At 34.9% G+C, this 144179-nt stretch overlaps 3 protein-coding genes, 1 long non-coding RNA gene, 2 other non-coding genes and 1 pseudogene across 7 annotated transcripts; 2 read left to right on the top strand and 5 right to left on the bottom strand.

The window, feature by feature from the left end:
- Positions 1–1017: 1017 nt before the first annotated feature.
- On the top strand, positions 1018–1563 carry LOC112709327 (uncharacterized). Its single transcript, XM_025761221.1, has one exon. It carries the CDS (start codon positions 1018–1020, stop codon positions 1561–1563), a length of 546 nt encoding a protein of 181 aa, XP_025617006.1.
- A 48409-nt stretch (positions 1564–49972) lies between these two features.
- Positions 49973–51658, bottom strand: LOC140175165 (isoprene synthase, chloroplastic-like; annotated as a pseudogene).
- Positions 51659–55575: 3917 nt separating this feature from the next.
- On the bottom strand, positions 55576–57340 carry LOC140175340 (uncharacterized). Of its 2 annotated transcripts, none has more exons than XR_011865924.1 (4): positions 56784–57340; positions 56640–56698; positions 56297–56366; positions 55576–56184 (listed from the first exon to the last, which is right to left on the bottom strand). It is a non-coding gene; the product is annotated as an uncharacterized lncRNA (long non-coding RNA). The 2 variants fall into 2 exon arrangements; XR_011865925.1 differs by having other exon boundaries at positions 55576–56114; positions 56784–57258.
- An 8521-nt stretch (positions 57341–65861) lies between these two features.
- LOC112709326 (disease resistance protein RPP2B-like) lies at positions 65862–74266 on the top strand. Its single transcript, XM_072203187.1, has 4 exons — positions 65862–66380; positions 71118–72217; positions 72313–72612; positions 72694–74266. The coding sequence occupies exons 2-4, from the start codon at positions 72095–72097 to the stop codon at positions 74149–74151; spliced, it is 1881 nt and encodes a 626-aa protein (XP_072059288.1). The 5' UTR covers positions 65862–66380; positions 71118–72094; the 3' UTR covers positions 74152–74266.
- A 3398-nt stretch (positions 74267–77664) lies between these two features.
- Positions 77665–84152, bottom strand: LOC112709325 (disease resistance protein RML1A). The gene is made up of 4 exons (XM_025761219.2): positions 83540–84152; positions 79946–81053; positions 79559–79858; positions 77665–79467 (listed from the first exon to the last, which is right to left on the bottom strand). Exons 1-4 carry the CDS (start codon positions 84043–84045, stop codon positions 77788–77790), a joined length of 3594 nt encoding a protein of 1197 aa, XP_025617004.1. The 5' UTR covers positions 84046–84152; the 3' UTR covers positions 77665–77787.
- A 15032-nt stretch (positions 84153–99184) lies between these two features.
- Positions 99185–99288, bottom strand: LOC112713476 (small nucleolar RNA R71). Its single transcript, XR_003158449.1, has one exon. It is a non-coding gene; the product is annotated as a small nucleolar RNA R71 (small nucleolar RNA).
- Positions 99289–134364: 35076 nt separating this feature from the next.
- Positions 134365–134472, bottom strand: LOC112714219 (small nucleolar RNA R71). The gene has a single exon (XR_003159174.1). It is a non-coding gene; the product is annotated as a small nucleolar RNA R71 (small nucleolar RNA).
- Positions 134473–144179: the final 9707 nt, after the last annotated feature.

Genomic DNA, 144179 nt, shown 5'->3' with positions numbered 1-144179 from the left:
ATTATGCACACACATTAAATATTAAAAATATTTTAAAATGTGAAGTGATTAATATTTTTTTATATTTAAATTAAAACAAATTGTCGGCACTAATAAAGTATATCCCAAGACAAATCAGAAGCCATAAAAGTAATTAAATAAAAAATAGGGTGAAGGTGTAATTTAAAGAAACCCAAGATAAAGAGCCGGCCAAATGAAAATCTCATGAGAAAACGCCAAAATAAATGCACACCCTCTTTTAATATAAGAAAAAGTATAAGGAACCAAAAGCTTATTAGCCAAAAACTAAACAAAACTATATTAATTTATATCAATAATTAATTAATTTTAAAATTTTTAATTTCAAAATTTAAAAAATTTTAAATTGATTAAGTAAACCTAATTAAAATCTATAAAAACCTTCCTCTTTTTTCTCACATTAATCTATGCACTTCTAACAATTACAAATTCGAAAAATATATAAAAGAACATCCATTTAATATGAAAAAGAAACATTCTAATACTATGAAAAAGAAACATCTATATATATTAACTCGTAAAAATTTTAAATTCATCCAAAGATATTTGACTAAATTTTGGCTGATATACTTTTGGTTCCCTAACTTTACTCTTAATATAATAATCATATTAGTGTAACTAAACTTAATTAGTAATATAAATTATATTAAAATATAAAACATATATATAACTATATAAAACATATTATATATTTATTTATAAATATATAATAACTCATTTTAATAGTTGATTTTTATGTATAAATATTATTTTTTGTTAATATTAATATATAAAACCAGAGACTAACAGAGAGAAAAACCACTAACGCCACATAGACTCATCCAGTCCTTTTCTTCTTGTCTCTAATTGAAACATCTCTTACGTTACATTGTCCGTTTCCTGAATATATATATAAAACCCCTTTCCATCTTCAATTCTTGATCAAGAACTTACTAATAAGGATATATCATCACAAATTAAGCTTGGTTGTGAATTGTGAGAAAAAAACAAACAATAACCATGAAGAATTCATCAGAAGTTGAAGAAGAAGAGGAAGCACAAGATCATCATGATGGAACCAAAAAGTCTTATGATTGCACATTCTGCAGGAGAGGCTTCACAAATGCTCAAGCTTTAGGGGGTCACATGAATATTCATAGAAGAGATAGGGCCAAGAACAAGCCTCATCTTCTTCATCACTCACCAAATTCCTCAAACAATAATCATCAAGAGGGAGAATTCATGTCCCTAAAATTCTCATCATCATCAACCCATGCTTTCGATTCTCAAAGGACCTATGACAACATGTATTTTCATCCACCTCCACCACCACCACCTAACGATTATCAAGTTAGGAACCATCAGCAACATGAACCACCATTTCAATTAGATCAATTTCATCATCAGCCTATGATGAATCTCAAGAATCAAGAGCTTCAAGGTGCCAATTTGAGTCTACAAATTTGCCCTACTAGTGATGATCAACATGTTATTAGAAGAAGAATTCACCAGCAAGATAGTGATGAAGTGGACTTGGAACTCAGACTCGGCCACCATCATCCATAATTCTCAATCACAACTCAAACCTAATAATCAAGGTATGTATATCTTAACATTTCTTTTCTTTTTCTTTTCATCATGTCATTATATTATGTATGTGAAGAGCACATATATATGAATCTTAATTTCACAATAGTACCCCTAAGCACATATTAAATTCTTGATTAATTACACTATTTATGGACATTAAATTTTGGGCCAACTTTATATTCTCCTAATTAAGGCATGTATGAATATAAGCAGAAGATTTGGATGGCATATTGTAAATGAAGCCCAGAATGGTGAACTGATCAATGAAGTATATCAGAACTAATTAACTATGAGGTACATAATAAATTGTATTATTATTCTTATTATTATTGTAGTTATATTTATTTAAGAATTAGTAGCATATAGAAGGCTGGGTTATGTTAATGCCTAACCTTTATTTTCATTGTATCAGCAGAAGATATTAACCTAGCTAGGTTTTCTTCTTTCATTTGGCTTGCAATTAGCATATATATATGGATGGATGTTTTAGATTCTTATTATCAATGTATACAACAGTACTATATTAAATTAAAGATCTTCTATGACTAGTAGAACTTTATGATTAATCCTTTTGCTTACGCATTTTAGGTTTTAACTTGACTTTAAATTACCTATAATTTTATTTCTTGGTTTTGTTCATTTTATGCACCCAATTATGATTGATTCACATTGTTTTATCTTTCAAAAGATTGTTTCTGATTTAAAGCACAGTTAAGATCAGATACTATTGTCTCATATACTCTCATGTCAAATTCTATAACCAAGTATATACATGAATCAGATGACAGACAGAAAACACATGCTATATCACTGTCATTGGCTCTAGACCTGCATTTATCACCATACAAATGAAACGGCTCAAGAATATTGATTCGAAAATTAAATATAATATATAGTAATGGAAATATTTCAAATGTATCATACTCTCGGCTACTCTAACGATTTTAGTTATTAATCTCAATTATGAATATATTTTATAATTAAAATCAATGATTAAATTTAATTTTATGATTGAGATTAATAATTAAAAATACTAAAACATCTAAAATTATAGTATATTTAAAATATTTTCTAGTTAGAACTAAAGATAGAATGTCATATATAACCCCCCCCCCTCTCTCACACACATATATTTTATATTGAAGAAGTGAGAGGTCATTTAAATGCTAGTAGCTAGTTTCATGCTAGTTTCATGAAAAAAATATTTGTAACACTACTAAAAACATTATTTTTAGTATTTATTTATTTTGTTTTTAACGACGATAAAAATAACTACTAATATATTTATCAATATTTAAATATTAGTTGTCTTATAATTTATCACTAAAAAATTTTAATAGTAATTATATAATTACTAATAAAAATTTATTAATGGTCAAATAAATATATAACTACTATTATAATAATAATAATAATAATAATAATAATAATAATAATAATAATAATAATAATAATAATAATAAATATATAATTATTATAAAAACATAAATTCAGCATGTTATTGTCACTAAAAATTTACTAACAAAAATCATTTATGATACATATAGTGCTTATAGATGATATATGATACATTGTTGCCATTCTTTAAATTTAGGTTGTCCACTAGGCTACTAAATGAAAAAGAAAGAAAAAATTATCATGAGAAAAAAGTAGAACAGGGAAGAAAGAGCTAGGATGGGGAATCGGATAAGGGTTAAAATGATGAATACAATCCGGTAAAAATAAAAACGAGATCAGAATCACATGGGCCATTATGGCTTAGCTTGTTACTCAAATTTTTTCCGGTAAAATAACATGGACAACTTGCTTAAAAGATATAGAAACAAAAAAAAAAGTTAAAATGGTAATACTTATGACATGATTTTGATACTATTCACGGCTAATAATAAGGATAGAGAACTTCAATAATTGTGTACATCATTTTTATTTTATAGCTACGTTTGGTGTATGAAGGTAGAAAGAAGAGAAAAAATAATTAAGTATGTGTTGTTTCTTTTATAACTAAGATAAAACAAGAAATTCTATCCAATAAATTATAAAAATTTACCGTTACCCTCAGCTTGTCTTCTCAAGTCTCGTCACTTATTTACTCTCTGAATTAAACCTTGTTTCTTTTAATTATTTGCGTCTACAATGGTACGGATGATGAACATCAAAATGCTCTTGTTATTATATAGTCTGAATTGAACTCCAGGATTTGGCCACGATTCAAACGAGGATTTAACAACTTTTTGCCAAAACAACTTTGATTTTTTTTTTTTGAAAATTAAGGAGAGAAAATTTCAGGCGATCGATTAGTTAACGGTTTGCTTCATTAATTATTTTTCAGAATTTAATTTTAAGATACTATCAATATAAAATAATTTTATACGTACATCCCATTACATAAAGTTATATTAGTAAAAATAACTACTTTAATTTTATATTAACTGTGTGAATGGCCATAAAAAAGAACGGATATAATCTATTATACTGTCAGTGCATTAAAATTAAACTCAACTACACATATATTTATACACAAATATATTATTAGTGGTCAATTTTAATAAGTAATTTTAGTGTACCAATATTATTTTGAATATTCCAATATGCTAAATTTTTTCTCAGTGAATTTCTATTGATTGTCAAATATGTCTTTGGCATTAAATGTATATAAGTTATAAAGTGATTAAGTAATCTACTTTATGTTTTAGATGTTATTATGCATGATTAGACTTGATCAATATACATAATAATAATAATAAGATAAGATAATAGTATAACATGCTTAATTGTAATTATTTGAGTTTTTGATCAATATATATGTTGAGTCTGCAGCGGAATTTTGACTTCTAATAGCTACAAAGTAATATGAAATTGAACACTACTCACAATAATACACTCGCTATATAATTACTAAAGAGAAAAAGAAATAGAATAAAATAATAATAATATGAAGAGAAGATGTGAATGTAATTGTTATTGTTGATGATGATTGAATTGAAATTCTACAAACGTTTATATAGTGGTTATATGCTATAATTTCAATGGATAGAAACAAAACTTTCCTATAATAACTCTTAGCCTTCCTTTTCTTAGCCTTCCTTTTCTTTCTCTCTCCCTCACAATTCTCCACCTCGTTCACAATTTGAAATCTATGCAAATTTTGGACGATCAAAGAATTGTATTCGTATTCGGTTGCATCATTTGACAATGACTGCCTAACATGGAACAATATTGAGTAATTTCAAACAGTGTTGGAACTTGCTTCCTGACACCACTTTAGTCAACATGTCAGCGGGATTTTCATCCGTGTGTACTTTTACAAGAGAAATGTCACCTTTCTCCATAACATCACGCACGAAGTGATATCTAACATCAATATGCTTGGTACGAGCATGATGAACCTGATTGTTAGCCAAATGAATTGCACTTTGACTATCACAATTCAGATCCACGCAATCTTGCTTCAACCCCAAATCATCTAGAAGACCTCTTAGCCACAATGCTTCTTTCACCCCTTCTGCTACTGCCATGTACTCAACTTCTGTAGTAGATAGTGCCACTGTAGCTTGTAACATCGATCGCCAACTAACTGGAGCACCTTGTATTTTATATACATAACCAGTCGTAGAACGTCTTCTATCTAGATCACCAGCATAATCAGAATCAACAAAGCCGCTGATTTGACATGATTTTCCACTAAAGCATAAACCTGTGTCAATGGTGCCCTTCAAGTATCTTAATATCCACTTGACTGCTTCCCAGTGTGCCTTACCCGGGTTTGCCATGAACCTGCTAACAACACTGACTGCCTGTGAAATATCTGGGCGTGTACATACCATAGCATACATTAGGCTACCGACTGCACTAGCATAAGGTACATTTTCCATGTAAGCCTTATCCTCTGCTGTTATGGGAGATTGTTTACCAGAGAGCCTAAAATGTGGAGCCAACGGCGTTACCACTGATTTAGCATTTTTCATTTCAAATCTTTCAATGACGCGCTCAATGTATCCTCTTTGGCTCAAGAACAATTTTTGGCTTGATCTCTCCCTTTTAATTTCCATGCCTAATATTTTTCGTGCAGCACCCAAGTCTTTTGTTTCAAATTCTTTACCAAGTTGAACCTTTAACATATCTATCTCTACCTTGCTCTTAGAGGCAATAAGCATGTCATCCACATATAATAGAAGATAGATATAATCACCTCCAGGAAGCTTACAAATGTATACACAACAATCATAATTACTTCTGGAAAAACCTTGTTTTAACATAAAGGAGTCAAATCGCTTATACCATTGCCGAGGAGATTGTTTCAATCCATATAGCGATTTCCTCAAGCGACATACCTGACTTTCTTTACCCTCAACCTTGAAACCCTCAGGTTGATACATGTAGATTTCTTCTTCTAAGTCACCGTGCAAGAATGCAGTCTTCACGTCTAGTTGTTCCAACTCAAAATCACCATGAGCGACAAGACTTAAAAGCACCCGTATGGAAGTGTGTTTCACCACAGGAGAAAATATCTCATTGTAATCAACACCTTCTTTCTGTGCAAATCCCTTTGCTACTAACCTAGCTTTGAATCTTGTACCATCTGACTTAGTAGGATCTTCTTTTCTTTTATACACCCACTTACAACCAATTGCAGTTTTTCCCACGGGCAATGGGACCACATCCCATGTCTTGTTCTTATGAAGAGATTGCATCTCTTCCTCCATAGCGACAAACCAACTCTCTCTATCTTTGTCTTTGATAGCCTGTTTGAAGGTGACCGGCTCATCATCCTCCACTGAGAGTGCATAATCTACCAGGTTTAGCTGCCCATAATGTCTCAAAGGCTTGTCTGACCCGAACTTCTGAACAAATTTATAATTCCTCTTTGGCCTAGTAGATGCCAAAGAATCCTGCTGCTGCTGTTGTAATGCATGTGCATTTTCTCGCTGAATTCCCTCATGATCAAGTTCATCTTCTGCGTCATCTCGAGTAGCATTAGGATGCTCCACCTGAACATTATTAGAGTCTATTTGTTGGTATTTAGACTCTATCTCCACCACTTGAGTATTTGAAGTTTTTCCAACATCACCATCATCTGGCACCACATCTTTAGACAAAGCTACCATAGATCGTTCATCAAAGGTAACATCCCTGCTAATTACAAACTTAGAATCATTTACACTCCAGAGGCGATAGCCTTGAACCCCTCTTGGATACCCCAAAAAGATTGCCTTCTTAGCTCTATCATCAAGCTTATTATCTTTAACATGATAGTAGGCTGTGCATCCAAAGACTCTGAGTTTCTCGTAATCTGCATGTTCCCCTGACCATACCTTATAAGGTGTGTCTCCATCTAGAGAAGAATGTGGGGATCGATTCACTATGTAGCAAGCTGTAGCAATCGATTCTGCCCACCATTCTCTGCCTAACCCAGAATTAGAGCGCATACACCTTGCCTTCTCAAGTAGCGTACGATTCAGTCGTTCGGCGACTCCATTCTGTTGTGGTGTTTCTCTAACTGTCCAGTGTCTTGTAATGCCTTCTCGGTCACAAAACTCCTTGAAAGCCCCATCCGTGTACTCTGTGCCATTATCAGATCGTAGAGTTTTTAGCTTCCTACTTGTTTGGTTTTCAACCATTGCTCTCCATCGCTTAAAAGTATCGAATACCTCATTCTTATGTTTGAGGAAGTAAATCCAAACATACCTGGAATAATCATCAACAAAAGTAACAAAATACCTGGAACCACCCTTGGAAGTAACTTTAGCCGGGCCCCAAACATCAGTATGCACGTAGTCTAACAACCCTCTGCTTTTATGCTTGCTTGTAGAAAACTTCACCCTATGTGCCTTTCCATACACACAATGCTCACAAAATTCCATTTGTGGTTTCTTCATATTCTTCAGCAAACCTTGTCCACAAAGCAATGATAGACCTTTTTCTGACATATGTCCAAGCCGCATGTGCCATATTCTCGTGCAATCTGTTTGATCTCTACTTCCACCGATTCCAACTGCTAACTCACCTATAACTGTTGTCCCCAAAAGAGAATAAAGATTACCGTGACGAACTCCTTTCATCACTACCAAAGAACCACGAACAACTTTCAGTACCCCATTTTCCGCAACTATTTTGCAACCATTTTTCTCCAACAAACCTATGGAGATCAGATTTTTCCGCAAGTCTGGAATATGTCTCACATCCTTTAAGGTTCTTACGACACCATCATGCATCTTGATTCTTACAGTACCCAACCCCACAGTTTTACAAGCATGATCATTGCCCATTAAAACTGTGCCACCATTTATGCTTTCATAGGTAGTAAACCACTTCCTATTTGGACACATATGGTGAGAGGCTCCTGAATCAAGAATCCACTTATCGAAGATTTCATAAGATTGTTCTGTCACAGAGTAACAATCTTCCTCATCATTTGAGACGTAGCTTGCTTCTTGCTTTTCTTTTGGGTTGTCGTTGTTCTGTCTCTTGAAAGTTATCTTCTTATTTGGACAATTTGCTTTGAAATGTCCAGCCTCACCACATTTAAAGCATGTTCTCTCCGCGTGAGGTCTAGATTTTGGCCTAGACTTTCCACGCTTATTACCTTTTCCTCTTTCATTAGTCCTTCCTCTAGCCGCGAACAATCCTTGTGCCTGATCATTATACTCTCTTCCATTTGAAGATGACATTATACTTGTAGCAACCTTACGTAGATCATCCGCTAAAAGTGATGCCCTCGTCTCATCCATGGTCAGAGTGTCACCCACCAGCATCAATGTCTGCACCAGATTTTCATAGGACTTCGGTAATGAAAGTAACAATATGAGTGCTTGGTCTTCATCATCAACCTTCACATCTATATCCTTTAAGTTTGATATGATCCTGTCAAACTTATTGATATATTCTCGGATTGAGGTGCCTTCCTCCATCTTGCATGTATACAATTTGGATTTTAAGTAGATCCTGTTAGTTAGAGTCTTCGTCATGAAATTACTCTCTAACTTTAACCAAACGCCTACTGCAGTTGCTTCTTCATTTACCAAAAAAGCAACATCCCTCTCAAGGCATAAGATTATTGCAGCCCGCGCCTCAAGATCTAATTCTTCCCAATCCTCATCTTTCATTTCCTCCGGCTTTTTCTCTTTTCCTGCCAGTGCCTTGTGTAACTTCTGTGATATAAGCAGAATTTTCATCTGCATCCTCCAATAGGAAAAATTATTTTTCCCATTGAACTTTTCGATTTCATATTTGCCTACTTTGACATTACTACTAGTAGAAGCCATTATATTCAAAATTGAATTTTACCACTCAAATAATGAATAATATAATGTTGGCTCTTGATACCAATTGTTGAGTCTGCAGCGGAATTTTGACTTCTAATAGCTACAAAGTAATATGAAATTGAACACTACTCACAATAATACACTCGCTATATAATTACTAAAGAGAAAAAGAAATAGAATAAAATAATAATAATATAAAGAGAAGATGTGAATGTAATTGTTATTGTTGATGATGATTGAATTGAAATTCTACAAACGTTTATATAGTGGTTATATGCTATAATTTCAATGGATAGAAACAAAACTTTCCTATAATAACTCTTAGCCTTCCTTTTCTTAGCCTTCCTTTTCTTTCTCTCTCCCTCACAATATATATATTATAAGAAAAAGATTCACGTTTTTACTTAATTTTTTTAATTATTATTGAATACTTCCGGAAAATTAAACATAAGATATATTCTTAAATACTAAGCTCTTATATAAGTATTATCCTTCAACCATTTAGTTTTACTGTAATTATAAACTCCAGAGATATCATATATAATTATCTCTTTTGATTATGTTCCAAATTATTAGTATTAGATCTGGAATGTCTGTCACAATAGTCCAGCTGTGATATATCACTAATACAAAACTAGGACTTCTTTTCTACTATGATTTTTAATAACCATTTGAACATATAAATAACAAACATGCATACGTGCATGTATATGTCATGTGGACTGACTGTTAGTTGTTAGAATCAAAAAGCATTACTGAAATTGAATGTTGTTAGCAAGATTTCCGCGAGTCTCAATCTCTAAAGCTTTGTTATTACTTAGATGGTTCTCATTTAAGATAACTGCAAGTAGTTAGAGTTAGTTACTATAATAGTTGGAAGTTGGAATAGTTTTTCTGTTAAAACAAAAGTTACTTGAATTGAATGTAGCTGCATATATATACGAGGTTCACTTGGGTTGCATCCAACATGTTCCAGTAGAAATCGTTTTCTAAGCGCATACATCAATTATGTGCGTTGTGTGGTTGAATGAGGTTGAAGGTGATTGTCTCGTCCTTAAGAGCAGCAACAGCAACAACAACTTTCTGGTGAGGCAGGGGCAGAACGGGAACATCATAGTATCAAGGAAGCAGAGCATCAGCAACACAGCAAAGCTAGGACAACAATGACCAAATTCCTGAAAGATTCATGCACTAAATAAAATAAGAGCAAGGGCCCAGCAATTTTTGTGATTGTTAGCCATCAACTAGCCATCAATGATGATTTGATAGTGTGAGATTGGTATGAGATTTCATCCAATGACTCATCTTCCTCTGCTGGTTACATGCTAGCCAAAATTCAATAAAACTGTTAGTCCCCTAGACTTTTCCATAAAATAATTCTAAAAGTTGAAAAATAATATTGTTAGAGTATAATTAGAATCAAGTTTGATAGATTGATGGAAAATAAAATATACATATAAATACAGCACATCTGTGTTTATTCGGATTAATATCTTTTATATTTGATTTTTATAATTTTTTATTTTTTAAACAACACATTGTATTTTTTTATTAAAGAAAATTAGTCTTTTTTTTTTTCATTTTTGATGCGGAAAAAAAAAAGAAAACAAAGTTATAAGAATCAAATATAAAAGATAAGAATCCAAATACTCATAAATATTGTGTTAGAGTATAATTAAAATTAATTAAATCAATTAATAAATATTTAAATATGTTAAATAATATTAATTCTTCTATTTACTAATTTATTCTAATTATATTCTAATAGATATAAAACTTTCAAAAGATAATATTATTTTGATAAAACAACAAAATATTGTATATTTACGAAAGGGAGGAAGAATATTGGGTAAGCGGATGCAAATGGGAGGCAGAACACTCACCAAAAAAAAAATGGGAGGTAGAATATTGGATAAACAAATGAGAGTGGCTGATTGGCTCAAGAAAAAAAAATGGGCTAAGCACCACTAAAGATGATGGTGAAGAGAAACAAATTGGTCTCTGCTCAATTCAAATAACCAACTCCACCTTAATGTAACGGCTAAGCATTTTTTGTTTGGAGTTGACCGTTGCAAACTTGCAATGATGGAAGAGCCACCTTGTCTCGCAAAAACTAGAATTAGAGTCTAAAGTGTTTTTTTTTATCAAAAATATTATTTGTATACTAAAATTAGATATTAAAATTAATTAAATATATTTGTAGTTTAATTTATTTTTAATATATATTTATATTTTAATATATATTTTATATTAATAACTAATTTTAGTGGCTGATTTAAACGTACACATAATATAGTTAATTTTTGAGTAAATATCCTTTTCGGTCTCTAACTATTTGTCAGATAGACTTTTCATCCCAGGAAATTTAAAAACTCAAATCGGTCTCTATCTACTTTGAAATATGTACATTCCAGTCTCTATTAATTTTGAATAAATGCTTTTCCGGTCTTTGGTAATGTCCTTTCGGGTCTCTAACCAGGGACTAAAACGTACATATATCAAAGTAGATAGGGACCAATTTAAGTTTTTAAATTTTTTAAGGGGTGAAAAGTTCATCGAACAAATGATTAAAAACCGAAAAAGACATTTACTCTTATATAAAAAATCGCATTGATTTTCTTGAAAATGGACAAAGATGCAGATGGGTCTTATTTCAAAATTTATCGGTATACACAAATATTATATAAAAAACCTTAAGATTCTAATTCTAAGCCAGACCTAGTACGAAATATTAGAAAAGATTAAAAGAAAAAAAGATGGAGTTAGACTTTTTTATTCCCAAAGATCATAATGGCCCAGTCATATGTTTGTTTTCCTTCATACTAAGGATAAATCTGGAAAGCCCATTTATGGAGAACAGAAACAGATGTGGTAATAAACTAATTGCATCTAAACGAAAAAAAAAAAAGAAAGACTAATTCCCTAAGACCAAAAAGAAAAAAGTTGATTACTTCAATACGATTGTTAATTTATATGCATCGGTAAATTATAAAAGATTGACAAATAAACACTTATTATATGAATTATATTATCTCTATCTACATTTATTTTTTATTTATTTTTTAAAAATATTATGTTACTATATATATATATATATATATATATATATATAAATACTCTCATAAATAATTATAAAAAAAATAAATATATTCTTATAATTATTTTTGTTAAATGACTAAATAATCCATTTTATTTCTGTAATAAAATACCCCTCTTCAATAACTAAAATTAAAATCAAATCAATCTAATAATTACAAAAATAATCAATTAATAAAAAAAATCCTAATTTAAAGATATTTGTGTTTGTTCTTATTCTTTTGCGCATCAGCTCCAAAATTGATAAACAAACTCTAACTCAGTTAGAACCATTCCTCTTTTGTCTCTCCCTACTTGCTTGTTGCTTCTCTAATCCTGTTTCCACTGTGTGCTTCCTTGTCTCGCGTTTTCGTGTTGTCGCCCCTCTCCTGTATGGTCTCGCCTTCGTTGTCCTGCGTCGCACCGTTGTGCTGTTATCGCTCTGCCTCGCGCCATTGTGCTATCGCCGCCCTGCCTTGTAAATTCCGGTAGATTAATAAATAATTAACTAATAAATTAATTATGAGCAAAAAATATTTAGAATACATATTAAAACACTTTTTAAAGATTTTGGCGCAAAATTAGGCCAACATACTGAAACAGTTGAACCAGACCCGTTTTAAGTCCAAGATCCAACATATATATATATATATATATATATATATATATATATATATATATATATATATATATATATATATATATATATACTCAACTTAGCCACTTCTCCCTCTCATAAAACCAATTCACGCTGATATTGAGGGAGAAGAGCCAAGAACCCTAGCTTCCCTTCCAACACAGTCTTCCATCAACCATATCTCTCAATCTGAAATTCTGGTCGCTGCATCGTTTGCAACCGCGCGATCGTCTTGCCGAGCTCTTCAAATCTATCCGGAACTCCAATTACTATATCGTTTGTGGCTTGGAAGAAAATCGGCCAAAATATGATTTTGAATTCCTGTAGTTAATCTATAACGTTACACAAAAACTTAGACCAGTTACCATAGGATATGCTTGAATGCTATAAATTGTGGATATAGTGGATTAAATATGTATAAATGTATTGTTGATATTGATTGATGAAGTTGGTGAAATAGTGTGTGAAAATAGTTTGAAAGAATTGATGAATTCATGTTTTAGAATGATTGACAATTGGATAAAGAGTATGTAATAGTGAGTAAGAGTAATTGGTATTGATTTAGTTATGGTTGGTTTGGTTTTAGATTGAAAATTTTAAAAACTAGAGGAGTTGGCATAATTTGGTAAGAATAGAATTTTAACCAACTTTGGTGGGTCATAACTTGGTCCTTGGAGTTTGGAATTAAGTGAACTTTGTTTCAAGTTGAAGACAGTTGTGAGAGCTTTAAAACGGTATAAAGATGAGGGAAATTGAAGTTTTGTAGAGAAAGTTATGAACGTTGAAAGTTAGGTATAAAAAACTGAACTCTATAATGTTGCAGAAAACCATAAATTCTAGTTTATGTGCCTACGCATACTACGTGAGCACGCATGGTCCAAAGCATATATTAAGACTCGTGCGTACATACGAGGGGGTGTGCGTATATAAAATATAAAATAATAAATGATAATAAATTAGCACTAATTAATTGATTATGGATATCATGTATATAAAATATAAATATTATAGGTATAAAAATATGGACGTTAAATTAGAGAATTTAACAACTTCTGTTATACAACTCATATTTTACATATAAACTATTGTAAAATAAAAAAAAGATAATAAAATATAAACAAAATTAAGAAATAAAATTTTAAAAATAATTATTAACTCATCATATTAAAATTAATAAATAAGCGTACGTATGGATAATAAATAAAAAATATTAAAATCATAATTCTTTGGTGTATATGTAAGATAATTTGAAATATATAATAAGACACAGTTTAAAATTTAGTAATATTAATTGTAAAAATTTGTTAATTATGGATATTATATATATAAAATTATGAATGTTATTAATATGAAAATATGAATGTTATTAATATGAAATTTTGGATGTTATGTGTACCTTATCTAACTATGAATGTTATGAGTAAATTTGTTAATTGATAAATTAATTTAAGTATTTAATATTTTTTTTCAAATCTAATTATATTAAAATTTGAAAATATATGTAAATCAAAAGAAATCATTTCACTTTGAAAAATATGAAACAAATTTTTAAATTATCAATCATTTAAAAAATTATACGTTGATTTAAATGTATAATATCTTCAAAAAAATTAAAACATTTTGAATCATGATTTATTAGTGCATATGTGAAATAATTTGAAATATATAATAAAATATAATTTGGAATTACATAATATTATTGTAAAAATATATTAATTATAAAAATTATGTGTATGAATATATAGATATTATATAATAAATAGAAAATATGCTTTTGTTATTATAATATCAATTAAATGTCATAAATATAAATTATATATATTCATTTAATAAAAATATAAATTGATAAGGTATGTGCTTATAATATACTATTTAATATATGCAATTAATGTTTTTATATACAATAAATATTGTTATAAAAAAATAGACGCGTGAAAGGATAATAATTAAATTTTACTCATCTTATTAAATTAAGTTAAAAATAGAAGATTTTGACTGATTTTGGTTACGTAAGTTTTGGTTACTAAACTTTTTCTATTTTTAGGCTTATGATAGTACAAGAATGCAATATACATTGGATTTGATTTTAAAGCCTCATAATTTGATGATGCACAATGTCAATTACTTTACTATCAGGAATTACAATAAGTATAGATAAAAAGATGGGTTAAGTACTTTTTTTTATCCTTAACGTTTTGGGTGAAAATTAAAATCATCTCCGACCTTTTTTTGTTATTAAAATCATCCTCAATGTTACAAAATGTTATAAAATTATCCTTTTGTCCATAATAATTTTTGAAATGACATAAAAACATTTTCCTAATATCACTACCCAATACCCATACTACCCCACCCATTATCCCCACTCCTTTCCACCTAAAACAGAAAAACCAAAATGAAACCAAAATGAAGAAAATGAACAAAAGAGGGAGAAGAAAGAAAAGAAAAGGAAGAAGAGGGAGATGACGGCAAGAAAAAGGATGGCCGCTGCCGTTGCGTTGTGACTGTAGGACTTGTCGTTCTTCATCTCTCTCTCTCTCTCTCTCTCTCTCTCTCTCTCTCTGTCTACTGGGGCTTGTCGCACCGCCGTCGCTGGTGTTTCCCATCGCTGCCGTCGCCGGGGTTCAGCTGCTCTGTCGCTGCTAAGCCAACCCTCTGCTGCTCCCCTCATATTCTCTATGTATCCTCGGGCTTTCTCTTCGCCGTCGTGGGGTTTGAGCTCTAGTTCCTCTCCCGTCACGCTATGTTTTGCTGCGCCATCGTTAGAGTTTCAACCGCTCTGTCGTCGCTGGGTAAGTGTTTTGTTGCTCCTCCATCATTGCTGTACACCTTCTCCGTCTCTACTGTCGTTGGCAAGGGTTTTGTTCTTCCTTTTTTATGTTTTTTTAATTTTTGAAGAACATAAACATCATTTCTTTCTTTCTAATTTTTTTAATTTCTATTGTTGCTGATTTTGGATCTGAAATTGCAGTTGATGATTGCTGAATTATTTTTTAATTTTAAATTTCTGTTAAATTTATTTTGTTGATGATTGCGGTTGATGATTTTGGTTAAATTGCTTAATTATTGTGGTTGATGATTTCTGTTAAATTGTTGAATTGTTGCACAAAAAAAGGGTTTAGGTGGAAAGAAAAGGGTTGGGGGTAGTGGATAGGTGGTGGTGATTTAGGATGATGAACTAGTAATAGAGAAAAAGGTGTGATGGTTATGATGCCAATGATGATGGTTATGGTGGCAGTGGTGGTGGCCATAAGGAAAGGGAGAAAGAGATGCATAGCAATGGTGATGATGATGCAGAGATTAGTGGTGAGGGTAGGGACGTTTTTCAATTTTTGTTTTAAGGGCAAAATTGTCTAAAAAATATTGTTTATGGACAAAAGGATAATTTTATAACGTTTTGTAATGTTGAGGATGATTTTAATAACAAAAAACGGTCGGAGACGATTTTAATTTTCACCCAAGACGTCAAGGACGAAAAAAAGTATTTAACCCTAAAAAGATTCAGTCAAAAATTAAAAATCTATAATTGTCATGTAGTCATGTCCAGGTTGTGTTTAAAGTTGTTAGTTTGATCTCTTTTACTTAAAATTTTGTTATGCACTTTGCTTTATATAGACCCTTCTGTCGACAATTGATAAACCACTATTTTATGGTTTATCTTGTGCTCAATTGAGTGGTTTTTATCAACTCTTTACCCACTTATTCATATGATTTGCATGTTTACATTTTCCTTCCTGATTCTGTGCTATGATTGAAAACATACTTCTTTGGTCTTAATTTTGCTACGTTTAAGCCTCTCCTATTACCATTCGATGCCTTGATATGTGTGTTAAGTGATTTCAGAGATTACATGGCAGGAATGGTTCAGAGGATGAAAAGGAAGCATGCAAAAGTGGAAGGAATACAAGAAGTTGAAGAAATTGCTAAGTTGTCTAGCCTGACCTCTTCGCACTCAAACGGACATAACTTGAGCTACAGAGGTCCAAATGACGCGGTTTTAGTCGCGCTGGAAAGCTAACATCCGGGGCTTCGCAACGATATATAATTTGCCATAGCTGCCCCGAAGTTAGGCGACGCGAACGCGTGGATGACACGTCCACATCGCATCTGCAAAATCTCAATCCACGCAAACGCGTGGACAACGCTTCCGCGTCACTTTTCCGTGACCTGTACGTACCAGATTTTGAAATCAACAATTTTTGGGATGTTTTTGATCCAGTTTTTGGCCCAGAAAACATAGATTAGAGGCTATAAAGTGGGGAAATGCATCGATACATCATACAACATACATTGATACAGAGTTTTAGGATTTAGATGTAGTTTTTAGAGAGAGATGTTCTCTCCTCTCTCTTAGGATTAGGATTTAGGACTTAGAATTTCTTTTAACCTTAGGATTTTCATCTTCATATCAGGTTCAATATTCCTTTATTTTGACTTCTCTTATTTGTTAATTTTATATGTTGCCAAATTGGCTTATGGACCATTTATGTTATGATTTTCTTAATTAATACACTTTGAGGTATTTCAGACTCATGATTGCTTTCTTCTATTTATAGAAATAATTTAGATTTTTCCCTTTTGGCTTTGGTTGATTAATTGGTAACTCTTGAGTTGTCAAACTCATCATGCTTGATAATTATTATCTTTGCTGATTGATTTAGATTCCTATAACTCTAGTCTTTCCTTAAGGAGTTGACTAGGACTTTAGGTGTTAAATTAATTTGTCCACTTAACTGACCTTCATAGTTAGAGGTTGACTTAGTGGGAGAAAAAGTATAATTCTCATCACCATTGATAAGAATAACTAGGATAGGACTTCCAGTTTTCATACCTTGCCAACAGATTTCTTCGTTATTAATTTATTAATTTCTGCAACCCATTTCTCCTACCCAAAACCCTTTTCAAAATCCAAAACACGGTTTTCCATAACCAATAATAAAACACACCTCCCTGCAATTCCTTGAGAAGACGACCCGATGTTCGAATACTTCGGTTTATAAATTTTATTGGGTTTGTTACTTGTGACAACCAAACGTTTGTACGAAAGGATTTTCTGTTAGTTTAGAAACTATACTTACAAAGCGACTATTTTTATAAAATTCTTTACTAGCAAAAATCCATTCGTCAAAATGGCTCCGTTGCCGGGGAATTACAAACGTGTGCCTTATTATTGGTTATTGTAAATATTTAAAAAAAAATTAAAATTTTCTATGTGTTAAATTTGTTTGAAGTTGTATTTGGGACATAGTTTAAAAAGCTAAAGAACGCACAACCTATGAGATTTTGAGCTTAATTACATGGTTACACTATTTAAACCATGAATTTTATTCTTGTGTATTTTCTTCTCTATGATTGTAATCTTTACTTTGTTTCAATCTATATGTCCAATATAGAATGTAGATACATACCTGCATGTGATTGAGGCCATTATTTGAATTTTTGCTCACTTATCCCAAATAAGCCTACCTTTTACATCACCCTTGTTAGCCCCCTTGAGCCTTTTAATCTCCTTCTGTTCTATAACCACATTACTAGGCTTAAGCAGAAAAATAAATTAAAAATCCCAAGTTGAATCCTTGGTCAGCTTAAGATAGAAATTGTGTATCAACTAAGTGTGGAGAAATTTATGGGAACAGGGGATGATAGGAAAAAGGTATTAAAGTGAATAAATTATTTGAAATTTGGGAGCATACTCATGTGAAATCAAAATAATTAAAACACCAAATGCATTAATATATTATTCTTATATTTCAAAAAAAAAAGATTAAAAAAAGAAAAAAAATTATTAAGTAATTAAATAAGGGGACAAAAATCACCCCAGTACAAAAATTAAAGAATCAATGCACATGGGATGAAATCAAAAATAAAATTGGTGCATGAGTATGTAACACACAAGTGGGAAAATTGGGCAGCTATGCAAGATTTCTAGATTATATAGAGTATGTATATGTTAGGTGACATCTTAGACTAATCAAGGGTTTAATTATTAGCTCACTTAGCCTTATATATATACCCTTACCTTTACCTCAGCCCCATTACAACCTTGAAAAAGACCTCATGATGTTTGTATGTATACATTAAATATTTGTTGATTGGTTAGATGAAGAACAAAGTTTAGAAAGCATGATTAGAGAAGAGTAGAGTGAATTACCCTATACACTAGAGAGATTAGAGTAATATACACTACCAGTGAGGGTTCAATGCTTGATTCTATGTTCCCTGCTTTTATGAGCTATCTTCGTACAAGTTTACTTGTTTTCACTGTACGATTTGAATTAGTGGAATTTGATTCATATTTGTCTTGGAGAACTTATTTACTTTTAACCAAGTAGGTAGAAATATTTTGCATGTAGTTGCATTCACATAGATAGGTTGCATTGCATACTCTCTATCATTCCTCTTCACTCCTTTATAGTTTCTCTTGAGCTTAGCATGAGGACATGCTAATGTTTAAGTGTGGGAAGGTTGATAAACCACTATTTTATGGTTTATCTTGTGCTCAATTGAGTGGTTTTTATCAACTCTTTACCCACTTATTCATATGATTTGCATGTTTTACATTTTCCTTCTTGATTCTGTGCTATGATTGAAAACATGCTTCTTTGGTCTTAATTTTGCTATGTTTAATCCTCTCCTATTACCATTTGATGCCTTGATATGTGTGTTAAGTGATTTCAGAGATTACAGGGCAGGAATGGTTCAGAGGATGGAAAGGAAGCATGCAAAAGTGGAAGGAATACAAGAAGTTGAAGAAATTGCTAAGCTGTCTAGCCTGACCTCTTCGCACTCAAACTAATATAACTTGAGTTACAGAGGTCCAAATGATGCGGTTCTAGTCGCGCTGGAAAGCTAACATTCGGGGCTTCGCAAAAATATATAATTTGCCATAGCTGCTCCAAAGTTAGGTGACGCGAACGCGTGGATAACGCACCCGCGTCTCATCTGCAAAATCTCAATCCACGCAAACGCGTGGATGACGCTTCCGCGTCACTTTCCCGCGACTTGTACGTACCATATTTTGAAATCAGCAATTTCTGGGCTGTTTTTGACCCAGTTCTCGGCCCAGAAAACACATATTAGAGGCTATAAAATGGGAGAATGCATCGATACATCATACAACATACATTGATACATAGTTTTAGGATTTAGACGTAGTTTTTAGAGAGAGAGAGGTTCTCTCCTCTCTCTTAGGATTATGATTTAGGACTTAGAATTTCTTTTAACCTTAGGATTATCTCATCTTTATATCAGGTTCAATATTCCTTTATTTTGACTTCTCTTATTTGTTAATTTTATATGTTGCCAAATTGGCTTATGGACCATTCATGTTATGATTTTCTTAATTAATACACTTTGAGGTATTTCAGACTCATGATTGCTTTCTTCTATTTATATAAATAATTTAGATTTTTTTCTTTTAGCTTTGGTTGATTAATTGATAACTCTTGAGTTGTCAAACTCATCGTGATTGATAATTATTATCTTTGCTGATTAATTTAGATTCCTATAACTCTAGTCTTTCCTTAAGGAGTTGACTAGGACTTTAGGTGTTAAATTAATTTGTTCACTTAACTGACCTTCATAGTTAGAGGTTGACTTAGTGGGAGCAAAAGTATAATTCTCATCACCATTGATAAGGATAACTAGGATAGGACTTCCAGTTTTCATACCTTGCCAAGAGATTTCTTCGTTATTAATTTATTAATTTCTGCAACCCATTTCTCTTACCGAAAACCCTTTTCAAAACCCAAAACACGGTTTTCCATAACCAATAATAAAATACACCTCCTTGCAATTCCTTGAGAAGACGACCCGAGGTTCGAATACTTCGGTTTATAAATTTTATTGGGTTTGTTACTTGTGACAACCAAACGTTTGTATGAAAGGATTTTCTATTGGTTTAGAAGCTATACTTACAACGCGACTATTTTTATAAAATTCTTTACTAGCAAAAATCTGTTCATCAACAATATATGAATGATTTTACAGAATTAAAAGTTTGAATTCTTATTTATACAAGCTACAATAGATGTCCTTAGAGAGATTCTTATTTTGCTAATTTTCTATCTGATCATTCTCTTATTTAAAACTATTGGTTGTGAAATTAAAGAACTTATCATCTTGATTAATTTTAGATTAATTATTATTGTACATAAGTTGTTTTGAAATTATAACGTAAATAAAATTAAAAATTATATTATTAGCATAATTTAATTTTTTCTGAGGTAGAAGAAAATATATTTTCTCAATATACAATCAGCATGATTCTACATCTGATAGAAATAGAATACAAGTTAAGATACTAATAAAATTCAATGTAATATATACTAGTAAAATTCTTTTATAATATTAAAGACTCTGCCATGTAATTCAACAACAATATGGAAAACAAAGTCTTCTCCCACTACTAACTCTTCTTTTATTTATGTTAATTGCTTATTTTTATTACATAATATATATACATAAAAGCCTTGTTCATGTCTCTGATATTATTGGATAATTGTTTTTTTCTCATCTCAAAGAATAGGTTGTGGACGTGCTTAAAATCTCCTCCATCTTAATTCTTAAAGATATTTGTTCTTTGGACCTATTGCATTTTTGTAGATCAAGTTTAAATGTTGTATAAATTTGTTCGACTTTTGCTTTCATATCTAGTTGCCCCTTGTTCTCCAAGTATGTTACAACACAGTAGAATACTTCATCTAAAATTACAATCTCTGTAGTCTGTATTTCATACAATACTTTGATAATATCATCTGTCCTTGAAGCTTTACAAAGATTCTTAATATACAGTGCATATAATCTCCAATTGCGCTTGATGCCTTGGCACTCCATACTCTTGAATAACTACCACACTTCGAATATACGGTTTTGAGATACATGACCTGCAACCACAGTTGTTATTACCACTATATCAGGCCTAATCCTTTTAGGTTTTCTTTATTTATGATAACATGTTTCTAATATTTTTGTTGTTAGCTAGTTAGTTTGCTAAATAGAAAGAAGAAAATCTTCAATTAGCAATTGATACTATAAGTTACATAAAAAGAATTAACAAATAGATATAAACGCTAACCTCATATCCACAAAACGATACATAAAATGAGATCATGATAGAAAGGAATACAAATTATTGATCTCACCGAATAGATAGATAAGAATCTACTAATATAACTTTTGTTTTAATATAATCATAAGACATCCTTTGAACTAAACTAAAACCACACAATAGTACCAGGTACCTAATCCACTATTTTCTCACGATTTTTAGGCATACATGATCATAATCTAAAATGTGTAATCAACGTAGTGCATTACACATGTAACACCTTACCATACAGAACCTTACACTCGAGTCGTAAAGTAGAGGTGGCAAAGTATTACAACCTCTAAAAATAAAATATGTACATAATAATAATTGAAAGGAATTTTATAACAAGGAGCCTTTGAAGGAAAGTTTAAAACAAAGGGCGCAATGCTCACGTAAATGAAAAACTTGCGTACGAAGAAAGATACAAAATATTTAAGCTCTAGGCTCAACCAACGAAGCTAAGGTTGGTTGGAGAATATTTACATAAAATATACATAACACAGATATCCAAAAACAGATAAAACAACAACCTGTTTCTCTACATCAACCTTTAAGAGGGACAAAATAAAGTTAAACATACAGAGGAGAATCTAAATATAGAATAATAAACATAAGCTCAAAATACAGAGTCGCAAGATATAACACTTTGCTTGTAGAATAAACTCTAGATGCTTACCGAGGTGCCTCTCGACCTGCATCTGAAAAAAACAACATATATATGGTGTGAGAACCGAAGGTTCTCAGTATGGTAACAGTGTCCACATAACTAACATATAATATCTCGGGAAAGTCGAAGGCGATCCTAGAACTTCCGAGTTCCGACGCTCAAATTATAAAACCTAAAGAATTAAAACGGAAACCATAAGTAGGGGTGGTTCTCTAAGGTTCTTAAACTTAACTAAACTCTAACTAAAGCTCTCGACTATTCCCCTTCCTCCACAATCCTCCAAAACACCAGTAGAATCACATAGACAAACAATACATACAAGAAAATCACAATTAGAATGCAGTTACAGCTAATAGAGCATATAGCAATTAAACATGGATAATCAATTAGGCAAACCTAAGTGGTGCACGAAATTGTGATCTCTAACAATGGCATTCAACTTGGTATGCGCATCTACTAACTCAGCACTTTCTTCACAACTCCGCACAACTAACCAGCAAGTGCACTGGGTCGTCCAAGTAATAAACCTTACGTGAGTAAGGGTCGATCCCACGGAGATTGTTCGTATGAAGCAAGCTATGGTCATCTTGTAGATCTCAGTTAGGCTGATTCAAATGGTTATATTGGGTTTCGAAAATAATAATAAATAAAACATAAAATAAAGATAAAGATACTTATGTAGATCATTGGTGGGAATTTCACATAGACGTATGAAGATGCTGTGCTCCTTCTGAATCTCTGCTTTTCTACTGCCTTCATCCAATCCTTCTTACTCCTTTCCATGGCAAGCTGTATGTAGGGCATCATCGTTGTCAATGGCTACATCCTATCCTCTCAGTGAAAATGGTCCAAATGCTCTGTCACAGCACGGCTAATCATCTGTCGGTTTTCGATCATGCCGGAATATAATCCATTGATTCTTTTGCGCTTGTCATCACACCCAACACTCGCAGGTTTGAAGCTCGTCACAGTCATTCAATCCCTGAATCCTACTTGGAATACCACAGACAAGGTTTAGACTTTCTGGATTCTCATGAATGCCGCCATCAATTCTAGCGTATACCACGAAGATTGTGATTAAGGAGTCTAAGAGATATGCATTCGGTCTAAGGTAGAACGAAAGTGGTTGTCAGTCACGCGTTCATAGGTGAGAATGATGATAAGTGTCACGGATCATCACATTCGTCATGGTGAAGTGCAACGAATATCTTAGAACAGGAATAAACTGAATTGAATAGAAAATAGTAGTAAGTGCATTGAAACTCGAGGTACAGCAGAGCTCCACCATTGAAAATACATAAGTGATGGTCCAAGCATGGCCGAATGGCCAGCCCCCATAAACGTGATCAAAGGATCATAAGGTGAATAATAGATTAAAACTGAGACCAAAGATGTGGTCAAATATGTCTAATACAATAATAAAATGTCCTATTTATACTAAACTAGCTACTAGGGTTTACAGAAGTAAGTAATTGATGCAGATATCCACTTCCGGGGCCCACTTGGTGTGTGCTTGTGCTGAGCTTGAGCTTTACACATATAGAGGCTTCTTTTGGAGATGAACGCCAAGTTGTAACGTGTTTTTGGCGTTCAACTCTGGTTCGTGACGTGTTTCTGGCGTTTGACTCCAGAATGCAGCATGGAACTGGCGTTGAGCACCAGTTTAAGTCGTCTAATCTCGAACAAAGTATAGACTATTATATATTGCTAGAAAGCTCTGGATGTCTACTTTCTAACTTCATTTAGAGCGCGCTATTTGGAGGTCTGTACCTCCAGAAAATCTATTTCGAGTGCAGGAAGGTCAGAATCCAACAGCATCAGCAGTCCTTTGTCAGCCTTCTTACCAGAGTTTTGCTCAGGTCCCTCAATTTCAGCCAGAAAATTTCTAAATCACAGAAAAACACACAAACTAATAGTAAAGTCCAAAAATGTGAATTTAGCATAAAAACTAATGAAAACATCCCTAAAAGTAACTATATCCTACTAAAAACTACCTAAAAACAATGCAAAAAACCTTATAAATTATCCGCTCATCACAACACCAAACTTAAATTGTTGCTTGTCCCCAAGCAACTGAAAATCAAATAGGATAAAAAGAAGAGAATATACTATAAATCCCAAAATATCGATGAATATTTGTTCTAATTAGATGAGCGGGACTTGTAGCTTTTTGTTTCTGAACAGTTTTGGCATCTCACTTTTTCCTTTGAAGTTTAGAATGATTGGCATCTCTAGGAACTTAGAATTTCAAATAGTGTTATTGATTCTCCTAGTTAAGTTTATTGATTCTTGAACACAGCTACTTTTATGAGTCTTGGCCGTGGCCCTAAGCACTTTGTTTTCCAGTATTACCACTGGATACATAAATGCCACAGACACATAACTGGGTGAACCTTTTCAGATTGCGACTCAGCTTTGCTAAAGTCCCTAGTTAGAGGTATCCAGAGTTCTTAAGCACACTCTTTTTGCTTTGGATCACGACTTTAACCACTCAGTCTCAAGCTTTTCACTTGGACCTGCATGCCACAAGCACATGGTTAGGGACAGCTTGATTTAGCCGCTTAGGCCTGGATTTATTTCCTTGGGCCCTCCTATCAATTGATGTTCAAAGCCTTGGATTCTTTTTACCCTTGTCTTTTGATTTTAAGGGCTATTGGCTTTTTCTGCTTTCTTTTTCTCTTTCTTTCTATAATTTTTTTTCGCCACTTTTTTTTCGCCACTTTTTTTTTCGCAAGCTTTGTTCTTCACTGATTTTTCTTGCTTCAAGAATCAATTTTATGATTTTTCAGATCATCAATAACATTTCTCTTATTCATCATTCTTTCAAGAGCCAACAATTTTAACATTCATAAACAGCAAGTTCAAAAATATGTACTGTTCAAGCATTCGTTTAGAAAACAAAAAGTATTGTCACCACATCAATAGAATTAAACTAAATTCAAGGATAAATTCGAAACTCATGTACTTCTTGTTCTTTTTGTATTAAAACATTTTTCATTTAAGAGAGATGAAGGATTTATGGAATTATTCATAGCCTTAAGACATAGTTACTAAATACTAATGATCATGTAATGAAGACACAAACATGATTAAACATATAGCATAAAAATCGAAAAACAGAGATAAGAACAAGGAAGTTAAGGAATGAGTCCACCTTAGTGAGGGTGGCGCCTTTTTGAAGGATCAATGGTGCTTTTTGAGCTCCTTTATGTCTCTTCCTTGCCTCGGTTGCTTGATCCCTAGTGATTTTGGTGCTCCTATCCTTAGTTGCTCCTAATAGTTGTGTGGAGGAAAATATATCCCCTGAGGTATCTCAGAGATTTCTTGATGAGGGAATTCCTCATGCTCTCTTGATGTTCAGTCAAATGCTCTACTACTGAGCTATGGACCCTTAAGATGTATCTCTCCATCTCCCATGACTCAGAGGTGGAAGCAATTGCCTTTCCTTTTCTCTTTCTTGAGGTTTCTCTGGCCTTAGGTGCCATAAATGGTTATGGAAAAACAAAAAGCTATGCTTTTACCACACCAAACTTAGAATGTTGCTCGCCCTCGAGCAAAAGAAGAAAGAATGGAAGAAGAAGAAGATATGGAGGAGAGGGAGAGATGGGTATGTTTCGGCCATATGGGTGGGATTGGGTGGGAAAGGATGGATGGATGTGAGTGGTGAAGAGGTGATAGGGAAGAGAGATTGAGGTGATTGGTGAAGAAGAGAGAAGGTGAGTTGAGGTAGGTGGGGATCCTATGGGGTCCACAGATCCTGAGATGATCCTGTGGGGTCCACAGATCCTGAGGTGTCAAGGATTTACATCCCTGCACCAATGAGGCATGTAAAACACCCTCTGCATGCAATCCTGGCGTTCAACGCCAGATTGATGCTTATTTCTGGCGTTGAATGCCAGCTTCATGCTTGTTGTGGGCGTTCAACACCCATTTGCAGCATGTTTCTGGCGTTGAACGCCAGTTCCATGCTTGTTTCTGGCGTTCAGTGCCAGCTCTCCTCAAGGTGTATTTCTGGCGTTTAAATGCCAGAATGCTGCTTGTTTCTGGTGTTCAACGCCAGATCCATGCTCTGTTCTGGCGTTGAACGCCAACCAGATGCTCCTTACTGGCGTTTAAATGCCAGTAAGCTCTTCCTCCAGGGTGTGCTGTTTCTTCTGCTTTTTTTTATTCTATTTTTAATTTTAGTATTTATTTTGTGACTCCACATGATCATGAACCTAATAAAGTATAAAAGAACAATAAAAACAAAAATAGAATTAGATAATAGAAATTGGGTTGCCTCCCAATGACCGCTTCTTTAATGTCAATAGCTTGACAGTGGGCTCTCATGGAGCCTCACAGGTGATTAGGTCAATGTTTAGACTCCCAACACCAAACTTAGGGTTTGGATGTGGGGATTCAACTCCAAACTTAGAGTTTGGCTGTGGCCTCTCAACACCAAACTTAGAGTTTGATTGTGGGGGCTTTGTTTGACTTTGTACTGAGAGAAGCTTTTCATGCTTTCTCTCCGTGTATACAAAAGAACACCCTTGGATCTTAAACACAAGGTAGTCCCCATTCAATTGAAGGACTAATTCTAACATCTATCACAGCTCCTGCTGTGGCTAGGAAAGGTTTTCCAAGGATGATGCATTCATCCTCCTCCTTCCTAATGTCTAAAATTATAAAATCAGCAGGGATGTAAAGGCCTTCAACCTTCACTAACACGTCCTCTACCAATCCATAAGCCTGTCTTACTGACTTATCTGCCATTTGTAATGAGAATATGGTAGGCTGTACCTCAATGATCCCCAGCTTCTTCATTACAGAGAGTGGCATAAGATTTATACCTAACCCTAGGTTACTGGTGGACGAAATTGTGATTCAATTGTTATTCCATTTTGCAAAATTCATTGCTTTTCATTCCCTGGTAATGGCGCCAAAAACATGATGCCAATACCATAGTTCACAACTCCGTTCAACTTAACCAGCAAGTGTACTGGGTCATCCAAGTAATACCTTACGTGAGTAAGGGTCGATCCCACAGAGATTGTTGGTATGAAGCAAGCTATGGTCACCTTGTAAATCTCAGTTAGGCAGATTAAATAGTTTTGGGTTTCGAAAATTAATAATAAAAAGAAAATAAAAGGGATAGAAATACTTATGTAAATTAATAGTGAGAATTTCAGATAAGTGTATGGAGATGCTGTGCTCCTCTTGAATCTTTACTTTCCTATTACAGTCATCCAATCCTTCCTACTCCTTCCTATGGCAAGCTGTATGTAGGGCATCACCGTTGTCAATGGCTACATCCCATCCTCTCAGTGAAAACGTTCCTATGCTCTGTCACAGCACGGCTAATCATCTATCGGTTCTCAATCAGGTTGGAATAGAATCCTTTGATTCTTTTGCGTTTGTCATCACGCCCAGCCTTCAGGAGTTTGAAGCTCATCACAGTCATTCAATCACAGAATCCTACTCGGAATACCATAGACAAGGTTTAGACTTTCCGGATCCTCATGAATGCCGCCATCTATCTAGCTTATACCACGAAGATTCTGTTGGGGAATCTAAGAGATACGCGCCCGGCCTAAGGTAGAACGGAAGTGGTTGTCAGTCACGTGCGTTCATAGGTGAGAATGATGATGAGTGTCACAGATCATCACATTCATCAAAGTTAAGTGTAACGTATATCTTGGAATAAGAATAGAAGAGAATTGAATAGAAAGTAATAATAATTGTATTGAAACTTGAGGTACAGCAGAGCTCCACACCCTTAATCTATGGTGTGTAGAAACTCCACTGTTGAAAATACATAAGTAAAAGGTTCAGGCATGGCCGAATGGCCAGCCCCCTGAATGTGATCAATAGTCTCCTAAGATGAAGAATAAAACAAAACTGAGACCAAAGATGTCTAATACAATAGTAACTTATCCTATTTATATTAGACTAGCTACTAGGGTTTACATGAGTAAGTATTTGATGCATAAATTCACTTCCGGGGCCCACTTGGTGTATTTTTGGGCTGAGCTTGATCTATCCACGAGCTGAGGCTTTTCTTGGAGTTGAACTCCGAGTTATAACGTGTTTTGGGCGTTCAACTCCGGATCATGACGTTTTTCTGGCGTTTAACTCCAGACAGCAGCATGTACTTGGCGTTCAACGCCAAGTTACGTCGTCAATTTCCGAATAAAGTATGGACTATTATATATTGCTGGAAAGCTCTGGATGTCTACTTTCCAACGCCGTTGAGAGCGCGCCAATTAGAGTTCTGTAGCTCCAGAAAATCCATTTCGAGTGCAGGGAGGTCAGATTCCAACAGCATCAGCAGTCCTTTTGTCAGCCTTTTTCAGAGTTTTGCTCAAGTCCCTAATTTCAGCCAGAAATTATCTGAAATCACAGAAAAACACACAAACTCATAGTAAAGTCCAGAAATGTGAATTTAACATAAAAACTAATGAAAACATCCCTAAAAGTAGCTTAAACTTACTAAAAACTACCTAAAAATAATGCCAAAAAGCGTATAAATTATCCGCTCATCGCAACACCAAACTTAAATTGTTGCTTGTCCCCAAGCAACTGAAAATCAAATAGGATAAAAGAAGAGAATATACTATAAATTTCAGAATATCAATGAATATTAATTATAATTAGATGAGCGGGACTTGTAGCTTTTTGCTTCTGAACAGTTTTGGCATCTCACTTTTTCCTTTGAAGTTCAGAGTGATTGGCGTCTCTGGGAACTTAGAATTTTGGATAGTGTTATTGACTTTCCTAGTTAAGCATGTTGATTCTTGAACACAGCTACTTATGAGTCTTGGCCGTGGCCCTAAGCACTTTGTTTTCCAGTATTACCACCGGATACATAAATGCCACAGACACATAACTGGGTGAACCTTTTCAGATTGTGACTTAGCTTTGCTAGAGTCCCCAGTTAGTGGTGTCCAGATCTCTTAAGCACACTCTTTTGCTTTGGATCACGACTTTAACCACTCAGTCTCAAGCTTTTCACTTGGACCTTCATGACACAAGCACATGGTTAGGGACAACTTGATTTAGCCGCTTAGGCCTGGATTTAATTTTCTTGGGCCCTCCTATCCATTGATGCTCAAAGCCTTGGATCCTTTTTACCCTTGCCTTTTGGTTTTAAGGGCTATTGGCTTTTTCTGCTTGCTTTTTCTTTTTCTTTCTAAATTTTTTTTCGCCATTTTTTTTGTAAGCTTTTGCTTTTTCACTGCTTTTTCTTGCTTCAAGAATTAATTTCATGATTTTTCAGATCCTCAATAACATTTCTCTTTGTTCATCATTCTTTCAAGAGCCAACAATTTTAACACTCATAAACAACAATATCAAAAGACATATGCACTGTTCAATCATTCATTCAGAAAATAAAAAGTATTGTCACCACATCAATATAATTAAATTAAATTCAATGATAAATTCAAAATTTATGTACTTCTTGTTCTTTTGAATTAAAACATTTTTTTTATTAAAGAGAGGTGAAGGATTTATAGAATTTATTCATAGCTTTAAGACATAGTTACTACATACTAATGATCATGAAATAAAGACACAAAACATAGATAAACACAACATTAAAAACTGAAAAGCAGAAAGGAATAAGAACAAGGAATGAATCCACCTGAGTGAGGGTGGCGCCTTCTTGAAGGTCCAATGGTGCTTTTTGAGCTCCTCTATGTCTCTTCCTTGCTTCTGTTGAATGATTCCTAGTAATTTTGGTGTTTCTACCCTTAGTTGCTTCCAATATTTGTGTGGAGGACAACTTATCCCCTGAGGTATCTCAGGGATCTCTTGATTTGCAGCCACATGTTCTACCACTGAGCTATGACGGCTTTATATGAGTCTTTCCATCTCCCAAGACTCAGAGGTGGAAGCTTTTGTCTTCCCTTTGAGGTTTCTCTGGCCTTAGGTGACATTAATGGTAATGGAAAAGCAAAAAAAAAGCTATGCTTTTACCACACCAAACTTAAAATATTGCTCGCCCTCGAGCAAGAGAAGAAAGAAGAGAGGAAGAAGAAGAAGAAAATGGAGGTGAGTGAGGGGAGATGGATTCGGCTATATGGGTGGGATTGGGTGGAAAAGAGAAGTTGAATTGTAAAGGTAGGTGGGGTGTATGGGGAAGAGTGGATAGATGTAGGTGGTGAATGAAAAACAGAAGGGATGACCATGAATGGAATGACAGAGGGCGAGGTAGGTGGGGATCCTGTGAGGTCCACAGATCCTGAGGTGTCAAGGAATTCCATCCCTGCACCAAATAGGCATGTAAAATGCCTTTGCACACCATTCTGGTGTTTAAACGCCCATTGGTGCACATTTTGGGCGTTCAACGCCCATGTAAAGCATGTTTTTGGCGTTGAACGCCAGTTTCATGCTTGTTACTGGCGTTCAGCGCCAGTTTTTCCTCTCTGGGCACATTCCTGGCGTTCAGCGCCAGAATGTTGCTTGTTTCTGGCGTTCAGCGCCAGAATGATGCTCTGTTCTGGCGTTGAACGCCAGCCAGATGCATCTTACTGGCGTTGAACGCCAGCCTGTGCGTCCTCCAGGGTGAAAATTTTTTCTTCTGCTATTTTTGATTCTGTTTTTAATTTTTATGATTTTTTCGTGACTCCTCATGATCATGTACCTAATAAAACACAAAATAACCATAAAATAAAAATTAGATAAATAAAATTGGGTTACCTCCCAACAAGCGCTTCTTTAATGTCAATAGCTTGACAGTGGCTCTCATGGAGCCACAAGGTGATCAGGTCAATGTTTGTGTTGTCCCAACACCAAACTTAGAGTTTGGATATGGGGTCTTAACACCAAACTTAGAGTTTGGTTGTGGCCTCACAACACCAAACTTAGAGTTTGACTGTGTGGGTTCTTCTTGACTCTGAACTGAGAGAAGCTCTTTATGCTTACTCTCTTTTGTCACAGAGGGATGGCCATGTGCTTTAAACACAAGGTAGTCCCCATTCAATTGAAGGACTAATTCACCTCTGTTGACATCTATCACAGCTCCTGCTGTGGCTAGGAAAGGTCTTCCAAGGATGATGCAATCATCCTCTTCCTTCCTAGTGTCTAAGATTATGAAATCAGCAGGGATGTAAAGGCCTTCAACCTTTACTAACACGTCCTCTACTATTCCGTAAGCTTGTCTCAATGACTTGTCTGCCAATTGTACTAAGAACAAGGCAGGTTGTACCTCAATGATCCCCAGCTTCTCCATTACAGAGAGTGGCATAAGATTTATCCCTGACCCCAGATCACACAGAGCTTTTTCAAAGGTCATGGTGCCTATGGTACAAGGTATTAAGAACTTGCCAGGATCTTGTTTCTTTTGAGGTAGAATTTGCTGAATCCAGGTATCCAGTTCACTAATGAGCAAGGGAGGTTCACTTTCCCAAGTCTCATTACCAAACAACTTGGCATTCAGCTTCATGATAGCTCCTAAATATTGAGCAACTTGCTCTCCAGTTACATCTTCATCCTCTTCAGAGGAAGAATAGTCTTCAGAGCTCATGAGTGACAGAAGGAGATTTAATGGAATCTCTATGGTCTCTACATGAGCCTCAGATTCCTTTGGATCCTTAATAGGAAACTCCTTCTTGCTTGAGGGACGTCCCAGGAGGTCTTCCTCACTAGGATTTTCGTCCTCCTCCTCCCTTGTGCATTCGGCCATATTGACTAAATCAATGGCCTTGCACTCTCCTTTTGGATTTTCTTCTGTATTGCTTGGGAGAATACTGGGAAGAGTTTCAATAACTTTCTTACTCAGCTGGCCCACTTGTGCCTCCAGATTTCTGATGGAGGATCTTGTTTCATTCATGAAACTGAAAGTGGCCTTTGACAGATCAGAGACAATATTGGCTAAATTAGAAGTGTTTTGTTCTGAATTCTCTGTCTGTTGCTGAGAAGATGATGGATATGGCTTGCTATTATTCAGCCTGCTGCGTCCACCATTGTTAAAGCCTTGTTGAGGCTTTTGTTGATCCTTCCATGAGAAATTTGGATGATTTCTCCATGATGAGTTATAGGTGTTTCCATAAGGTTCACCCATGTAATTAACCTCTGCCATGGCAGGGTTCTCAGGATCATAAGCTTCTTCTGAAGCTGCCTCTCTAGTACTGTTGGATGTATGTTGCCATCCATTCAGATTTTGAGAGATCATGTTGACCTGTTGAGTCAACACTTTGTTCTGAGCCAATATGGCATTCAGAGCATCTATTTCAAGAACTCCTTTCTTCTGAGGTATCCCATTATTCACGGAATTCCTCTCAGAGGTGTACATGAATTGGTTGTTTGCAACCATGTCAATGAGTTCTTGAGCCTCTTCAGGTGAATAGATCCACCTGCAGAATGGTCCAGTGACATTTTCGAAAATTCAGAGAGACCATAATAGAATATATCTAATATGGTCCATTCTGAAAACATGTCAGATGGACACCTTTTGGTCAGCTGCTTGTATCTTTCCCAAGCTTCATAGAGGGATTCACCATCTTTTTGTTTGAAGGTTTGAACATCCACTCTTAGCTTGCTCAGCTTTTGAGGAGGAAAGAATTTATCCAAGAAGGCAGTGACCAGCTTATCCCAGGAGTCCAGGCTATCCTTAGGTTGTGAATCCAACCATATTCTAGCTCTGTCTCTTACAGCAAAAGGGAAAAGCATGAGTCTGTAGACTTCAGGATCAACTCCATTCGTCTTTACAGTCTCACAGATCTGCAAGAACTCAGTTAAAAACTGATAAGGATCTTCAGATGGAAGTCCATAAAACTTGCAGTTTTGTTGCATTAAGGCAACTAGTTGAGGCTTAAGCTCAAAATTATTGGCTCCAATGGCAGGAATGGAGATGCTTCTTCCATCAAACTTGGACGTTGGCTTTGTGAAGTCACCAAGCATTCTCCTTGCATTATTATTATTTTCGGCTGCCATCTCCTTCTCTTGTTTGAAAATTTCTGAAAGGTTACCTTTAGAATAATTTAATTTAGCTTCTCTTAATTTTCTCTTCAGAGTCCTTTCAGGTTCTGGATCAATTTCAACAAGAGTGCCTTTTTCCCTGTTCCTGCTCATATGAAAGAGAAGAAAACAAGAAAAGGAAGAGGAATCCTCTATGTCACAGTATAGAGATTCCTTTATGTTAGTAGAAGAAGAAAGGGGAGAAGAATGAAGAAGAATGGTTCGGATTTTTAGATGAAGAAAGGTGAAGAGAAGTGTTAGTAATTTCAATAATTAAATAGAATAAGAAAGGAGAGGGAGAATTTCGAAAATAATTTGAAAAAGGGGTTAGTATTTTTTTGAAAATTAAAAGGTATTAAAACAGGAAACACTTAATTAATTAAAAAGAATTTTTTTTTTAAAAAAGAGAGAGGTATTTTCGAAAATTAGAGAGGGAAAAGTAGTTAGGTGGTTTTGAAAAAGATAAGAAACAAACAAAAAGTTAGTTAGTTGATTGAAAAAGATTTGAAATCAAATTTTAAAAGATAAGAAGAAAAGAAGTTAGATAAGATATTTTGAAATCAAATTTTGAAAAAGATAAAATTTTGAAAAAGATAAGATAAAAAGATAAGATTTTTAAGAAAAAGATATTTTGAAAAAGATTTAATAATTTTTTTTTAAAATGACTTAACTAACAAGAAACTACAAGATAAGATTCTAGAACTTAAAGATTGAACCTTTCTTAACAAGAAAGTAACAAACTTCAAATTTTTTTGAACCAATCACATTAATTGTTAGCTACTTTTCGAAAATTAGATATAAAAGATAAGACAAAGATTTTTGAAAAAAAATAATTTTTAAAAATTTCGAAAATAAGAAAAAAAATGGAAAAGATATGATTTTTGAAAAAGATTTTGAAAAGATAAGATTTTTAAAATTGAAATTTTGACTTGACTTGTAAGAAACAACTAATTTTAAAAATTTTTGACCAAGTCAACCCAAAATTTCGAAAATTTGGAGGGAAATAAGGAAAAGATATTTTTTTGATTTTTGAATTTTTAATTATGAGAGAGAAAAACAACAAAAATACTCAATGCATGAAATTTTTAGATCAAAACAATGAATGCATGCAAGAATGCTATGAATGTCAAGATGAACACCAAGAACACTTTGAAGATCATGATGAACATCAAGAACATAATTTTGAAAAAATTTTGATGCAAAGAAAACATGCAAGACACCAAACTTAGAAATCTTTAATGCATGGAAAATATGAATGCAAAAGTGCACATGAAAAACAACAAACAACACAAAACATGAAATCATCAAGATCAAACAAGAAGACTTGTCAAGAACAACTTGAAGATCATGAAGAACACTATGAATGCATGAGATTTTCGAAAAAATGCAAGAAAAATTTTAAAAGCATGCAATTGACACCAAACTTAAAAATTAACACAAGACTCAAACAAGAAACACAAAATATTTTTTATTTTTATGATTTTCTAATTTTTTGGATTTTTATTAATTTTTTTCAAAAATAAAGTTTAGAAAAACGAAAAATAAAAGAAAAATTTTGAAAAAGATTTTTGAAAAGAAAATTACCTAATCTGAGCAACAAGATGAACCGTCAGTTGTCCATACTCGAACAATCCCCGGCAACGGCGCCAAGAACTTGGTGGACGAAATTGTGATTCAATTGTTATTCCATTTTGCAAAATTCATTGCTTTTCATTCCCTGGTAATGGCGCCAAAAACATGATGCCAATACCATAGTTCACAACTCCGTTCAACTTAACCAGCAAGTGTACTGGGTCATCCAAGTAATACCTTACGTGAGTAAGGGTCGATCCCACAGAGATTGTTGGTATGAAGCAAGCTATGGTCACCTTGTAAATCTCAGTTAGGCAGATTAAATAGTTTTGGGTTTCGAAAATTAATAATAAAAAGAAAATAAAAGGGATAGAAATACTTATGTAAATTAATAGTGGGAATTTCAGATAAGTGTATGGAGATGCTGTGCTCCTCTTGAATCTTTACTTTCCTATTACAGTCATCCAATCCTTCCTACTCCTTCCCATGGCAAGCTGTATGTAGGGCATCACCGTTGTCAATGGCTACATCCCATCCTCTCAGTGAAAACGTTCCTATGCTCTGTCACAGCACGGCTAATCATCTGTCGGTTCTCAATCAGGTTGGAATAGAATCCCTTGATTCTTTTGCGTTTGTCATCACGCCCAGCCTTCAGGAGTTTGAAGCTCGTCACAGTCATTCAATCACAGAATCCTACTCGGAATACCATAGACAAGGTTTAGACTTTCCGGATCCTCATGAATGCCGCCATCTATCTAGCTTATACCACGGAGATTCTGTTGGGGAATCTAAGAGATATGCGCCCGGCCTAAGGTAGAACGGAAGTGGTTGTCAGTCACGTGCGTTCATAGGTGAGAATGATGATGAGTGTCACGGATCATCACATTCATCAAAGTTAAGTGTAACGTATATCTTGGAATAAGAATAGAAGAGAATTGAATAGAAAGTAATAATAATTGTATTGAAACTTGAGGTACAGCAGAGCTCCACACCCTTAATCTATGGTGTGTAGAAACTCCACTGTTGAAAATACATAAGTAAAAGGTTCAGGCATGGCCGAATGGCCAGCCCCCTGAATGTGATCAATAGTCTCCTAAGATGAAGAATAAAACAAAACTGAGACCAAAGATGTCTAATACAATAGTAACTTATCCTATTTATATTAGACTAGCTACTAGGGTTTACATGAGTAAGTATTTGATGCATAAATTCACTTCCGGGGCCCACTTGGTGTATTTTTGGGCTGAGCTTGATCTATCCACGAGCTGAGGCTTTTCTTGGAGTTGAACTCCGAGTTATAACGTGTTTTGGGCGTTCAACTCCGGATCATGACGTTTTTCTGGCGTTTAACTCCAGACAGCAGCATGTACTTGGCGTTCAACGCCAAGTTACGTCGTCAATTTCCGAATAAAGTATGGACTATTATATATTGCTGGAAAGCTCTGGATGTCTACTTTCCAACGCCGTTGAGAGCGCGCCAATTAGAGTTCTGTAGCTCCAGAAAATCCATTTCGAGTGCAGGGAGGTCAGATTCCAACAGCATCAGCAGTCCTTTTGTCAGCCTTTTTCAGAGTTTTGCTCAAGTCCCTAATTTCAGCCAGAAATTATCTGAAATCACAGAAAAACACACAAACTCATAGTAAAGTCCAGAAATGTGAATTTAACATAAAAACTAATGAAAACATCCCTAAAAGTAGCTTAAACTTACTAAAAACTACCTAAAAACAATGCCAAAAAGCGTATAAATTATCCGCTCATCAGTTACACAGAGCCTTCTCAAAGGTCATGGTGCCTATGGTACAGGGTATTAAGAATTTTCCAGGATCTTGTCTCTTTTGAGGTAAAGTTTGCTGAACCCATGTATCTAGTTCACTAATGAGCACTGGAGATTCACCTTCCTAAGTCTCATTACCAAACAATTTGGCATTTAGCTTCATGATGGCTCCTAGATATTGAGCAACTTGCTCTCCAGTTACATCTTCATCCTCTTCAGAGGAAGAATAGTCATCAGAGCTCATGAATGGCAGAAGGAGGTTTAATGGGATCTCTATGGTCTCTATATGACCTTCAGATCCCTTTGGGTCCTCAATAGGGAGCTCCTTCTTGCTTGAGAGACGTCCCATGAGGTCTTCCTCATTGGGATTCATGTCCTCTCCTTCCTCCCTAGGTTCGGCCATGTTGATTATGTCTATGGCCTTGCACTCTCCTTTTGGATTCTCTTCAGTATTGCTTGGGAGAGTACTAGGAGGAATTTCAGTGGCTTTCTTACTCAGCTGGCCCACTTGTGCCTTCAAATTTCTGATAGAGGACCTTGTTTCACTCATGAAACTTAAAGTGGCCAAAGACATATCAGAGACTAAGTTTGCTAAATTAGAGGTGCTCTGCTCAGAATTCTCTGTCTGTTGCTGAGAAGATGATGGATAAGGCTTGCTGTTGCTAAGCCTATTTCTTCCACCATTATTAAAGCCTTATTGAGGCTTTTGTTGATCATTCCATGAGAAATTTGGATGATTTCTCTATGATGAATTATAGGTGTTTCCATAAGGTTCACCCATATAATTTACCTCTGCTATTGCAGGGTTCTCAGGATCATAAGCTTCTTATTCAGAAAATGCCTCTTTAGTAGTGTTGGATGCATCTTGCCATCCATTCAGACTTTGAGAAATCATGTTGACTTGTTGAGTCAGCATTTTGTTCTGAGCCAATATGGCATTCAGAACATCAATCTCAAAAACTCCCTTCCTCTGAGGCGTCCCATTATTCACGGAATTCCTCTCAGAAGTGTACATGAACTGGATATTTGCAACCATGTCAATAAGTTTTTGAGCTTCTGCAGGCGTTTTCTTTAGGTGAATGGATCTACCTACAGAATGGTCCAGTGACATCTTAGAGAACTCAGATAAACCATAATAGAATATATCCAAAATGGTCCACTCTGAAAGCATGTCAGAATGACACCTTTTGGTCATCTGCTTGTATCTTTCCCAAGCTTCATAGAGGGATTCACCATCTTTTGGTTTGAAAGTCTGAACATCCACTCTAAGCTTGCTCAGCTTTTGAGGAGGAAAGAACTTAGCCAAGAAGGCCACGACCAGCTTATCCCATGAGTCTAGGCTATCTTTAGGCTGTGAGTCCAACCATGTTCTAGCTCTGTCTCTTACAACAAAAGGGAAAAGCATGAGCCTGTAGACTTCAGGGTCTACTCCATTAGTCTTAACAGTCTCACAGATCTGCGAGAACTCAGTTAAAAACTGGTAGGGATCTTCTGATAGAAGTCCATGGAACTTGCATTTCTGTTGCAGTAGAGCAACTAGTTGAGATTTCAGCTCAAAATTGTTTACTCCAATGGCAGGGATTGAGATGCTTCTTCCATCAAATTTGGAAGTAGGTGTAGTATAGTCACCAAGCATCCTCCTTACATTATTATTTTCGGCTGCCATCTCCTCTTCCTTTTCAAAAATTTCTGTAAGGTTGTCTCTGGATTGTTGTAATTTAGCTTCTCTTAGTTTCCTCTTCAGAGTCCTTTCAGGTTCAAGATCTGCTTCAACAGGAATGTTCTTGTCCTTGCTCCTGCTCATATGAAAAAGAAGGGAACAGAAAATAATAATAGGGATCCTCTTTACCACAGTAGAGAGATTCCTTTATGTTAGTAGAAGAAGAAAAGAATAGAAGAAGGAAAAAGTAAGAATCCAAACACAAGGATAAAGATAGGTTCATATTCTTGAGATGAAGAGAAGTGTTAGTAAATAAATAAATAAATAGAAGGAGATTAGAGCGAGAGAATTCAAAAATTAATTTTGAAAAAGGGTTAATGATTTTCGAAAATTAAAAGAAGAATTAAAATTAAAAATTAAAATTTAAAATAATTAGTTAATTAAAAGAATTTTGAAAAAGAGGGAGGTAATTTTCGAAAATTAGAGAGATAAAAGTAGTTAGGTGGTTTTGAAAAAGATAAGATATAGTTAATACAAACAAAAAGTCAACTAGTTAGTTTGAAGAAGATTTGAAAATCAATTTTGAAAAGATAAGAAGTTGGAAAAGATATTTTAAAATCAAATTTTTGAAAAAGATAAAATTTTGAAAAAAATATGATATAAAAGATATTTTGAAAAAGAATTGATTTTCAAAATTAAAATTGATTACTTGACTAACAAGAAACTAAAACATATGATTCTAGAATTTAAAGATTGAACTTTTTTTAACAAGAAAGTAACAAACTTCAAATTTTTGGATCAATCACATTACTTGTTAGTTAAGTTTCGAAAATTTGAAATAAAATTAAGAAGACGATTTTAAAAAAATATTTTTAAATTTTCGAAAAATAGTAAAAAAAATGAAAAAGAATTGATTTTTGAAAAAGTTTTGAAAAAGATAAGATTTTTAAAATCGAAAATTTGACTTGACTTATAAGAGATAGCTAAGTTTTAAAAAAATTTTGACTAAGTCAACTCAAATTTTTGAAATTTTGAGAAAAATAGGGAAAAGATATTTTTTATTTTTTTTATTTTTGAATTTTTAATGATGAGAGGAAAAACATAAAAATGACCCAAAACATGGAAATTTTTGGATCAAAACCAATTATGCATGCAAGAACGCTATGAATGTCAAGATGAACACCAAGAACACTTTGAAGATCAAGATGAACATCAAAAACATATTTTTGAAAAATTTTTTATGCAAAGAAAACATGCAAGACACCAAACTTAGAAATCTTTAATGCTTAGACACTATAAATGCAAAAATGCACATGAAAAACAACAAAGGACACACAACAAGAAAATTTAAAGATCAAACAAGAAGACTCATCAAGAACAACTTGAAGATCATGAAGAAACCATGCATGAATTTTCAAAAAATGCATAATTTTTTTAAAACATTCAATTGACATCAAACTTAAAAATTGACACTAGACTCAAATAAGAATCACAAAATATTTTTGGTTTTATGATTTTATTAAATTTTTTTTTGAAAATTAATATTTAGAAAAACAAAAATAAAGAAAAATTTTTTGAAAGATTTTTGAAAAGAAAATTACCTAATCTGAGCAACAAGATGAACCGTCAGTTGTTCAAACTCAAACAATCCCCGGCAACAACGCCAAAAACTTGGTGCACGAAATTGTGATCTCTAACAATGGCATTCAACTTGGTATGCGCATCTACTAACTCAGCACTTTCTTCACAACTCCGCACAACTAACCAGCAAGTGCACTGGGTCGTCCAAGTAATAAACCTTACGTGAGTAAGGGTCGATCCCACGGAGATTGTTGGTATGAAGCAAGCTATGGTCATCTTGTAGATCTCAGTTAGGCTGATTCAAATGGTTATATTGGGTTTCAAAAATAATAATAAATAAAACATAAAATAAAGATAAAGATACTTATGTAGATCATTGGTGGGAATTTCAGATAGGCGTATAAAGATGCTGTGCTCCTTCTGAATCTCTGCTTTCCTACTGCCTTCATCCAATCCTTCTTACTCTTTTCCATGGCAAGCTGTATGTAGGGCATCACCGTTGTCAATGGCTACATCCTATCATCTCAGTGAAAATGGTCCAAATGCTCTGTCACAGCACGGCTAATCATCTGTCGGTTTTCGATCATGTCGGAATAGAATCCATTGATTCTTTTACACTTGTCATCATGCCCAACAATCGCGAGTTTGATGCTCGTCATAGTCATTCAATCCCTGAATCCTACTCGGAATACCACAGACAAGGTTTAGACTTTCCAGATTCTCATGAATGCCGCCATCAATTCTAGCTTATACCACGAAGATTCTGATTAAGGAGTCTAAGAGATATGCGTTCGGTCTAAGGTAGAACGGAAGTGGTTGTCAGTCACACGTTCATAGGTGAGAATGATGATGAGTGTCACGGATCATCACATTCGTCATGGTGAAGTGCAACGAATATCTTAGAAGAGGAATAAACTGAATTGAATAGAAAATAGTAGTAATTTCATTGAAACTCGAGGTACAGTAGAGCTCCACACCCTCAATCTATGGTGTGTCGAAACTCCACCGTTGAAAATACATAAGTGATGGTCCAAGCATGACCGAATGGCCAGCCCCCATAAACGTGATCAAAGGATCATAAGGTGAATAATAGATTAAAACTGAGACCAAAGATGTGGTCAAAGACGTCTAATACAATAATAAAATGTCCTATTTATACTAGACTAGCTACTAAGGTTTACAGAAGTAAGTAATTGATGCAGATATCTACTTCTGGGACCCACTTGGTGTGTGCTTGGGCTGAGCTTGTGCTTTACACGTGCAGAGGCTTCTTTTGGAGTTGAACGCCAAGTTGTAACGTGTTTTTGGCGTTCAACTCTGGTTTGTGACGTGTTTTTGGCGTTTGACTCCAGAATGCAGCATGGAACTGGCGTTGAGCGCCAGTTTGCGTCGTCTAATCTCGAACAAAGTATGGACTATTATATATTGCTGGAAAGCTCTGGATGTCTACTTTCCAATGCCGTTGAGAGCGCACTATTTTTATTTCTGTAGCTCCAGAAAATTTATTTCGAGTGAAGGGAGGTTAGAATCCAATAGCATCAGCAGTCCTTTGTCAGCCTTCTTACCAGAGTTTTGCTCAGGTCCCTCAATTTTAGCCAGAAAATACCTGAAATCACAGAAAAATACACAAACTCATAGTAAAGTCCAAAAATGTGAATTTAGCATAAAAACTAATGAAAACATCCCTAAAAGTAACTATATCCTACTAAAAACTACCCAAAACCAATGCCAAAAAGCGTATAAATTATCCGCTCATCACTAAGCAAAATACATTCAAACCAAATAAACAAATGCATATGATGTATGCCTGCCCTATAGCTAATGATATAATCTGTCGGTTAGATAGCCAACCCAACACATCCTGGTAGCTAACCATGGACAGAAACACCCATCACAGAGCAAATGGGACTGAGCCACAACCCCCTTGCTACTACCCGCTCAATCCAGAGCAAGTGGAATAACCACTACTGCTGCTACTACCCAGGTAGGTGTTTATAAGCTCAACCTGGAGCATGTGGAATAATCCACTACTGCTGCTACTACCTATGCGTCACAATCACTAACCTGGAGCAAGCGGGATGAACCATAATCCTTGCTACTGTCCAAGTATCTCATTCAAGAATTCATTCAATCTCAAGTCAATCATTAATTATAATTCATAATCATTTCATCATCAATCATCCTCATTCATCATAATCATTCGAAATTCTATAATTAACTCAGCTTTTCATAATTTTCCTTTCTCATCTCATACCCGGAGCAAGTGGACAATGCCACTGCCTACTATCCGGGGGTCACATATCATATTCACTCACAAACCATACTTTTCGCACTTCCTCGGTCACAATTTATTACTCCAAACTTTTTTTTCTCTTGTTAAGTTAACTCCTTCTCTAAACTTACCCCTTTCCCTATGATTAGAACTATGTTTCAGGGTCTTAGAGAGTAAAAGTAGAGGTTTAGATGTTCAAAATCACATTTAAAACAAAAAACTCAATTTTCTGAAAAAACAGGGCCCTGCGTACGCGGAAGTGAAACTTTTCCCAACTCGCGTACGTGAGCACGTCTGGCCGAACCAAATGGCCACGTCGCGTGTACCCTCTTATACGCAAGCCTCCCAAAAATGAAAAAAAGCTGTTAAGTGTTCCATAAAGCTGTTAAGTTATTCACCAACATTTTAAAAACAACCAAGTTTCAAAGTCTAAATATAACTAATACAAAGATAAACATGAAATTAGTTAGTACTAGTACATTAGTATCTTAATTAAACACAATAAGGATAACAATTCATAAACTAAATCTAAGGAGTGATTTCGAAGTCGGCAAGTTGCTCTTTATCTGAAAAATGTGGGGCTACATTCTGATTGGTTTCATTTTGATTTGTATTTTCCACAGAATTATTAGCTCCATCATCATCCCGATCATCTTTCAAATCCAACTGATCTAGCATTATAGATAATGTTTCACAAATCAAGATAAAAAATAATATAAAATATATTATAAGGCATACGAAAATCATAGTTGATCATAATTCATAAATAAATAAAAGCATACCTAAATCATCTAAAGGTGATTGAAGAGACATATTTGCAAGATCATTTCGTAAAGCATCAACTTTTTCAGGAGTTAAAAATGGTGGTGAATCTTCCAGTATCCATTCCGAATGATCCTCAAATGCATCAAGACAAATTAGATCATAAACTTGGTTTCTTATTTGGTTCCTATGTTATCAATATATTTTGTTACTCATGTGATGATTAAGATTTTGAAATAATGCTTTCAACTTAAAACAATCAAGAAAGTACCTTTGTTGTAACATTAAGTTGTAATGAACATAAACAAGATCATTAAGTTTTTGATGCTCTAACCGATTCCTCTTCTTTGAGTGAATGTGTTCAAAAATACTCCAGTTACGCTCACAACCTGAAGAGCTACAAGTTTGGCTTAAAACACGAATAGCCAACTTTTGCAAATTTGGTGCTCCACAATCATAAGATTCCCACCATTGATCTTAACATAAAAAATAGATAAATAATTTATCAATCATAAATATCCCATATAAATACATCACAATCGTAAAAGACCAAATTTATGTAGAAATTCACCTGGCATAACAGTGGTTCGTTCACGTAATGCAGGGGGTCTTCCAAAATCTTGCTCAGCATTCTTAAAGATCCTCTTCTCACTTGTCATCTTAGAATTCAATACAGGATCATCATAAGAATATTTCTCAATGACATCCAACAAGCCAAAATTCGTTTGTTTGTGCTTTTCAAATTCTCCAGAATTAAATCAAAAAGCTGGATTTAACCAATAACCAGCGGCATGAAGATTTTTCTTAAGTTGTGCATCCCAACGGGTATCTAAAATCTTCAAATAAAGATCAGCAACCTTCTTTCTTTTCTGAAACCTCTTCACCATTTCTTCTCTAGCCTTATAAATAGCTTGATAAAGAAACCCATGGCAGCTCTGTCTTCACTATCCACAATACGTAAAACACGAACAAGTGGCTCAGTAAGCTTAACAAAGACTTGATCCAAAATTTAGAATCCAAGACTTGATCCACAAATTTCTTAGCTTTAGCTTCTTTGGAGTAAGCTGAGCTTGTCCATTCTTTAGAGGTCACCATAGCTCTCAAAGGATCCTTTTGAGCTAAAATACTTTGCATAGCAATGAAATTAGTAGCAAACCGAGTTGGAGCTGGACGAAGTATTTCCCGCCCACCTATAAACTTTCTCATCAAGAACAGTGGATAGCAATGATTATAGATATACTGAGTGATCAGGAATTTTAAGTTTTCAACACAGAATAGAATAACATAGGAGAAGTGCAGTTTAAGGTTTCTGGAGAACAGAGGAGAAGTGCAAAACAACATTATTCATAAGTCATAATACTGTAACAGCAAGAAGTGCAGAATAGACTACAGAGGATAACTGGAACTAACCTGTTTGACAGAGCAGAATAGCAACGCAACGTCGAGGTCGACGGCGAGGCAACAATGACGGCGATGGCGCAGCAACGGCGACGGCAACGGCGCGGCAACGGCGACGGCGATGAAAGACAGCCGCGGGTCTGTCCTGTTCCTACTTCCTTAGTTCCTTTAGACTTCGGAGTTCAGACCGGCGGTGAGACAAAGAAGACGATGGCGGACGGCTGGCGGCTGGCGGCGGTGGCTGGGTGAGTGACACAGTGACAGAGTGAGGTGAGGTGGTGGGGGAGAGGGTTAGCCGTTAGGAGATTAGGGTTAGGGGGAAAAGGTGGAAAGTGGAAGCTGGGCCTAGGAGTGGGGTTTGAGGGGTATCGTGCGTATACGACCTGACTTTTCTTTTTTTTAAAAAAAAAAAAAACTAAAACGACGTCGTTTTGGAAAATGAATTTTAAAAAAAGCGCTTCCGAACCGGTCGGTTAACCAGAAACCGCCGGTTTTCCGGTTTTCATCAAAACCGGCCGATTCAACCCAGTTCTCAATGGTTCTCTTCCTTATCCGGTCATATCACTCAACCGGATCGGTTAGGAGTCCGGTTCACCAGTTTTCCGGTCCAATTTTTATAACTATGCATTCAACACACTCATCATCAATCATTCATCATAGTAGCCAACCACCCAACAAAACAATTCTAATAACGAGTCACTAATCATCAGTCTTCCACATCATACTATTTATCCTATGGTCTTCTAGTTTAAGCTTTCACGTCACATTATAATTTAATTACGAGAAACCAAAATCATACTTTAACCAATTCCTCGTTAAATCCAAAACATCACAATTTTTCACTGTTGCATAAAACCCAATCTTCCAAAATGTGCACCAAATAGAGGATTCATCTACCACCGCCCAAATTCCAGCTTTTTGACACCTCCAATTCCATCAACAAGTCTCAAATAACCCACAACTCAATCTAATACCAATAAACATCACTAACTCAATATAGATTTCATTATATCACAGATTTCATGAGGATTTAGGAGTCCTTACCTTTCTCAAGCATCAATCGAGCAAAACCCAATAATTTTCTCAAGTTAGTTCAAGCTGATAACATCAAAGAATAAAAAATCTCAAAATTAGTGTCAAAATTCTTCTTTTAATTAGTTCTATCTCATTAAACTATAAAATTAAGTTTTTTAATTTCTTAAATTAATAATTAATTTATTGACTAATTAGTTACTAATTTTGTGGGTTTCACAACACACATCTAATATGTGCAATTTTTAATAAAAAATCTGGCAGAAAAAATTATCTATTTCTTGTTGTCACAACAGAAGATACCCGCTCAAATTCCTAAATAATCGTTCATCATAAGCACACCCTCGTGAGAAAAAATCAAATATTTTTTATGAATGAAAAACAAGCAAATGCTTCAAAATAAGATCAGTACTAAACCCCAATTCATTTTAACTAATTCCATCCAAAACTAAAGCCATCATTTCAACTTCCAATGATAAAAATGATAACATAATTCACTATAGTTAGCACACAAAATTCAAATATGCACTGCAGTTTAGCAAGCACTTAGTATCCTTATAATTAAGAACAGAAGCAGAAATCTAAAAGTAAAACCAAAGCTATATGCAAGACTCAACCATAGGTAATATACCATTCTAATTTGAACAGGATCAACTAAGTACAAAAGTTATAAGAACCTCGTCAATGTAAAAGCTTTATTGTCGTATCCCTATCACCCCATATTCATTGATTTTCACAAACTAAAAATTCAAACTTTGTGTTTACAGAGAAACTAATATCCTTTTGGTCGTGAATCAATAACAAAAAAACTAATATATCTTAGACAATGCGATGACACAATACATGGTAGTGATAACAAAACGGCATAACGTAGGGCGGTGATAGCACAATGTCGCGACACAGGCGACAACACGACGACGCGAGGCGATGGAGCATGCGGTGGAGACAAGGTTACGGAAGCAACATGCAATCAGGGAGAGGGCAAAGAGAATTGATTTTGAATGGCTTAGGGTTTGTTTATCAATTTTGGGCTAATGCTGAAACAATAAGAGCAAACACAGATATTTTTAAATTAGGATTATTTTTTGGTTAATTAATTTTTTTTCTTTTTTAAAATTGTTAAAGTGATTTGATTTTAATTTTAGTTGTTATTGAAGAAGGATATTTTTATTATAGAAATAAAAAATAATATTTAGTCATTTAACAAAAATAATTATAAGAATATATTTACCATTTTATAATTATTTATGAGAGTATTTTTGTATATATAGTAATATAATATTTTTTAAAAAATAAATAAAAAATAAATACTGATAGAGATAAATATAATTCACATAACAAATTTTTATTTTGCCAACTTTTATATCATATATATCGATACGTATAAATTAACAATCATACTAAAACAATTAACAAAAAAAACACTAATAGAAGGTATCATTTAGAGATCTCATTATTATCTATACCAAAAACAAAAGCAATCTCATTATTATTATGTTTTCATTAATATCCCACCAATAAAAATTAGACATATATCTATTTAAATTTTCATTCCACCCCCTTTATATAATGATTTTCCTTTCTTCATTAGTAACAATTACTTATTTAGTATATAGCCAAATGGAATAATCTTGAGATTGATGTTATCTATTTTTATACTTAACTACAAAATTTAATGATAAATTAAGAAAAATAATAGATAAATTGTTGCTTTTGTACAAATCAATTAAAAAATATTATTTATATATTAAATATTTTTAAGATTCATATAAAAATATAGTTATTATAAATTAATTTATATTTAAATTATTTTGTAATTAACAAAATAAAAAATAATTATTTAGATTTTAAAAATTATTAATATCAAAATCGTGTTTATTACATAAAAGTGTAGACATAATATAATTATTCTTGAAATTGTATGATAGACTTTTTAAATGAAAATATTTTAATATCTTTTTTAGTCAAGTTAAAGGTGAGGATCGAATCTTAGACTTCTTAATGAAGACGGAACGAGATATATGTCATGCGAATTATGGTTCATTGTCACAATTTTAAACACACTCCAACGCTATCTACCGGTACTCGAACTTACTCAATTTTTTGAGTTAAGAACACAAGAGAAAGGAAGCTTTGGTAGAAAGAACACTTTATTACTCAAGTGTTTATTACAAATAACTCACACCTCCAAACTCTAATTCTCACCCCCTATTTATAGTCATCCACCTCCTCATCACTACAACAAAATAGCATTTTGGCGACGTTTTTTTTTTAATGCTTGGTGACAGTTTTAACTGTCACTAAATGGTTTTGCGACGGTTAAAAAAAAGCGTAGCAGATTTGAGCGTCGCCAGCTGACATAGTGACAGTTTTGGACCACCGTTGGTAAGGAGTGTCGCTAAATTATTTGTGACGGTTTTTAAAGTATAAAATCATCACTAATTTGTAACACTTGTAAGAGTGTTTTTTATACTGTATTTCATAACGTTTTGAAATTGTCATTAAATTACTAAATTATGTGACAGTTTTTTCTTATATTTTATGACTATTTGAAACCGTCACTAAGTTACTAGTTCTTATGACAGTTTTTAGACATATTTAGTGACTATTTAAACTGTCATAATATTTTTAGTGACATTTTTCGATTTAAAACCGACGCTAAGTTACTTATTCCTGTGATAGTTTTTTCATGTATTTAATGACTGTTTTAATCTGTCATAATCTCTCCAACATGAAAGCTTTCTTTTATTAAATATTGCAAAAGATATTTCTATTATAAATAATAATTTATATGTGTCTACCAACAAAATAATAAATGACATTATATTTCAACAAATTTAAACTCAATCCCACAAGTTTTACAAAAATAGCAACAATGTATTTCAAAAGTTGAATTTGACAAGTTTTACATAGTCATAATCCATAAAATGTAAATTCAAAAACTCAAAAAGAATTGGAGAAAAAACTCATAACCAATGTCCAATTGGAATCAATTAGCTTCTTCTAGTTCATATACTATGATGGAACAGAATAATAGTCCTCCTTCCATCAAAGAAAGCCGATAAAAATAGCTGGTTAGTACAGTTTCCATTAGAAATATCTACAAGCTAATCTAGTACTATTAAACTAATGATCATGAGAGGTCATGCTGCTTCTATGAAACAGACAGCAAAATGGTTCTTCAAATATGCGAACTTGAATATGAAAGGTCAAACAAGTTTGGTATCTTGATAGAAATGGAAAACTACGTCCTTCTTCAGGTGCGATTGCATGGACTCATCCCTGCGCTACGACCTCAGCCTGAGTTGGAAAAAAATGAAGAAAAAGAGAAGAGTTCTCAGTATGACTAAATAGCGAATTTTCAGGTTACAGAATAAACAACTTTGAAGTTCAATTTTGCAATGTCTGAGAACCTATGCCTAATACCCTGTTACACAGTAACATATTATCTCATATAACACAAGCCTTATCATAGCTAAGAATAGTTTCCCTTGTTTAAAAAGGGAAGAGGGATAATATTTGAGCAAAGTAATGTGAGGAACATACAAAAGAGTGAATGAATATTTATACAAACATAATGAAGCTCATAAAAAAATCCCTAAGACTGGACCCAAATCGAGTTGAAATGCACAATTAATCATTGTTCTATTCACACATTGTACACAAGCTCAAAGCTTTCATAGTATTATAAGTCATTGGAAAATTATTGGTGTGGACATTTAGACCTCAAACCGGTAAGATGCTATATGTTTTGTTTTGAGAGAATAGAAGATTGTGCAGAGATCAACCATAGAGAACTAATAATATGGAATGGAGTGGAAATCTGAATGATTCAATTTTGTTTCATAAAATCATGTAAAGCAACAAATGTAAGTGGCACAAAATTTATTAAAAATGGAGAGAGAATATATATATATTACACGGTTGTGGTGCTAATCATTTGATGCTTTGTTGCTTGCTACATCTATGCGAACTTTGATTCGAGATCTTCAACCATTCTATCAAACTTAAATTTTGAAGATCGAAAACAAGCACTAGACAAGGTAATGTTGCTCTTATTCCCTCCAAATTTGAATTGATTTGTATGCAAGAAGTGAAGTGATCAAGTATTTGAAAGGTGATTAGGAAAAGAAAAATTGAACAGTGGTAAAGAAAAGAAGGAAATGAATTGAAATTACCACAAAACACAAATCTCCATTGTAGATGCAATGGAATCAAGTGGATGTGAGGGATGTGAGCAAGCTATGGCCAATCCTTCCCTGTGTCTCTCTTGAAAGGGAAGGAATTATTCAAGCACAAAGGTACTAACTCAAAAAAGTCAAAGACACGGAAATAGAAGGGAATAGAAGAAAGGAGTGAGAAAACATAGAAATGGCACCTTTGAATACAGTTACAGCTAGGTCTAGAAGATGAAGCAGGAAGAGCCAAGATTACAGAGTAGAATACAAATCTGGAGCCACACCCTGAATCTCTGACTCTGAAGGAAAATTTTAATATATATATATATATGTAAAACAAAAAATTGAAAAACACGCTCAGAAATCTAGCTCAGGACAAGCTGGAATAAAATTGATGACAACATTAGCACTTGACATAATAAGACTTGATTAAACTTATAGTACATACAGCTTTTTGAGATAGGGAAGGCACTTGACTGCATAATCTTTGAAGATATCAAAAGCCATCTCATTGATAGTGTTATAAAGTGCTAAGAAGCACAATGTCATGTAGTCCGGGAGATTATTAATAGCATTTACATCCCATATGATATAAAAGTATGCATATAATTATAATTAAATTTTGCCACATTAAGTTATTGTTAGAAATATTTGCTAAATAATATAATGAAGCAACCTCTCAATAGCATCCGTGAAGAGCTCCAGTTCATCTAAAGTACCATAGACATCGTAAACATCATCAAGAATAGTGATTAAATCTGCCACCTTAGTAAGTTCTTTACGACAATAAGAGAATTTTGGATGCGAGACTATTCCCAATGACTAAAAGAAGGATTCCGTTAACCTATCCCGGAAAAAGCTAAGCTTGCTAGCCAGCCCCATGTCCCTCCACCACCTATAAATGTGTAACATTGAGTTGGTTCATCCATGTAACATTCTAGTAAATTATTTTCTTTAAATATTTAACTTACATGTTGAAGTTAACAAATCTAACCTTGTCATTTGTTGAAGCTCTTGTTGATATAATGACTGAACCATGTTGAGGTCAAGCTTGGCAATATAGCGTCATGCCTCTACTCTGTAAGGACTATGGTGGTACGGAAGACCCTCCAACACATTCCTAGTGCTTTCTTTGACTTTATTCTCTGTCTCATCTTTTGATATTATGTTCTTCAAATTTGTTGGCATGTTGCTGAAAATATCTTTGCCTTCTCACATAAATTTTCTCCCTCAAAGCTAAGGTGTGATGCCTTGTACAAACTTAACATTCCTTGCACATCATTGCCAATTTCAAGCTTAAAGTTTTTCTCATCATCTGTGAAACCTTCAAATACATTTGCACCTCACAAAATCAGTGAAATTACTTAAATAACCTTGGATGATGGAGGTTACTTATTTCTAAAGAGTTGTGATCATGATGTGTTTAGTTTTATAGACCTTGAGAGACGTAAAAAGCATGTTGTCTAAGAATTCTGAAGAGGAGAGCAGTAGCATGTAGAGTTTTGTGTGTGTGAACATTACAGGAAACACGGAAGATAGCGGCGACAAATTGCTTGCGGTTTCTTTATCTGCTACAATTTGCTAAGATAGCTGCGATTGATATCTGATCTATTCAATGTGACACATGATCAACTTGGATTAGCGTCGATTCCATGAAGTCCCGCCACTAACCCTAATCCAATTTCCCCCAAATCAGTTCAGATTACCCAAAATATATAGCAGGAAACCCGTGAAAAGGAGAGTCGTAGGGGCGAACCCCTGTTCTCTGCCGACCCAACCTCCTCTCACCGCCGTGATCATTCCCCTCTACTCTACATGTATAACAAGCCCGTGCTACGGAAGCCCCTCCTCTCCCCATGATGTGGGCGCTAAAGCGCAACCTGAAGGTGAACATGCCCGTGCTACGCAAGAATCTGAAGCACTCCATGTTGTAATAGAACAATAAGGATCAGATCCAGGCACTTAACCCGTTGTTTGACGTGGTTTGGGTGATGGACATGATTTACATCGAGGAGTCGATGCAGCACTTGATTTCTCCATGGAAGCTTTGGTGTCTGAAGACGGTGTCGTGTTGCTCGGGTAGCAGGTGAGGTCTCCGGAGGCGCACAAGAAGTTCTGGGAGATGTGCGATGAGGTTTGGATATCGAGAAGATCCCTTGTCACCACCTGCATCCTGAATATGCATACGAGGAGACTGATGGTTTTCTCTTGTGGAAGAAGAAGAAGCAGTGATTTCGGTAAGCTTTCTAAATGAATTTTTAGAAATGCTTGAACTTGTTCACTCCTATGTCCTCCAAATCCAATTTACTAGTTGAATTTTACAATCAATTTGAAAATTGGAGCGAAGGCTTTGCCTTTTTCAACACCTTAATCTAGGATAGAATGAATGCTTATATATGACTGCATAATCATAAGTTGTTTGAAGATTCATTAGTTCTAAAATTTTCTATAGTTTATTTCATGCCATTGGATTTGCTTAGCTTATCATAGATGTGGCCTCTTCAATTTAATTTCTCCTGTTTATGTTTTTCTGTCTTTTAGGCTTGGATTATGCTGACCCAAAAGGGAAAGAAATTTTTTTGGAAAAGTTTTTTTTGCTGTTGGATTAACAGCATTATGCATTATATATCTTCTTGGTTCAGATTGTGCTTTCAGGTTATTTTGATTTAGATTTGGCTCAGGGTATTCAGGTGATAAGAGGCTATTTTTTTATGAGTTCAAGCCTCTAGAAGCCTTGAATCCCATCTCTTTAAAAGAAAGTTTATATATTATTGGTGGTTATTAATATTGTTTCAAATTAAAGCGTTGTTTCTGCTCACCTCTATCTATATATGGCAATTATATGACAATTTGTTTGACTTTGGAATTCTAGTAAACATGAAATATTTGAAGAGGAATTGTTATGGTTTTGGTTGACAATAATGATGTGAGCACTACATAAGCTTGCTAATTATTATGCTTGTAATATCGTACTTAGTATTTGGGCAGGTTGGGCTTCTCGAGCATATTTTTCTAGCAATGGATCTATTGCAATTGAAATTGCACTCAAGATGGCCTTCCTTAAATTTTCTGTTGATCATGTGGACCTGTTTGTAATGATCTTGAGGATACCACTAATGAGAGATCTTCGACTCAGCTGATGGTAGGTATCTGCTGTCTTTTAATTAATCTATTGTAGTTTTTGCATAATTATGTTGAGTTGATGGTTCGTTGCTCTCTAATGGTTTCTCTTTTAATATGTTTAGTTTCTGGTTCTCTTTCTCCTTGCCTTTTCACTTTATTTATTTGGTTTTCATTCGCATATTGTGACTGCTTTGCTATTTGATATAACAACGTTCAATGAGTTTTAGTCACTCTTAATTGAATTGTTTCAAATTCTCAAGCACTCCAGGTGTTTGATGAAATGATTATTTGTTTTTCTTCTCACTAAATGCAATAATTGATGTTGATTTAAGAATAAATTATTAATTTGTAAGGAAGGACCAAAATATGGATGAGGATGATGACAATGATTCCTCAAATATGGCGGTTCTACCTTTTTAGATCTTGGAATTAGCTTATTTTTATGAGCTTCGGATTTTAACTTATTTTGCTTAGTAACTAAGAGCTTAATAACCATGCTGCTTCAAGAAAGAGATATTTGATTAAATTAGCAGTTGTTGAATTTTCTATTCAACAAGTCAAGTTATTGATTAATAATAAATTTGTTAACAGGTGATTTTTGTTGCAATTGAAGGGAACATAAGTGTAAGTGTAGTAGTAGTCATAGGACAATTTTGCTGGTGCAGCAGAGATTTGTTCACATAAAGGAGTTGTAAAAGTTGCTGGTGTAAGAATCTCATTTTTCTTATCATCTTTAAGTATTCTTTTTAAGTTTTTTCTTTTTTAGAATACTTTTTCTCTTTTTATGATTTTTTAAAAAGTAATGCTATTTGAAGCGAACTTGAATATAAAAAACTTCATTTTCGATGTAGGCTTTGATCTTTAATAGCCACTTATCAATCCAGCATCATTGATGCCATTTTGCATCTAAATGCACTTTTGGTAATTCAATTATCTATTAATGCATTTTTGTTTTGAATTTATTAGATACTATTTTAGTTTTGATTATCATATAGTTTGGTGTTTTTGAAATTATTAGATACTATTTTAGTATATTTGGCTTACTTATTTCTTTTTTGTTTTTCTTTTTTCCTTGCAAAAAGGAACGAGAGCTGCAATGGAATCATGACCTTAGCTCTTTGATATCAAGAAGAACTTAATAAGAAGGTAAGAAAATAGAGATTAATAAATTCTGCAGAATATTTGATCAGTGATTGAGAACTGTGATTGTTTATATTGTTGTGTGTACAAGCTTATTCACCACTTCACATATGAATTAACACTATTTTTTGCATGCAGCTAAGAGCCAATATATGTTGACTTTCTTCAAATACAATACATGCACCTAAGAATCATCCAACACTATTTATTATACTCGTCACTGAAAATTGAATATATATTGTTTCAGAATTTAATAAAATTATCAAGTATTAGTAATTTAGGCATTTTATAGTAACTTATTTCACTTGGAAGATTTTTGTTTTAGGCTTGAAGACTAGTCTAATTGCATAACTTAATATTGTCATGTTTATTTTTTTGAACTTTGGAATTGGCTATTGTGATGTGGACTTCTGTAGACTTTGCTTTTGTTAACAACTTTAAGATATACTATGCCAAGCAATAAAAGTATTAACCAATGTCTTTGTAGATGATTGTTGTAGGTTCTGATAGAAGGCTATACCTCTTATATATTACTGCATAAGTGTCTAGTAGCAGCACTTGGGAATTGAATGCTTTGTACATATATGTTCTATATCTTGTGTTGGCAGTTTGGTTTCTGCGCATCCTCTTGTTAGTTCATGATATTTGGTTTTTATTCTCTCATTTTCAGGTTAGACTGAAAGTGAGTAGATCAATTAAATGGATACGGACTGCTAGTATACGCACCCGAAAACTTGCTAGAGACATGTTGCTATTTTAGAAGTGAATAGGCAAGGAGATGGTATTTTTTCTAATTCCTTGCCAAATTTTGTTGATGCTATTATGCTGGTTATTGAACTCTGAATGATGCTATATTTCAAGAAGCAATCTTCATATGTGATTATGGTGAAGTTTAGAATAATATGATAGTTACCAAATGGCTACCTCTTAGGCTCCATCTTTATTCTTGAAAACTGAAAACAAGTTTCATACATGATGGTAGTTGATATTTGGTAGAAGCTTTTCTTGGCTTGCTTATTGTCCACATACCTGCTGTTTTATATTTTCCTGTATCAATTGGGTTGTTGAAATGGTATTGCACCTTTTTTTTACATGTATTTGTAATTAATTAATCTAGGTGGCATTTTGAATCATTAGTTTTTGAGATTCAATTGAGAAGAATTGAGATTTGTTTAATAGATATCACACTAGTATTTTGGTTATGGTTGGAAAGGGGTGGTGTTTGCATGTAGATCAGATAATCTACATGCTCTTTGAATTGAATGTGCATATGGTCTCGCAAATGTAAATCTAAGTTGTAAATTTGACTCGAATGTGGTGCAATTACTAATTTTAAAATTTCACTCCTTGCAGGCAGAAGTACAGAGACAAAAGGAGAAAGAAGCCGCTGAAGCTTTGAGGCGTGAACAGGAGGAAGATCATGAAGAGGCTGAGTTGAAGAAGGAAGCTCTGAAGGCTGCTTAAGAAGCTGTTTTCAAATAGAGAAGATTGACAAGTACTTTTGACACTAACTGCTTGAGGCTGCGCCAGCGCTAGGTTGATGAAGCTGATTTACTCCAACCAGAAGTTGCTGGATATCGATTTACAAACCCCTTAGATTTCCCGTCCTCTCTCTCTCTCTCTCTCTCTCTCTCTCTCTCATGTGAATTCATGTAACTCTTGCGTACTACACATAAATGCACTGCATTCTTGTTTTTTGTTTACAAATGCAAATAGAGTGTATATAGATTCACTTATAGGTGGACCAATATGCTGTTACAAATGCAAATAGAGTACATAATTAATTCCTTCCGTTATTCAGTTTTTTTATAAGCCCAGGTATGAAATTGAGATGGTTCAAAACTGTCTCATTTTTTTAAAAAAATCCTACATAGATTTGTGGCGATTTTAAACTGTTGCAATTTTTTTCAAATCCGCTGACAGAATAACGGCGGTTTTGCAACCACCACAAAATCAATTATCTGATTAGCTGCGGTTTTCCAAAATCACCGCAAAATCAAATCTCCACCCCCTAATAGGCAACGCTTGTGGAACTGCTGGAATTTTTTTTCGCGACGGTTAAAAACCACCGCAAATCCCTAAAAGAACCGCCGCTATTCGGTGTGTCTTTGTAGTCGGTGCATATATTGTGAAGAATGAATGCGGGAAAGAGCAGAGTTGATGTGGTTTTGGAACTTGTAAGAGAGGCCCAACCGGTGGAGATCGTCAATGAGTTCAAGCAAGTTTAGTGGCTCCAAGTCTGAACTATTCATCATCATGAATCGCACCTTCTCTTCTAACTTTCTTGCTCTCTCTTCAACTCTATCAACCTGCAAATAAGGATAAGGTTCCCTTATCAACTTTATCAACCTGCAGGGAACCTTATCTGTGATGCAGAAAAAGGATACAAAACAACATGTGCATAAACAACTTTATCAACCTGCAGGGAACCTTATCTGTGATGCAAAAAAAGGATACAAAACAACATGTGCATAAACCTATAATAAAATATAGAACCATCAAGACATCAATAAAGTACATGTTTATGTTGTTCAGCTTGCAACCTACCAACTGTGCTTATAAACCCTTCAACTGCAGACTCAGCTCTCTCATTTCCAGCTTCACCTATCACCATCACCTACATAATTCAAGAAGAAAATTAACCATTTCATTATGGCATCAAGGCACAAAAACATCAAAGGAATCAAGAGAAGATACAACAAATAAGGCATTCAAAGAAATCTGGTTGAAATATTTCATCGAACATGTTGAGTGCAAGTAAAATTAAAATGATATAAGAGAATTCAAAGAAACAATCGCACTCATCATCATCCATTCACATAATCAAATAGCAATCATCACTTTCAAACACAGTTACAATCATGAATATCTAGCTATCCTAATCCTTTACCTTTTATTATTGATCAAAAACACAGAATTTTGCTCCTACTTCTCCCCTGAATTTGAATCCTAACAATTACAACAAACCAGAATTTTGGTCACATCCTTAAGGCCATTCGGCCAATTCAAACACGAGCAAGGGAAGAACACTCACTCTTCTTTGCTTGTGGTGGTGTCTGTGCTAACAAAATTTGAATAATTTGTATGAATAGAGCTAGGAAAAGGTTTAGAAATTTTGAATTGGAGGATAAAGGGAAGGAGATGAAGCTGCTCGACCATCTCTAGAAGAGAAGTTTGAAGAAATAGCTTGGTGGATAGGGTGCAGTTCCTTTTTTTTTGAATAGAATAGATTAGGGTTCATACTCGTAAAAGAGGGGAAGAGAAGGACGACGAGGGGGCCGGTGAACGGTGAACGGCGACGGCGAACGGCGAACGCGAACTGCAGTGTGGTGATGAAGGCTACGGTGTGGTAATACTTTCTCATGTCCTCTTCTCATATCAAAGGAGCGTGAATAGGGTGAAAGAAATAGGAAGTAAATGAAAAAGTGTCAGAGATATAGACTCACTAGTGACCGTGAAAAATTTGATACAAAAGTGTCACAGTATTACTAAATAGAGACACTTATTTCAAATGTCGTAAAATAAGTGTAGCTATATATTCAATTTGTTGTAGTGTCGATAGATGGTTAGAATTAAATCTAATCAACTATCTAAGATTGATCATTTAGAATATTCACTACAAATATCTATTTTACAACATTTTTCTAAATATTTTTAGATTATTTTATATTACTATTCATACTTTTATATATATTCAGACTCTTCTAAAATACTTTAAGACCTTTTAGAGTTTTTTAAAATTTTTTAAGGTCTTTTAAAACCTTTTACAACATTCTAAAACGTGCAAAAATTATTTAAAACATTCTCAAACACTCTAAAAAACTATATAAATACCATAAAATCTAACATTCTAAAATTAGCTTTGATACGATGGATCCAATGTCTTTTATCATCACTAAACAAACTCATTACTTGACTTGATGTGGATAAGTTCAATAGATTTTGTTTGGATCACGATTTGTGAGGCTTACTTCTCTCTTTTCTCTCTTCCCGCTAATTGATGAATATTATTTGGTAATAAAAATATTTTATAAATTATATTAAATATATATTAAAATTAATTATTAAAATCAATCACTAATATAAAATACATATTAAAATATAAAATATATATTAAAATAAATTAAAATAATATATTTAAATATAAATACATAATAATTAATTTTAATATCCAAATAATATTTTTGTAATTACAATGTTATCAGCCTTCATTACCCTTTAGTTTCCCCTGCCACTGTCATCGCATGCCAATTCAATATGGATTATTAATAATCATTAAAAAATTGAGGCAAACAATTGTTTGACATTCTATTAAATAATTGTTGTGATAAGGATATGGATGACCATTGACCACATATGACTTGGATGACTTAACTTTTCTATAGTGAAGTGCTATATTATCAAGGTAATTACATTTAATGAAAGATGAAAAAGAGGACTCTTGTACATGTATAAATAGGAAGTTAAGCCTCCGTTGATGAGACACACAAAAGCAATAAACAATTCTCTCTCTCTTTATGTTGCAATACTTCTTTCTCTTTCTTTATATTTCTTTATTTTATATTTGTTACATCTTCTTTATTTATCTATTTAGTTATTTTATAACACGTTATCAGCACGAAACTCTAACGAAATTTTAGGAAGACTCCAGGTAACAAATTTTCATTATGTTGAAGCTCTTTCATCTTGAATTCAATGTTCTTAATATATCTGAAAATAATTATTTATTATGGATACTAGATGTTAAAATCCATCTTGATTCAATGGATCTTGGAGATACCATTAAGGCTGAAAATAATCCCAGAAGGATAAAGTCAAAGCTATGATTTTCCTTCGTCGTCATCTTGAAGTATGATTGAAAAATGAATATCATACATTAAAAGATCTTGCAGATCTGTGGAAAGACCTTGAAGAAAGGTACAATCATCGAAAGACGGTGATACTTCCTCAAGCCCGATATGTTAGAGAAAGTTTTCTCGACCTTCCATATCTCGAATGTGCTCCTGCAGTAGCAGTATCGAGAAACGAAATTTAAAAATATTCTGAGTTAATTTCTTGCTTTTTTGTTGTTGAACGCAACAATGAGTTACTCTTAAGAAATCATGAAGCGCGCCCAATTGGCGCTGCCCCATTTCCTGAAGCAAATGCGGCAAATTATAACCCTAGAAGAGGTAAATGGCAAGATTTTAATAACAAGAAAAATTATGGAAGGAAAATGAATTATGTTCACAAGAGAGGATCTCACCAGAAGTGGGATAAAGAAAGAACCAATGGGCAAAGTAAATCAGTTGAGGATAAATATTTTCGTTGTGGTGGAAAGTGCCATTGGTCACGTACCTGTCGTACCCCAAGGCACCTAGTTGATCTTTATCAAGCATCCTTGAAAAGGGATGACAAAAGAAAGGAAACAAATTTTGTTTCAAATGATGAAAATTCCACCACTTATCTTATTATGATGTATCTAATTTTTTTAAGGATTCTAAAGAAAATTTTGGCTACTTGATCAACGATGGAATAGTTTGATATATGTATATGTTTCTTAAGTATTCATGTGATTAATTTTACTGTGCATGTACTTCTACTCATTTTATTATTATTATCATTTTTTTTTTGAAGAAAAATGGCAAGGAGATATTCTGAAGATATTTGCCTTGCGGATAGTGCAAGTTCGCACACTATTCTTAAAAGTGATATATATTTTACCCATCTTGTGCCAAAAGTAGAATATGTTAATACTATTATTGGCTCAGGCAATGTGATAGAAGGCTCCGGAAGAGCTATAATTTTGTTTCCTGGAGGAACAAAATTTATAATAAATAATGCACTATTGTCTACCAAGTCTCGAAGAAACTTGTTGAGCTTTAAAGATATTCGTCGAAATGGATATCATATTGAGACTATGAATGAGGGAAATCATGAGTACTTATGTATCACAACTCATGATTCAAATAAGAAAGTTATATTAGAAAAGTTGCCCTCACTTTCATCTTGGTTGTATTATACCAAGATTAGTGCAATTGAATCACATGCCATTGTAAACCAGAAGTTTACTAGCCCAAATGAATTCATAACTTGGCACGACCGATTGGGTCATCCGGGAACAACCATGATGAGGAGAATTATTGAAAACTCCCATAGACATTCACTAAAGAACCAGAAGATTCTTAAAACTAGTGAATTTTGTTGTGCTGCATGTTCTCAAGGGAAGTTAATTTTAAGACCATCACCAGTAAAGATTGGATTTGAGTCCCCTGAATTTCTAGAAAGGATTCAAGGTGATATATGTGGACCTATTCATCCACCATGTGGATCTTTTAGATATTTTATGATCTTGATAGATGCATCTTCGAGATGGTCACATGTGTGCTTATTATCTTCTCGCAACCTGGCGTTTGCGAGATTACTGGCTCAAATCATTCGGTTAAAAGTATAATTTCCAGAAAATCCAATCAAAGCAATTCATCTTGATAATGCTGGTGAATTTACTTCCTAAGCTTTTGATGCTTATTGTATGGCTAATGGAATAAGTGTTGAACATCCAGTAGCTTATGTTCACACACAAAATGGGTTAGCAGAATCACTTATTAAGCACCTCCAATTGATTGCTAGACCCTTACTTATGAGAACAAATCTCCCAACTTCGGTTTGGGGGCATGCTATTTTACATGCCGCAGCACTTATTCGTTTGAGGCCAACGAGTTATCATAAGTTCTCTCCTATGCAATTAACTTTTGGCCAGCAGCCAAATGTTTCCCATTTAAGAATATTTGGGTGTGCGATATATGTTCCCATTGTACCACCTAATCGCACCAAAATGGGATCCCAAAGAAAATTGGGGATATATGTTGGATATGATTCTCCCTCTATAGTAAGGTATCTTGAGATACAAACGGGAGATGTATTTAAAGCCCGGTTTGCAGATTGTCATTTTGATGAATTAAAATTTCCAACATTAGGGGGAGAGAACAAGTTTCCTGAAAAGGAACTTAATTGGAATGCATCATCGTTGATGCATTTAGATCCTCGATCAGGACAATGTGAACTTGAAGTTCAAAAGATTATACATTTGCAAAGAATAGCAAATGAATTGCATGATGCATTTTCTGATACAAAGAGGATAACGAAATCTTATATACCAGCGAAAATGCCCCAATTCGAATTGATATCCCAGTAGGACAAGTAGCCACTGAAGCAACTTCACGCCAGAAGCGTGGCAGGGCAGAAAATGCCCCAATTCAAATTGATGTCCCAGTAGGACAAATAGCCACTGAAGCAAATACACGCCAGAAGCGTGGCAGGCCTGTCGGTTCCAAAGATAAAAATCCTCGAAAGAGAAAAGAGGTAAATAATATTCCTGTTGAAAAAGACATAGTAGAGACACCTGCAGTTGTCAAAAATTCTGATATAGTTTTAATGCCAGAAGACGTTCAGGTACCTGAAAATTGTGAAAATGACGAGATCTCGATAAATTATGTCTTTACAGGAGAGAAATGGGACCGAAATAAGACAATTGTCAATGAAATATTTGCATATAATATGGCATTGAATATCATGTATGAAAGTAAGGATCTTGAGCCAAGATCAGTCGAAGAATGTCGACAAAGGAATGATTGGCCAAAATGGAAAGAAGACATGAAGGCTGAGTTAGACTCACTTGTAAAACGTGAAGTCTTTGGACCTGTAGTCCGTACACCTGAAGATGTAAAACATGTTGGATACCGATGGATATTTGTGAGAAAACAAAATGAGAAAAATGAAGTTGTGCGCTACAAAGCCCGATTTGTCGCACAAGGTTTTTCACAAAGGCCAGGTATAGATTATGAAGAAACGTATTCTCCTGTAGTGGATGCGATAACATTGCATTATTTGGTCAGTTTATCTGCATATCATAAACTGCATATGCATTTAATGGATGTGGTAACAGCTTATTTGTACGGCTCATTAGATCGGGATATCTATATGAAAGTCCCTGTCTAAAGATATCTAAACCATCCAGTGAATATTCGCAAGGGTTATACTCAGTTAAATTGCAAAGATCTTTATATGGTCTAAAGCAATCTGGACGAATGTGGTTTAATCGTCTTACTGAGTATCTGGCCAAAAACGGATTCAAGAATGATGATATATGTCCATGTGTTTTCATAAAGAAAACCGCATCTGGATTCATTATAATTGCTGTGTATGTTGATGATTTAAATATCATTGGGACTCCTGAAGAGATTCCAACAATTATAAAAACTCTGAAAGAAGACTTTGAGATGAAAGATCTTGGAAGGACTAAATTTTGTCTCAGCCTGCAGATCGAGCATACAAAAAATGGGATCTTTATTCATCAAGCGACATACACAGAGAAGATCTTGAAAAGATTTTATATGGATAAGTCACATCCTTTGAGTACCCAATGATCGTAAGTTCTTTGGATATGGAAAAGGATCAATTCCGTCCTAAAGAAGAGAATGAAGATATCCTTGGTCCTGAAGTACCATATCTTAGTGCCATTGGAGCACTAATGTATCTTGCCAATAATACGCGACCTGACATATCATTCGCGGTGAATTTACTAGCAAGATATAGTTCCTCTATAACCAGAAGACATTGGAGTGGAATCAAATAGATCTTTCGATATCTTCATGGAACGGTTGATATGGGATTATTTTATCCTTATGAATCTAAGTCACAACTAGTTGGTTATGCAGATGCCGGATACTTGTCTGATTCACATAAAGGAAGATCTCAAACAGGATACCTATTTACATATGGTGGTACAGCTATATCATGGAGGTCCACGAAACAGACAATAGCAGCAACCTCCTCTAATAATGCTGAAATACTAGCAATTGATGAAGCTAGTCGCGAGTATTTTTGGCTGAGGAGCCTGATTCAATATATTTTGTCATCATGTGGATTGATTGAACATAAGATAGCTCCAACTGTCCTGTTTGAAGATAATACAGCATGCATTGCTCAACTTAAAGGTGGATACATCAAAGGCGATAGAACAAAGCATATTTCTCCCAAATTCTTCTTCACTCATGATCTTCAAAATCAAGGGACAATTGATGTCCAACAGATCCGCTCAAGTGACAATCTGACAGATTTATTCACAAAGTCACTCCTAAAATCCTCCTTTGAAAGATTGGTACATGAGATTAGGATGCGCCGATTTCGAGACATTAAATGATGTCGGCAAGAGGGGGAGACTGTACTCTTTTTCCCTTGGTCAGGTTTTTTTTCCCATTGGGTTTTTCTTGACAAGATTTTTAATGAGGCAGTCCCTGTCACTAAAGGATATTGTACTCTTTTTCCTTCACTAAGGTTTTTTCCCATTGAGTTTTTCATTAGTAAGGTTTTAACGAGGAATAATCCTGAATGGTCATCCAAAGGAGAGTATTGTGATAAGGATATGGATGACCATTGACCACGTATGACTTGGATGGCTTAACTTTCTTATAGTGAAGTGCCATATTACCAAGGTAATTACATTTAATGAAAGATAAAAAAGAGGACTCTTATACATGTATAAATAGGAGGTTAAGTCTTTCTTGATGAGACACACAAAAATAATAAACAATTCTCTCTTTATGTTGCAATACTTCTTTCTCTTTTTTTATATTTTTTTATTTTATATTTGTTATCTCTTCTTTATTTATCTATTTAGTTATTTTATAACAATAATGACGGAAAAGGAATCAGGCCAACCATTGTTGACCAATGACCATATATACTATATATACATAAGGTGAAGTCAATATCCCATATCCACAAACCCACTATTCATGTGACTTTTGTCGTTTTGATCCTGAATTCGTTTTTATATTATTACCGGGATAAATTGATATTACTTAATTGCAAATTTATATTATTAACTTCTAAATTCCGATACTATTATATTTTTGAGTTCCTATTAATTGTCACTTTAAATCTTTTTGATACATTAAAAAAGTAAATACAGTAAACAAAAAATTATGTTTGGATATATAAATGGTTTATTAATGTACAAAAAAGAAAGTACAAGAATTATATCTGGAGAAGAAATGAGTCAACGGATGTTATGCAGCACAAAATTAAAGTGACGAAACATAGAAGAAGAAAGAGTCATGTTTCCTCTTTATATATATATATAAAGAAATTGTAAGTTTGTAGTAGGTGGTTAAAATTAGCTAAATTTATTGTATCAATTCATTTATTTGTTTAAATAGGTAAATTTTGTTTTTAAAATTAAACTTGTTAAATTTTGAGTTAAACAGGGTGAACTCAACTAATTTGAAAAAAATAACAAATTAAACGAAATAGTTTGCAGACTAAATACGCAGATTGTTTATTTTTTTATATTTTTTTAAAAGTAATATTTTTAGCCAATATTTCATCCTATCTAATCCAAAATTCTAACTTATCAACTAAAAAATATTGTGCATTTAAGGCTTTTTATCTAAAAGTAATATATTTTACCCAAAAAAATTTTTAAGAATAAAATAAAAGAATAAATAGACTGGTTCATTTAACTTATCAAACTAACTAAGAATGGCAAAGGGGCTAATTTATCCTATTTTGGCTAGTGAGGCGGTCCCAAATTTCTATCACGCCCTATTTAATAGTGGATTGGTGGGATAAGCATGTTAATTCTTGTTTTATTTTTTTAAAATCATTAAATATTAAAAATATATAATTTCACAAACATTTTAATAAACTTATAATTTCTAAAGATAAAAAAATTATAATTTCTAAATTCATAAACACTAAAATCTTTATAATTCTAAATATGTAATAAACATAATTATTAACCAAATTTTTTGAAGCAAAAATTATAAAATGGCGAGTTTGGCATGTAAACTCGTCCTGTCTCGCCAAAACTCATAGGTTAAGCTGTGCGAGCTAAACAAACTTTTTATTATAATAATCTCAAATTTTTAGTCTGATTCGCTTTTTTTATGAGTTACGCAAATCAATATAACGAATTTCGTCTTGTTTATCACTCCTAAAACTAATTATAAACAATTTAGACTAAAAATTATAACTTATAAATAAAATAAATTAATCCACAAATTAAACGAAGAATCGAATTTAAGTGGACCAGACTAATACATTTAACAGCCCTATATCGTTTGAATGGTAAAAAAAATTAGCATATAACTTTACGTAAAAGAAAAACAGCGTATAACTTTTCAATCAAAACCCATATGAAAAATCACAAAAAAACATACTAATATCAAATTTAGGATCCACAATATAATTTGGATAAAAAATAATATTTATACACTAAAATTAGTTATTACATATTTATGCATAAATATATATATTATTTAATTTATTTTTAATGTATATTTTATATTTTAATATAAAATATCATGATTAAATTTGGATAATTAGTGAAATACCTAATAATAATCGACAAAAGAAGATTTTAGTTACTATTATTGTTAGAATAATATCAGGTAAAAAAAAGATAATATTATATGAATAATAAAATTTATTATTTTGATGTAAATTTAAGTGTATTTAAATTGATGTAAAGTTGATATATAGTTAAAAGTTATTAGATAACAATTTAATTAAATTTGTGAAATTATTTAAAAAATTTTAACTATTAAATCTTAGATAAAATTAATTGTACCTGAATTTTTATCTATTATTTTTAATTAATGTTTTAAATTCTAAATCTTAAATTTTAATAGTACCAAAATAAAATATTAATTAAATATTAGTTAATATTAATAAAAGGTATTTCCATTTTTATATTCTTTTAAAAAAATATTAAAAAATTATTAAAATTTATTATTTTTTATTATTGACTAGTTATTGATATTTAAAAGTGTGAGTTAAAATATATATTGTTAAAATTATTAAACTAAAAAAATTAAATTAATAGTTAAAATATGTAAAAATAATAAATTTTAAGAGTAGTCTAGCATTTCTCTTCTTTTATTATTGCTGTTATATAGAGCAGGTAGCTGAAGTAAATGAGACCATTGTATCTCCTGGATCTAAGTTTCTACATAGAACTTACTCTTACTGCTTTGTTCATCTCTCTAAATGAAATTACAAGCTAAGTCAATTAGATTAAAAGGAAGAAAAGCACATCCATATAAAGGTAGATATGTCTCTCGTTGTTGATGATGACAAGGAAAACTCGTTTCTGGTTCACGTGGAGCCCTTTCTTCCACTCGATGTGTTCGTCAGCTTCAGAGGGGAAGACACCCGCACCAACTTCACCAGCCACCTCTATTCCCCGCTCTCAAGAAACGGCATCAAGGCATACATGGACGACGAAGGCCTCGAGAAGGGTCGCGATGTCTGGCCATCGCTGTCCCAAGCAATCGAGGACTCCCATGTTGCCATAGTAGTGTTCTCCAAGAACTACGCGTCTTCCAGATGGTGCTTGGAAGAGCTTGTGAAAGTACTCGAATGCCGGAAAAAAGATGGGACAGGTAGTGATACCTGTGTTTTACGAGGTCGATCCGGCGGAGATTCGAAATCAGAGAGGAGTGTACGGGGAAGCCATTGCAGAACATGAAAGAGGATTGTTGGGTGATAAAAGTGTGGAAGAAGTGAAGAAGATAGTGTCCGCTTGGAAGGATGCTCTCATGGAAGCGGCAAACATATCGGGGCGGGACACTCGTAGTCGCGAGTACAAGTCAGTATTTCTAAATTCTTTTTTGCGCCCCTTGCTTTGACCTCTGTGGAATGAATTTTGTAAATTTTTTTCATTACAAACACAAACATGCCAATTTTTTTTTTCTTTGCATTTCAACTAATTAATACTAACCATTTTTCTAATTTTTATTACTAAAAATGTTGACTTGCCTGGCATTTTTTTATCAATAATATTACATCACTAATAAATATTATTATTTTTATAAAAATATTTAATTAATAATAATTTACACTTATATTTACGAGCTAAAACTTTACACTTTATATATATGAATTACATACATAATTTATACTACTTATAATTAATTATTAAAACTTATACACATAATTTACATATATATTTATCAAAATTTGTATATATAAATTAATAATATTTATTTATTAAAAATAATTTAATATTTTTATTGCTTAAATACTAATTAAAATTACTAAAAATAGTTAACTCTCAAAGTATTTTGGATATTTAATTATTTATTATTATATTAGTATAACTATTTTTATAATCATTGCATAAATAATTATTTACAAGTGGGTCAAAATTCAATTCTGTATTTGTCTTCTACCACTTAAAAAAGCGAAAATATATTAATTTTTGTATAGAATTTACGTCATTGCAAAACATTAATATATGTTCACTTTTCTCTAAGATGTAGGAAGCAAACTCTTCTTATTAGAGATATATTTGAAAGATAAATTTACCATCATTTGCAAAATTTGAAAAGATTATTCTATCCTACAACTTGCATGCTTAAACAAAATTAAATATACTACACATTTTGTCGAATGAGTGTTGCGACGGTGTTCAAAATCAATGTCTAATTGTCAAAAAAGTTAGATAATTAATTTTTAATTTAAAAATATAAAATTAATAAATTTTAAATATTTAAAATTTATTATAAAAAATAAATTAACTAAAAAATAAACACCAAATAAAAAGACACTTAGAATTAACAATATCCAAGCCATGTCCTTGAAGGACAATATTCTACGGTGCGTATTGTGGTGACATTCGATATTTAGTGGCTACAATAATTAGCTTGGTTGCATCAATTTATAGCTTACACGTGTAGTAAAAGAAAGTGTTTTGAGTTTGGGTTTGACATTGTTAATGACAGTAAAAATCTTAAGCAAACATGATAAACAACTATAACAACCCAAACAAATAATTTAAAATTTGAAAATAACAACTTAAGTAAATAATAATTTATAATTTATAAATATAAATTTAAAAATTTCCAATAACGACACCTAAACAAATAAATTTTCAGACTCAACGTATAAGTGTCATGTCAGCAGATGAGCTCCTCATTTATATTACTATAAAGATAAGTGAATAACTGTGTGTGTGTGTGTGTGAAAATTCAGGTGCAGTCGACTTCACGTAAAGTTGATACTGAGAGCCGTTAGATGATTTGACTGATTTAACTAAATTTTCATCTAACGACTCTCAGATATCAACTTCACGTGAAGTCGACTTCACCTGAGTTTTCACCATATTTTTATGTCAGGCTTAGTCTTATAAGCCTAACCCATCTGCCCATACCACCTAATCCGAATCTCTTCCCATATCGACTGAAACGAAGGTCTTCTGCGCCACTTTGATGCTCGACGAGATGAGCTTTGTGGCCAAATACTACTCCGACGCTGCAGCCCCTTCCATATCTTGTCTAAGGCCAAAGACGATAAGTGGAATGCTGGTAACACGCCGCCGTTGCCGCTTATCGATACCTTGTCTACTCTCTTTGTCATGGTTGGGACGATGCTTGGTTGGACTTACCCATGCCTGGGCTTCACCACTGCCGCCGGAATAGACACCTGCCTCCACTTTTATACGCACTTAACTTCTCCAAATCGGTTTTGGTTCTCGATGGTTGCCTCTGCATTCCTAAGCTTCCAACTCGGTATCCATCACCACCACCTCGGCAGAGACGGTTGCTAAGATACCTGACCTAGCCCAGGTGTTGCTGATACTACTGTTTGGCTGAGGTGTCCTCTAATTTTGTTGATACCGATCTCTTTCTCAATTAGAATTCAGTTGTATCATTCTTGACCAGAAAGGATGATTAGCATTAAAATTAGAAAAATTTAGTGAGTTTAAACACTACTTAAGACTGCTTGAGCAGAAATCACTTGTCAACTTTCTATTGAGTGGTCAACGCTTAATCACCTATAGCCACCAATAATGTGGCCACCAGAGACGTGGCCATATTCTACACGCATGAGGCCGAAATTGCAATGATAAGCAAGGGGCCTCCACTAATCTAGCATCGAAGAGTCGAACTGACGAGGAGACGTAAACCACGGTCAATGGCGCCTTTGAGGTTATGAACTATATGCGCTTTGGAACTTACATATATTGGGACGGTTTGTTCATAGAGAATGATAGCTTGGAATGGGTGAAGCCGGAAATGACATGTACACATGCAATTATTTTGCTTGATTTTGATAGAGGTGGGATTAAACTTATATCAAGATCTTAATTTGAGAAGTATATACGACTCCTAATAAAAAAGAGAACTCAATTCGAAATTTACTAAGTGTTTGTGTCAAAATATTATGTATGATAAAAAAGATATAAAATGTTATTGATACTAAGTTATATAGCAAATAATGTAAATAATTGTAACAAAAGAAAACACATAAAATAAATAAAAAATTTTAAAAAATAAATAATGAAATAAAAAAGTAAAATGTTTCAAGAAAAGAGAATAAAATACTTGAAGAAACGAAGCTAATTGAAAATTGACTCCAAACCCACTTGCACTCTATGATTCTTTTTGACATTAATGTGATTGGAATTTGCTAAATTTTAGTGTAATTATGAAGTGTTTAAATTGAAGTTTCTCTCTCTTTTATATATACTTCTCCTATTTATAGATCACAATGATGGATTGCGAAATGTTTCTCTCTTTCCACGATTTAGCTTTTTTCCTTTTCTTTAGACTCTCACAACTCACGACCATAGTTGTCAAAACCGAACAGGTAATCGAACCGGTGAAGTTATTGGGTCACTGGATTACTGGTTCAACCGATGGGTCACTGATCGAACCGGTTAACCCGGTATAATTAAATAATTATGTAAAATTTAATTATTTTTTCTTTATTATAAGTACTTTTATTTTATTTTTATAAAAATAATTATCATTTTCAAATTTTAATACTTTATTAATTAATTTATATTTATTGTATTATTATATTATTATAAGTAAAAACTTACATACAGTTAATTTTCATATGAAGTTAATATTTAAAAATAGTTAGATAATTTGACAAGTTTAACTAAATATCATCTAACGATTTTCAACTATCAACTTCATATGAAAATAACTGCATGTGGGTCTTTACCTATTATTATATACTACAAGTATTTATTGAAAAAATAACATTAATAGATATCATATAATCATGAAAAGAAAAAATAAATTATAATTAATAATTTTTTTATCTTTTTAATATATATATTTTAATAAAATTTATAGTTAAATAAAATATAATTGATTTAAAAATTAGTGACTTTAAAATTAAAATTAATTGAATATAAGTAAAATAAAAAATTGCTATATGTATTATAATTTGAATATATGTTAGCAAGAAGCAATGTAGCTTGGTGGTATGATTGTCCACCTTGTAACCCTGGAGCGAGAAGTTCGAAAAACCACACAGCTTTGACACTTAGCACGCTGGAGCTTATGGAGAGCATGGTGGACTTGCAGAACCCAGATGCATCGTAGCTTCGCCTTCAGTTGCAACCAAACGGTTTGGTCCAGTCCAAACCGATTTTATTGGTTTTGGCCAGTTCGTTACGGGTTCAACCGGTTCGTTCTGATTCTCTGTCTTGAACAGTCCTAACCTTCGACCGGATCGGTATAGAGTCCGATTTACCGATTTTTCGGTCAAATCGGCCAGTCCGATCCAATTTTAATAACTACGCTCACGACCTTACTTTGACGGTGAAAAGTCTTATTCTCCAAACTGGACACCCCACGTTTTTTCTTTTAACTTGGTCATCAAGCATTTACCCACGTTTTTTATTTTACCGTGTGTCAATGCATTAATTCACGTGTTGATAAAGCTCCGACTTAACACCATTCCTCGACTCATGTCACACAAGATATGATCGACATTCTATTTCAATCATGATCGAAGTGAATTTATTTGGTGAAATTTTTGTATCAATAGCAACATAAAACGATTAGGGAAGATAAAAATAAAACCAACTTAGATTGGTTGCATGGTCACCTTACTCATCGGTTTAATTAAATGTCGATATTCGATCTTGCTTTATGTATGTAACAATTTATTGGTAATAACATTCTTAAATAGAGTGTAAATTAGCAACATATTAATTTTTGATTGGTTGAGTTGGGAGATACTATGAACAACCAAAAACAAAGAAAAGATAGAAATATAATTTCTTTTTGAAAAAAGTTTAATATCCTCTTTAAATTTTTAATGATTTATTGTAATTAATACATTAGAAGTACATTAAAAATATATAAAAAATGTATTTTCAATCGACATTTTTGCTTTTTTATTTGTTAACCAATACATCAAACCCACAATTTTTAATGTATCTTTTTACTTATTTGAATACAGTTTGTCATTTAATTTCCCTGTGTACTTTTATAACTAAATTTGATTATGTCATATGTAGTTTCGCCGTTTGTGCTAAATTCAATAACATCTGTCATCTTGTATTTGATCATTCCTTTGCAAGGAACGAGTCACAAGTCATCGATCATATTGTTGAAGATGTATTGAAAAAGTTGGAATTAAGGTTTCCTAATGAGCTACAAGTTAACCTTGTTGGAATTGACAAAAGTTGCAAAGATGTGTCATTATTGCTATCAAAAAGTAAAAGCAAAAATGTGCATGTAATTGGAATTTGGGGCCTGGGCGGAATAGGCAAAACAACCGTTGCAAAGGCTGTGTTTGCCCAACTCTTTCCCTATTATGACAGTGTGTGTTTTCTAGAAAATGTCAAAGAAGCACCCCAAAACATAGGACAAAGCAAACTTACATCTTTACGAGAGAAGCTGCTTTCTGAGCTACTAAAGTATGAATATTTGAACTCTACAACAAACATTCATTAGGAGGAGGCTTAGTAATAAAAAAGCTTTAGTTGTACTTGATGATGTGGATGATTCAGAGCAACTAGAACAGTTGTGTAGAGAATGTAGCTATGCTGGTCCAGAAAGTAAAGTGATTATAACAACAAGAAATAAGCATTTGCTTAGGGGAATAGTTGATGAGGATGATATATATGAGGTCAAGACATTGAGCTTTGGGAGATCTCTAGAGCTTTTTTGCTTGAGTGCCTTCAAAGATTGGGTTCCCAAAAAAGGATATGAAGATCTCTCTCAGAGAGCAGTTGATTATGCAGGGGGTGTTCCATTAGCTTTAAAAGTATTGGGCTCAAATCTCCGTGACACAAGTATTGAATTTTGGGATAGCGAATTGAATAAACTCAAGGACTATCCCTACGATGGAATTCAAAAGGTGTTACGTGTGAGCTATGATGGACTAGATATTCTAGAGCAGAAGATATTTTTGGACATTGCGTTCTTTTTCAAAGATGAGAACAAATATTTTGTGGAAAAGATACTAAATGCTAGTGGTTTATTTGCTGTTAGTGGAATAAAAGTCCTTACAAATAAAGCTCTCATAACTATTTCAAAGGACAAGAAGATACAGATGCATGATTTAATACGAGATATGGGCTTGAATATTGTTCGTCAAGGCATTAAAGATCCTGGAAAACGTAGTCGATTGAAGGATATTGAAGAAGTTTCAGATGTGCTTGAATATAAAAGGAAGGTAAGGAAACTTAAGTCTCATCATTATACTCACTTTATAAAAATATTATTTCTAACTAAATGGAAATACATATTGTTTGCTTTATTTTCTGTTAGGGAAGTGATGCAGTTGAAGGTATAAAATTAGATTTGTCTCAAATTGATGATCTACACTTGAACTCTAAAGCATTCAGCATGATGAGTGATCTAAGATATCTAAAATTGTATGCTCCCTCTGGCAAGACTTTGGGTAACATGGTGTATCCGGAAGTCCTTAATGAATTTTCAGGTAAGCTGAGCTACCTTGAATGGCATGGATATGGTTTGAAGTCTCCACCGGAAAATTTGTTTACTCAGAGGCTTGTTGAGATTTGTATGCCGCACAGCCACATTACCAAACTTTGGCATGGGGTGAAGGTAAAAGATATTTTCCGCAAACTTAATCAATGTATGCTTATAAGTTTGCTTTATGAAAGATTATTTTTATTTATGTGGCAGAATCTTGTGAGTTTAGAGAGAATTGATCTAAATGAATGCAAAGAGTTGGCGAATCTCCCGGATTTGTCCAAGGCATCAAAACTTAAATCGCTTAACCTTTCTGGTTGTGAGAGCTTGGCAGAGCTTCATTCATCTATTTGGTCTCTTGACGCTCTTGAAATTCTAGCACTGGATGGATGCAGAAAACTCACTAGTTTGAGAAGTGAGAAGCACTTGAAATCTCGCAAGACGATCAGTGTTAACGGCTGCACAAGTCTGAGAGAATTTTCCGTGTCCTCTCGTGTGATGGAATGTCTAGATCTGAGAAATGCTGGAATAGAAGAATTGCACCAATCAATTCAGCGCTCAAGCAAGCTTAAATCGCTCTACCTAGATAGTTTGATACTTATTGAGAATCTTCCAAATGAGTTATCACTCCTTAAGAATCTTTCAGAGCTGAGAATTTCTAATTGCAGACAACTAGTACTCAACAAAGAGCAACTGCATACCTTATTCAACGGCTTAAGGTGTCTGCACTTACTGTATTTGAAGGATTGTGATAAATTGTCTGAACTCCCTAACAACATTGGGTGCTTGGAATATCTCTGTGACCTAAGATTAGATGGAAGTGCTGTAGAGACATTGCCTATAACCGTCAAGGATCTAATCAATCTGGAAATTTTGTCGCTGAGAAACTGTAAGAACCTTAAGTACCTACCTACTCTTCCGACACTTATCAAAGAGCTTTATGTGATTAACTGCGAGTCCTTGGTGACAATAAACACCTTAGAGACCTTTGCGAAAGAGATGAGAGGAAGCACCAAGTTCATCTCGTTCGAGAATTGCACAAACCTGGATGGACCTTCACGTGAAGGAATCACGAAAGGTGCGAATTTAATAGCAACAAACGCGATACTTAAAAATAAGGATGTGGAGGAGGAGGTTCGTTCGCAGCAATATAACAGTGCACCAGAGCTAGGCCATAGCTACAGCTTCAACTTCGTGAAGGTTTGTTTGCCAGGAAGCAGTGTTCCAAGGCAATTCACTTATCGAAGCACCAAGTCCTCTTTCAGAATCGTACTTCCTTACAGCTCAAAGGTGCGGGGCTTAGTTTTTTGTGCAGTTCTGTCTCCATTTGATGAAATGGAGAAGGATGGTGCTAAGATCTCATGTGAATGCTACGAATACCAAGGAAATGGCACTAAGGTGGCGTATACTAGGTGGCATCATGAAGCTATAAGGGAGTTGAAGTGTGATCATGTGTATATATGGTACGATGAATTTCTTTTTGATGGCAGTGTTGTTGGAGGTTATAAAAGGCATTTCACAGTTGAGTTCTCCGTTACAAATGGTTTGGGGGAGCGGAGTGTGTTGAACATTAGTACAAAAGAGTGTGGGGTGCGCCTAATTCTTGACTCAGACTTACCCAAATTACCAAAGTGTTTTGCTAGACGACGTTCGGATGCTAATAACGAATGACCTTGGACGTAAATTGAAGAGAATCATGTGGTCGGACAAGATCTAGATTACAACAACAACAACAACAACAACAAAGCCTTGTCCCACTAAGTGGGGTCGGCTACATGAATCAAACGACGCCATTGTGCTCTGTCATGTATCATGTCTACAGAGAGACCGTTTACATGTAGATCTCGTTTGACCACCTCATGGATGGTCTTCTTAGGTCTTCCTCTGCCTTTCGCCCTTTGTCCATCTTCCATCTCATCCACCCTCCTGACTGGATGTTCTATCGGTCTTCTTCTCACATGTCCAAACCACCTGAGACGCGATTCAACCATCTTTTCCACAATGGGTGCTACTCCAACTCTCTCCCTTATATCTTCATTCCTTATTTTATCCAATCGCGTGTGACCACTCATCCATCTCAACATCTTCATCTCTGCCACACTCAGCTTATGTTCGTGCTCTCCTTTAGCCGCCCAACACTCCGTACCATACAGCATAGCCGGTCTTATAGCGGTGTGATAGAATTTACCTTTAAGTTTTAAAGGCACTTTTTTGTCGCATATAAAACCAGATGCACTCCGCCATTTTGACCAACCTGCTTGGATCCTATGATTTACATCATGTTCAATCTCTCCATTATCCTGTATGATGCACCCAAGATACTTAAAACTTTTAACTTTTCGTAAGGTGTTCTCTCCAATTTTCACCTCTATATTGGAGTTTTCCCTTCTCAGACTGAACTTACATTCCATATATTCCGTCTTGCTACGGCTTATGCACAGACCATACACTTCTAGAACTTCTCTCCATAACTCAAACTTCTTATTTAGGTCTTCCCTTGACTCTCCCATAAGGACGATATCATCGGCAAAAAGCATGCACCATGGCACAGGCTCTTGGATGTGCTCTGTGAGTACTTCCAAGACTAATGTGAAAAGGTATGGACTTAAGGATGATCCCTGGTGTAATCCTATACCAATAGGGAATTCCTCTGTCACACCACCTTGAGTCTTCACACTAGTTGTGGCCCCATCATACATGTCTTTAATTGCCCGAATATATGCGATCCTTACTCTCCTCTTTTCTAAAACCTTCCATAAGACCTCCCTTGGTACCCTATCATACGCTTTTTCCAAATCAATAAACACCATGTGTAGATCCCTTTTATTACTACGATACCTCTCCATCATCCTTCTTAATAGGTATATCGCTTCAGTGGTAGATCTGCCTGGCATAAATCCAAATTGGTTCTCTGTTACTTGTGTCTCTTTTCTCAACTTCCGTTCTATCACCCTTTCCCATAACTTCATAGTATGACTCATAAGCTTAATCCCTCTATAATTTCCGCAACTTTGTATATCCCCCTTATTCTTGTAGATAGGTACCAAGGTGCTCTTTCTCCACTCATCAGGCATCTTCTTTGACCTTAAAATCTCATTAAAAAGCTTGGTTAACCAGTTGATGCCTTTTCCTCCAAGACCCTTCCAAACCTCAATTGGGATATTATCAGGTCCTACTGCCCTGCCATTTTTATCTGCTTTAGAGCCTCTTTTACCTCAAAGTCTCGAATCCTTCGATAGTAGTCAAAGTTTTGATCTTCTTCCCTTGTGCATAATCGACCAAGGCTCGGAAGAGTCTTCTGTTCCTCATTAAATAACTCGTAGAAGTAGCTCTTCCACCTTTCATTAATCTTCTCCTCTTGAGCCAACACCTCTCCATCCTTATCCTTTATGCACTTAACCTGATCCAAATCTCTCGTTCTTCTTTCCCGGCTCTTTGCAATTCTATATATACCTTTTTCTCCTTCTTTCGTATCCAAAGACTGGTAGAGACCCTCATATGCTCTTGTTCTTGCTTCACTTACAGCCACTTTTGTCTCTTTCTTAGCCGCCTTATATTTTTCCCAGTTATCTGCATTGCGGCATAAAGACCACTCTTTAAAGCATTCTCTTTTTATCTTTATCTTTTCTTGTATACTCGCATTCCACCACCAGGACTCCTTGTCTCTTGGTCCTATTCCTTTAGATTCACCAAAACTTTCTTTTGCTGTTCTTCTAATAACTTCTGCCATCTCCCTCCACATCTCTTCCGCGCTTCCATTCCCATCCCACCTTGCCTCTTCTCCTACCCGTCTTAGGAAGCTTCTTTGTTCCTCACCTTTCATCCGCCACCACCTCGTCCTTGGGTTCTTCGTATGATGTCTTTTCCTCAACTTTTGCTCAACGCGAAAATCCATGACGAGCACCCTATGTCGTGTTGTCAAACTCTCTCCCGGGATAATTTTACAATTAATGCAAAATTTCCGGTCGACTCTCCTCAACAAGAAGAAGTCGATTTGAGAGCTTGTCATGCCACTCTTATAGGTTATAAGATGTTCGTCTCTCTTTTTAAAACATGTATTTGCGATGAGAAGATCAAAAGTTGAGGAAAAGTCCAAAATAGTTTTACCCTCGGCATTGATCACCCCGAAACCATGGCCTCCGTGAATACTCCCATATCCAGTCACTTCTCTCCCAACATGGCCATTTAAATCTCCTCCTAAGAAAATCTTATCTCCCAAAGATATGCCTTGAACTAAACTCTCTAGATCCTCCCAAAACCTTATCTTGTGTTGTTCGTCCGAACCCACTTGCGGTGCATAGGCGCTAATCACATGAAAAGCACCTCCCTCCACCACAAGTTTGATAGAGATGATCCGATCTCCCACCCTCTTGACATCAACTACGTCCTTCTTCCACTGCTTATCCACAATTATTCCAACTCCATTCCTATTCTTCACCTTTCCTGTATACCAAAGTTTGAAACTAGAAGAATCCAACTCCCTAGCCTTTGCACCAACCCATTTCGTTTCTTGTAGGCACATAATGTTAATCTTCCTCCTTGTCATGGTATCCACCACCTCCATGGACTTTCCTGTTAGAGTGCCTATGTTCCATGTCCCAAATCTCAACCTTTTGTCGCTTCGACCTTTACCTTTTCCTTTGTGAACTAGCTTATTTACCCTCGTCCGTTCACGAAAACGCGAGAACCCTTGCTCATTTAACACTACATCCGGGTACCGATGCAGCGGCTCTTGCTTTGACATCGTACTCGAGCCATACGGCGCGTTACTTCCGGGTAACGACTTAGCTTTAGCGCAATAATGTCTTTGATTCATGTCATGGGGGGTTCGGCTATATTTTTACGTTGGTTGCCGAAGACCTAACACAACCCTCCTCCTTTATCCGGGTTTGGGACCGGCTATGTACCGCAAGTGTAACATAGACGGAGTTAAGATCTAGATTACCCTTAGATATTTTATTCTGTGTATTATTCAAAACAAGCTAATTGTCAGATTTTCCTAGAGAAATTGTTGTAGTAAAATCAATCCCTAATTATCTAATTTTCCTATGAAAATTAAAATAGTAAAATCAATTTTGTTATGTCTACTTTCTTTATAATAAATATTATTAGTATTTTGACACCAATGTTTTTTTAATAATTAAATATATATTTTCTTAATTAAAAAATTAAATACACAATTAATTAGTAAAAATATAAAATAAGAAGAGATTACATCAAACTAAATTTTAAGACATTAAATTAATAAATTTCTCAATGATATGAACCCCTCACTTTTTTTTTTTTTTAATTTTCTTCTCCGCGAAACTAATACTTTATGCGGGTCGCATTTGAAGAAGTCATAGAAACAATCATATCTTCCACTGAGAACATCTTGATATTGTGTATCCCCTTTCTTTCACTCTGATGAACGTGTTCTTCATTGTATAATCCATCGCTTTCGTCCTCATTGAAATAAAATCTCTCAGTTGCCATTGAGATTGGTCTATGTTGTTGTGACTCCAACTCCAACCTTAGCTCTGATCCCATCTCCAATCCCAACTCCGAACCTAACCGCAACCCTAGCTCCCACTTGGATTCAAAATCCAACTCCAAATTCCTCAAAAGATTGTGCAACTCTGAGTCAAAAATCAAGCGCACCCCACACTCTTTTGGAAGAACATTTAACACATCACGTTCCCCCAATTCATTTGCAACAAAGAACTCAAAAATAATTTCTTGTTCTTCAAGGCTTTTAACAATGCTATCAAAATGAAGTGCATCATACCAAACAAAAACATGATCACCTTTCAAATCCTTGGTAGCTTCATGGAACCACCTAGTAGCATACCCCACTTTTCTACCATCAGCATCATAGCACTGACAAAATATTCTGGCACCATGGTTCTTGATTCCTTCGCTTGGCGAAATAAGCACAGACAAAACCATTCCCAAAATGTTGGAGTGTGAAGGAATTTTGACTTTGAAAGAGGACTCTCTGCTTCGGTATGTGAACTGCTCCGGGACTCTGCTTCCTGGTGAACACACCTTAACAAAGTTGTAGTTGTGACAGCTGGCACCGCTGGCGCCTTTGCTTCTTACAAACACATTCTGAAAAGCGGCATTCATTGATGATAACTCTGCACCTTCCGCTATCCGGCAGAGCGAAGATCCGTCTAGTTTCGTGCAATTCTCAAACGACACGAACTTCTCTCGCCCTGTCATCATGGTTGCAAGAGTCTTCAAAGTGGGAACTGTCACCAACGATTTGCAGTTAGCGGCGGTTAATTCTTTGATGGTTGTTGGAAGCTCTGGCAGTTGCCTGAGGTTCAAGCAATTCTCTAAGGAAAGAATTTCGAGCAGCGAAAGATGCTTGATGCTTTCAGGCAACGTTTCTACGCCGCTTCCGTCTAGTCTCAGCTCACATAACTTGGACAACACGCTAATGTTTTCAGGAAGTTCAAGCAAGTTTGAACAATCCTTCAAATGCAGCAATCTTAGAGATCTTAGACCATCAAACAATGCTTGCAATTTCTGTTTTTCAAGAACTAGTTCTTTGCAATCAGAAATTCTTAGTTCCGCAAGGCTTGTAAGGGATGATAGCTCATTTGGAACATTCTGGAATCTCAAACCTTCTAGATTCAGATATCTAAGGTTGCTCGAAAGCCCTATCGACGAGTGCAGTTGTTCTATTCCTGCATTCTTCAGTTCCAAGCTCTCCATCTTATCGGAGGACAGCGCAAACTCCTTCAGACTGGTGCATCCCTCCACACTGACTTTCTTGAGAGATCTGAAATGCTTCTCGCTCTTTAAACTCTTGAGTTTCTTACAGCCATTGAGGATCAAAGTTTCAAGCGTGTCAAGAGACAAAACGGATGGATGAAGCTCAACCAAGCTCTCACAATCAGAAAGATTCAACCATTTGAGTTTAGATGCCTTGGACAGATCTGGAAGATTCTCCAAATATTTGCACTCACTTAGATCAATTCCCTCTAAATTCACAAGATTCTGCAAGAAACATTCGATATATCAGAGACATCGTTGATCCGAGACATTTTAAATGTTAAATGTATATTAGTTATGAAATAAATGACTATACCTTAACCCCATGCCAAAGTTCTGTTATGTGGCTCTGGACCATTCGAATCTCGACAAGCTTCGTAGCACAGAAACTTTCTGGAAGAGACTTTAAGCGGTATCCGTTCCACTCAAGATAACTCAACTTGGAAGAAAATTGATCAAGGACAATAGGATAGTCCATGTTACCCGAAATCTTACCACAGGGAGTATGCAATTTCAAAAATCTTAGTTCAGTCATGATGCTAAATGCGTTAGCATTTAAGTGTAGATCGTCAATTTGTGACAAATCTAACTTTATACCTTCAACAGCATCACTCCCCTGACAAAGAAAAATAAGCAAACAATTAATATCACATTAACTAGTAACAGTTCTAACTAAAATCATTCCATGCTTATAATTGGTTACCTTATTTTTGCATTCAAGTACACTAGAAATTTCAGCAATGTCTCTCAACCGGCTACGTTTTCCATGATCTTCGATGCCTTCACGAACAATACTCAAAGCCAAATCTTGCACCAAACCATGCATTTTTATTTTGTTGCCATCTGAAATGGTTATGAGAGCTTTATCTTCAAGGACCTTCAAACCACCGGTAGCATAGAAACCGCAAGCATTCAAAACCCTTTCCACAAAATCTTTACTCTCGTCTTTGAAAAAGAATGCAATGTCTAGAAATATTTTCTTCTCAAGATCATGTAGTCCTTCATAGCTCACTCGCAACACCTTTTGAATCCGGTCACAAGAATAGTTCTCGACCTTATCCAATTCCCTCTCCCAAAATTCAATGCTTCTATCACCAAGACTCGAACCCAAAACGTTCAAAGCCAACGGAACACCACCGGCATAATCAACCGCCCTTTTCGCAAGATCCTCGTATCCTTTCTTCGGATGCTTGCTCTTGAAGGCACTCGAGCAAAAGAGCTCTAGAGATTCTTCAAAGCTCCATGTCTTAATCTCATAAACATCATATTCATCAACCATTATTCCCCTAAGCAAATCCTTATTTCTTGTAGTTATAATGAGTTTACTCTCTGGACTTGCATATTTAAACTCTTCACACAATACTTCTAATTGTTCTAAATTATCCACATCATCAAGCACAACAAAAATCTTTTTGTTACTAAGCCTCTTTCCAATTAATAATGTGGATTCTTTAGAGTTTTGATTTTCATCCTTTAGAAGCTCAGAAACCATCTTCTCTTTTAAAGATTCTATGTTTTGTGATGCTTCTTTCATATTTTCTATGAAGCAAACACTGTCATATAAGGGAAATTGTTGGGAAAAAAGGATTTTTGCGATGGTTGTTTTACCTATTCCGCTCATACCGCAAATTCCGATTACTTGAACATTTCCAACTAACAAATTACCTCTGTTTCTTGACAGCAACAATTGCATCTCTTTGAGGATTTTGTCAAATCCAACAAGGTCTTTGGATTTTAGTTCCTTAGGGAACCTTAACTCCAACATTTCCAATACATCTCCGACCATTTTCTCAATGACTTGAGATTGGTTCCTAGTGAAAAAGCAAGATTAAACGGAGGATTAAATTAACTTTAATTTCCACTGAAAAGATTAAATAAACCAATACTTAATTTTTTTTTTTGGCGGAGAAACCAACACTTAATTAGTAATTATACATTACTCTAGCCACGAAACTACTATTACAGTATTACTCTTTTTTTAAAAAAAAAATTAAAATATATATAATCAATTAAAACTAAATAGTAAATTTGGATTCTAAACACTACACATATATAGAAATCAATTAAAAAAGAAAAAAAGAAAACTTCAAATAAGATCATATTGGCCGTTCGCTGGTGTACGTTAAGATAATGATAAAAAGTTTGAAAAATCATAAATAAAGTCTAAAATTATCTTATTTTATATTCTTTAATTATACCTGAAATAATTAGATAATACTAATTAAATATAATAAATATGTAAGTATAAATAATACATACATAAAATTATAAATACTAAGTTAAATAAAATAATTTAAATCATTGTCCCTCTAATATTATCAAATGTAATTAATATAAATTTTTGGTTATATATAACTTTCTTTTATATATATATATATATATATATATATATATATATATATATTTGGTTATATATAACTTTCTTTTATATATATATATATATATATATATATATATATATATATATAAAAGAAAGTTATATATATATATATATATATATATATATATATTTGGTTATATATAACTTCCTTATATCAAAATAATAGATTAACTAATCCATAACAGAAGTGGGTCGTCACTAAGGCTGAAAGTGAGTCGAGTTAGACCAAGGTCAAGTTCCACTCTCGAAAATAAAGCTTAGCTCACGGCTCGACTCATTGACAATCGAGCCTATTTCGTAAGCTCAAACTCGACTCAACGAAAGCTCATGAGTTAGCTCAAATAATAGGAACATAGTCTATAATTTTATATCAAGAAACTATAACTTATATAATTGAGCTAACTCACGAGCTAATGAGCTAAGCTTACCCAAACTCAAGCTCGACTCATTTAATTTATAAGTTCAATTCTAAGGTTAAGCTCGACTCACCATCTCACGAGTTCAGCTTATCGAGCTATAATGAGTCGAGCTCGAACAGGCTCATGAGCTGGCTTGACTCACTTTCAGCCTTAATTGTCAGACTTAATTAGATTTTAATGTATAAGAATGCTTAATTATTTTTTTTACACATCTTCATTAAATTTAAATTATAAATGAATAATAAAACTAATGAAAATATAAAAAATAATAATTATTTGTGAAAAAAATATAATAATTATAAAATAATATTTAATAAAATAGAAATTATTAAAAAGTTTAAAATATACGAATAATTTATTTTTGTCTATTTTTTCATTTTTAACAAATTATATATATGAGACTGAAAATTGGTAAGGAATTACTAAATGGGTGCCTAAACAATATAATATATATCTCATCACTCTATGTGTTACTTTACCATTTTTAAATAGGTGAAAAATTTACATGCAGTTATTTTCATGTAAAGCTGATAGTCGAGAACTGTTAAATAATAATCTAGTTAAATCTGTCAAATTATCTAACGATTTTCAATTATTAACTTTACATAAAAATAACTAGAGGTGAGTCTTTGCCTTTTAAAATATTGTATCATTGAAGTTCTGTTCTGAAAAAGTAAGGTTATTCTGTGTTCCTTCTCTATTATTTTTTTCTTTTATTAATGACAACAAATATGCAAAATATTGATAAAGAGAAACAATAGTTAAGCAAAAGGTGAACAAATATATATATATAAAAAAAATCAGTTTTTTTTTCCTTCGTAAGTGAACTTTTGAAGTTGCTTCATCGCATAGTGTTTGGCGAATGTACGTCATTTCGCAAATATTAATTATTCAGATCTGTGCCAAAATTTTAGTAGTAAGAATGTAAGATCTAGGCATAGATAATGAATAAACTTTTTCAAAGATATTTAGACATACTAGAATTACTCAATTTAAAGTTATCATATATCCTTTGATTAGTTTGCACAAAAGAAGGGTTTTAATAAAATATATTTGTTAATTTTATATATAATAACGACTAAGGAACATAAACTTTAATGTCCTTTCACATCAAGAAATGGAAAACAAATAGAATTAATTTTTTTAATTAGAATAAAAAATTTTATGTTACAAATTAATTAATCTTCCATACCCAATATTTAAATAGTCATACAAATTGAAGAATTATAATGAATAACATTGTATAAAATAAAAACTCAATTTTTGTTTAATTTTTATTATTCCGTTTTCTATTTTAGGTTACACATTTAAAACGTGACAACAAAAACAATAATTTAAAAGCTAAAATGTTATAGCGTAAGAAGAGTTTGCATACAAAAACTATTTTCATGTGAATTATCTAAATTACACAAGAATGACAAATAATGTAATGCATGGTAGGTGCATGAAAATGAAACTTCCAAAATTTATTGTTACACAAGAATTAACTAGTACTCACTTATTGCTTCGAGTGTACCATCCAGATATATTAGCAGCTTCAGTGAGTGCACCTTTCCATTGAGACAGTTTCTTCTGAACATCTTCTTTGTTGATGATGTTGTCTTTTTCATCCAACAACAAGCACCGTTCATGTTTTGCAAATGCTTCTCCGTATGTTCCACTCTGATTCCGTACATCACAAGGATCAACATTGTAAAACAGAGGTATAACCCCCATTCCTTCGGTTCTTCGGCATTCGAGTATCTTCCCAAGTTCTTCCAAACACCATTTGGAAGACGCGTAGCCCTTTGTGAAGATTACAAGGGCTACGCTGGAGTTGTCGATGGCTTCGCGAAGCGGCGGCCATATTGCATCTCCGGTTCGGAGGTAACTATCAATGTATATTTTAATGCCTGCTTGAGTAAGTGCTGAGTTTAGGTTATTAATGAAGTTGATTTGGGTGTCCCCGCCTTTGTAGCTCACAAAAACATCATATTTTTTTGGAGAAGAAGGAAACAACTCCATTAATATAATTAATCTCTTAGTCTATAGTAATGTGCAATCAAGAAAGTGTAGAGAGAAACGAACTAACTAATTAATACACTCTTGATTCTTGAACCATGGAAGAGCATGAATAAGGGTTTAGGATATATGCGTTTATATAAGGAGACTCTAACGCGGGGACAAATATTTTAACACGATAATGGGACCACTTGTTTAACCACAAGTAGAACGTGAGATATAATGATATATGGGACATGACGCGGCGAATTTATTCGGAATAAAGATTCATTATAAATAAACGATTTATTTGATTAAATTAAAGACTTTGGAGAATCGTAAATAGTAATTTTTAGGAGTGACAAATGGATTAATCATCAATCTGTTTTAACAGACTAAAACTCCTTAAGACCAAAAAAAAAAAAAAAAATTAAAATCCTTACAAAAATGCAACTTCCACACTAAAATCTGTTTTAATATATATTTTATATTTTATATTTTAATATATATTTTATATTGATTATTTTTATTTTTTATATATATTTTATATTTTTAATATATATTTTATATTTTTGAAAAATATAATTTTATGATATAGCATTAGAGTTCTATATCCAAAATATCTAAAATTTAATTTGTTGTGAATTTCAAAAAAAAATAGCATAAAATAAAAAAAAGTTTACACAAGAAATTAAAGCAAACCCAAAAAGAAATTTTTATTAGAAAGATTGTATTAGAGATATAATTATTTATGTTATTATTGCTTATTAATTTTAATTTTGGAGAGAAATAGTATCATGACAAAAGGAGCAGAATTTAATTTAGAACAATTTTTTTATTTTTGAAATAATGCTATATATAATTCATATATATATATATATATATATATTATATTTTTATAATATAAAATGTGTGTCCGAAGCTTTTTTTTCTCTCTACTCTTCTTTAAATTCTTCATATTCGCTTTTATAGTTTTGGATAAATTACAGAAAACTAAAAGTTAATTGATTACTTAGAAGAAGAAGAAAGGAAAAATACAAAAAGAAGAAATCTCTAATGTGCCATAGAGTGAAAAATTTTTCTTTAAAGAAGGATGATGTAGACCTAAAATTATGGTCACATATACAAGTAATTTTTATATTAATACTAATTATTAAGTCAATATTTATAAGAGGTTATAAAGTATGGATATTTTGTTAAGTTGTCGTATTCGCATGTCGAATATATTTTATTGATATACGTATTTATTGTATTTAACCGTGTCATAATAAAATAAATAAATAATTTATTTGATTAAATTAAAGACTATGAAAAAGTAAATAGTAATTTTTAGGTATGACAAATGGATCAATCATCAATCTGTTATCTCCACTCATAACAAACTAAAACCTCTTAAGACAAAAAAAAAATTAAAATCCTTACAAAAATGCAACTTTTACACTAAAAATCAATTATTTTTATTTTTAATATATATTTTATATTTTATATTAATTATTGATTTTAGTAATTAATTTTAGTGGATGCTGATAGTTTATCAGTAGCTAAGACAAGGGGGTTGAATCTTAGCCCTTTTTTTCACTTAGTAATCCTTGCTGTCCTTCAGAACACTTGAGGAGATCTTTCTTGTTTTATCTCGTGCCTAGCCATGAGATTTTTTCGTTTTGTCTCGTGACCAGCCAGGAGATATTTTTCAGTTTTGTCTCCTATGAAACAAAATCAGAAATGGAGTAGAAGAGAGAAAATTACACCAAGATATATCCTGGTTCAGTTACAAAGTGTAATGCAGCCTACATCCAATTTCCATCACAATAATGATGGAATTTCACTATAATCATCTTTCATTACATACACCAATTCTCCCTAGGAACTACCCTTCCTATGCGGGACAAGTCCAGAATCTAAACCCAAAGACTGAACTTGACTTGGTCACTGCCAAACTTTCAACTGCTAAGTGCTAACCCAACTTGCAAGGGGATTCCCACAGAATCATGAAACATAACACAGATGGACAAAGGACCTCTAAGGATATCTATGGCTTTTTCTTTTAATTTTGCACTCTCTGCCTTTTTTCGCTCTATGGTTTTTTCTTACAAACCTTACTGTTTGCCTTTTTCCATGAGACTCAAGACAAACAAAATTAAACAGAAAATTACAAAATGAAGAACATTGAAGGAGAAGAACTTCTGTCAGTTTAGGTAGCTATGTGAACACTGTGTCTTGCACTCTCACTCCTTGCTTCAAGCCCTGATTGTTCTCCCTTATTTATAAAGGGGGAAGCCTCCACGGTTGAAACTATTTGAATCAAGCTAAACTTCTTCTTCTTTAAGAAAACCGGTTCGGCCAGAGAGAGAGAAGAGATAACCGAATGCTATATCCAACATGCAATTACCTCTGAGTTTTCCCTTTACACCAAGCTTCATCAATCCAAGCCATCCCTCCTTGCTTGCACTCCAAGAAGGACTCCTAGCCCTTGATGCATCTTGATGCATGACAACTTCTTCTGCTCAAACTTCTGCATCTTCTCCACGTAGCTACAGTAGCTACCTCCTGTGACAGTTGATCAAAAGTTGAGACAAGCCATCCCTTAAGGATCTTCTTCCTCTGACCGAAATCTTCCTTTTCTATTTTTGGTATGGAGAGCTTGAGCTTACTTTACCAAATCTTACCCTTATTTGGTGAAGATCTCAGTCACAACATACTTTCTATTTTTTTTCTTACCATCATTGTGATGGTCTTGTTGCTTGCTTCTTTTTCTTTTCGGTAGCTAGCTTTAGCTTCCATACTTTCTCTATTGAAATGACCGAAAGAGAAGAAAGAGTAGAGAGAGATGAGAGATAACTTTGAAATGCTTTTAGTGAAGCTAGGAAAGAGAATGAAATGAATTAATTGTTTCGAAACCCAAGCCTAAAAGCGTGTAAAACACTTAAGGCAATCACATCATTTTTTCACTTTCTCTTTCCTATTTCCAATGTCTCTTTTAAGTGCAATAGAACATAATTTGAAATCCATCCAAAGATGCATATGACATCCGTGGAAGCATGCATGGATCTTTCTTTCTCATTTTTCAATTTGGACCAAGCTAGTGGATCTCTCTATCAAAGTTGATTTGGGCTAATAATAATCAAATCTGGCCCAACAAGGAGAGTAATAAATCTGCCATAACAATTTCATTCCAAGGCTGAAAAATTATTCCAATGGGCTTGCTACATTTCAGCCCAATCTGCATCACAAAATTATTTAGTTTAGCACATATAATCTAAAATCAAATTAATAATTTTGTAATTAAGTATGTTAATAATGTTTGATTATCATCAATTTAAATTAGAGTTTTTCAAACTCATCAGGCACTATAGTTAAAACCCTAAATTGTATAAGTATTGGTTTAGCTAACTTGTACTTTTAGAATAAATATTAAGATTATAAATTAAAAATACTAAAAATACAAACAAGTTAAATTTTTAATATATTTGTTTTTTATTTATTAAAAACAAAAATTTAAAAACTAATGTTATTACGTGTCTTTTGAATAAATGTTTACTAAATCATATAAGTATTTAAGAAATAAAAATACATATTAGAGTCAATATTTATTTGGTCATTTTTGAAGCGAGCGAAAAAATTTCAAAAACAAAATTAAATTCTAGCATTTAAAAATCTAAGGATGGTAATTAACTACTCTACCATCTCAATTTAACTAATAAAGTTTTTTGATATTACGATTATGAATAAATTAATTAATTCTAAAAGATTTTTATTGATCGAACAATTTTACTGCTTAAGTTTTGATATAATTTTATGTTTTAGGTGTTTAATTTATTCTTCAATTTTATGTAAAATGTCTATTTTATCTGCCTTGTCCACTACTAGTCATTTTTCAAATGGATATAAGGATATTGGTATGTTTAAACACTCAACATGCATGCTGGAGGCTAATTAGCTGTATTGCGTGACTAACTAAAATTAAACATAAGCATACACGTATTAAAAAAAAAACACATATACCAACTCTATATAAAGGTAATTTTTAAAAAGTATTATAGATATAATTATTTATCAGTTATTTTTTTATTAATTTAAATTTTTGAAAAATATAGTTTTATGATATAATATTAAAATTTTATGTCTAAAAAAAATCTAGAATTCAATCCTTTGTAAATTTCAAAAGAAAAAAATAGCATAAAATAAATAAAAAAAATTTATAAAAAAAATAAAGCAAATCCAAAAAGAAATTTTTATTTGAAGACTATTCATATTATTTTCTTTTATCGGTTTTAACTTTTAAAAAAATAGTATCATGACAAAAGGAACAAAATTTAATTTAGAACAACGTTTTTATTTTTAAAATACTGTATAATTCATAGATATATATCACATTTTCATAATATAAAATGTGTGTCCAAAGTTTTTTTTCCTCCCTACTCTCTTCTATCAATTTTTCATGTTCCCTTTTATAGTTTTGGATAGATTACAGAAAACTAAAAAAGTTAATTGATTACTTTAAAAAAAAAAAAGAAAAAATATCTGATGAGCGTCAGAGAATGAGAAATTTTTCTTTAAAGAAGGATGATGTAGATTCAAAATTAGGGTCAAATATACAAGTAGTTTTTATACTAATACTAATTAAGTCAATATCTATGAGAGGCTATGCAGCACGGATACTTCATTGAGTTGTTGTATCCGCGTGTCGGACATATTTTAGATACCATACTTATCGATAGACGTGTTTGTTGTGTCCAACCGTATCTTAATAAGAAGGAATGAAAAACTGCCATTTGTATCCATGAACTTTACGAACATTGACAAAAATATCCATACAATACAGAAAGTGACTTTGTACCCATGAAAGACTGGGTTCGTTTATCGAAAGTACACAAGACGTCATTAACTCATTTACTACGTTAAACTAGAGGCTAACGTGGCACGTTAAGTGCTTATCTGGTTATGAAAAAGCAATGTGACGTGTCCAAACATCTTGTTACCGTTAACATCACTCCTTTTCTAAATTTATCCTCATCATCAATTGTTTCCTAAATTTGAAATTGAAAACCTTAGAATGTCTAGGCAAAGCAGAGGTAGCTATTGTTCTTCAAATGGAAGCATCAGTAGAGAGGGGCCTTCGTCTTCCAAAAGGGGTGAAAAGAAAACTCTGTCTTGGAGATGCTTCTGTGAGTAGGATATGGTATTACTACAATCTGGAACTTTGAGAAATCCTGAAAGATGATTCATTAGGTGTCTTCTATGAAAGGTAAGTCCTTCTGTTTTTATGTTTATGTTTATGTTTAGGTTAACTTATTGTGAATGATTCCTTATTCCTATGTTTCACGCTGTAGACGATGGATTGCAAATATTTTGTATGGATAGATGAGAGATGGAGGCTGGGAGAAATTGGCAAGAATCTTTGTTAGAAAAAATCAAGATAGTTTTTGTGCTATGCATGAGGTCAAACCACTCAATTTCCTTTCACACCATGCTTGAATTCCAAAGCTTGAATTGCCTTTCTTGATGAGCCTTGGATTTACTTGGCAACCAACACTCCTTTCTCCACCATGTAACAACCCAAGAAAGATTTTGAGTTGATAATCTATCTCCAAGATAGCATATTGATGGGGGCCAATAAAGCTCATAGATGAAATTGCCACCCACTCAATGTGCTCTTGGACCAGAATTGCTTCCTCACCAACTTTCTCTTTCCTATCACTCAAGTCATAACAAGAAAGTTGTGAGAAGTCTACCTCCATGTCTCTCTCAAACTCAATAGGAAGAGGCTCACTAAGATTATTAAGGGAATTAACCAAGGTGGACAAAAAATCATTAATGATGGAATCTACATCTTGATCAATCTCCCTCAACTCTTCCTTTCTCTCCTCCGGCTCACTTATCCCACCTTCCTCCTCTTGTTTCAATTCATGCTCTAATTCTTTCTCTTTTCCTTGTGACTCCATGCTCCCCTCTTCACTACAATCTTTAGTTGACCCTTCACATTCCTCAAGAGGAATGCCTTGATCGGATGAGCGAAGTAGGACTAAGTGGCTCACCGCTTCGGCTATGGTAGCCATGAATCGCCCTTGTGTTCTTCGAAATCCTTCTTGCTCTTGGAGATAAGTTTGAAGGTCTTGATGGTCTTGGGCCAAGGGTGAAAAAACTTCATATTGGAGTAAAGAAAGAGGTCTACTATTTGGGAGAAAGGTTGTATGTGTGGGAGGTGACTCATGTTGGTAGGTGTTTTGAGGAGGTATGTAAGGAAGTGGATGGTGGTATTGGTGTGGTGTTTGAAAGTATGGTGATTGAGGATTATGTTGGGAGTATGGGTCATAGGTATATGGTGGTGGATGTGCATAATCAAAGTGAAATCCACCATATTCTTGGTTTGGGTATGCATATTGGGGAGGGTTTTGCTCATTGTAGTATAGAGGAGGTTGCTCCTTCCAAAATTGATGCCCCAATTGCATGATGCAATTCAAAATTGAAGTTATCAAGCCCTACAAATTGATCGCAACCATACTCCGAACCAAGAGGGTGATAACTCATAGAGAAAATTGAAAATAAAAACTAAAGACATCAATTAACAAAAGAAACAAAATCCTAATTAATAGTAAAAACAATCAAACAACCCAAAAAGTATCTATTCACACTATTCACATATTCACAGCAACCAAAACTATAACACTCATGGCACTAGTCCCCGGTAACGGCGCCAAAAACTTGATAATTGAGATTTGCACCGGTTTGGATTTTTCCACTTAAAATAACTTCCGTTGCAAGTATAGACAAACCGACAACCAACTCCCATCATCAAAGTTTAAAATTTCTAATTCAAATTAACCGAGAGTAATCAAATCTCGGGTCGTCTTCCCTAGGAATTAATGCCTAAGAGCGCACAATTTTGGTTGCGAGAAGCATAAGGGTGTTTCAATAAAGAAGCAAGCAATAAAGAGATAAAAGAACGATCAAAATTGCAGTTAATAAACTAATAAAGGAATAAAAGAACTATGTATCTAATATGAACAAGTAAGGCTCAAAATTGATGGAAATGTGGTTCAAAACATAAATGGAACCTTGACTTGGGATGAGTTATGGGATTCCTTCCTTGCCATAACCACAACTATGATAATTATGATGGATTAATCTCACTTAGTCAACCCTTAACATCGAAGAGTAAGTCAAGTGAGCATAATTGTTATTAATCCACAAATCTTATCTAACTTACAAATTACCTTAGTAAAAAGCTAGCGTTAGTGGAAACAATAACAACTAACAACTCAAGAATTATCACTAAATATCAGACATTATGACTCTAGTATTCCATACACTCAATCCCCCAAGCCAAGGGGTCGAAATCTGCCCCATAATTAAAATTTGCATTTCATCAAATACATGGTGGGCATAATCATAAAACATGGCAAAATTGGAAAAATGATGAAAACTATGAACCACAAAGGATCAAAATCAACGCTAACAACTCAAACATCAAATTCATTAACCAAAACTCAAAATTGCAAGAAGCATATATGTATTGACAAAATGACTTAAAATATAAGAAAGTGTAGAATAATTAGTGTAATAAAAGAGAAAATTAAGAAATACTTACAATGAAAATAAGCAAGGATCCAAAATAAAAACTTGAAGCTATAAAATTCTACAAACCCTAATAAACCCTAAGGAAAATTGAGAGAAAACCTAACCTAAACTACTCCTAAGTGTGTTGTATGAAGTATGGTATTGTATGGTATGTTGCTAGCCTCCTTTAGGCTTCAAACCAATCAGAATTGGGCATCAGAGCTTCCAAAATCACACTTGCTGAATTTCCTCCTGTGCGTACACACAAAAGTTGTGCATGGGCACACTTTCTGATTTTCATTCTGTGCATGCACACATACCTGTGCGTGGGAACGGTACCGATTTTGACCCTTGTGCGTAGGCATAGAAAGTGTGCGTGGGAACACTCTGAAATGCTTTTCTCCTTTGTTTTCCTTATGTTTTCTCCCAATTGCATGCTTCTCTTCCACTTTTATCAAGCCATTCCTATCTATTACACCTGAAATCACTCATAAAAAAGATCAAAGCGTCGAATGGAATGAAAGTGGACTAAAATTGATTAAATTAAGCACAAAATAGCATGTTTTCACAATTAGACACAATTTAGAGAGAAAACACAAAAGTATGCTATTTAGATGAATAAATGTGGGTTTGTATGATGAAATCCACTCAAATCAAACCAAAATTTATCATCAAATATGGATTCATCAAACTTGTATATGGCCATAAAGTTGTTTTACCACTTGAAATAAATTTACAAACTATCAAAGTGGCAAAACAAAATGATTTACATGTTGAACAATATTGATCGAGTATATATGATGGATGAATTAGGCAAATTAGATCAAGCTCGATTAATGGCGTCGGATAGAATAATTTGACAGAAAGAATCCAGAGCTAGGTCATACAACAATTAAAGAATAAAAAGTTTGCAATTACTGACTTAGTCTTAAAATAATTCGGCTGATTGAGGGTCAGCTGCAACCCTAGCAATTTGGGTAAGTCGAGCAACTAAAAAGCATATAGAAAATATAAGATGAGTAGAAGATAAAATTTGCTAAAACCCAAGGAAACACAAGATACCTAGAGGATATCCAGCGATCTTTGTTTGACCATGGATTTTATCACTGGTTCCTCGAGAGTAAACAACACTAGTCGTGTTTACACCCAACGTCTGTGGGTCATTTTTTTGAAGTTGATAATTCACTCCTAAGGCTCCTTTAAGAAGGTTAGACAGTCGATTAGCAAGGTACAAAAGGACATTAGGAAAAGAAGAAAACTTGAAAGGATGCATAAAATATTTTTTCTGTGCTAAAAGATCTCGAGTAAAGGCTTGTAAATAACGTTTAAGACATTTATACAAGTGTGCTTCTTTTTTCTTTTTCCATACCTATAATGCCTTATTGAAAATGTACCTTATCTTCCTGAAATACCATTTGACTTTGTAATACTTCTCAAACTTAACAATTTCTTCGACATGCTCACCTTTATTCTTCTTTGATGTTGTAGTAGTTTACACAGTAGGAAGGATCAAATTAGAAAGAGTTTAATCAATTGAAGTGTAATGAGATGCATAATAAGCTGACCACTACCACTTTTGGAAGGAAGATATTGAAAGAAAACCGCGAGTGAGGTCAAGCGTATGATATTGTGCACTTATTCTTTGATAGTTCAAGTCAAAGATTTGGTTGAACTCCTCTAATCTTGACACTTCATATGAATCATTTGTACTTTAGAGTCAAGAGATAATGGAGAAGGTAGTGCTTGTGCCAGTCCAAATTGACGAGACACATATTGAGGAGAATAGGTGACTAATTTCTTCTTTAAAGCCATTGTAAACTCGTGTGTGGAAGTCCTTTTGGGAGGATTTGAGGAGTTAATGTTCAAGATCGCAGATCATCCATAATGAATTGGTTTTCTAGTTTGGAGCTGGTAAAAAAATGAAGATACCCGACCGAACATCGATGGTAGGTGAAAGAATTGGGGTAGTAATAAGTGTTATCATCAGTCTTGATTTCGAGAAGTAGGGCAATAAAGTGACAAAAGGCATTAATGCCAGACATATTATTTTGGTTTCGACCAAGACAAAAGAGATAGTCGAATACCATCAATAGAAGTTTTTAGAATATCAGAAGATGAAGCTGTGAGTCGAGGCTCAAGTATAGCATTTAACCATAAATTGATAACCCAAAGTGGGCCAATGGATTGATTAAAGTTTCACCTTGACGAATCTCACTGACTATTAAAGAAAAAGTTTCATATAGTTAACATAAGATCAAGGAAGGAAGGTTGATTTTTTTTTGTGATAAATCATGATAGCCAAAGATAAATAGTTATTTTTCTGAATCTGAATGGATTTTGAGCAAAAAACAAAAGCACTAAGACATTAAGAGAAAAACTTTATATGTTCAGTAGCAGTGATTAACTCATCATCAGACCCCATGTGTTATTTTGAATGAAATCCGACATAGAAGTCGAGTCAAAAGTGATATTGAAAACATCATCTGGGTACTCAGTATGACACACACTCCCCATTAGGAGGCATGCTAGTCAAAGCAGATACTTCTATTCAAGTAGGACCCATCATCCCATATGAAAAGTGGAAGTTGTTAATAGTAGGACACCAAAAATATAAACTAGCTCCTAAAAGAGGTGTAGTATATGATAGGTCGAAGGTAGCTAGTTTAAGGACAAAAGTAATCCCTACTAATTTTTATATAGATTTGTAAGTGGGGACTAATCTTGACATCCAAGTCAAGAAAATAGAATTAGACTCTTTGGGAGGAGCAGTTCTGAAAATTTGACAGGCAAAATAAGAAGCCTTAATATTTTTACAGAAAATTAGAGGAAGATGTTCAGGTGAGATAGAAAGAAAAATGAAATGGATTCAATCTATTCTTAAGTAGAAAGAGGTCCTAAAAATGAATACAAGATGTCAGTAACCTTGAAAGAAAGGAATAACTGATTTGTCCAGAGCTATGTGGTCTCAACATTTGGGTTGGAGGCTCTTAAGCTTCCATTATCATTATAAAATTGTATAACGTTAGCTACATAATCACCATCCTCATGATGATGAGGAAGTTGTTAAGCAGTAGTTACCATGCCAGAAGCAGAAGACTTTGTAGTAGCAACAACAACTGGAATGGAAGAAGACGCAAAGGCCATAGTTACTAGAGCAATGGAGGAAGTAATAGTGGCAGTGATGGCAATGGTTGTGGAAGTAGAAGATGCAACTATAATGGATGGAGAGGTAGCTTGTTGTTAAACGGGTTGGGAATCCATAGAAATAATGAGAAAACTTGAAGAAAGAACAATTTTTCTTTGCAGAATTGATAAGTGAAGAAAGTAGTAAACAAGTGGCAATGTTTTAAATAAATAAGATCACTAAAATCCTAAGAGACTTTATGTATTTCCAGAAAAATACAAGCATCGTTTCAGAAACTGTGTAACTGTCTTTTCAAATTCTGAATTTTGAAAAAAATAGCACGTGATTGGCACATGTTAAGTAAAACTTATCATCTTATTCCTAAAATGATAATTTTTAAGGAAAAATTTGTTAGTGTAAAAATTCAACACTTTGTACAATTCGACCGCAATGAGAAAAGTGTTGATTGTACTATGCATGATATGAATCGAGTATAAAAGAACTTAGGTCAAATTTTGCTAAAGACACGCGAGAAAATCATTTGGCTCGTGGTGAATAAAGAATGTGGGGGACAAAAGTTTGGTGACCAAGGTAAAAGGAAAAGACGTGGGACTTTTAGCTCTTGGAGAACAAAGTCTTTCATGGTTAAAACAAGATCGAGGGTCACAAAAACTCGAGAGAAAAGGGAAGCTAGATTGTGAGAAAGAGAAAAGAAATAAGCAATTGATGAGCGGATAATTTATACGCTTTTTGGCATTGTTTTTAGGTAGTTTTTAGTAAGTTCAAGCTACTTTTAGGGATGTTTTCATTAGTTTTTATATTAAATTCACATTTCTGGACTTTACTATGAGTTTGTGTGTTTTTCTGTGATTTCAGGTAATTTCTGGCTGAAATTGAGGGACTTGAGCAAAACTCTAAAAAAGGCTGACAAAAGGACTGCTGATGCAGTTGGAATCTGACCTCCCTATACTCGAAATGGATTTTCTGGAGCTACAGAACTCCAAATGGGGAGCTCTCAACGGCGTTGGAAAGTAGACATCCAGAGCTTTCCAGAAATATATAATAGTTCATACTTTATTCGGGAATTGACGATGTAACTTGGCGTTGAATGCCAAGTACATGCTGCTGTCTGGAGTTAAACGCCAGAAACACGTCATGATCCGGAGTTGAACGCCTAAAACACATTATAACTTGGTGTTCAACTCCAAGAAAAGTCTCAGCTCGTGGATAGATCAAGCTCAGCCCAAACATACACCAAGTGGGCCCCGGAAGTAGATTTATGCATCAATTACTTACTCATGTAAACCCTAGTAGCTAGTTTAGTATAAATAAGACTTTTTACTAATGTATTAGTCATCTTTTGACAGTTTAATCTTTTGACCATTTGGTCTTTTGATCATTCAGGGGGCTGGCCATTCGGCCATGCCTGAACCTTTCACTTATGTATTTTCAACGGTGGAGTTTCTACACACCATAGATTAAGGGTGTGGAGCTCTGCTGTACCTCAAGTTTCAATACAATTACTATTACTTTCTATTCAATTCTCTTTTATTCTTATTCCAAGATATACGTTGCACAACACTTTGATGAATGTGATGATCCGTGACACTCATCATCATTCTCACCTATGAACATGCGTGACTGACAACCACTTACGTTCTACTTTAGGCCGGGCGCATATCTCTTAGATTCTCCAACAGAATCTTCGTGGTATAAGCTAGATAGATGGCGGCATTCATGGGGATCCGGAAAGTCTAACCTTGTCTGTGGTATTCCGAGTAGGATTCCGGTATTGAATGACTGTGACGAGCTTCAAACTTCTGAAGGCTGGGCGTGATGACAAACGCAAAAGAATCAATGGATTCTACTCCAACCTGATTGAGAACCGACAGATGATTAGCCGTGCTGTGACAGAGCATTTGGACCATTTTCACTGAGAGGATGGGATGTAGCCATCAACAAGGGTGATGCCTCCAGACGATTAGCCGTGCAGTGATAGCGCATAAGACCATTTTCCCGAGAGGATTGAAAGTAGCCATTGATGATGGTGATGCCCTACATACAGCTTGCCATGGAAAGGAGTAAGAAGGATTAGATGAATGTAATAAGAAAATAGAGATAAGAAAGGGTTCAAGCATCTCCACACGCCTATCTGAAATTTCCACTATTGATTTACATAAGTATTTCTATCCTATTTTATTTTCTGTTTAATTATTAATTTTCGAAATCATCATAAATCAATTAATCTGCCTAACTGAGATTTACAAGGTGACCATAGCTTGCTTCATACCAACAATCTCTGTGGGATCGACCCTTACTCACGTAAGGTATTACTTGGATGACCCAGTACACTTGCTGGTTAAGTTGAACGGAGTTGTGAGCTTCTCTAACAGTGCCTGGAACTCTTTTATCACAATTTCGTCCACCAAGTTTTTGGCGCCGTTGCCGGGGATTGTTCGAGTATGGACAACTGACGGTTCATCTTGTTGCTCAGATTAGGTAATTTTCTTTTCAAAAAATCTTTTTCAAAATTTTTCTTTTCTTTTTCGTTTTTTTACAAAAATATTTTCGAAAAAAATTAATAAAAATCCAAAGAAAAATTAGAAAATCATAAAAAAATCAAAAATATTTTGTGTTTCTTGTTTGAGTCTTGAGTCATGTTTTAAGTTTGGTGTCAATTGCATGCTTTAAAAATTTTCTTGCATTTTTCGAAAATCTCATGCATTCAAAGTGTTCTTCATGATCTTCAAGTTGTTCTTGACAAGTCTTCTTGTTTGATCTTGATGTTTTCTTGTTTGGTGTTGTTTGTTGTTTTTCATGTGCATTTTTCGTTTGTTAGAGTCCATGCATTAAAGATTTCTAAGTTTGGTGTCTTGCATGTTTTCTTTGCATTAAAAATTTTTCAAAAATATGTTCTTGATGTTCATCGTGATCTTCAAAGTGTTCTTGGTGTTCATCTTGACATTCATAGTGTTCTTGCATGCATCATGTGTTTTGATCCAAAATTTTTAAGTTTTGGGTCATAATTGTATTTTTCTCTCATAATTAAATTTCAAAAATAAAAAAATATCTTTTCCTTATTTTTCTCATAATTTTCAAAAATTTGAGTTGACTTAATCAAAAATTTTCAAAATTAGTTGTTTCTTACAAGTCAAGTCAAATTTTCAATTTTAAAAATCTTATCTTTTCAAAATCTTTTTCAAAAATGATATCTTTTTCATTTTTTTCCTATTTTTCGAAAATTTCAAAAATCTTTTTCAAATTATTTTCAAAATCTTTTTCTTATCTTTATATCATATTTTCGAAAATTAGCTAACAATTAAAGTGATTGATTCAAAAATTTGAAGTTTGTTACTTTCTTGTTAAGAAAGGTTCAATCTTTAAGTTCTAGAATCTTATCTTGTAGTTTCTTGTTAGTGAAGTAAGTAATTTCAAATTTTTGAATTAAATCTTTTTATCTTTTAGCTTATCTTTTTCAAAAATTTTATCTTTTTCAAAATTTGATTTCAAAATATCTTATCTAACTTCTTATCTTCTTATGTTTTTAAAATTTGATTTTAATTTCTTTTTCAACTAACTCTTTGACTTTTTGTTTGTTTCTTATCTTTTTCAAAACCACCTAACTACTTTTCCCTCTCTAATTTTCGAAAATATCTCACCTCTTTTTCAAAAATTCTTTTTGTTCTAAATTTTAATTTTAATCTTATCTTATCTTTAATTTTCAAAAATTACTAATCCGTTTTTCAAAATTATTTTCGAAATTTCCCTCTCTTTTCTTATTCTATTTAATTATTTATTTACTAACACTTCTCTTCACCTCTCTCCATCTAAATATCCGAACCCACTCTTCTACATTCTTCTCCCCTTTCTTTTTCTACTAACATAAAGGAATCTCTATACTGTGACATAGAGGATTCCTCTTTCTTTTCTTGTTTTCTTCTCTTTCATATGAGCAGGAACAAGGATAAAGGCACTCTTGTTGAAATTGATCCAGAACCTGAAAGGACTCTGAAGAGAAAATTAAGAGAAGCTAAGTTACAACAATCTAAAGGTAACCTTTCAGAAACATTAGAACAAGAGAAGGAGATGGCAGCCGAAAATAATAATAATGCAAGGAGAATGCTTGGTGACTTCACAAAGCCAACATCCAAATTTGATGGAAGAAGCATCTCCATTCCTGCCGTTGGAGCCAATAACTTTGAGCTGAAACCTCAGCTAGTTGCCTTAATGCAACAAAACAGCAAGTTTTATGGACTTCCATCTGAAGATCCTTATCAGTTTTTAACTGAATTCTTGCAAATTTGTGAGACTGTAAAGATGAATGGAGTTGATCCTGAAGTCTACAGACTCATGCTTTTCCCATTTGCTGTAAGAGACAGAGCTAGAATATGGTTGGATTCACAACCCAAGGATAGCCTGGACTCTTGGGATAAGCTGGTCACTGCCTTCTTAGATAAATTCTTTCCTCCTCAAAAGCTGAGCAAGCTTAGAGTGGATGTTCAGACCTTCAAACAAAAAGATGGTGAATCCCTCTATGAAGCTTGGGAAAGATACAAGCAGCTGACCAAAAGGTGCCCATCTGACATGTTTTCAGAATGGACCATATTAGATATATTCTATTATGGTCTATCTGAATTTTCGAAAATGTCATTGGACCATTCTGCAGGTGGATCTATTCACCTAAAGAAAACGCTTGAAGAGGCTCAAGAACTCATTGACATGGTTGCAAACAACCAATTCATGTACACTTCTGAGAGGAATTCCGTGAATAATGGGATACCTCAGAAGAAAGGAGTTCTTGAAATTGATGCTCTGAATGCCATATTGGCTCAGAACAAAGTGTTGACTCAACAAGTCAACATGATCTCTCAAAGTCTGAATGGATGGAAAAATGCATCCAACAGTACTAAAGAGGCAGCTTCTGAAGAAGTTTATGATCCTGAGAACCCTGCCATGGCAGAGGTTAATTACATGGGTGAACCTTATGGAAACACCTATAACTCATCATGGAGAAATCATCCCAATTTCTCATGGAAGGATCAACAAAGGCCTCAACAAGGCTTTAACAATGGTGGATGCAATAGGCTGAGCAATAGCAAGCCTTTTCCATCATCTTCTCAGCAACAGACAGAGAATGCTGAACAAAGCACTTCTAATTTAGCCAATCTAGTCTCTGATCTGTCAAAGGCCACTTTCAGTTTCATGAGTGAAACAAGATCTTCCATCAGAAATCTGGAGGCACAAGTGGGCCAGCTGAGTAAGAAAGTCATTGAAACTCCTCCCAGTATTCTCCCTAGCAATACAGAAGAGAATCCAAAAGGAGAGTGCAAGGCCATTGATATAATCAATATGGCCGAATGCACAAGGGAGGAGGAGGACGAAAATCCTAGTGAGGAAGACCCCCTGGGACGTCCCTCAAGCAAGAAGGAGTTGCCTATTAAGGATCCAAAGGAATATGAGGTTCATATAGAAACCATAGAGATTCCATTAAATCTCCTTCTGCCATTCATGAGCTCTGAAGACTATTCTTCCTCTGAAGAGGATGAAGATGTGACTGAAGAGCAAGTTGCTCAATATTTAGGAGCTATCATGAAGCTGAATGCCAAGTTGTTTGGTAATGAGACTTGGGAAAGTGAACCTCCCTTGCTCATTAGTGAACTGGATACCTGGATTCAGCAAACTCTACCTTAAAAGAAACAAGATCCTGGCAAGTTTTTGATACCTTGCACCATAGGCACCATGACCTTTGCAAAAGCTCTGTGTGATCTAGGGTCAGGGATAAATCTTATGCCACTCTCTGTAATGGAGAAGCTGGGAATCATTGAGGTGCAACCTGCCTTGTTCTCATTATAATTGGCAGATAAGTCATTGAGACAAGCTTATGGAATAGTGGAGGACGTGTTAGTAAAGGTTGAAGGCCTTTACATCCCTGCTGATTTCATAATCTTAGCACTAGGAAGGAAGAGGATGAATGCATTATCCTTGGAAGACCTTTCCTAGCCACAGCAGGAGCTGTGATAGATGTCAACAGAGGTGAAATAGCCCTTCAATTGAATGTGGACTACCTTGTGTTTAAAGCACATGGCCATCCCTCTGTGACAAAAGAGAGTAAGCATAAAGAGCTTCTCTCAGTTCAGAGTCAAGAAGAGCCCCCATAGTCAAACTCTAAGTTTGGTGTTGGGAGGCCACAACCAAACTCTAAGTTTGGTGTTAAGACCCCATATGCAAACTCTAAGTTTGGTGTTGGGACTATACAACATTGACCTGATCACCTTTGTGGCTCCATGAGAGCCACTGTCAAGCTATTGACATTAAAGAAGCGCTTGTTGGGAGGCAACCCAATTTTATTTATCTAATTTTTATTTTATTTTATTCTATTGTTATTTTGTGTTTTGTTAGGTACATGATCATGAGGAGTCACGAAAAAAAATATAAAAATTAAAAATAGAATCAAAAACAGCAGAAGAAAAATCACACCATGGAGGAAGCACAGGCTGGCGTTCAACGCCGGTAAGATGCATCTGGCTGGCGTTCAACGCCAGAACAGAGCATGAATCTGGCACTGAACGCCAGAAACAAGCAACATTCTGGCGTTTGAACGCCAGAAATGTGCCTAGAGGAAAAGCTGGCGCTGAACGCCAGTAACAAGCATGAAACTGGCGTTCAACGCCAGAAACATGCTTTACATGGGCATTGAACGCCCAGAACGTGCACCACTCGGCGTTTAAACGCCAGAATGGTGTGCAGAGGCATTTTACATGCCTAATTGGTGCAGGGATGTAAATCCTTGACACCTCAGGATCTGTAAACCCCACAGGATCCCCACCTACCTCACCCTCTCTCTCCATTCATGGTCATCCCTTCTATTTTTCATTCACCACCTACATCTATCCACTCTTCCTCATACACCCCACCTACCTTTAAAATTCAAATTCTCTTTCCCACCCAATCCCACCCATATAGCCGAATACACACATCCCTCAATCTCCTCCATATCTTCTTCTTATTCTTCATCTTTTCTTTCTTCTCTTGCTCGAGGGCGAGCAATTTTCTAAGTTTGGTGTGGTAAAAGCATAGCTTTTTGCTTTTCCATAACCATTAATGGCACCTAAGGCCAGAGACATCCAAAAAAAAAGAAGAAGAGAAAAAAGGGAAGACAAAAGCTTCCACCTCTGAGTCATGGGAGATGGAAAGACTCATGTAAAGGGTTTATAGCTCAGTGGTAGAATATTTGACTGCAAATCAAGAGATCCCTGAGATACCTCAGGGGATAAATTGTCCTCCACACAATTATTGGGAGCAACTAAGGATAGGAACACCAAAATTACTAGGGATCATGCAACAGAAGCAAGGAAGAGACATAAAGGAGCTCAAAAAAGCACCATTGGACCTTCAAGAAGGCGCCACCCTCACTCAGGTGGATTCATTCCTTGTTCTTATTTCTTTCTGCTTTTCAGTTTTTATGCTGTGTTTATCTATGTTTTGTGTCTATACTTCATGATCATTAGTAGTTAGTAACTATGTCTTAAAGTTATGAATAATTCCATGAATCCTTCACCTCTCTTAAATGAAAAAATGTTTTAATTCAAAAGAACAAGAAGTACATGAATTTCGAATTTATCCTTGAAATTAATTTAATTATATTGATGTGGTGATAATACTTTTTGTCTTCTGAATGAATGCTTAAACAGTGCATATTTTTTGATCTTGTTGTTTATGAACGTTAAAATTGTTGGCTCTTGAAAGAATGATGAACAAAGAGAAATGTTATTGATGATCTGAAAAATCATAAAATTGATTCTTGAAGCAAGAAAAAGCAATGAAAAAGCAAAGGCTTGCGAAAAAAAAACTGGCAAAAAAAAATAGAAAGAAAAAGAAAAAGCAAGCAGAAAAAGCCAATAGCCCTTAAAGCCAAAAGGCAAGGGTAAAAAGGATCCAAGGCTTTGAGCATCAATGGATAGGAGGGCCCAAGGAAATAAAATTCAGGCCTAAGCGGCTAAATCAAGCTGTCCCTAACCATGCGCTTGTGTCATGAAGGTCCAAGTGAAAAGCTTGAGACTGAATGGTTAAAGTCGTGATCCAAAGCAAAAAGAGTGTGCTTAAGAGCTCTGGACACCACTAACTAGGGACTCTAGCAAAGCTGAGTCACAATCTGAAAAGGTTCACCCAGTCATGTGTCTGTGGCATTTATGTATCCGGTGGTAATACTGGAAAACAAAGTGCTTAGGGCCACGACCAAGACTCATAAGTAGCTGTGTTCAAGAATCAACATGCTTAACTAGGAAAGTCAATAACACTATCCAAAATTCTAAGTTCCTGGAGAAGCCAATCATTCTAAACTTCAAAGGAAAAAGTGGGATGCCAAAACTGTTCAGAAGCAAAAAGCTACAAGTCCCGCTCATCTAATTGGAATTAATATTCATTGATATTTTGGAATTTATAGTATATTCTCTTCTTTTTATCCTATTTGATTTTCAGTTGCTTGGGGACAAGCAACAATTTAAGTTTGGTGTTGTGATGAGCGGATAATTTATACGCTTTTTGGCATTGTTTTTAGGTAGTTTTTAGTAAGTTCAAGCTACTTTTAGGGATGTTTTCATTAGTTTTTATGTTAAATTCATATTTCTGGACTTTACTATGAGTTTGTGTGTTTTTCTGTGATTTCAGGTAATTTCTGGCTGAAATTGAGGGACTTGAGCAAAACTCTGAAAAAGGCTGACAAAAGGACTGCTGATGCTGTTGGAATCTGACCTCCCTGCACTCGAAATGGATTTTTTGGAGCTACAGAACTCCAAATGGGGCGCTCTCAACGGCGTTGGAAAGTAGACATCAAGAGCTTTCCAGCAATATATAATAGTCTATACTTTATTCGGGAATTGACGACGTAACTTGGCGTTGAACGCCAAGTACATGCTGCTGTCTGGAGTTAAACGCCAGAAACACGTCATGATCCGGAGTTGAACGCCCAAAACACATTATAACTTGGCGTTCAACTCCAAGAAAAGCCTCAGCTCGTGGATAGATCAAGCTCAGCCCAAACATACACCAAGTGGGCCCCGGAAGTGGATTTATGCATCAATTACTTACTCATGTAAACCTAGTAGCTAGTTTAGTATAAATAAGACTTTTTACTAATGTATTAGTCATCTTTTGACAGTTTAATCTTTTGACCATTCGGTCTTTTGATCATTCAGGGGGCTGGTCATTCGGCCATTCCTGAACCTTTCACTTATGTATTTTCAACGGTGGAGTTTCTACACACCATAGATTAAGGGTGTGGAGCTCTGCTGTACCTCAAGTTTCAATACAATTACTATTACTTTCTATTCAATTCTCTTTTATTCTTATTCCAAGATATACGTTGCACAACACTTTGATAAATGTGATGATCCGTGACACTCATCATCATTCTCACCTATGAACGTGCGTGACTGACAACCACTTCCGTTCTACTTTAGGCCGGGCGCATATCTCTTAGATTCCCCAACAGAATCTTCGTGGTATAAGCTAGATAGATGGCGGCATTCATGGGGATCCGGAAAGTCTAACCTTGTCTGTGGTATTCCGAGTAGGATCCCAGGAATCCGGAAAGTTTAACCTTGTCTGTGGTATTCCGAGTAGGATTTCGGTATTGAATGACTGTGACGAGCTTCAAACTTCTGAAGGCTGGGCGTGATGACAAACGCAAAAGAATCAATGGATTCTACTCCAACCTGATTGAGAACCGACAGATGATTAGCCGTGCTGTGACAGAGCATTTGGACCATTTTCACTGAGAGGATGGGATGTAGCCATCAACAAGGGTGATGCCTCCAGACAATTAGCCGTGCAGTGACAGCGCATAGGACCATTTTTCCGAGAGGATTGAAAGTAGCCATTGATGATGGTGATGCCCTACATACAGCTTGCCATGGAAAGGAGTAAGAAGGATTGGATGAATGTAATAAGAAAATAGAGATAAGAAAGGGTTCTAGCATCTCCACACGCCTATCTGAAATTCCCACTATTGATTTACATAAGTATTTCTATCCTATTTTATTTTCTGTTTAATTATTAATTTTTGAAATCATCATAAATCAATTAATCTGCCTAACTGAGATTTACAAGGTGACCATAGCTTGCTTCTTACCAACAATTTCTGTGGGATCGACCCTTACTCACGTAAGGTATTACTTGGATGACCCAGTACACTTGCTGGTTAAGTTGAACGGAGTTGTGAGCTTCTCTAACAGTGCCTGGAACTCTTTTATCACAATTTCGTCCACCAGCAATTTAGCATCATTGCCTATAAATAAGAGAAGCTTATAGGAGTTAGGGACTTTAATCTGAACTCTTTTATAGTTGCACTAAAGTTCTGTAATTTCCGAATCATACTAATGTCAAGAAGAATCATGGAGTGCAAGTGCATGTGAATATCTGGAGTCAACTGTCAATTTGTTTTCTTTTCTTTTCTTCAAGCATCTTGCCTTTTTTTCAATTGCTATTTCACTTTTATGTTTATTTAAAAGTTCACTTATCTTTTGTATGTTCATTTGTTATAGTTATTTACATTTTTTATAATGTAATTTCACTAATATTTCATACATCTCTGGTACAAGCGATTTTTTGAAACATACACTTGGTAATTTTCGGGTTGAGTTTCCTTTTTTAAGAGGATTTGTATCTGCTTTTTGAATTGAGATTTTGATACAAGTTTGATTCAATATTTTGTCGAGATTAACGAAAATAGCGAAACACTAACATATTTAAAATTTTAATCAATGAATAAGATGATGAAGCATCTTTCCATCCTAATAGAGAAAGTATACGGAAACAATAATAATTGTGAACAATGTGAATAATGAATTAAAAAAAAAGGTAAAATTAATATTTAAAATAAAATTATTAATTAATTATTTAATTTTAAATTTTGAAATTTGAATCATTAGAATTAACAATTAAACACATTCACACAACGTACAGTTACTCCTACTCTCACCATAACCTCCCAATCTCTGATACATGCCCAAAACTCGTCGTCATTAATCTCTGGTCAATGGCAAAAACTCGTCGTTATTGTCGGTTACAGCCGTTCTGATGGAGCATAAAGCCATCGTCCCTCCCGCAGCCGCATCCGTGCATCTTCTTTGCCGTTGCACCCTCCTCCGCCAGCCGTGCTGATGCCACCCGTAGCCATAGCTGCACCCATGCCTTCCCCCTCACGTTTCCATTGATGGATGTTCATTTCAATAGATTAGCGGATGGTTATTGTAATTCTTACGAGGATGGTTAGTTTAAGTATATATATAATTAACAAATGCTGGATGTTCATTTCATTAGGTAGATAGATGGTTATTTGAATAACTACCTAGATGGTTGTTTGTTGAATTTGAATCTATCTCGAATTTTCCAGATGCTGCGAGGTTGGTGCTCTATGGGTGAGAGCTCGACGACGGATGGGGATGGATAGCGTAGAGTGACGGGGCCGACGAGATCAGCAGCGAGGATTATGATGGTATGGAAAGAGAGAGACGGTGGTGGTTGAAAATGACCCGAGGTTAGCTCTCGGCGTAGGAGAGAGAGACGAGCGGGGCACGACGGACGCGCGATGAAGAGGATGAGCCCCTCCGCAATGTTGGTTGCCGGCAAGGGAGAAACAGACGCGCAACGGGAATGACTTGTCCTCCACGATAATGGCTGCCGGCGAGTGAGAGAGAGACTTACGACGGGGATGACGGGCCCCTCCGCGACATTGGCTGCCGGCGAAGGAGAGAAAGACGCGCGGGGAAGGGTCTATAGGAGGCAACGATGATGGCTGGTGAGGGAGCTTCTAATGCCGGTAAGGTGGGATAATTGATGAAGGTGGGGTGGCAAACAGTTTGAAAAAAAAGAGAGTATTTAAATGAAATACTTTGGTAAATTAGAATTTAAAATGATTAATTATTTAAAATAATTGTGTGAGTTTTTTTATTTAGATAATTTAAAAAGTATTTTTTATTTTTTATTTTTGTATTGGATCAAAACTTACAGTTCATTATTTATATTATTCATGTTTTTTCTTATCGTCTCTCTAGTAGAATTGATCCTAATATCCACCTTAAAATAAATACATAAAAATAGTGAGACCCCTTCTCCACTTTCTTTCTTCTTTATGTGTTTACACTTTATATTATTTTGATGACTCGATAACATAAATTATTACTCCTACAAATGAAGCGTGAGACACGAGCCAAAACAAAAGACGTATGAACGACCCTTGTGTACCATATAGTATTCGACTTCGAGCTCCCTATTTATTGCAGTGAGTGGATATGTTTTAATATCGCGATACCTAGCTGCTGAGGTGTTAACAAAAAATTAAAGCTGCCTTATGTGGTGGGGGCTTTATTATTGGATGTGGGCGGGGCCGGGTGGCTTGTGATATTCAATCAAATTACCATAATAATAATAATAATAATAATAATAATAATAATAATAAAGTTGGATTTTGTTTATCTTTTATTGTTAGCTTTATCATCAATTCTTTAATATCGTTCCAATAATATTATGGAAAATTTATATGTTTAAACATTATTAATATTATTGTCATCTCAAACCCTTGTCAAAAATAACATCAATCATATAAGTTGAGTTGGTTTTGGAATTAATTTTTTAGTTCATTTAAATAAATATCAGACAATTCAAACTTTATTTTTTGTATGTAATAATTTATTAACTAATAAAAAATATTTTTTAAATAAAAATTTAATTTGTGACAAATTAATTCTTAATTTATCATATTAGAATATATTGTGAAAACAAAGAAACCTAAGTTCTATGTAATTTAAGTTAATCATCGTTTTAATTAAAATTAATTATGATAATGATTTAAATTTTATTGCGAAATTATAGTAAGTGATTTTATTTATATTTGGCGGTGCATTAGATAACATACAACTTAGCTCTAAGCACTGTAACCACCACAAACGTATCTATCATAATTCATAAAATTGGACAAAAATGAAATATTCATGAATCACGTGGTTGCATTGTGAGTGATATATAAAAGTAACTCGCGCATGTGCATGTAGGTTGTTACCGTGAAAATAGTCATCAACATATAATAATGCAGAAAAATACTCACGTGCTCTTAAAAACAGTTCATGTGGGCTTTGAATATTTATGTCATTCATTCCTAAAATTATAGCTAATTTTTAAGAGTAGATATCAACTCAATCCTTGTCTATTCATTCGAATGACAATGTAATTTTTTACCAAAAAAAAAAAAGATTTGTTTCGGACCTTAATCCTATTTTTCAGCTACTAACGTGGTCTTTCAATTCTATCACTTTCACCACAAAAAATTAACAAAAATTGATGACGTGTCTAAATAAGTAAATGAGATGGATGGCTAAAGTAATTAGGTAGAAAATAAAAATCTACGTAATTTGTTAAAAAAGACATCGATTTAATTGTCCTCTTTTATGTCACACAACGACGTTATTTTGACATCTCCAAAAGTTTTATTAGACGATATTGGTCGTTTCTCCCCCTTGTTTTGTGTTTGGAATCCAAACCAACATGAGCTGTTGAGCCTAGTTTGATTTTGGGTTAATGATGATAAGCATTCATTTGGATTGAAAGTTCAATATTGTGTAATGTGTGTGCTAAATGATGCAGGACCACTTGTAGGATTGCTTCAGCCAAAATTAGTGTGGCTTCAGCAACTTAAAGCATTATAGTTTCAACACTTCAGCCCATTACTTGCCATTTGAAAAACAAATCAGTATATGAGCCAAGAGAGAGAGTACCGAACAAAAAGAGAAAGAGAAGGACATCTGTCAACATCAAGGACAGCTGGGGCTCTAGCAAAGTAACAATACACAAGGACAACTCCACCTCTCCAAGGACAAACAGTACACTAGGACAACCACTAATCCAAGGACATCAGCTGAGCAATACTAGGATCGTAGTTGAGCAAAACACCAACGAGCAAAGAACACAGAGCAGCAGAAGCAAGGAAATGGAGCAGAATGCAAAAGAAGAGCATGCCAAGGAAGAAAGTAAGGAAAAGGACCACAGAGATAGTGGACGAGCTCCTCCAGCAGTAGGGGTAGTGGAGCATGATGAAGAAGGACAGTTTGCTAGCTATGCCAGCTCCAACGGACAGCAAGGACAAGCAAAAGAATGAAGCTACAATGAAGCCAAATTGAAGATATATAACAAGGTTCACTCCACCATTTCAAGTCAAGAAAGAGAGAACACACACACTCAGAGCACCATCTCTAACATAGAGCTGGAATCTCTTTCTTCTACTCAAGCTTAATTCTGATCTTTGTGTTATGGCTGTCTTGCGTTATTTTCTATTTTGAGAAAAGACAATTATGTGAGGTTCAAAATCCAAGAGAGAAAAGGCAAGAGTGATGCAAAATAGCCACTAATTTCTGATGTATTTTGGGTTTATGAACTAGGATTAGTTCCCCTTACCAAGTTGGGTTAGCACTTGGGAAAATTGAATCTGGTTGATTCCCCTTCCAAGTTGGGTCAGCACTATGGAAAGCTAAGCTTTTGGTGTTGAAAGCTTAGGGTGTAGATATTAGTTGAATTAGGAAATAGTATTGGTGTATGTAATCTGTGAATGATTAGTGAAAATTCCACCATAGTTTGTGGTGGAGACTAGACGTAGGATTCATTATACAAAGAATCCGAACAGGATATATGCTGGTCTTCATCTTCTCTTCCCTACTCTTTACTGTTTTGCATATGAGACTATTTCAAATAATCTCCTGCAAACTGTGCTACAGTAAAAACAGATTTTGAAGGTTTAAGTTTTAAACTAACTTGATTCAACCCCCCTTCTCAAGTTCAACTAGATCCATCAATTGGTATCAAGAGCCCGGTCTCAAGGAGTCAAGCTTCACAGCTTGGAGCATAGATCCATGGCCAACAACTGAGTCCCAACATAGTGGCTTTCACTCTCACTGAAGGGCAGTCTAATAATAGACCTCCCTACTTCAATGGCAGCAACTACTCTTACTGGAAGGAGAGAATGAGAATCTTTGTGCAGTCGATCGACTACAACATCTGGAAGATTATTCTCAACGGTCCAGACGTTCCCACTAAACAGAATGCTAATGAAGAAGTTGTGGCAAAGGAAGACATCGAATGGACAGATGAATAAAAGAAGAAGGTTGAACTCAATGCCAAAGCAATCAACCTGATGCACTGCGCAATCAGTTTCGAAGAGTTCAGAAAGGTGTCAAGGTGCAAAATGGCTAAAGAAATATGAGATAAGCTCAGACTCACTCATGAAGGCACTAAGCAAGTGAGGAAAACCAGAATTGACATGCTGATGAAGGAGTATAAAATGTTCAGTATGAAGGAGGATGAAAGCATCGATCAAATGTTCGAAAGGTTCTCAATGATCATCAACAATCTGGATGCCATGGGAAGGAATTACTCTGAGAAACTCTAGTAAGAAAGATTCTGAGAAGTCTTACCAAGAAATGGGAGGTAAAAAGCACATCCATCTCTAAAAGGAATGATTTGATCAAAATCACCTATGATGAGTTGAGAGGCAAGCTGCTGGCCTATGAAACCACTCACATGTCTCAAGACAAAGATGACAAAAAGAAAAGTATAGCACTAAAATCAAGAATGACAGCCCAAGGAGAAGAATTTGATGACAGTTTCTCAGATGAATAAATGGTGCTCTTTGCAAGAAAATTGAGAAGACTACTGAGATACAAACGCAAAGGCAAAGGAAGCTTTTCATCCAAAGATGTCAAGAGAGAGCAAGTCAAGTTCACATGTCATCACTGCAAGGAACCTGGTCACTTCAAGTCAGATTACCCTCAACTTAAGAAAGGCAAAAAATCCAAGAAAAACAAAAAGAAGGTGATGATGGCAATATGGGAGGACTTGGAGAACGACACCAGCTCAGAGAGCTCAGATCAAGAAGCTCAACTATGTTTGATGGCAGATCATAATGATGAAGATGAGGTAGATCTCTTTGACTTATCTATTGATGAACTGCACTACATTATCAAAGACATTTCTGTGAACTCTAAAAAACTCTTGGATAAGTATGCAAAATGTAAGAAAGAAAATGAGGCTTTGAGGACAGAAAATGATCTTCTTTTAAAAAAGGTTAAGGCAAATGAAACTAGTAATGAAAAGTTTTTAAAAGAAGAAAACATTGCCTTGCGAGCTGAATTAGAGAAATTCAAACTCAAGCATGAAGTTACTGCTTCCACTGATTTGATTTCTGAAAACAAAAAGCTGAATGAACAAATAAAAAATTTGAATGAAAAAAGTTTGTTCAAGGTTCTCAAAATCTGAACAAACTACTCGCTAGTCAAAGGTTTGGGTCTAAAAAATCTGGACTTGGATTCATAGAGGAAAATAAGGCTATTTTCAAACAAAACTTTAAAAAATCTGAAGCCTCCTCTTCCAAGCTTTTCAAACCAAAAGGATTCAGTAAACCTCAAAAATCAGTAAGCAAGAATCAATGCTATAAGTGCAATAGAAATGGTCATGATCCTCCTCAATGTTTCATCTTTCTTAGGTCTTTTGGTAATGATAGTAAATTATATAAAGTTGTTCATGATTTTAATGCTCTTGGGCAACCAAGAAGATTTCACATCAAAGGATCCAAATGGATTTGGATACCTAAGGTTAGTTGAAGAACATGCAGGTTTGCCTTACATCCAAGAAGAAAATGGACATGTGGTATCTTGATAGTGGATGTTCAAAGCATATGACCGGAAGGGATACTTTCTTCATTAAACTCAACAAGTATGATGGAGGATTTATCACTTTTGGAGATAATGGTAAAGGTAAAATAATTGCTATTGGTAAGGTTGGTAAAGATTTTTCAACTTGCATAGATAGTGTCTTTTTAGTTGATGGGTTAAAGCATAATCTATTGAGCATAAGTCAATTGTGTGACCTTGGATATACAGTAACCTTTAGGAAATCTGATTATAGAGTCATAAATGAGAAAACAGGGGCTGTTTTATTTGTTGCCAAAAGAAGTAACAATGTTTATGGTATCACTCTAGATGATCTAAAAGTTCAAAATGTAACTTGCTTTTCTTCAATGGAATCTGAAAAATGGATGTGGCATAAGAGGTTAGTACATGCTAGCATGTTCCAAATCTCTAAGCTTGTAAAGAGAGGCTTAGTTAGAGGTCTTCCTAATATAAAATTTGATAAGGACATCATTTGTGATGCTTGTCAAATGGGTAAACAAATTAAAACCTCTTTCAAACCCAAGGAAGATGTCTCTACTAAGAAACCATTGGAGTTATTGCATCTTGATCTGTTTGGACCAACTAGGACTCAAAGTCTTGGAGGAAAGAGTTATGTCATGGTAATTGTGGATGACTATACTAGATTTGGATGGGTGTTCTTTCTTGCTCATAAACATGAGGCTTTTTCTGTTTTTGAGAAATTCAGCAAAAAGATTCAAAATGAAAAAGGTTTAAAAATTGTTTCAATTAGAAGTGATCGTGGTAAAGAATTTGAAAATCAATACTTTGAATCTTTTTGTGATGATCAAGGCATATCACATAACTTCTCTTGTCCAAGAACACCTCAACAAAATAGTGTTGTGGAAAGAAGAAATAGAAGTTTACAAGAAATGGCTAGAACTATGTTATGTGAATATGAAATCCCCAAGTTCTTATGGACTGAAGCTGTGAATACAGATTGCTATGTTTTAAATAGAACTATCATTAGGAAGTCTTTGAAGAAAACTCCATATGTTCTTTGGAAAGGGCATCCTCCCAATCTTAGTTATTTTCATGTGTTTGGGTGCAAGTGTTTCATTCTGAATATCAAAGAAAATTTAAGAAAATTTGATCCTAAAACACATGAAGGCATTTTTCTGGGTTATTCCACAAATAGCAAGCCTATAGAGTTTATAACAAGAACTCCAAAGCTGTTGAAGAAACCATGCATGTCACATTCTGAGTCTAACAATTTTTCTAGTATTTGCATTGATGATAGTCTAGGTTTTGAAGTTGAAGTACCAAAGAACAGTGAATCAGTTCCACACAATCCAAGTCCTCATGAAGTTGCACCTGTTAGCAGCGAAAATCTAAATTTTGCAGGAGACAATTTGGAATTATCTTATGTCACAGCTGAAAACACTGATGCAGAGGCTATTGTTGATCAAGAGGAACATGGATCCTCAACTCAAATCAGAAGGCCCAGGGAATGGAAGTTTCTGAAAAATTATACTGAGAAATTCATAATTGGTGATCCCTCCAAAAGCATTTCAACAAGATCATCTTTGAAAAGAGCTGAATCCAACAACTTAGCTTTTTTTTTTTTTTATCAAAGATTGAACCTCAAAACATCCAAGAAGCTCTTGCTGATCCATCTTGGGTGTTAGCTATGGAGGAGAAATTGCAGCAGTTTGAGAAAAATTAGGTCTGGTCATTAGTGCCTTACCCAATTGAAAAGAAAGTCACTGGCACTAAATGGATTTTCAAAAACAAACTGGGTGAAGATGGATCTATAGTCCGAAACAAAGCTAGATTTGTTGCTCAAGGATATGATCAAGAGGAAGGGATTGATTTCGATGAATCCTTTGCACCTATAGCTCGAATGGAAGCCATCAGATTGCTCCTAGCATATGCTGCTCACTGTGGTTTCAAGCTATTCCAAATGGACGTAAAGTGTGCTTTCCTCAATGGCATAATAGATAGAGAGGTTTATGTAGCTCAACCACCTGGGTTTGAAAACAAAACTTTTCCTAACCATATTTTCAAACTAGCTAAAGCCTTATATGGTTTAAGACAAGCTCCTAGAGTTTGGTATGAGAGGCTTAGCTCATTTTTATTGAAAAACAACTTTCAAAGAGGAGCCACTGACACCACTTTATTTATTAGGAACTATCATGATCATTTTATTCTTGTGCAAGTTTATGTTGATGATATTATATTTGGTTCGGTTAATGAGGATTTGTGTGCAGATTTTGCTAAGCTTATGACCAATGAATTTGATATGAGCATGATGGGAGAGCTCAATTTCTTTCTAGGCTTACAAATCAAGCAAACTGCAGAAGGCATATTCATTCATCAAGAAAAATATGCAAAAGAACTTGTCAAGAAGTTTGGGCTGGACTGTGCTAAGCCAATGGGAACCCCCATGCATCCTAATATTAAGATTGATAAGGATGAAAATGGTAGAGATGTTGATGAGACACGCTATAGAGGGATGATTGGATCGTTGATGTATTTAACCTCTTCTAGGCCTGATATCATCCAAAGTGTTGGGGTTTGCTCAAGGTTTCAATCAAAGCCTAAGGAGTCCCATCTCTCAGCTGTCAAGAGGATCATCCGATATGTGCTTGGTACCACTAATTTTGGTTTATGGTTTCCTAAGACTGATTCATTTCAATTAGTGGGTTTCTGTGATGTAGATTTTGCTAGAGATAGGATTGATAGAAGAAGCACAAGTGGCATGTGCTGTTTTCTTGAAAAATCTCTCATTGTTTGGTCTAGCAAGAAGCAGGCTACAATGGCCCTTTATACAGCTGAAGCTGAGTATATTGCAGCCTCCTCTTGTTATTCTCAATTGTTATGGCTGAAAACTCAACTAGCTGATTATAAACTGAATGTCTCTAATATTCCATTATTTTGTGACAATATGAGTGCTATTAATATTTCTAAAAACTCTATTTTGCACTCAAGAACAAAGGACATTGAAGTTCGATTTCATTCTATAAGAGAACATGTGCAAAATAGAAATTTAGATATTCAATTTGTTAACTCTGAAGGTCAGCTAGCAGATATTTTCACCAAATCATTGATAGAGGAGAGGTTCTGCAAGTTACGAACTGAACTGGGCATTCTTGCTTCATCTTTGTTTTCTTAATGACTCTGCTAATGAAATTTTTTGTGTTTTGTCTTATAAATCGCGGTGAGATTTTTCTTTGGCAGATGATGAGAAACCTTCATTAAGTCACTATGAAGCTACTGGATTCATATCTGAACATAATACATGATGGGCCTCTAGTGCTGAAGCAGTCTCTGGAACTATGGGCTGTTCTTTATTGAAAACTTGTTTTCAAAATTTTTTTTGGGCTTAAATTCAATTTCAATTTTTTGAGACCACTGGAATTACTTCAATTTTTTTGGCAGTCTCAAAATTTTTGGCATTTGCACTTAGTCCTTATTTGGGCTTAGTTTCAATTGCATCCTTTTATAAATTTCCATCTCATGTTTGCTTTTTATCCATATTTCAAACATACGAAAGTTATAGCTGTAACTTTCAAAACGTTTTCAAAGTTTGGATTTTTATCTTTTCAAGGTGCAACCTTTACACTTCTCAAGTCTATATTAACTTCCCACTATATGCATCCATTCACACTACTCTCTCCACTCTTTCATCTTCTCCGAACCAGTGCTCTATAAATATGGCACGAAAGAAGAGAGCTGCCCGCAGAGGCTCCCATAGTGGCACCCACCGTTTTGATCACACACATTCTTCTCCCTCACAGTCACCTACTCATTCTTCAACTTCATCACCACCAAACCCTTCTCTTGACATGGCCCGCACTAAGACCACTGCTCGCCGTCTTGGCGTTGCTCCTCGCCCTTTTCCTCCTCCTCCGTTAAACACCTCTCAGCCTAGTTCATCCAAACCCAGTTCTTCCAGAGGAAAGAGGCCTCTTCATGAAGACGAAGAGACTCGCCTGATAAACCACTATTTTATGGTTTATATTGTATTTAATTGAGTGGTTTTATCAAGCTTTTCACCCACTTATTCATATGATTTGCATGATTTTACAATTCCTTCCTAGTTTAGTTCTATGATTGAAAACATGTTTCTTTGGTCTTAATTTAGCTAATCTTAATCCTCTCCTATTACCATTCGATACCTTGATCTGTGTGTTAAGTGTTTCAGGCTTTATAGGGCAGGAATGGTTTAGAGAATAAAGAAGAAGCGTGCAAAAATGGAAGGAACACAAGGAATTGAGGAGATGACCAGCGAGAAGTCACGCGGTCACATGGCTCACGCGACCGCGTGAAATGAAAGAAATCAGAGTGACGCGATCGCGTGCCTGACGCGACCGTACGGATTGGAAGCTGCACGAACGACGCGAATGCGTGGACGACGCGCACACGTGATACGAAAAACGCTGAGTGACGCGATCGCGTGGACGACGCGAACGTGTGATGTGCGCGATCTGCAGAATTACAAAAGTCGCTGGCAGAGATTCTAGGCCGCATTTCAACTCAGTTTTTGGCCCAGAAACACAGATTAAAGTCAAGGAACTTGCAGAGACTCAACATGCTTTTCATAATTCATAATTTTTAGTTTTAGATATAGTTTTTAGTGAGAGAGGTTCTCTCCTCTCTCTTAGGATTAGGATTAGGATTAGAATTTATTTTAGGATTAGGATTTCTTTTCACTTCAGGATTATTTTATCTTCATCAGGTTCAATAATTTATGTTTCTCTTCTATTTTTATTTAATCTGATATTTTTAATTGTGTTTGATTGATGTTGCCCAATTGGCTGATGATATTGTCCATGTTAGAATTGACATTTTCTATTTAATATAATTTGAGGTATTTCAGACTCATGATTGCTTTTCTTTAATTTTAATTTGGATTATTTACTATTGGCTTTAATTGATTAACTGGAAGCTCTTGAGTTCTCAACTATTCATGATTGATTGTTATGTCGGCTAATTAACTGGAATTCCACTAACTCTAGTCTTTCCTTAGGATTTGGCTAGGACTTGGGAAATCTAACCAATTGGTTCACTTGACTTTCCTTTGCTTACGCAAAGGTTAACTAAGTGGGATTAACTTTCATTCTTATAGGAGTAACTAGGATATGACTTCCGAATTTTCATATCTTGCCAAGAGTTTATTTTATAGTTAATTATTTATTTTATTTGTCATTTGAATTACTTGTCATACTTCTTCCTTATTTCCAAAACCCCCAATTTTACCTTTTTCATAGCCAATAATAAGAACATACCTCCCTGCAATTCCTTGAGAAGACGACCCGAGGTTTAAATACTTCGATTATCAATTTATTTAGGGGTTTGTTACTTGTGACAACCAAACGCTTGTAAGAAAGGTTGATTGCTTGGTTTAGTAACTATACCTACAACGAGAGTTTACTATAACTTCTAAACCATCAATCTTCAGTTCTTTCATCGCCCCACTCAGACTCGCCATACCCGCGGTACAGTCATTGACTTCCCTTTTCGTTCTGTTTCTGAACCCAAGCTGTCAAACCCCATTGCTTACAAGTCTTTCTACGCTGATTTTTCCCATGAGTCTTTTGATCGTCATCATTATCAATCTCTCATGAACTATCTATTTTTCTGTAAAGACATCTATTATCGCACTCTTTGTCCTCCTAAGCTTGTCAATCTTGACAAACTCCGTAGGAAATGTCTAAACTTTACACCTCTGTTTGCATGTCAAGGATGGATCCTCATTCTATCCATCAAGGAGAAAGTTTATCCTGATCTAGTTCAGTAATTCTGTAGTAACCTAACTTACAAAGAAGGGAGAATCGCTTCTTTTGTCAAAGGTAAATTGATCATCATCGACAAAGACCACCTAGGCAAAGCCCTAGATTATCAGGACAGGGGGTTGATGTGTATACATCGGGTAAGTGGGATGATACCATGAATGTGTCTTACTTTGAAGCTCTGAGTATAGTGTGCGTCAATATCCCTCTCTTTGAAGGTACTACTCCTACTCACAAGTCTCTTGGCCCTATCCGTGCCTAGTTGTACAGGATTGTTAACCACATTATTTTACCTCAGCGAGGCTCTCTTCAACGTGTATCATTCTGTGACACACTGGTTCTATTTGCTCTACTTTCTAAAACTCCTATTTCTTTTGCTTACTTGCTTGTCAGACATATGCATGCTTGTGTCAGTACCAAAAATGCTTTACCATATGCCATGCTTCTTACAAAATTTTTTCAATATTACAATGTTGATTTTAGGGCTGAAATTGCAAAAGATTGTAACTCATATATCAAATGGGGTGGTGTAGTAAAGAAAATAGCTTCCAGGCGTCGCCAAACTGATGACAGCATTGATGTTCCCTCTGTTGATGAGGATCCTCTGATTTTCCCTTCCACCTCCACTATAATCAAGGTCATGATCCACATTCTGAAGAATGTGCTTGAAGAATTCATCAATCTGACAGACCTTCTTCTCCATCATGGTGTTGAGCGCAAATGGAACCAAGTTCTAGAGGGAAATGCTCTCAAGAAAACCAAGGGAATGATTCACATTCTGAGGGACTTTGTGGAGGATGTCGAGGTTGGCCTCACAACTTTTGACAATGGGGGGAGGACGATGAAACCTCCGATGAATCCAACTCTGATACCTAGCTCATTTTATCTCATCTGTGATTATGACTTAGTTTACTTTTTGAACTTGTTTAATATTTTGGATGACTGTAAAAAATCTTAACTACTCTGCTACTTAAACTATATGCACCAGCCACTAACAAATTTTGTGCAAGTTATTTTTCCTTTCCTCCCTTGATGACAAAAGGGGGAGAAAAGAAAGGGAATGTTAGCTTTGGCTTAGGGGTTAATAGTGATAGTTAAGAACAATAATGCTTTGTGGTGCTAATTAACTCATTTTGTCCTATGCTGTGTGTCAATGCCTAGTGTTAATTGCTCTGTGTTATTAGTACTATATTGCTTGAAAATTTTGGTCTTGGCTATTTTTAAGATTTGTTCAGGTAAAGATGTAAGCCATGATCAAGGGAGAGTAATGCTAGCATTAAGGGGGAGCAACTCACAATCCAAAGGTCATTAAAGGGAAGTGTTCTTAACTCATTCAAATTAGTTTTTAATTTCTCTATTTTATCATGTTTGTCATCAAGGAGGAGATTGTTGAGCCTAGTTTGATTATGTGTTAATAATGACAAATATTCATTTGGGTTGAAAGCCCAATATTGTGTAATGTGTGTGCTAAGTGATGCAGGCCCACTTGTAGGATTGCTTCAGCCAAAATTAGTGTGGCTTCAGCAACTTAAGGCATTATAGTTTCAACACTTCAGCCCATTACTTGCCATTCGAGAAACAAATCAGTATATGAGCCAAGAGAGAGAGCACCGAACAAAAAGAGAAAGAGAAGGATATCTGTCAACATCAAGGACAACTGGGGTTCTAGCAAAGCAACAAGACACAAGGACAACTTCACCTCTCCAAGGACAAACAGTATACTAGGACAACCACTAACCCAAGGACATCAGCTGAGCAATACTAGGATCGTGGTTGAGCAAAACATCAACGAGCAAAGAGCACAGAGCAGCAAAAGCAAGGAAATGGAGCAAAATGCAAAAGAAGAGCATGCCAAAGAAAAAAGCAAGGAAAAGGACCACAGAGGTAGTGGACGGGCTCCTCCAGCAGCAGGGGTAGTGGAGCATGATGAAGAAGGACAGCTTGCTAGCTGTGCCAGCTCCAATGGACAGCAAGGACAAGCAAAAGGATGAAGTTACAATGAAGTCAAGTTGAAGATATATAACAAGCTTCACTCCACCATTTCAAGTCAAGAAAGAGAGAACACACACACTCAGAGCACCATCTCTAACATAGAGCTGGAATCTCTTTCTTCTACTCAAGCTTAATTCTAATCTTTGTGTTATGGCTGTCTTGCGTTATTTTCTGTTTTGAGAAAAGGCAATTATGTGAGGTTCAAAAGCCAAGAGAGAAAAGACAAGAGTGATGCAAAATAGCCACTAATTTCTGATGTATTTTGGGTTTATGAACTAGGATTAGTTCCCCTTACCAAGTTGGGTTAGCACTTGGGGAAATTGAATCTGGTTGATTCCCCTTCCAAGTTGGGTCAGCATTATGGGAAGCTAAGCTTTTGGTGATGAAAGCTTAGGTGGTAGATACTAGTTGAATTAGGGAGTAATTCAATAGTATTGGTGTATGTAATATGTGAATGATTAGTGAAAATTCCACCATGGTTTGTGGTGGAGACTGGACGTAGGATTCATTACACAAAGAATTCGAACAGGATATATGCTGGTCTTCATCTTCTCTTTCCTACTCTTTACTGTTCTGCGTATGAGACTATTTCAAATAATCTCCTGCAAATTGTGATACAGCAAAAACAGATTTGGAAGCTTTAAGTTTTAAGCTAACTTGATTCAACCCCCCTTCTCAAGTTCAACTAGATCCATCATGAGCAATAGCAAAGAGTGTGGGAGTGAAAGAGATGCGTTGAATGACAAGGGTAGGAGTAGTTCTGTGAGCTCTGTTGGCAATGAATCTTTTTTTTTTCTTCGCTCATTGCCAACAAAACTCACAGAAATACTCTAACCCTCCTCATTCAACGCATTTCTTCTACTCCCATGCTCTCTGCTACTGCTCATAGTGGTTTGGATTCCAAACACGAAATAAAGGAGAGAGATGACCAAACTCGTCTAATAAAGACTTCTAGAGAGGTCAAAACGACGTTGTTCATGTGACGTGGAAGAGGATAGATAAGTCTCTGTCCTTTCCAACAAGCTACGTAAGCTTCCATCTTCCACCTAACCACCTTATCCATCCACCTCATTTGTTTATCTAGACACATCAACAATTTTTGTCAATCTTTCGTCGTAAAAGTGATAGAAAAAGGACAGCATTGGCAGTCGAAGCATGAGGTCAAGATCCGAAAGCTTTTTTTTTTTGTCAAGAATCACATTGTCATTCGGATAAATAGACAAAGATTAAATTAGTACTTTATTCCATTTTTAAATAGTAGGAGAAAAGCTAGTACCAATAATTATTTTTACAGTATTTAATAAATGTATTCTAAGAATGTTAAATATTTTTCTCTCTCAATATATATTAATAAATATATTCAAACACCAATTGATATTAAAATCTCAAATATGTATTATTTATCTAAGTTGACAATTATTTATAAATTTAATTTTAATATATTATTAATATAAAATAATTTTATGTATGTGTTTATTTACATATTGCCATGCTAATTAAAAATAATTATATTTTTTATTAACTATATAAATAATTATCTAAAAATATATATAACATATTTATACGGTTAGTATACTAAAACTAAACTCGTTATTTATTAGTGAATGTAAGAAGTAATAATATAAAAAATTCAATTGAGTAATAGTAACTCAATGCATGAATATCGTGATTCTTCGACGTAGTAATTCATGCATGGTCATATATGACACGTATACACACATATTGAGGCTTTTTTATTTAATATATATATATATATATATATATATATATATATATATATATATATATATATATATATATATATCATTATTTATCAAAATACGCAGAGAAAGAAAGAAAGATCAAAATGCACATGACTATCTCAAATGTACTACTATTTATGAATTGGAATTATCCTTTAACTCAAGCTTGGCGCATGCGAAATAGAGGCTGGCATGGCAGAGGATTAGGTAGCATATCTGAGACAAAACAGTCTTTTTAATCCAGTAACGGCGTAAGTGAAATGAGCCAACTCTCATTCGGCGAATGCGAAATGAATCGCTTCACGTTCGACACCTGCGAAATGGACGAACTCATCTGCAGCACCCCCGAATCGGGCCAAGTCAGGGACAGTGGCCACGAATTAGGTGAGTTCGTATTTGCCACCTGCAAAATGATGACAAAGCAGTCAAAGCTGCAAATTTTGGTGTTTCCAATTTCCGTACCAGCATGCAGTGATTGATGAGTGGCAACAGTTGGAGGTTTATGATTAGTTTTAATATAAAAGGAGGCAGGCGACCAATTCGTTGATGCAGCTCACAAAGTAAAACTAATAAAGTAGGAGAGAAAGAAGGGGAAAAATTGAACGTTGAGGTAAAAAAATTATTAAAATGAGCGATAGTGGAATCAACATTGAAAAAAATCTTAATCGGGTGGTTAAATTTTATATTTTTGCACATTTACTTTACAAGGTTAGTTTTTGTATGTATAAAAAAATTGTTACTGAGTAAAAATTTATAAGTTTTTTTTGGTTGGTTTATAAGTTTTAGTTATGTGATTATTTTTTGTCATGGTTGGTATTAGTATTCTTCTTAGTATTAATTTTATTATTATTTAATCTTGTTAACATTATTTTGAATTTTGTTTTTTGTATCCTTTTTTTATCTCAGCCAACACGTCTTTTCTTAGTCTGCATGGCACACTAGTTGATGTTTTCACATCAGGTCCACTAGATCCAAGCATGGAGATTAGGCGGTAGAGGCTTGAACCTTATTTAAGACAAACAGGATTCTGTTATGCTTCCTTAATAAAGCATTTCGAGTACGACAATTCATTAATAAGCGCCCTTTCGAAAGATGGCGTCCTGAAACACATACCTTCCACCTCTCATGGGGTGAGTGTACAGTTACTCTAGAGGACATTACAATGCAATTAGGGTTACCAATTGATGGCAAGCCTGTGAGCAGTACTCTGAGGTCATGGAGCTAGTTTCACCAGAAAGATATATGGCAATGGTGTGAAGAACTTCTTGGTGATGTTTCGCCTGGGCATGTTAGGACGATGAAATTTAACATAAAATTAAAGTGGCTCAGGACTCGACTTCAACAGATGCCGCTCGATACTCCAGATAATGCCTTGATGCACTATGCATGTTGTCACCATGAATCTGTATTCTCCCTATTGACAATCACAAAAGCAATGGGCAGAATATTGTTATTTCTGTCCTCTGCTATTCCCATCAACAGGGTGTCCGTGTACTTGCCATACAAGTGCATTCCGTCAACTGAGACCAATGGCTTGTAGTGCTTGAATGCTTCAACACACGATGAACATGACCAGAATACCTGATGAAACATAACACTGTCACAGTTCTATGTGTTACCAACGTAGTACGGTTGCGTTTGTAGGTCAACAATTGTACCTGAGACGAGTATGCTTATTTAATAAAACAGATAAACTATTCCAAACATCAATAACAATAAAAAACCAATTATTTTGACATGTTCTTCATACTTGGAATGAAAGTTTGCAAAGCATTGAAATATCTCCGTAGCTGATTGTATAAGTCATCCCAATCTCTATAAATTTTGGCAATTGTCTTTTGCTTCGCGTGCCAAACCTTCTTGTAAGAAACCTTGTACCAGTAAGCTGACTCTACTGACCCCTACGACACCTTTATGCAAATAGTCGCATCTCCATGAACCATAGGGAATATATGCTGGCATATGTCATTGCTACCAAGTTGAGCATGATTTTGCGACATCGACGTTGCCAAACAACTGTGAGACCCATGGTATTTTTGGATTTCCCAAAATCTCGAAGATATGGTTTTTGCAACCCATATCATCCAATGACATTGGTCACCATACTGCTTGCATCGACACACAGACCGAGATTGATATGACTCTATGACCTTGTATTCCGCACTTCTAAGAATGTTGTAATTCTTAATAGCAAGCATCGCTGTTTCTCTATTGAGAAACTTCAACCCAATCACAAGCTCCATTTCACCAAACACAGCATAGTTGCTTGGTCTGCTCTCAGCTATAGTTAAGTTCGTTGCTCCTAGATTTAAAGACAGATAGTGGTCAGGAGTGCCACTAGAAACACCACCTGGCGCCGTGACACCTACCTGTTAGGAAAGAAGTGGGAGAACCATTTTGCTATAAAGCGGTTGGTTTTAGGAACAACTTCTGCATCCTCATTGCTATCATCCTCAATATCATCTTCATTAGATGAATTTGTCAATCCATTAGCAATACCTTTTGGGGATGCAACACGTGTGGAAGGGAAGGGACGTGCATGATGATTTTCTGTATTTTATTCCAGCGTGACAAAAGCATTAAAAGTGGGACTACGAGCCTTACCAATTTGTTGTAAGGGAATTACTTCAGCCAATCTAAAATTTCAAATTTCTTCCACATTATTCAAATTAAAAGAGCTACCACCAACATTTTCAAGATTCACACAATTTCATGGAATAGATGCTTGTAATGCTATAATGATAAGAAAATATCATCGAAAAATACTGATCAGATTTAATCTACATTTTCTGATAAGCAAATGAATTGGCTAATGCAACTGGCATCTTGTAAACCAACTTAGTGATTTCCTTTTCTCCAATCATACTAGTCTTCATCAGAATTAAATTTTTCAGTTGTTGCAACGATGTTTGTGGCAGATTCATTATCTGAAGTGGATCATTACAAACAAATGTAATAACCTCAGATGTATGAGAGATTTCTCCATTTAGATATATGATAACATAAATATTTTCAAAGGCCATAGAGAGAGCAAAAATAGCTATGACGAAAATTTTAAAAGAGAAGTTTAAAGGTGTGGAAGAGAGAGTAGAAGAAAAGCGAGTTGAATAATTTGGAAGTGGCTCGTAAGCACCGGCATTTATATAGTGAATTTTTTATCCCATTTCTCATGCGGTATACGCTATTTGGCCCATTCTGTTTGCAGTACAACAGAATTAGATGGCTATTTCGTGGGTGCCCCACTTAATGTGGCCATTTCGTAGGCGTTAGCTGCAAAGTGGTGGCAGACCTGTAGTACGCCCTATTCGCATGCAATAAAGGTGAAATGGAGTTCTAGTTTGTGGCTACAGTAGGTAAGGTGGTTCTGACACAAAACTCCCATTTCGTAGGCAGTTCACCTGAGATGGCTATGCGCATTTTGATCTTTCTTTCCTTCCAAGCGCATTTTTCTAAATAATGATTTTCATATATTTATTTAAATAAAAAAGCCCAGATATTGATGTATAATATAAAATAAAATAATGGTGGAGTGGGAAAAGCAATGGTACACGAGAAAAATCGTTTCAGTTTCAACAATTTTATTAACATGAAACTAGAGATAGCAACGGATTTTTATGGGAGCCCCTGCCCCTGCCTCTATAATCTGTCCCTGTCTCCGTCTTTGTTTCATCTCTGCTACGAGTAACGAGAATCTTGTATCTGCCGAATACTGGAGTATCTGCAGATATCTGCAAATTTTTATAAAAACTAATAAAAAAATAAAAAATAAAAAAATAAAGATAGTTTTTTATTGTTATTACAAATATAATTTTCATTGTCTTCAAAGACTTAAACAACAATAACCAACAAATATTTTTATCAAACATATTTATAAAACAACTAAACATATCCAAAAATAAAAAAAAATAGAATTTATCACATTGTAAAATTATAATTCTCAAGCCTTCTTTCATACATCCTGTAATGGTAGTGATGATAGATTCCGATTTATTTGAATCCTACATTGAAAAGAAGAAAATAATTAAAAGTTAAAATTGTATAATAAATCAACAATAAGTCAATAATATGAAAAAATAGTGTATTCTATGTAGTAGTTTACCTACATCAACATCTCATTCAATGTTATGAATTGTGTAGCACTCAAATCCTATGTTAGTTGTGGTGCCAAGTTCATTCCAAAGACAATCTTGATTACACAATTAAACCTCTAATGTATCTGGATGTAACCTACTACGATGTGATGTAACAAATTGGTCACCCATATTAAATGAAGACTCAGAGGCAACTGTAGATATTGGAATCACCAAAAAATTCCTAGTAATAGCTTGCAAAGTATAAAATTTTGCTTCATTTACTTTTCACTAATTTAAGATATCAAAATGATGTTCAGTTTGTGGTATTAGTCTCTCTTCAAGATAATAATCTAATTCACTCTTTATATCAATAAATGTGGATTGCTCACTTACATGTGCAGCAAAGTCAACTTACCAAGATTTGTGACTAAACTTCCTCCTCCTTGAACCTGAAGGAATTGGTGGTGGCGGCAACATATCTAATTGAGCAACTTGGTCTATCTCTTTCCTTGGTTGCATATTCTAAAACTAAATCTGGCAATCTTTTTCACTTGACCAATTACAACACATGCCTCTATCTCACTATATATTTTACAGAAAAAGAAATTTAATGAATTGAGTTTGTGTGTCGCCATCATTAATTACTTTTGGTGTCATTTTGAGTTAAATGTGTTGTGTTTGTTGTCATTAACTTGGATTTGTTATAATTAGTTCATATAAGGTAATTGTAGTGATTCTAGTGTCATTTAAGCAATGTTCATGACTTTTTTGAACCAAAACTGATTTGGATGTATTTTGTAGTTGATTGAGTCTTGTTTGTGTATTTATTCTGAACCGAGTTTGTGTCATCATTATTAAGTAATTTTGGTGTCATTTTGAGTTAAATGAGATGTATTTGGTTTCGTTGACTTGGATTTGATGTAATTGGGTCATACAAGAAAGTTGTAGTAGTTCTGGTATCATTTAAGCTATACTCATGACTTTTTCTTATCCAAAATTTATTTGGATGTGTTTTTGTGGTTGATTGAGTCTTGTTTGTGTGCTTGTTCTAAACTGAGTTTGTGTGTCATCATCATTAGTGCACGTGTACGCAAAACCCACACTATTTCATTCAACAGTAGCAGTACCAACAAGTGCACTGGGTCGTCCAAGTAATACCTGAGCGAGTCAGGGTCGATCCCACGAGAATTATGGCTTGAAACAAGCTTATGGTTGTCTTGCAGGTCTTAGTTAGGCGAAATCAGAAGGAGTTGTAAATTAGCTCTTAAAAAGTTATCTATTAGGAATTATATGTTGGGAATAGTAAATAACAGGATTAGAGTTGAGAGTCAGAGTTGCTTTGTCTTTCTGAAGTAACTCTGGTACTACTGTCTTTTTTGCTTGTGAATGATCTTCTTCTATGGTAGGCTGTAAGTGATCAAAGCCATGCCAATGGTCCTTGATCTCCTCTACTACAGAATGAACGCCAGGGCCCTTGTCATTCATTCCAATGGAGGGTGAAGCACTTAGCAAGTCATTTTCTTGGTGATCCTACTCAAAACTCCACAGACAAGGTCGAATCTTCTGGATCGGAGAACACTGCTTCTTTGGAATCTAGCCAATACCACAGAGATCTTAATGTCCCCAGAGATCGGCTAAACTGATGTCTCGAGAAGTCCCCAACAAAATCGTGGATTAACCGTCTGAGAGATGTATAACCATAGCTGTTGGCTCGTACTTTTTTTCCAGGTACTCACACGAACCCAAGTAGACGCGAGTGTTTATCAGGCACGTTCGTCTTAATGTGATGAATAGAGCCAATTTGTCAGATCGTCCTATTCATCACGATGAAGATCGAGATATACATCTTAGAGATAGATCAAACACAGATCGAAGAATAAGAAATAGTACTTTTATTAGTTCATAGGACTCAGTAGGGCTCCTCCTCTCAACCTAGGAGGTTTAGAGGCTCATACTGAAATAAAAATACAAAGATGAAAATAATGGAAGACCTCCTTCCCAGAGGAGGAGGAAGGTGATGAAAATCTGTTCAAGTCTAAGTCTTTTTTTTTAAAATACATGAAGTTAATCCCTTAAATACTAAACAGATAACTAGTAAGGGTAAAACAGTCTATTTAGTGCTAAAATCTACTTCTGGGGCCTACTTGGTGAGTGTTTGGGTGGAGTTTTGATGTGATCCACGTGCATTGAGGTTCCTTGGACGTGAAATGCCAACTAGGGGGTCCTTTCTGGGCCTTTGGACGCTGGGTTATGCTCTTTGTGCGCTGGATGCTTGGAAGGATACAGGAAGCTAGTGTTGGACACCAGTTTTGGGCCTTTTAATCCAAAGCAAAGTATAAACTATTATATATTGCTAGAAAGCTCTGAAAGTCAGCTTTCCATAGCCGTTAAGAGCGCTCCATTTGGACTTCTGTAACTCCATAAAAGCTCTTCCAAATGCAGGCAGGCCAGATCTAGACAGCATATGCAGTGCTTTCTCTGTCTCTGAATCAGACTTCTGCTCTAACTCCTCAATTTTATTCAGAAAATACCTGAAATTTTCCAAAAAATAAAAAAATCATAGTAGAATCCAAAAATGTGATTTTAACACTAAAACCTATAAAAACCTAATAAAAACTACTAAAAACTATATGAAAGTGATGTTGAAAAGTGTATAAAATATCCGCTCATCAATCATTAAGTAATTTTGATGTCGTTCTGATATAAATGAAGTGCACTTAGTTTCATTGACTTGGATTTATTGAAATTAGGTCATACAAGAGAGTTATAGTAGTTCTAGTGTCATTTAAGCCATATTCATGGCTTTTTCTTAATTTGATTTTCCTTCCTATTTGTGTTTCTTATTTTAGTAGAAAAACATGCAAGTTTAGAATAATCTTTGCAAAATTTTTCAACTTTTTCAAGTGTGTTGAAAGTCATCCCAACTTTTGACACAAACTATTCACTAACATGACCAAAAATCTACAAAAACATAGAAAAATATTAAACACGACATATTATAAACTAACAACATCACTAAAATTGTTCATATTCGTAATCAAAGAATTTCATCAACTCATTGTTAAATTGAAATCACATAAGTAAAAAACAAAATAACTAATTTCATTTAGCACCGAATATATAGCATAAGAACCAACAACATTAACCACAAAATCATATATCAAAGTAACCACAACAGAATACACAGCACTAAAATTAATTCTATCTTGCACCAAATTATATTTTAAAAAAATAGTAAAATTATCATTAAACGTTACAAAAATAGGTTGATCAAAAAAATAATTCAAAACTCCTAGATTCTATTCAAATCAAATCTTTAATCATCAAGACTGATTTTCACAAAGAAAAATAAAATATTGAATTTAGTAAATAATAATAATATTTTTAGTGATGACAAACATATATTTAGTTGTGTTTAAAAGTCCAATGTTGTTTGATGCATGTTTTAGTAATGCAGGCCCAAGTTTGCTTGTACAGCCGAACATAAAAGAACAATGTGTATAAAATGAGGAAAAAGCTTATGCCACAACCCAACTCGTTAGCTTCATGAAGGAAAAAGCAAATTGCTACAAATGGAGCTTTGACAATTTGGGTAAGGTAAAAATGAAGAAAAAGGTGCATCACTTTTTAACTTGACATCAAAAAAGAAAAATGAGGGAAAAGCAAATTTTGGAGGTCAAGTCAAATCAAATGTAACCAAAATCAAATTCCTAAATCAGGAATGATCAGAAAAAAAGGTAATGCAAATTTATCATTCTTGTGCACACATAATAGCTTGTTGAAGATACTTTAAAGAAGAAGAAGAAAAATGGAGGTTTCTTTTTCTAATTTTTATCAAAGGGATGAAAATAAAACTTGAGGCCTAAGCACAAGATTAAGGGTGTTGATTTGGCAAACACATTGAAGACTTCATACCAATGAAATTGTTACTACCCATCTCACCTCTACACCACTTTACTCTGTTCTTGATCCCTGATTTTTTAATCTGACTTCTTAAAAGAAGGAGAAGACTTCAACTGGTTTAATTGCCCAAGGTATTGACAATAGCTCAAGCTTTGGTAACATTACCCCATACAAAAGGGAGTAATTAGCCAAAGTTTAAAGCAAGGAGAGAAAACCCACAAATATGAACCTATCCAGTACCCTCACTACTCAAGTCTAAAATTTTGGAAGCAATGCACCTATACTAAAGAAAATATTCTGCTAAGATGGAAGAAAACGTTTGAGAGTTCTAAAATTGGGTTATGCTTATGGCTTTCAAGCTGTTTTAATTATTCTCCTTCATGCTTCTTTATTGAATATTCTGATTCTTCAGTTTATCTTTCTTTATTTTTATGTCAATCTCTTTTATAATTTGTTTCTATTTTGTTTCTTGTACCTGAGAGGTATCCCTTGCTAAGTTGGGTGAGTACTTAGTGTTGTGAGTTTAGGAAGTGAACCTAGCCAAATCAATCTTGGTTAGAAGTTTGGTTTATCCCAGATAGGATTAGAAAGAATCCTAGGGAATTGGTGAATGTAAATCTTTGAAAAGATAGTAGAAATTCTACCATAATTGTGGTGGAGATTGGATATAGGTCACATTGCATGAGGTAGCTGAACTAGGATATATGGATGTGAACTTCTTTCCTTTCCTTTCTGCTCTATATAATCACTTTTGTAGACTCAGCAAAATCAGTTTTTGGTGTTAAAGTTTAAAAGAAATTAAAAGAGGCCCTAGATTCAAACCCCATTTCTCTAGCCATTGAAAACCTTCAAAAAATTATTCAACTTGTATACAAAACTACTACACGAGCGTCTACTACTCACAAACTACATTAATCAAAGGAACGAATCAAACCTCATCGAGTTTATTTGATTCAGAACAACGATCCAATTTGCCCTAGTTCAACTAATTTGTACTTACGTCGTACATTATTTTTGAAAACAAAACTTGTATACAATTCTGATTTCACTGCTTGATTTAGAAAAAACTAAAATCACCAGAAAACAACTAAAAATTCGATTGAAATTGAATTCAAATCAAACAACATTGATTGTAAAAAGAAAAATTTGTAGAGAGAAAGAGAAAAAATTTGCAGAAAACACAGAGAAATCAAGAAGAAAGAGAAAACACAATGAAAGAAGCCGTTTATGTTAAAAGTCAGTTACATATAAGTGGCACGTGGATATAAAAGAGGTTATGACAACTTGGTTGGACTTGGTTAGTAATTCACTTAATTGGAGGACATTATTGTTAAATAATTTGACGGGAATCAAGACAAATCAAAAGGATCACGTGCCATGATCCTTTCTGATACACTATACTCGTCGGGCTTATACTTCTTTTTTTGTTCTTATAATGCACTCGCACTCTCACGCTGTGACACTGTAATTTATATGAGTATTTATCCAAATTGGTTCCCACTAAATTCCAAATTAAACCTATTAGTCCCCAACAAATTTTAACAGCTTTGTGAGTTCCCAACAACCATTAATGTTTGTCAAATTGGTCTCCCCACCAACTCAACCTGTCAAACTCTAATGGGGATGTCCCACATGGCATGTTAACTGATGAGCGGATAATTTATACGCTTTTTGGCATTGTTTTTAGTATGATCTAGTTAGTTTTTAGTATATTTTTATTAGTTTTTAGTTAAAATTCACTTTTCTGGACTTTACTATGAGTTTGTGTGTTTTTCTGTGATTTCAGGTATTTTCTGGCTGAAATTGAGGGACCTGAGCAAAAATCTGATTCAGAGACTAAAAAGGACTGCAGATGCTGTTGGATTCTGACCTCTCTGCACTCGAAGTAGATTTTCTGGAGCTACAGAAGCCCAATTGGCACGCTCTCAACGGCGTTGGAAAGTAGACATCCTGGGCTTTCCAGCAATATATGATAGTTCATACTTTGCCCAAGATTTGATGGCCCAAACCGGCATTCAAAGTCACCCTCAGAATTCCCAGCGTTAAACGCCGGAACTGGCACAAGGATGGGAGTTAAACGCCCAAACTGACATAAAAGCTGGCGTTTAACTCCAAGAGAAGTCTCTACACGAAAATGCTTCAATGCTCAGCCCAAGCACACACCAAGTGGGCCCGGAAGTGGATTTTTATGTCATTTACTCATCTCTGTAAACCCTAGGTTACTAGTTTTCTATAAGTAGGACATTATACTATTGTATTTTCATCTTGGTTCTTCTGGTTCCCTCCCTGGGACCGAAGCCAATGATCACTCTTGTTCTTATGTATTTTCAACGGTGGAGTTTCTACACACCATAGATTAAGGTGTGGAGCTCTGCTGTACCTCGAGTATTAATGCAATTACTATTGTTCTTCTATTCAATTCCGCTTGTTCTTGTTCTAAGATATCACTTGTTCTTCCACTTGATGAATGTGATGATCCGTGACACTCATCATCATTCTCACCTATGAACGTGTTCCTGACAACCACCTCCGTTCTACCTTAGATTGGGTGGATATCTCTTGGATTCCTGATACACGATGCATGGTTGATCGCCTGACAACCGAGCGCTCGGCTGACAACTGAGCCAGCCATTCCGTGAGATCAGAGTCTTCGTGGTATAGGCTAGAACTGATGGCGGCATTCAAGAGAATCCGGAAGGTCTAAACCTTGTCTGTGGTATTCTGAGTAGGATTCAATGATTGAATGACTGTGACGTGCTTCAAACTCCTGAGGGCGGGGCGTTAGTGACAGACGCAAAAGAATCACTGGATTCTATTCCGACCTGATTGAGAACCGACAGATGGATAGCCGTGCCGTGACAGGGTGCGTTGAACATTTTCACTGAGAGGATGGGAGGTAGCCACTGACAACGGTGAAACCCTTGCATAAGCTTGCCATGGAAAGGAGTAAGAAGGATTGGACGAAGACAGTAGGAAAGCAGAGAGACGGAAGGGACCAAGCATCTTCATACGCTTATCTGAAATTCCTACCAATGAATTACATAAGTATCTCTGTCTTTATCTTTATGTTTTATTCATCATTCATAACCATTTGAGTTTGCCTGACTAAGATTTACAAGTTGACCATAGCTTGCTTCATACCAACAATCTCTGTGGGATCGACCCTTACTCGCGTAAGGTTTATTACTTGGACGACCTAGTACACTTGCTGGTTAGTTGTGCGAAGTTGTGATAAAGAAGTGAGATTACAATTGAGCGTACCATGTTGATGGCGCCATTGATGATCACAATTTCGTGCACCAAGTTTTTGGCGCCGTTGCCGGGGATTGTTCGAGTATGGACAACTGAAGGTTCATCTTGTTGCTTAGATTAGGTATTTTTTTTTCAGAGTTCTTAAGGATGAATTCTAGAGTTTCATGATGATCTGTTGAAGTCTGGCTGGCTGTGAAGCCATGTCTAATTTTATTGGACCGAGGTTTCAACTTATCATCACAAGAGCATGTTGATTTCTATCAATCTTGCTGTTGGAGCAGTGATCTGCTAAGGCTTGGCTGGCCATTGGCCATGTCTAGTGTTTTGGACCGAAACTTTCTTTGAAAGCTTGGCTGGCTGTGAAGCCATGTCTAATTCCTAGACCGGAGTCTTAGACTAAACATTGCATGATTCCTGGAATTCTCATCAAGAATTTTGATACCTTTATTTTCTTTCCCACTTAATTTTCGAAAAATCCAAAAAATTTTTTATGTTTCTTGTTTGAGTCTAGAGTCTCATGTTAAGTTTGGTGTCAATTGCATGTTTCTGTTCTTTTTGCATTCATGCATGTGTCTTAAGTGATCTTCAAGATGTTCTTGATGATTTCATTACTCTGATTTTTAAAATTCTCTTGACTTGAGTGCTTTGTGTGTCTCATATGCATTCTCATTTTGTTAGTGTCAGTAGTATACAAACTGCTAAGTTTGGTGTCTTGCATGCATTGTTATTTGATTTTAGTTGCATTTTAATTATTCCTCATTATTAAAAATCCAAAAATATTTTTATTTGTGTCTTTTCAAGTCAATAATACAGAGGATTGAAGATTCAGAACATACAGCAGAGGAACTACACAGAAAAAGCTGGGTGTTCAAAATGCCCAGTGAAGAAGACAGACTGGCGTTTAAACGCCAGCCAGGGTGCCTGGCTGGGCGTTTAACGCCCAAAAGGGTAGTAGTTTGGGCGTTAAACGCCAGAATGTGCACCATTCTGGGCGTTTAACGCCAGGATGGCACAAGAGGGAAGATTTTGTTTTCAAATCAAATTTTTTTAGTTTTCAAAATCTTTTCAAAATCAAATCTTTTTCAAATCAAATCTTTTCAATCAAATCTTCTTCAAAATCAATTTCTTTCTTTTTTTTTTCAAAGATACTTGCTATCAATTAATGATTTGATTCAACATTTCAAGTATGTTGCCTTTTCTGTTGAGAAAGGTTTAATGTTTGAATCATATCTTTTCTTGATAGCCAAGTCATTAATTTTTAAAATCAAATCTTTTTAAAAATGTTTTTCAAATCATATCTTCTCAATCACATCTTTTTAAAACCAATCATATCTTCTTAATCATATCTTTTTCAAAATAGTTTTCAATCAAATCTTTTTGATTTCTAATTTCAAAATCTTTTTCAAAAATCACTTGATTTCTTTTCCACTCTTGGTTTTCGAAAATTCTTAAAGTTTTTCAAAACGTTTTCAAAATCTTTTACTTAATTTTCGAAAATTTCTTCCCCTCTTCTCACATCCTTCTATTTATGGACTAACACTATTCCTTAATGCACAATTCGAACTCCATTTTCTTTGATAAAGTTCGAATTTTCTACTTCTGCCTTCCATTTTTCTTTTCCTCTGACACCTCAAGGAATCTCTATACTGTGACATAGAGGATTTCATATTTTCTTGTTCTCTTCTCTTTCATATGAGCAGGAGCAAAGACAAAAGCATTCTTGTTGAGGCTGATCCTGAACCTGAAAGGACCTTGAAGCGAAAACTAAGAGAAGCTAAGGCACAACTCTCTGTAGAGGGCCTAACAGAAATCTTCAAAGAAGAAGAACACATGGCAGCCGAAAACAACAACAATGCCAATAATGCAAGGAAGGTGCTGGGTGACTTTACTGCACCTACTCCCGACTTCTATGGGAGAAGCATCTCTATCCCTGCCATTGGAGCAAACAACTTTGAGCTTAAGCCTCAATTAGTTTCTCTAATGCAACAGAATTGCAAGTTCCATGGACTTCCATTGGAAGATCCTCATCAGTTTTTAGCTGAGTTCTTGCAAATCTGTGACACTGTCAAGACTAATGGGGTTGACCCTGAGGTCTACAGACTTATGCTATTCCCTTTTGCTGTAAGAGACAAAGCTAGGACATGGTTGGACTCACAACCTAAAGAAAGCCTGAACTCTTGGGAAAAGCTAGTCAATGCCTTCCTGGCAAAGTTCTTTCCACCTCAAAAATTGAGTAAGCTTAGAGTGGAAGTCCAAACCTTCAGACAGAAGGAAGGAGAATCCCTCTATGAAGCTTGGGAAAGATACAAACAATTAATCAGAAAGTGTCCCTTTGATATGCTTTCTGAATGGAGCATCATAGGTATTTTCTATGATGGTCTGTCTGAACTGTCCAAGATGTCTTTGGATAGCTCTGCTGGAGGATCTCTTCATCTGAAGAAGACGCCTACAGAAGCTCAAGAACTGATTGAAATGGTTGCAAATAACCAATTCATGTACACTTCTGAAAGGAATCCTGTAAACAATGGGACTAATCAGAAGAAAGGAGTTCTTGAGATTGACACTCTGAATGCCATATTGGCTCAGAATAAAATATTGACTCAGCAAGTCAATATGATTTCTCAAAGTCTGTCTGAAATGCAAAATGCACCAAGCAGTACTAAGGAAGCTTCATCTGAAGAAGAAGCTTATGATCCTGAGAACCCTTCAATGAAAGAGGTGAATTACATGGGAGAACCCTATGGAAACACCTATAATCCTTCATGGAGAAATCACCCAAATCTCTCATGGAAGGATCAACAGAGACCTCAACAAGGTTTCAACAACAATAATGGTGGAAGAAACAGGTTTAGCAATGGCAAACCTTTTCCATCATCTTCTCAGCAACAGACAGAGAGTTCTAAGCAGAATACCTCTGACTTAGCAACCATGGTCTCTGATCTAATCAAAACCACTCAAAGTTTCATGACTGAAACAAGGTCCTCCATTAGAAATTTGGAGGCACAAGTGGGTCAGCTGAGCAAGAAAATTACTGAACTCCCTCCTAGTACTCTTCCAAGCAATACAGAAGAAAATCCAAAAGGAGAGTGCAAGGCCATCAACATGGCCGAATTTGGAGAGGAGGAAGAGGCAGTGAACGCCACTGAGGAAGACCTCAATGGACGTCCACTGGCCTCCAATGAGTTCCCCAATGAGGAACCATGGGAATCTGAGGCTCAAAATGAGACCATAGAGATTCCATTGGACTTACTTCTGCCATTCATGAGCTCTGATGAGTATTCTTCCTCTGAAGAGGATTAGTATGTCACTGAAGAGCAAGTTGCTAAATACCTTGGAGCAATCATGAAGCTAAATGACAAGTTATTTGGAAATGAGACTTGGGAGGATGAACCCCCTTTGCTCACCAAAGAACTGGATGACTTGTCTAGGCAGAAATTACCTCAAAAGAGACAAGCTCCTGGGAAGTTTTCAATACCTTGTACCATAGGCACCATGACCTTCAAGAAGGCCTTGTGTGACCTAGGGTCAAGTGTAAACCTCATGCCTCTCTCTGTAATGGAGAAGCTAAGGATCTTTGAGGTGCAAGCTGCAAAAATCTCACTAGAGATGGCAGACAATTCAAGAAAACAAGCCTATGGACTTGTAGAGGATGTTCTGGTAAAAGTTGAAAGACCATTACATCCCTGCTGATTTCATAGTCCTAGAGACTGGGAAGTGCATGGATGAATCCATCATCCTTGGCAAACCCTTCCTAGCCACAGCAAAGGCTGTGATTGATGTTGATAGAGGAGAATTGATCATTCAAGTGAATGAAGAATCCTTTGTGTTTAAGGGTCAAGGATATCCCTCTGTCACCATGGAGAGGAAGCATGAAGAGCTTCTCTCAAAACAGAGCCAAACAGAGCCCCCACAGTCAAACTCTAAGTTTGGTGTTGGGAGGCCACAACCAACTTCTAAGTTTGGTGTTGAACCCCCACATTCAAACTCTAAGTTTGGTGTTGGGAGGTTCCAACATTGCTCTGAGTATCTGTGAGGCTCTATGAGAGCCCACTGTCAAGCTACTGACATTAAAGAAGCGCTTGTTAGGAGGCAACCCAATGTTATATTTTATCTATTTTTCTTTTGTTATTTTATGTTTTCTGTAGGTTGATGATCATGAGAAGTCAAAAAATCAATTGAAAAAGCAAAAACAAAATGAAAAACAGAAAGAAAAACAGCACACCCTGGAGGAAGAACCTGCTGGCGTTTAAACGCCAGTAAGGCTAGCAGATGGGCGTTTAACGCCCAGTCTGGCACCATTCTGGGCGTTTAACGCCAGAAAGGGGCACCAGACTGGCGTTAAACGCCAGTAAAGGGCAAGAACTTGGCGTTAAACGCCAGAAATGGGCACCAGCCCGGCGTTTAACGCCAGATTTAGCACAAAGAGCAATTTTGCTCGCCACTTGGTGCAGGGATAACTTTTCCTTGACATCTCAGGATCTGTGGACCCCACAGGATCCCCACCTACCCCACCACTCTCTCTCTTCTTCACCCATTCACCAATCACCTCAACTCCTCTTCCCCAAAAACCTTTCACCTATCCATTTCCATCTCCTTCATTTCTTCTTCTTCTACTCTCTTCTTTCTTCTTTTGCTCGAGGACGAGCAAACCTTTTAAGTTTGGTGTGGTAAAAGCATTGCTTTTTGTTTTTCCATAACCATTTATGGCATCCAAGGCCGGAGAAACCTCTAGAAAGAGGAAAGGGAAGGCAAAAGCTTCCACCTCCGAGTCATGGGAGATGGAGAGATTCATCTCAAGGGTGCATCAAGACCACTTCTATGAAGTTGTGGCCTTGAAGAAGGTGATCCCCGAGGTCCCTTTTTCACTCAAAAAGAGTGAATATCCGGAGATCCGACATGAGATCCAAAGGAGAGGTTGGGAAGTTCTTACCAACCCCATTCAACAAGTCGGAATCTTGATGGTTCAAGATTTCTATGCCAATGCATGGATCACCAAGAACCATGATCAAAGTGTGAACCCGGACCCAAAGAATTGGCTTACTATGGTTCGGGGGAAATACTTGGATTTTAGTCCGGAAAATGTAAGGTTGGCATTTAACTTGCCCATGATGCAAGGAGATGAACATTCTTACACTAGAAGGGTCAACTTTGATCAAAGGTTGGACCAAGTCCTCATAGACATTTGTGAAGAGGGCGCCCAATGGAAGAGAGATTCAAGAGGGAAGCTGGTTCAACTGAGAAGGCATGACCTCAAGCCTGTGGCTAGGGGATGGTTGGAGTTTATCCAACGCTCAATCATTCCCACTAGCAACCGGTCCGAAGTTACTATAGACTGGGCTATCATGATTCATAGCATCATGATTGGAGAAGAAATAGAAGTTCATGAGGTTATATCCAAGAACTTTATAAGGTGGCGGACAAGTCTTCTACCTTGGCAAGGTTAGCCTTTCCTCATCTCATTTGTCACCTCTGTTATTCAGTTGGAGTTGACATAGAGGGAGACATCCCCATTGATGAGGACAAGCCCATTACTAAGAAGAGGATAGAGCAAACAAGAGACCCCTCTCATCATCAAGTCCCTGAGATGCCTCAAGGGATGCACTTTCCTCCACAAAACTATTGGGAGCAACTAAACACCTCCCTAGGAGAATTGAGTTCCAACATGGGACAACTAAGGGTGGAGCACCAAGAACACTCCGTCCTCCTCCATGAAATTAGAGAAGATCAAAGAATCATGAGAGAGGAGCAACAAAGACAAGGAAGAGACATTGAGGAGCTTAAAGCACTCCATAGGATCTTCAAGAGGAAGAACAAGCCGCCATCACTAAGGTGGACCCGTTCTTTAATTTCCTTGTTCTTTATTTTTCTGTTTTTCAAATTTTATGCTTGTGTTTATCTATGTTTGTGTCTTGTGATCATTAGTGTCTTAGTGTCTATGCCTTAAAGTTATGAATGTCCTATGAATCCATCACCTCTCTTAAATGAAAAATGTTCTTAATTGAAAAAGAGAAGAATTGCATGAATTTTGAATTTTATAACAGTTTAATTATTTTGATGTGGTGGCAATATTTTTGTTCTCTGAATGTATGCTTAAACAGTGCATATGTCTTTTGAATTTGTGATTCATGAATGTTGGCTCTTGAAAGAATGATGAAAAAGGAGACATGTTACTGAGGATCTAAAAAATCATAAAAATGATTCTTGAAGCAAGAAAAAGCAGTAAATACAAAAAAAAAATTTCGAAAAAAAGAGAGAAAGAAAAAGAAAAAGAAAGAGAAAAAGAAAGAAAAAGAAAGAAAAAGAAAAAATTAAAGTTGTGATCAAAGGCAAAAAGAGTGTGCTTAAGAACCCTGGACACCTCTAATTGGGGACTCTAGCAAAGCTGAGTCACAATCTGAAAAGGTTCACCCAATTATGTGTCTGTGGCATGTATGTATCCGGTGGTAATACTGGAAGACAGAGTGCTTTGGGCCACGGCCAAGACTCAATAAGTAGCTGTGTTCAAGAATCATCATACTTAACTAGGAGAATCAATGACACTATCTGGATTCTGAGTTCCTAAAGAAGCCAATCATTCTGAATTTCAAAGGATAGAGTGAGATGCCAAAACTGTTCAGAGACAAAAAGCTAAAAGTCCCGCTCATCTAATTAATACTGATCTTCATAGATGTTTTTGGAATTGATTGCATATTCTCTTCTTTTTATCTTATTTGATTTTCAGTTGCTTGAGGACAAGCAACAATTTAAGTTTGGTGTTGTGATGAGCGGATAATTTATACGCTTTTTGGCATTGTTTTTAGTATGTTTTTAGTATGATCTAGTTAGTTTTTAGTATATTTTTATTAGTTTTTAGTTAAAATTTACTTTTCTGGACTTTGCTATGAGTTTGTGTGTTTTTCTGTGATTTCAGGTATTTTCTGGCTGAAATTGAGGGACCTGAGCAAAAATCTGATTCAGAGACTAAAAAGGACTGCAGATGCTGTTGGATTCTGACCTCCCTGCACTCGAAGTGAATTTTCTGGAGCTACAGAAGCCCAATTGGCGCGCTCTCAACGGCGTTGGAAAGTGGACATCCTGGGCTTTCCAGCAATATATGATAGTCCATACTTTGCTCAAGATTTGATGGCCCAAACCGGCATTCAAAGTCACCCTCAGAATTCCCAGCGTTAAACGCCGGAACTGGCACAAGGATGGGAGTTAAACGCCCAAATTGGCATAAAAGCTGGCGTTTAACTCCAAGAGAAGTCTCTACACGAAAATGCTTCAATGCTCAGCCCAAGCACACACCAAGTGGGCCCGGAAGTGGATTTTTATGTCATTTACTCATCTCTGTAAACCCTAGGTTACTAGTTTTCTATAAGTAGGACATTATACTATTGTATTTTCATCTTGGTTCTTCTGGTTCCCTCCCTGGGACCGAAGCCAATGATCACTCTTGTTCTTATGTATTTTCAACGGTGGAGTTTCTACACACCATAGATTAAGGTGTGGAGCTCTGCTGTACCTCGAGTATTAATGCAATTACTATTGTTCTTCTATTCAATTCCGCTTGTTCTTGTTCTAAGATATCACTTGTTCTTCCACTTGATGAATGTGATGATCCGTGACACTCATCATCATTCTCACCTATGAACGTGTGCCTGACAACCACCTCCGTTCTACCTTAGATTGGGTGGATATCTCTTGGATTCCTGATACACGATGCATGGTTGATCGCCTGACAACCGAGCGCTCGCCTGACAACCGAGCCAGCCATTCCGTGAGATCAGAGTCTTCGTGGTATAGGCTATAACTGATGGCGGCATTCAAGAGAATCCGGAAGGTCTAAACCTTGTCTGTGGTATTCTGAGTAGGATTCAATGATTGAATGACTGTGACGTGCTTCAAACTCCTGAGGGCGGGGCGTTAGTGACAGACGCAAAAGAATCACTGGATTCTATTCCGGCCTGATTGAGAACCGACAGATGGATAGCCGTGCCATGACAGGGTGCGTTGAACATTTCCACTGAGAGGATGGGAGGTAGCCACTGACAACGGTGAAACCCTTGCATAAGCTTGCCATGGAAAGGAGTAAGAAGGATTGGACGAAGACAGTAGGAAAGCAGAGAGACGGAAGGGACCAAGCATCTTCATACGCTTATCTGAAATTCCTACCAATGAATTACATAAGTATCTCTATCTTTATCTTTATGTTTTATTCATCATTCATAACCATTTGAGTTTGCCTGACTAAGATTTACAAGTTGACCATAGCTTGCTTCATACCAACAATCTCTGTGGGATCGACCCTTACTCGCGTAAGGTTTATTACTTGGACGACCCAGTACACTTGCTGGTTAGTTGTGCGAAGTTGTGATAAAGAAGTGAGATTACAATTGAGCGTACCATGTTGATGGCGCCATTGATGATCACAATTTCGTGCACCATTAACCAACTGAGTCAGACATTAACTGACATGTGGGATCAATCAAGGACAAATTGGTCCCTGTCTTACAAAACACAAAAATGTAGTCGTTTCTTGGGGACTAATCTGACTCATAATATAATTCGTTAGGGACCAATATGTTTGACTATGTTCATTTGTTGCTATATTTTTGTCTTGTTCTATGTGATTGATGAGTATAATTATGTCTTGTTCTTGGATATGATAAGGACTACTGCCTACACTCCAAAAATTTGTTGTTTTTTTTGTTTTTAGTTTTTAAACTTCATGTTGTGTGAAATCACTATTTATGATGTGATACCAAATACTTATTTGATTGTCTATGTTGGCAAGTAGCTACTATGATTTCAATACTAAACAATGATGTCGCTTTTAACATAGAAATGATTTATTTTTAGTTTACTTTGATGTAATCTTTCGTTGATGTTGTTCTTACTTTTTAAGGTTGCTTACTCACAATGACATTTTAACAAGTACAATATTTTGCATATTAGGATCAATATTTACCCATTCATTCAGACAACATCATGTCAATACACATTCTAAATACCCAAAAGTCACTTAAATCTCTTGTTAAGCAACATATATCCTAAAGACAAGACAAATCACAAATCTTAGGAAGAAAAAACCACGCTTATACAATCCTTGGACTAGCCTCTCTTCATAACATCATCATTCTTTTTCTCTAGTACATCAACTAGTTCTTTTAGCTTCTTGATTTTGCCTTCAATTGAAGCATTGTGCTCACTAATAACAACTTGGTATAAAAAATCCTATCAAATCATACAAATAAGTCGTAATGTGGGAGCTTTTTCTGCAAAGATAAAATTCTTATTAGAGCAACATTATGCAGAGCCCCATTTTATAATGAAATCATTAGGACAACCAAAGAAATAAAATTCTTATTAGAGCAACATTATGCAGAGCCCCATTTTATAATAAAACCCTAAATTTTATTAGGACAAACAAAGAAAGGTCTTTTTGGATTTTTTTTCGTGGCAGACGCTACAACTATGGTTTAGGATTCTAATGACATATAGAATTTTGATCTTTTTTGCAAGTCAATTTCTCACCCCGTTTGACATACTACTAATAGTCCCATTATCACCCAATATAAACTCTTGGAGTGGAAGCATTAGTCTCTACTATATCCAAGTGCAAGACATTATCATACTTATTAATCACATAGAACAAAATAGAATATAGTAGAAAATAAACATAGTCAGATATATTAGTCCCAAATAAATTATATTTATGTTTTGTAAGATAAGGACTAATTTGTCCTTAATCTCACGTGTTAATTAACGTCTGAATTAGCTAGTTAACGTGCCATGTGGGATAGTATCGTTAAGGTTTGACGGATCAAATAGATAAGGGGACCAACTTGACGGATGTCAATAATTGGTGGGGACTCACAAAGTCATTAAAATTTGTTAGAGATTAATATGCCTAATTTAAAATTTTTTGGGGACCAATTTGAATAAAGACTATATTTTGTAACAATACAAATTAAATTTTAGATATTTTAGTAATAAAATTTTAATATTATATTTAAAAACAATAAAAAAATTAGTGTATGTTCCCATATTTTGTACGGAATAATACATAAAATTAAATAAAAAATTTTATTAAAAATTAAATAAAATATATATAATAATTATTATTATAAATATTTTACAAAGTTATAATTAAAATCAAACTATTAGAATTTTTAATATTAAAATATTAAAAATAATTAGTATTTGTCTTATTCAATTTGAGTTTGTTGAGTGATCATTGATAGTAAAACTATCGTCGGTAAATAATTTCACAAAATATTCACGTTGCGAGTATAGCTCTCAACCAACAAATAATTCTCAATCAAGTTTTAATAAATGGTTGTCACAAAGTTCAACCCCAATAAAAGTAAACTGAATTATTCAATCCTCGGGTCATCTCACAAGGAATGGGCAAACATGTGCATCAATATTGGTTAGAATTTCGGGGTTGAAAATCCTGATAAAAAATTTAAACTACTAGACTTAACATGCAAGGAATGTTAAAGTGCAAGAAACTAAATCAAGTAACTAAAGCAAGGTATGAGCAATTTCAATCTAACAAGAGAACATATAATCTATTTCTACTCTAGAACTAAGCAATTAACTATAACAAGGATCAAGCAATTGAGATTTTTGGTTTTCAAATATGAATACTAAAAGGAACTCTTGGTTTGGCATAGGAATTGGAGTCACCATCCTGGTCTAATAACCATATCTTGACAATTATGAGGAACCAAGCTCATTAAGTCTACTTCCAAAAGCTTTAAGTACATAATATCTACTTCTAAGCTTGAAGTACGTCAAATGGCTTGGTCAATCTCAACTCATAAGTCCTAATCCAACTACCAATTGGCTTAGTAGTGGATTAGTGTCAATGGGTATCAACTTGACCACCAACGGTTCTCAAATCAACAAATCAATTAGACCCAATGACTCAAGTTTACCCAATTCCCTTAGCCTAGGCCAAGAGTAAAGCAAACTAATCCATAATCAAAGGAAACATTTCATCAAACATATGGCATGCACTAACAAAAGACATATTCAAATTGAAAATAAATTGAAAATTACAAGTATCCACTAACAATTATCAATGGAAAGCAATTCAAACAACACTATTAATCATGGAAAATATCAATGCACTAATAGAAATTTAAGATCGACAAAGTTCATAAAATGAGAAGAAAATGGGAAATAACAAGAAAATATAAATCCAACATAAGATCTAAACAAAGTTATACTAGAGAATTCAAATTAAGTAATCAAAACTAGAAATCAACAAAACCAATTCAGAATTCAACAAGGGAAGATCAAATCAAACTAGATTTAGAGAGGAATAAGGGTTTCTCTCTCTCTAAAAGAACAAGAACAAAAAACTAGCTAAAATTGTGTGTAAGTGTGTAATGATTGATCCCCCCATTTCCCCTTGGTTCCTTGGGTCTTTTCCAAGCAGAATCAGCTTGAATTTGGGCCTGGAGAGCCTCAGAAATCGCCAGCCATGAGTTCATTAATGAGGTCATGATGAGCGGATATTTTATACGCTTTTTGGGGGTTTTAGCATGTTTTAATTAGTTTTTAATAGAATTTTATTAGTTTTAAGCAAAAATCATATTTCTGGACTTTACTATAAGTTTGTGTGTTTTTCTGTGATTTCAGGTATTTCTGGTTGAAATTGACGGAGTTGAGCAAAAATCTGATTTAGGCTGAAAAAGGACTGCTGATGTTGTTGGATTCTGACCTCCCTGCACTCAGAATGAATTTTTTGGAGCTACAGGAGTCCAATTGGCGCGCTCTCAATTGGTTTGGAAAGTAGACATCCAGGACTTTCCAGCAATATATAATAGTCTATATTTTGCGTGAAGATAGACAACGTAAACTGGCGTTTAACGCCAGTTCCATGTTGCAGTCTGGCGTCCAGCACTAGAAACACGTCACGAACCAGAGTTGAACGCCAGAAACACGTTACGACTTGGCGTTCAACTCCAGAAACAGCCCAGGCACGTGAGAAGCTTAAGTCTCAGCCTCAGCACACACCAAGTGGGCCCAGAAGTGGATTTCTGCACTATCCATCT

Source organism: Arachis hypogaea, chromosome 9, assembly GCF_003086295.3.
Source record: "Arachis hypogaea cultivar Tifrunner chromosome 9, arahy.Tifrunner.gnm2.J5K5, whole genome shotgun sequence".
Lineage (NCBI taxonomy): Eukaryota > Viridiplantae > Streptophyta > Magnoliopsida > Fabales > Fabaceae > Arachis > Arachis hypogaea.
This window is presented reverse-complemented; position numbering and strand designations above follow the sequence as displayed.

Excerpts from the sequence above, each read along its gene's own strand:
- LOC112709326 (XM_072203187.1), top strand. The coding sequence starts at position 72,095 with ATGCATGATTTAATACGAGATATGGGCTTGAATATTGTTCGTCAAGGC. Across the intron at positions 72,218-72,312 it reads TGCTTGAATATAAAAGGAAG|GGAAGTGATGCAGTTGAAGG; the intron begins GTAAGGAAACTT and ends ATTTTCTGTTAG. Across the intron at positions 72,613-72,693 it reads AACTTTGGCATGGGGTGAAG|AATCTTGTGAGTTTAGAGAG; the intron begins GTAAAAGATATT and ends TTTATGTGGCAG.
- LOC112709327 (XM_025761221.1), top strand. The coding sequence starts at position 1,018 with ATGAAGAATTCATCAGAAGTTGAAGAAGAAGAGGAAGCACAAGATCAT.
- LOC112709325 (XM_025761219.2), bottom strand. The coding sequence starts at position 84,045 with ATGGAGTTGTTTCCTTCTTCTCCAAAAAAATATGATGTTTTTGTGAGC. Across the intron at positions 81,054-83,539 it reads TGGTACACTCGAAGCAATAA|GAACCAATCTCAAGTCATTG; the intron begins GTGAGTACTAGT and ends CTTTTTCACTAG. Across the intron at positions 79,468-79,558 it reads AACTTTGGCATGGGGTTAAG|AATCTTGTGAATTTAGAGGG; the intron begins GTATAGTCATTT and ends TGTTTCTTGCAG.